The sequence below is a fragment of the Perca flavescens genome, chromosome 9 (genome assembly GCF_004354835.1).
Source record: "Perca flavescens isolate YP-PL-M2 chromosome 9, PFLA_1.0, whole genome shotgun sequence".
In the NCBI taxonomy this organism is placed as follows: Eukaryota; Metazoa; Chordata; class Actinopteri; order Perciformes; family Percidae; genus Perca; species Perca flavescens.
This window is the reverse complement of record NC_041339.1, coordinates 15,076,684-15,179,744: the sequence shown is the minus strand read 5'-3', so window position 1 is coordinate 15,179,744 and position 103,061 is coordinate 15,076,684. Positions and strand designations below refer to the sequence as shown.

The 103,061-nt window shown below is 42.1% G+C and overlaps 4 protein-coding genes across 9 annotated transcripts in view; all 4 read right to left on the bottom strand.

Annotated features, from left to right (window-relative positions):
- Positions 1-720: 720 nt before the first annotated feature.
- rgl1 (ral guanine nucleotide dissociation stimulator-like 1) lies at positions 721-23,718 on the bottom strand. Of its 3 annotated transcripts, none has more exons than XM_028586780.1 (19): positions 23,444-23,718; positions 23,099-23,357; positions 10,238-10,348; positions 8,080-8,288; positions 7,904-7,978; positions 7,571-7,761; positions 6,996-7,120; positions 6,640-6,855; positions 6,446-6,549; positions 6,257-6,341; positions 6,009-6,098; positions 5,609-5,695; positions 5,319-5,351; positions 5,061-5,182; positions 4,613-4,702; positions 4,249-4,432; positions 3,358-3,609; positions 3,127-3,241; positions 721-2,632 (listed from the first exon to the last, which is right to left on the bottom strand). In XM_028586780.1, exons 2-19 carry the CDS (start codon positions 23,252-23,254, stop codon positions 2,445-2,447), a joined length of 2,433 nt encoding a protein of 810 aa, XP_028442581.1. In that variant the 5' UTR covers positions 23,255-23,357; positions 23,444-23,718; the 3' UTR covers positions 721-2,444. The 3 variants fall into 3 exon arrangements, with proteins under 3 accessions (XP_028442581.1, XP_028442582.1, XP_028442583.1); XM_028586781.1 differs by having other exon boundaries at positions 23,099-23,309; XM_028586782.1 differs by lacking the exons at positions 23,099-23,357; positions 23,444-23,718 and adding an exon at positions 12,668-12,942.
- Positions 23,719-32,203: 8,485 nt separating this feature from the next.
- colgalt2b (collagen beta(1-O)galactosyltransferase 2b) lies at positions 32,204-64,859 on the bottom strand. 4 transcript variants are annotated; one of them, XM_028587466.1, is made up of 13 exons: positions 64,798-64,859; positions 56,736-57,031; positions 42,150-42,260; positions 41,894-42,011; positions 40,821-40,955; positions 40,522-40,726; positions 39,399-39,518; positions 38,969-39,042; positions 38,527-38,633; positions 37,922-38,054; positions 37,459-37,586; positions 37,130-37,336; positions 32,204-33,376 (listed from the first exon to the last, which is right to left on the bottom strand). In XM_028587466.1, the coding sequence occupies exons 2-13, from the start codon at positions 56,975-56,977 to the stop codon at positions 33,103-33,105; spliced, it is 1,854 nt and encodes a 617-aa protein (XP_028443267.1). In that variant the 5' UTR covers positions 56,978-57,031; positions 64,798-64,859; the 3' UTR covers positions 32,204-33,102. The 4 variants fall into 4 exon arrangements, with proteins under 4 accessions (XP_028443267.1, XP_028443266.1, XP_028443269.1 ...); XM_028587465.1 differs by lacking the exon at positions 64,798-64,859 and having other exon boundaries at positions 56,736-57,065; XM_028587468.1 differs by lacking the exons at positions 56,736-57,031; positions 64,798-64,859 and adding an exon at positions 45,604-45,635.
- Positions 64,860-66,962: 2,103 nt separating this feature from the next.
- Positions 66,963-97,500, bottom strand: zgc:92140 (uncharacterized protein C1orf21 homolog). Its single transcript, XM_028587387.1, has 6 exons — positions 97,213-97,500; positions 81,314-81,443; positions 72,995-73,080; positions 71,548-71,615; positions 70,351-70,411; positions 66,963-68,505 (listed from the first exon to the last, which is right to left on the bottom strand). The coding sequence occupies exons 2-6, from the start codon at positions 81,402-81,404 to the stop codon at positions 68,458-68,460; spliced, it is 354 nt and encodes a 117-aa protein (XP_028443188.1). The 5' UTR covers positions 81,405-81,443; positions 97,213-97,500; the 3' UTR covers positions 66,963-68,457.
- Positions 97,501-98,793: 1,293 nt separating this feature from the next.
- Positions 98,794-103,061, bottom strand: part of edem3 (ER degradation enhancer, mannosidase alpha-like 3) — a 17,525-nt gene continuing 13,257 nt past the window's right edge. The window contains exons 17-20 of the mRNA XM_028587643.1: positions 102,662-102,853; positions 102,197-102,362; positions 101,591-101,776; positions 98,794-100,095 (exon numbers count right to left, since the gene is read on the bottom strand). Coding sequence (XP_028443444.1) covers positions 99,716-100,095; positions 101,591-101,776; positions 102,197-102,362; positions 102,662-102,853 — 924 coding nt within the window. The 3' untranslated portion in view covers positions 98,794-99,715. The remainder of the gene's footprint in view (positions 100,096-101,590; positions 101,777-102,196; positions 102,363-102,661; positions 102,854-103,061) is intronic.

Below are 103,061 nucleotides of genomic sequence, written 5' to 3'. Positions count from 1 at the left end.
GTGCAACAATTAATGTAGATAAACATGAACACTAAATCAACCATACAAAACTAAAACCCAGATAACATACATGCATACCCAAAACATTAACAGAACATTATTAAAACACACTTAACTAGGACAGAAACAGTTCAGAACATATATTTCTTTTCCATGAGCATTTGCATAGCTTCAGCGACCCCGCCCCTCCCATTCCCAGTCCTTAGTTATCTCTGCTTAAAGCTATAGTGCGTAGTTTCTGTCTCCCCCATGAGGAATTCTAAGTAATGACAACAAAAATGTCGGCGCATCATGATACAAAGCCTTCCGTGATCACCCCCTCCACACAGTTGCCAAGGAGGACACGGAGGATTAAAAAAACATGATGGACTCTTCAGAAGATGTAATTATCTTTACTCTATGTTTTTCGCGCAAAAGTCGCCGGACAACACCAGTTTCTTAACAAAGCCATACTGAGAAATACAGAGAGAATTATGTGTAGTTGATATTAATTAGCTTTGTATCAACTCATTTGGCAATGGCTTGAATGTAATGGATGTTCATTAATATAAAAGACTTATGCACTAAAGCTGTGTGTGGTTGTTTGTGTAGTCAGATAGATGTGCTTTAAAATATATACAAAAATAGAACCATCACAAAATAATTTATGTTAGAAATATGTTACGTATTATGCATTCGTCGAAAGATGAGAGGGAATCAAAAACACACAGGACAACCATCATAATAATGATAATAATTTATTTATTCAGGTAGAGGAAGAGTCTTTGGCAGTGAAGAACACAGAAACTGAGGGTGATTTAATAAGAACATTTTAAAGTGAAGTGCTGCATGGGACAAATGATTGGCCCCACTGGGCCATTAACAACAGTAAACCAGTTATTCTATTGGGAATTTAAAATATCAACAAAGAAACATGAACTGGTTGCACAAATTGGCACAATAGCATGACATTGTAAGGTCTGTAGGAGTGGATTATAACTGAAAGAAAAAAAAGGATGCTTTAAATGTGGCAGGTGAGAAGTGTTGGTGATGTTGCTGTGAAACTATGATAGTGTTGGGAACACATGGGTGTTTACTGGGTGAAAAAGGTGTTTGGCTTTTGTGTGTTTAATGATGTGATGTGTCCCTCAGTAAAGATTTCCACATGTATCACAGTATTATCTGGTACTGGCTTTTTTTTTTTTTTTTTTTTTTTATATATGACACTCTGAATTCGTTAACATTTACTTCATCTCTCTCCAATGTGGCATACATTGCTGGCCTGAATTGTGTTACAAAAACATGTAAAAAGCAACAATTACAAACAAAAATAGTAATTTGTTTAGTGAAGAGGGTGAAAACCACTTACAGAGCGGCTTCTTCACTCTTCTGTTTTCACATCCCATTGGCATCCCCAACCAACTGACAAGTGCAACTCTGTAGTTCATATAATAAGGGGCAAAGAGGTACAAGTATGCATCAGTTTGAGACACATTGGTATTTTCCTTTCCAGGAAGTCACTTCATTCCTCTTCTCTGTCCTTGTACATCTATAATCTTCTTTCTTTATTTCAAATAAATTCTGAAAATGTGAGGGAATGTCTTTCTGGAATAGAACGCAGCACAAATGTCATCTCTACACCCTAAAGATAGGGCAGGTAAGGCCATTTCAATAGTTGCCAAGGACTTGTTAAAACCAAGTAATGGAACCAATCAGAATGCACGCAACATTCGTCACACAGCTCACAATATGAGAGGGGCTGGACACAGTGCACACTGCACGAGCCGGACATGGCAGGTAAACATGCCCAACTAGGAGAAATAATGACACAGCTCCTGTCAATCAATTAATTCATTAATATCATTCAGAATACTATCGAAAGTCCATTCATTCATCGATTAAAGGCAACAAGACTGGACACTCAGTCCACTTCTCCTTCTATTTCACCATCCGTCTTCTCTTTCTGCATTCACCACACTTCTATTTTCAGAAAAGTACATGTTCAGCTACATAGACATCACAGGACAAAAACAAGTTCATTCAATATCAGAATACTGTTGGAGGTCGAGTTTGGTCTGCTCCCATAACATGTGCAAAAACCTGTTGTTGTAAAGAGCAGAGGCCACAAGGAGTCGCTGTTCCACTCTGTCACAGGCATTAATAGTCAAAAGGCAAGTCCCACTGGCACGCTACACATCCATGTTCCACATTAGGGCTGGACAAAGGACAAGAAGGGATGGCGCAGTTCAGGGTGAGGCTCAACTGGCAAGATTAAAGTCAAAGTGGAGCTCTTAAAAAGAGTCTAAAAAGCTCCATCTGTTCCTCCTTGTATCCACCAGAGCTCCTCCTCCATGTATCCCTCCAGCCTCCTTATCTAAAACACAACAGTTCACATCAGGTCCATGCCCTGTATCATCCTGGATCAGTGGTGTAAGGGCAATCTGCTGGGTCCCCGCAGTCCAGGGTCACAGTGTGACCTTGCTGAGTCTAAGAGACAGGCTGGAGCGGTGCTGGGTGCGAGGGAGTGTGGAGCTACACCGGCTTCGCAGCTGGACTGGCAGACTCGCTGTGCCTCGCACCCGCAGCAGGAAGTCAAAGTTAGCCGAGGTGTTCATGGCGTAAAAGACGTTGGCGTTGTCTGGGATCACCAGTTCTGAAAGAAGATAAAAAGGGGTGGGGGTATGGGGGAGAAATTTTGAGTATGGGTATAGCTCTCTTTCTGTTGTTGCTGCTATTGTACATTTAGTCAGCAATAAAGGGCTCATTGTGGTTTGTAAAACGGCTGATCAGTGCAAAAAACTTACAATAATTAAAATTCTGAATTGCAAATACAAAGGGTGTTTCATAATAGTTGTTATACAGTAACTGCTGCAACAGCTTCTGCTTCCCGTATTCACTGTAAATATCTGACTGTATGCCTCGGGATTTTACTGTATGACAGATATAATGTGAGGCAAGTTTTATTACAGTTTTCGGAAAGCCCAACATGGCGCTAGCTCCCTCTGGTTGAGAAAAATGTAGGCCTGAATAATGAAAAAGATATACATGTCTAGAAAACAATCATCTAAAAACATCAAGAACCTGCAGAGGTTCCATGAAACAAATATATGAATGAGGCTAAATTTAAAAGTAGAGCCTGTTTTTTACCTCTCTCCTCAGAGATGACTTGTACCAGCTCGTATCCCTCCTCTGGCTCCACCTCCAGGTTGTGCTTGGCCATAGCTCTAGAAATTACAGCCGGAGTCTTGTCTTGATTTGTCAACTATTTAGGAATAGACAAAAAAAAAAAAAAAAATACTCATACAGGGTTTTACATATATCGTGTGTAAACCAATGGCATCTCACTCAAACAGGAACACAAACACACATATTATTTACCAATATGCTCTTGTAGAGATTCCCATTGCCGTGCTCCAGACTGACTCTTATGATGCATGCATCTTGGGCCTGGGTGTTATAAGCTGGGCTTTGACTCAGGGAGCTGGGGGACAGGGGTGTGAAGGAGATGGAGCGTCTGTGGGTGCAGGAGGGCCCAGGGAGTGAAGGAGATGCAGGAGTCATGGAGACACTGGCTGTTGACGAGCTGGTGTCCATGGAGTGGAGTGAATTACAAGAGGAGGATTCTGAAAGCTGAGGAAACGTATACAGAAACAGAAGTTACATACCGATACACAAAACCATAACAGGATCATTTTCTTGTACAAACGCACATAACCATATTCTGATCATCCATTTGCAGCTATGTGAGGGGAGAGGAAATGAGACTAGAAAATACTGGAATAAAATGACACGTGCAAGGCTCAAAAGAGAGATTATTTTCCTCAAATAACATTTTGACTAAGGGACTGGATAGAAATTATTAGGGGCGAGGGGGGACGAGAAAAGGGAGCGTATTTTTTTTCTTTTTGCTAAAAGGAAGGTTGTCAAGACTTTTGGGAGAGCAGTGGAGGGCCTTCTCTCTTATACCAAAGTTAGATTTTATTTAATTCTTTCCTAATAAGAATTACTTAATATTAGAACCTTACTTGTGGTTTTTCTGTGCAATTATTGTTAGTAACAGCAAAGTGCATTGTACGAAAAAGTTTTTAGTAGTTTCTTAGTCAACGGGAGGGTTCTAACAAAATGGATCAATAACACTGGAGAAGGCCTCGCTTTTTGAAAAAGTGAAACATAAAGTTCAGCCGCCCTCCCCCCCCCCAGACCAATCATTTTCGTACAGTCCCTAAGTATGACCAAAAGGATCACGTTTTATTTAGCGCTGTAGCCCACCTTGTTTTGCTGGGAGTCGGAGGTGTGGGTGGGGGTGAGGCCCTCGCTGTCTGACGGGCTGCTGGAGTCACTGGAGGACACACTGACTGAGTCCATGCTCTCCCCAGAGCTGCCAGTAGGAGGCGAGCGCGGTGTTTCTCTGACTGGAGAACTGGCTGTATTATTGTCTGGTCCAAGAAACAGCCTGGAAAGTAGCAGTAGTCTGTTATTAGACAATAAAATAAATAGGTCACAGCAATTCAGTGCTTAAATATGACTGTGTGACTATCTCAGCCAAAGAAAAGTATTCTATACTTCACATTTAAAACTAGACCCTCTCCATTAGGTTCTATTAACATCTTTTTTTTCCCATGGATGTACTCACAGGCTGAGTCTCTTCACCATGCTTTTTCGAGGTTTAGGTGAGGTTGGACTGCTGTCACCGATACCTTCAATCTCACAGGACAAGGCGTAGCTGCAAGAGAGAACACTGATAATCAACCTTAGACAGCATAAAAAGTTGACAAATCATGTGCCGGTGGTTTTAAGAAGCGTGATTTCTAAGTGAGAGAGAGGGAAAGAGAAAGTCAGAGAAGGAGGGAAGACAAGACAGTTAACAGAGCAAAAGCAATGAGCACAATAGATCAGTAGGGCATGAAGACACGACATAAGAACAGCAGGGAGAGGCGAGGAGAAAGGACAGAAAGAAGCTTCTATTGTGTGTTTGTTAACAATAGGTCCAACAGACCATGACCTCATGCACCAATTTACTGGTTATCTAATGGATAACGGTGCAATTAAGAAAGACGACATTCTTAGTAAAGCAGCAGTACCTCTCCTCCTCACTGAGCAGAACCTGGCTCTTAAACCAGCGGAGGAAAGCCGAGTCTGGAGCCAGACAGTAGCTGTTGCAGGCCGACTGGAGCAGCTTGATCTGAGCGATCACCTCGAACTCCTGCAGAGACAGAGAGAAAGTCACCAACGTTAGATCCGTTTTGCTTCAAACATGTGGCACATGTCAGCCGAGCTCATCAAGTGGTAATTGTCATGGTATAATCATGTCAGAGGAGGCCGCTTGCAGCTACACTCACCCTGCGCCTCTTCTCAAAGTTGTTCAGACCACCCTGCGGAGGACACAAAGAGCACGCTGTCAGACCATGGACATCACATACCAGCGGCTGCTTAGACAAACAGCATTAGGTGGACCGCTTCAAAAACGGCCCGACAAAATTCCTCACGCGCTCATGGAAACTTACGCCCCGGTTTCTGACAGCAGCTACACAGATAGACTCTCAGATCTGCAGAGTTGTGTAAACTTGCAGACACCTGCTCTCAAATATCGAAACACACATTCACCAGGTGGCTATGGATTTTGTCTTACCTCTACTATGTCAGGCAGAGCTGTATCCAGCATGGTCAGGTCGGTTAGAAAGGTCCCCAAGTACGGGATCGTTCCTTGCATGGCTCCCTGCGGAGAAAAACACTTGGTTTAAATAAATACTTAAAAAAGGATGCCACAATAAAACCAGAGACTAATTTCCACTGTGGTCCCCGTGATTTACAGATGCCAGGGTGGGTTTTGTAAAATACAACACAGGCTTAATGTAAGCACAGCACATGGTGCACTGAGTAAACAAAGCTAAGCATGCGGCTTCATCATACGGTACATTGCTTTAGAGGAATGTGTTGTTTTAAATTATAAAGCTCGGTTTTAGCTCTCTTTGAAAAACACTCCGCTTGTCTGGCATTTGTTGCTCTTATTGCCCCAGTCTTTGTCTCACCATTTCCTTCTGCAACTGTAGTCTCTTGTGGGTGCGTTTCTGGTGCTCCTTGGCACAACTCTCCAGACTGGCAAACTTTGAAGTGCCTTCCTGTAGAGCAAACAAAAAAGCAGCTTCAGACCTCCAGCTTCTCACCAGTGAATGAAGGAATGTGTTTAGGACTATTTAAAACTGGGATTTCTTTTATACAGAGGATACTAAATTTACCAATTCATAATTTTCAGATGCATGTTAAAGTTAACACTCACCCTCATGAGGAGCTCTCTGCTGGTCAGGTAGTTGTTGTGATCGGAGAAAATGTCCGACAATTCCTCAAATGTCTGCATGCTGTCTCTGTGTGAAGCACAGATTCATGTTAGCTAATGGTATCGGACATATCAGCTCAAATACATGTCCAAAATAAAAATCTCAGAGATGATTCTTCTATCAAGACTTACTTGTGTACACAGGCCCATGCCCTTTTCAGCCTGTACAGAGGGTTGGACTGCAGCGCAGATACAATGGCTCGCAGAGACGAGAAGTTTTTGCGTATTCGACACTCCTGTTGGGAGACAATTAGCACAAGGAAAGTCACAACTTGAGCAGTTTTGTTGTAGGTTTTTAGATGAAATGTGTGTGTGTTTCTGCCAACCTGAGCGATGTCTATCCAGCGCTGGATGATCCGCGCTCTGACATGCGGTCTGATCTGTCGGTGTTTCAGCACTGTGCTGACCACGCAGGCCGCCACAGCATTAAACTGCGTAATGGTGGCTCGAATGGTGGGGGCGCTGTGCTTGTTATGCTTCTTATCCCTCTGAGACCAGATGGAGCCCAGGCAGTGGTGGGGCACAACCTTTTTAAACAGCAGCTAGAAGCAGGAGAACAGGCTGATGTTAGTATGACGACACTGACGAAACATTGCAGGGATGTAACCTGCGTAACCTTTCCCTGCTACATAACGCACGCTGCCAAAGCACCCGTTTCCATCTCTCATTTCCCTCCACTCACAGCATCCATGTAGGTCAGCTGCTCCGCCACTAGGTCGGCCTCAAACGACAGGAAGTCCTCCTGGACCTCGATCTCTACTTCCTCCTCTTCCCCCAGGCAGAAAGAACTGTTGCCGTGGAAACCAGCTAAAAGCAGGAAAACACAGGCGATATGATATATTGTGTAGCCTGTTGTACTTGAAGAGATATATACTTTGCAATGGCAATGTACTTGTACTGACACTCTCTTGAACTATGATACCATTGCACCTTTCTGCATTTTTTCCACAGCGCTCCTTTAAACATGCTACAATCTAACTTTACTCTAAGGGCACACTATTGTTATCTTCCTTTGTATTTTTGTAGTATGTATGTGTGTGTGGATGTCATATGTCTGCGTGCCTATGTGTATGTATGATGTGTATAAGCTATTGGACACCTTAATTTCCTTTCCTTCTGGATAAATAAAAGTATATCTATCTATCTATCTATCTATCTCTATCTATCTATCTATCTACTTATGATGAAAAAAAATAATAGCACCGTACAGAACAAAGAACTATACGTTTTAAAAAGAGTTTAAAGAGCGTTAGTTACCATCAGTGTCGTCCATGCTGGCCTGACTCTGCAGCTGCTCCAGCAGACCCTCTGCCCGTCTAAGAGCCTCCGAGCCTGGCAGGGCCTTGCGCAGGTAGTCCATCAGCCTGTGAAGACAGGGGTAGTTGGGCGGCTCTTGGAAGTCTTCAGGACACTGGTCCAGCCAGGCACGCAGGATAGAGGCCAAGGCACTGTGGAGACAGTAGGGAAAGGTTTGTGTTGAGAGAGCTGGCAATGATAGAGGTAGACAGGGGTGATAAGTCAACAATACTGCTGAAATGTTATCTGTTGAAAGCTGTCCTTATGGAACGGATATAGAAAAATGCATCTCACCTTCTGATGGCTCCATTGGTTTCAGAGCCTTTGCATCTGCCTGTGCCTTGCTCGTTTTCCTCCACACTTCCATACCTGCAACAAAAAAAATAAAGAGAGAGCATATTCAAAACCTCTTAAACGTTAATAGTCAATGCATTATTTTGGCTGTGTGCAACACTTCACTCCAGCCCTACCTGTCTAGCAGTAGCTGCAGTACAGTCTGTGTGCTGGTGAAGGCCCTGTAGGTGGACAGGAAGATGGAGGTGTAGGTGAGGTCGTTGTCTCCAAACGCTGTCAATAACGTCTCCACCAGACGCTCCAGTGTTCCGGCACGAATACTTCGGATTTTGCAAGTCTCCAGCTGGCTCACCGTGTGGCCGGGAGGTAGACGATCCCCCTCCGCCTAAACACACATGCGACACATATTTTTACACTGTTAAACCAGTGTGAACTGAACTGAGGAGCGTTATTATGCACTGCAATGACTTGGCTGGGACTTCCAAATGCTTTTATCTGCTTTGGACCCTGATGAAGACCTATGTCGGTCGCAACACGTTTGTCATTTTAAATGCATATTGCCATGTAAAATAAAAGCATTTGAATTTTTTCACAAACCCTACAGTGTGCCTTGGATTGTTTTTGAAGGAGACATGCATTTGAGACCAGATCCTACTCATGCAACGAGACCTTCACAAGATAGAATAAGCTTTTATCCACTTTGTTTGGCTTTGAATGCATCACAGATTAACAATTGTCATCTCCCAAACAGAACATAAAATAATTTGTCAGTTAAGCTTAAAAATAAGATAAGATTTATTGTCTGTTCACACAGAAAATGTTCTTGCATCGTTTGCTCCAATTAGTAGTGAAACAATTCATTACAAAACAAAGATGGAGGAAACGGTAAGGACAATCATAACCTATATTTGATTCAGATTTCTCCAGATGTGTCCGACTATTGTGTCCACAGGGAAATAGACTCAGCGGTTACAAAACACACAGGGATAGAGTAGAAGAGGAGGTGGCACAGACACAGAGAGAAAAGAGACCTTGGTGAAGTTAGCACGCTACAACAGGAAACGCTCCAATCTGCTTCTAATCACAGCAGACCCCTCCTCCAACATACTTCCAGACAGAGAGGAGGACAGCAGCACAGCCAAGTTCTCCCACCACTCCCCTGATAACTCAGTACAACAAGAAATACCATTACTTATCTCTGTGAGGTGACCCTCTGTACAGACACAGACACACACACACACACACACACACACACACACACACACACACACAGGCTCGGATTTTACAATTCACAATCTACTAACGCACACTGTAAACACGCATCAGTGAACAATCCCACTGATTGTACGGTAATTGCTGTTATTCACCGACAATTGACTGTGTATAGTAAATATACTGATGCTTCAATAGGAATCACTCTCTATTCTACTCGACTCAAAGACAGCACTGTATAAAGTGCCCATGTTGTTTTAATTAGCTGGAATACAGTTGGCAGCTCATGCCGTTGTCAATACATCAGTCTTACAGCCTTGGAGCTGTTATCTAGTTCTTCTTTTATGCACCAAAAGCACAAAGAGACAACAGTGATACAAACAAACCAACACAAGAGCCTGATTTGTTTCTTGTAAACAAAGGCAGTAATTTCTGTTATGCTGGGTTAATGCATTCCTTCAATAAAAAAAAAAACAAAAAAAAACACACACCAGAGAAACTCAGGATAATGCCCTAATTGGCCCTTCTGCGCAGTATAATAATATACCATAATAACATCTTATTATGCTGATATAAACAGCACCGTCGAGAAAAAAGCAATGCTTCATATGCAATGAAAAAATGCGCAACTCAAGGAAAAGCCTTTAATACCCTTTTTTTTGTCATACCGAGCAGTTTTGTTGGCAGCCGCGAAAGTCAGGAAATCACATGCTTTGGCTAAACAGTCAAAGTCTGGTAAAACTGTTGATTTTTAGCAGGCAGCTAAAAAGGTGTTGTCCAAAGTGGGAGATTTATAGCTCAAATGTTAAAACAACAGCCATGGTGGAGCACAATGCTGAGAGACGCCCTACTATTGAAAGACACCACTGCTTTAGACAATAGAGATTAGGTTCTCTTTTTATGATTAGCAGTCTGCACACAAGATTGCTTTTATAAAACCATCTACACTTGATACATTCCAAGGGAGAGACCATTCCACTTTGGGACTAAAATCTGCAGTTCACATTTTGCACCGCAACAGGTTAATAGAGTGCATCGGGTTTTCATTCGTATAATCTGTTTCGCTGAGGGTTTGGAGCTGTGATTCTGTCACACTGGGAAACATCAGGCGGGCCTACTCACCCCTAGCCATCTTGCTCCCTTGTTGGCGGCCTGCTGAATCTGAACCCTCTTCAGCGTCACGTTGTAGATGGCTCCTTCCTCGACTTCCTCCCCCCAGTCCTGCACCGAGCTCTGCAAGGGAGAGAGTAAGAGGGGAAATGTTAGAAGCCTCCAGAAGACAGGAGAGGATACGTTTAGGATAAGAAAAAGATATAACAATTTCCTGTAAATAACGGCAGGCTGCAGAGCTATCTTCCAAGTGTCATTTCAATAGTTTAACAAAACAGGAACTGAGGTTTTTTTTCAAACATCTCTGAGAAAAGCAGAAAGAAGCATCATAGAAAAACACAGAAACTCAACCACAACACTCAAACAAACTAGTAAAACAAGGACTAAAGTGCAGTAAAACATCAAGAATGACCAACTCCCCAACCCCCACCACTGCAGGCCTGCCAGGACTCCCTCCCTGTCTTTACTCCCTCTTTTATTCCCCATCCATCTCTTTCACCGTGTTCCCCTTCTGTCTGAGGTGAGGTCAGAGCTGGAGCGCTTCACCGGAGCTCAAAATGCTGGAGATAAGAGCCAGAATGGACCAAGTCTCTCAAACAACCCCCTACATAATAAAACAAGACATGGTGATAAGCCAAGACAGCTCGATTACAAATGAGAGCACAACCCCACTTAGATCAGCTCATAACACTAAATAGATTTGTGCTCATCTTGCTCCATATGTACTGTATCTGTCTCTGGTTGTAAATCACTGACAGACAGCAGAGTGCATAAACAAACAGAGGGAGCAGAGTGAAATCAAAATACAAAACTCCTGCTCTGAGAAGAGTGTGCACAAACACAGCCCAAGATATGCTGAGACATCAACATAGGGATACAGAGACAAAAACAGGAGGCAGAGACAGCGAAAGAGAGGGACTGGCCAAATATAAACACCACGCATGCAGTATTATGGCCAAGCGCACACACACACACACACACACACACAATGGCGAAGTCCTAACTATTCCCCACACAGAAGGGCTGCCAGAAAACAGGTCAAGGGTCAAAGTCGCCGTTAACAGGCTCAATGGACGGCCGGTGGCACTCAGCCATGACTGAGCCGTGTTTGGGTTTGAACAGAAACATGTGATGCTGAAATGAAAAGAAGTCCCAAAGCAAAAAACACAAAGAGAGGGAAAGGGAGAGGAGGAGGATTTTAACCGCCTCTGGCAGATGAAACCAGTAAGTATGTTTTTGTTGTTGTATGATGTCACAAGCTGCATTTGTCCAAAGCATGTCCTTATGTCCATCCCCTACCCTGTTCAGCATCTCGTCTTAAGTAGGTGCCTATCTCTCTCTCTCTCTTTAGCTGCTGCTGGCTGGACGGCTGGCGCAGAGACAGATTAATACATCAGTGCATGAGTCATGCAGTCCACACACTCCCAAAACAATAGCTGGAGGTCTCTGTGCTGGCCGGCCCGGGATGCTGAGTTCACAGTCTGCACACACAGCCTGCTTTTTGTCAGCCACAGAACTGGAGATGTTTTTCAGAGCAGGGTTTTAAAAAAGGCTCTGCTCGCTTTGTGCTACAAGTTTGGGGCTTATTGTGAGACAAAGTTCCACGAGCTTGCATGGAAATGGGAATCAAAACAGCCCGTCACTGTGATATTTCTATTCACCAGAGAATACAGGCCAGAAACATTGCACACCCAATAGGGATGCCTTTACATAGAGCACAGTATGAGCCTGGGTACGCAGGTAAACAGGAGATAAATTGTTTATTCTCTGCACTAACTTGGATTATTATTTCCTAAGAAGATGCTCAAAAAGTGCACGAGGAGGACACTAAGCAGAACAAATAGCACATTATCTAAACTCAAATAGTGCTGATCTGCCTATCAGCTGTGTGTGAAACAATACTCCCAAGATAACAACAACAGTTGGCGCTGGTCTGTTGGCCTTTGTGTTTTTCTCGCCTGGACGCAGCTGGGACCCGTAGAGAGACACTGATGGCCCCGGGTCCTCGCCAAGTGATCCCTCTCTGTTTTGCTGCGGGCCCTCAGACAAAAGTTTTCATATCCACCATCAGGGAGGGGAGAGCTAATGGATCGAGATCATATTCTGCGGAGTCGACAGGGGATTTTCTATTTTATCCTTCTCCCACGTTTCCGAACTTTGCGCGACATCTTTACGCTCCAACAATGTAGGTTAAACTGGTTTTAAGGCCCAGTACAAAACAATCAAAACCCAATGTTCAACTGTTCCCAATCCCCTCCTCCTCCTCCTCCTCCTCCTCTTCTCCCCTTTATCCGCTACTTTCCCAAGCCTACAAACACCCCCTCCTTTCCCCCCCCCCCCTCTTCAGATTTTCTCCCGTTCTCTCCCTCTCTTCACAAAACCACAAATACAACAACAGAGCACAGGATGGAAAAGCATGAGAGTTTTTTGTTTTGTTTTTACCATTTTACTTTTCCAGGCGAATTTCATGGTGAGCGTTTCTTTCATGATCCGGGGACAGCATCAGAGCTCGGGAATAATCCGCCAAGGAAAGAAGAAGAAGAAGATGCGTTCCTTTCAAATCCCAGATCCTCGCTGAGAAATGTCTTCACCACACACACACTTTCGCTCAACTCCAAACTCCAAATCCTCCTCTTCTGTCTGTCAGTAGGCTCCCTCTTCTACTGAATGACCAAACTGCTCCTCCTCCTGCACTAACAACAGCCTCGTTTAAACTCCTCCTCCTTTCTGTCCGACCTCCATCACACCCAAACAATGTGCGCGCTCAGACGTAGGGTTGTGATTTTTGTTTACGCAATGCACCAATACACAAGAATCATAAATCTCATTCCTATGAAAGTCAGAGCACTCATGACAGATTTTTATAATGCGTTAATGGGGTTTATAAAACCATGTAAACATAAATCCTTATGATACTTCTTTTATTTGTGTTCTTTTGCGTTTGTTTTGTTCAGCTTGTTAATAATAAAAAAACTGGCGCCTACATTGCTCAGAATGCAATTCAACAATGTAGGCATAAGAATGTAAGTTTGATCAGAGATTCAGGTGTCTAATGCTAAGCAGCTATTGTAGCCTCAAGCAGAGATGTGGTGCGTGCTAGAGATGGTCCTATCCAAATAGTTAATATCTGACTAGGAAGGCTTCTAAACCTATTAGGTACACTGTGTATCTGTTAAGTCCAAGTTCAAGGTCCCTCCTCCATTTTTTCTTCTATGATCCCCACTGTAAATTCTTGTTTGTCCCCCTCACCTCTCCACTTTGTACAATTATCCTGTAGGAGAGGTGGGTGTACATTTTTGCCCATCTATTATCATCAATCCAGGCAAATTTTTCTCATTGTTCATTGTTTATATTTTTGTTTCCAACAACAGTGTCAATATATGCTTGTCATATCAGCAAATAGATTTCAGCATACTGGCACTTAAAACATAGTTTTTAACATTTAAGCGCTTGCTTAACTTAACTTTTTCACAAATTCAGATGTACTCCCAGTCACCTATAAACTGACTTTGATGTGTAAAATTGGTGGACTTCCCCTTTAACAAATCAGAAGCTTCTTTGGGTCATTAATCCTTTAGTTTTCTGGCTATAGTTTACCAACCTGTTCATCATCAGTGGTGATTACAGTAACATATTACTGTAATGTTAACATACAGATTTCATATGAGCGGATGAATTGAGTAGCTGTCTTGTGTGTGAAGCAGCTGCCACCTCACGGCCCCTGCGTGGGACAATACAAGGAAGGCCGTAGATGCCGTCACCAGTACTGTGAATTGTCAGTGACAGGAGAGCAGAATAGGCTGAGTGTGAGAATGGCCACACTGTTCCACTGTGAATGGGCCTGCACACGTACTCAAACAGCCCACTTCTGTGAATAAACGGGAAGATATGAATCAAGCGTTGACTTTGTGAGTGGTCTTTTGTACAAAGTTGTATCAATCATCAACATATATCAAATGTGAGCAAGCAGTGGTTCATACATAGTCGGCTGATGAAATAATTAAACTACTGATCCGGAGTCAGGAGACAGTGGGAATGTTATGATGCTTATCTGGCTCAGTTGGAGAGATGGCAAGAACTACTGTGGCCCCTTTTTACAATGTGTATGTGTGTGTGTGTATGTACGTGATGTTTCTACCCACTCCTCTGGCTCCCATAACACCGACATGTAACCCCAACGTCACACTCAGCGTCACTGGCTGTCACACACCATGCTGTGAAGCACGGTGCACCCACACACACAAGGTCTTCACTTTTGGCATCGATGCTTGCAGGGCACTAAAAGGCCAGGGAAGCCCAATGTACATCTCCGTCAGTGTTTCTCCGTGTGTGGTAATCACATGTTTTATTAAGTTTTCTTCTCGCTGACTGTTCATCAGGCTGCATATCTGGCCGGGCTCCAGTTCCCAGGCCGAGCTGCCCTGGTGTCCAGTTGGGTCTCTGGGAAGCCCAGAGGGGCAGTGGGAAGGTTGCAACCCCACATGACCTCCAGCTTAGCCCCGGGGGGATTGTAGTGTTGGTCTCACAGTTGGAATGATGTCACATCTCAGCGCAAACAACACATTTGACAAATGTGACAGCTGCTGCTCCAACTGATGGATGAGCACATCAGTGCGCACATCTTTTAACATGAGATCAAAATGTGAAATTTCTTCTTTTTCGCTGGAGTCCAGGTCCATTAATGTGTACTGATATTATCATCCTTATGGGCTGCATCAGAAGAGATTCTTAAGTCTGTTATAGTTTAAGGAATAGGCGGTGATAGGTTTGGTATGTGTGCATGCAGACGTTTGAATGTATCTTATCTATTCTAAGGACTTTCTAGAGACCAGTCAGTTTAAGATGATATGGTCTCACAGTAAAACCTAGCTTAGAATGGGCACAACTGTCACACAGAGGAATTGGAGCCAGGAATTTGGGAATCTATTACGAGCACGTGCCATAAAAGGTGTAGTTTAAGAGTAAACTGTTCCAACTGAAATAGATGTCTCATGCTGTGTAAGCACAAAAAGTGTTTAAAAGGTATTCACTATGATGTACATGTGGTTCATCCTTGGGCAAACGTGTCTGTATGCTCATGGTTGTTCCAGTGTCATTAAAGTTTGTTCATTGTTTGAATAAAGCTGCACTTGATTTGTAATCATCGGACTGGTTGTCATCTTTGAGGTCTCCCAACATCATTTCTGAATCATCACCCGATATCAGGCGGCTACATTTCAGTAAATGTCAGAGGTGTTTTTATTGTGGTCTAAGCCAAGTCTTAAGTCCTTAAGGGAAAGTTAAAGAAAGAGTTGGGAACATGTTGGGAAATACATTTATTAACTCTCATGCCAAGAGTTAGATTAGAAGGTCGATACCACTTTGTACACTAAATGTGAAGGCGGGGCGCCCGGATAGCTCAGTTGGTAGAGCAGGTACCCATATATAGAGGTTTATTCCTTGATGCAGTGGGCCAGGGTTCGTCTCTGACCTGCAGCCCTTTGCTGCATGTCATTCCCTTTCTCTCTCCCCTTTCACATCTTCTGCTGTCCTATCAATATAAAGGCTGAAAATGCCCCAAAAATAATCTTTAAATATTAAGCTGGAGCTAGCAGGAGGTTAGCTTAGCTTATCATAAAGACTGAAAACAGAGGGAAACAGCTATCCTGGCTCCAAAAGTGGCAAAATCCACCTACCAGCCCCTCTAAAGCTCACTAATTAACACTTATTTGCTTAATCTGAACAAAAACCAAAGTGTAAAAGTGACAAATTGGGGTTTTACGGAGTTACGCCATGAACTATTTATTGAACGGAAGCAGTGACTTCCTGGAGTCTAATCGTCACTGTGTGGTGCCGGGCAATTCAAGCTGCTAGTCTCATCAAGTCTTTATGAATGCTGAACATGACATAAAATGACATGGGTGTGAATAGGGTTACTTCCATAAATGAGACCAAGTTCTGGTATCTGTATCTGTACAAAGTAACCCAGAAACTATAGTACAGTAGTTGTTAAATACATGTAGTGGAAACATTCCTCTGAAGAAGAAGAATGAAGTAATATAGAATAGAAATACTCAAGTTAAGAATACAAGAATACAAGAATCTCAACATACAACTGCATCTATCTCTCTTGAAATCAGATTTCCTGAATGTAAAGGTTAAAGAGAATGTGACGTATAATTACACTGAGCAGTTTTTTTCATATTGGGTTCCTGCTATTATTATTATGCTTCCCAATTATGCTCCTATCCCTGTTCCACACAATCAGAACACCAAGCTACAGCACAGACAGAAAGGGGACAAAAACAGGAGGAGCACCGTTCGCACTGTTATTGCACCACTGTGGGGAAAAAACGCACATTCCAGGAAATCTCCCACTTCCTGCCTCCAGCCTCCTGACTCCAGCGAGCCTGCTGTCCTCATACCTGAGTGGCTGGGGAGCTTCTCTGGCCTGAAGCATGGTAAAAAAAGGATGAGATGAGAGGAGAAGAGAGGAGAGGAGAGGAGGAAAAAGGGATTTCTTAAAGCAAGTAGAATCATCAGGAGAGACCGAAAAACATAAGGAATCACAATACTGAAAAAACAGAACCAAACCACAAACGCACAGGAGGACAATAGCGGGGTTGGCGGTTCTGGACAGCATGTATAATGTCTCAGTGTTTACATCCAAGATAAGAAGGTCATGTATCAAAGAAAATGTAAGACAAGTTGAGATTAACTTGAAAGGACATTATCTCTGCTGTGAGTGTGAAAGGGAGAGACAGAGACAGAGACAGAGGGGGAGAGTTCACACAGCCAGAAACTGAGAGTATCCATACTGGCTGAAAGATATGCATGATGCAACAGGACCATCATGCACTGTTCCAGAGAAAGAGTGATTTCATATTTCAGACCGGAAAGAGACGCCCTGCTTTCTTTTCTGCTGGAAACAAATAAACAGAGCAGACTCATCGTTTCATCCCGGCTACAGTGGAAAGTCACTGCGTAAAATTTTAAATGGACAGGATCTTTATCTGCTACCATTTGTGGACCAAATGCCTCAGTACATTTGTACTTTTTCTACATTATTCTTTAATTATGCACGGGTATGCATGCACACACGTAGTGCGTTTCACTGTATGTTTGTGTTCGGTTAGTGGGTTTGTGTTTTCAACGCATACTGCCCAGTAGAGGGCAGAGTTCATAAACCGCTGTATTTATCCAGAGTCAGCAGAGGTTTTAGCCAGACCAGGCCAGAGCAACAAAACCCACAATAGGCTGGATTTATGGCGCAGGGTAGTGATGATCTGCTATAACTCAATAAAACCTATGAATGAGACAATCAAAATAGCTTAAATGGGTCATTTGAGAGCAGTGAAGTGGGGGCAAAGCACTTAATAAGTGCACAAGGTTATTTGATAGTTATTTGATGAGGCAACAGATTAGCAGATGATTGTCTGTGGATCTAGAAGTAGCAACAATGAAAACACAGTTGGATTAGGACATGTCAGGTCTTCTCACACAGCACACACAGCTGCATTTTCTTTTTCTCTGTCTCTGTTTCTGTCTCTCCTTCGGTCAACTGAACCCCTTTGTTCAAACAGCCACATTAAAGCTCTGTCTGCCTCTCTCCTTCTCTTATGTCATGCCTCTACTCCCCTCAGATCTATTGTCCTGGCTGTTGTTGAGCTCTCCCTCTTTTCTCTCTCTGGATGGGTGACATCATTAGTTTCCAGTAAAGTCCAGGGCTTCAGACTGAGACCCTTCCTCCTCCTCCTCATCCACCTCCTCCACACTCCACATTAACCACAGCTGACCCAGCAAACCAAGACACACTTCAAGGAAACATTGCTCACAGTTTTATTAACACTAAACCACCCAAATCATATTTATGTACAGAGATGTTTCGGCTATTAGAAATTGTGAAACAGACTTATTTTTTCTTATAACAGCCTCCATATGGGGTGAGTTGGACCGTAAAGCGAGGGTAATCCTCCCTGTAGCTATGATGACTCAGATACACACACACACACACACACACACACACACACACACACACGCACGCACGCACGCACACACACACACACACACACACACACACACACACACACCCACCCCCTTCATGCGGCCCCAACCCTGACCCCCCTCTAGATCTAAGCCCTGCTAAGCCTTGAATGAATCAGTCTGGACTGGCTCGGTTGTCTGTCTGACCCCCCCACACACACACACACACACCCCTGCTAATGAGAGATGGGCCATCTGTTGCCCGACAGATACATGCTACCCTAAAGTTGTCACATACGCAACAAAAAAAGCACACAGCATCAATGAAGATGGTCACATGCTGGTGACAGCTGCTGCCTCGCCAAAACCCAGAAAAACTACACATAAGACCGCAAATCCATCACATCAGAATGTGCAAAAATCACGCTTGCTTTAACCATCACGCCATTCCAGTTTTTTTACTTTATGAAATTGTTAGTTCTGACTGCACTGCGAGAAAAAAGTTCCTTCCATTTAATGCTTGTTTTAATTCTGAGGGATTTTACGCTGATGTCTGTAGTGCTGTTAGTGTTAAATCAAATGAAGCATGTGTGTTGTAGGAAATGAAACTGCATAAGTGGTGCACACAACAACGCACACAAAAAAGAGGCAGTAGCACAATAACAAGCATTGACAGCACAGCTGTTACCGTAACAACGACCAAAATATAAGATATTTACTCTGCCAAAACAATATGGACACATTAAATACTGTGTAAAGTCATAATAAAAATGTATGCTACTGATTAACTTAAACAAATACAGGATGTATTTCCTGTTCTAAAGTTATTGTATTTCTTTGTTTATCATTGCGTTTGACCTCAGTGGAGTTATTATCGTTAGTAACCTGCTGACATACAGAATGTGAGTGGTCATATTAATAACTGTCATCCGGACAACAAGTGGCCTCCAGCTATACTGCCATACACACTCACACACTCTTTTTCTCTCTCTCTTTCTCTCTCTCTTTCCCTCTCTCTCTCTCTCTCTCTCTCTCAAACACACACATGCTAATACACACATCACAGTGCCAGCTTGATCCCAGTCATGCGTCCTGGCTAATACTGCAAGCCCTGCCTGAGCGGGAAAAGGAGTAGAGGAGTTAGTGTTTGTGTCACAGAGCTGCCAAACCATAAAAACAAACCAAATCGAAGCCGGTGCTGCGGCACATATTGACTTCTGCCTACTACCAACCCACCCCTAAAAACACACACACAGGTTTTGGGCACTATCTTTGTGGGGACCCGTCATTGACATAATGCATTCCCTAGCCCCTTAACCTAACCTTAACCATCCCAACTAAATGCCTAACCTTAACCCTTACCATCACCCTAACCAGAACCTAATTCTATCCCTAATCCTAAAGTCTTTACCCTCAAACAGCCCTTTAAACTTGTGGCGTCCAGCATTTTGGCCCCACAAAGCTGTCGGGACCCCACAAGTATACTGGACTCACGGTTTTTGGACCACACGAATATAGTTAAACAAGCCCACACACACACGCACGCACGCACGCACGCACGCACGCACGCACGCACGCACGCACGCACGCACGCACGCACACACACACGCACACACACACACACACACACACACACACACACACACACACACACACACACACACACACACACACACACATCTCCATATGTTGGATGAGTTTCTGCCCCAGTTAAGCAAGCTGTTCCTGTGGTGTTGTTGCTTTGGGATGGACACTCGGGTGACAGAGACAATGCCAGCAGTATTGACTTTTCACATCAGTCCTATTATGTGATTTAATTAGGCCCAAGATCACAATATGGGCCTCTACAGAGCTGCAGGCTAGTAGACACCCTGCACGCTGGGGGTCATCCAAGTGTGTAAACAACATCTTAAGTGGTGGACTGAATGAAAGGGAATGATGGAAACCTGGATTTGGAGAAAAGAGAACTGTGGTAGTTTGTGAATTGTGCAATATGAGACAAAAAGAAAGCACTGAAGTACATTATCGTCCCTCTACTTGTGTCTTGTATTGTCAGTGCTTACTGGGTTAACCAATGAAGCCAAGTTCTTTCCTTATCCCCTGAATGGTGCTCTCCCAGCTGTGCCGCATATAAACTCGTAAAATGCGTAGATATTTTATAAACATTACAGAATTGTACTACTGAAACCCATACGGTTTATATTAATTTACAGGAAATTAACAGCTCCGAAGCTACAGAACTAGTCTTAGCCGGATGAATGAATCACTCTGAGCAATCATCAAAACAAATGATGAGCGAGGATCAAAACTTTAGGAAACACTGAGACGTCACTGAGCATCAGCATGAAACGTGCACTTCTCTGTTCAAAAAGTGAAGAAAGAGGAAGGAGGAGTGCTAACTCAGCTTTCTTACTTTTTTTCAATGGAAAACAAGCCATCATCGAAATTCTCTGTTACCCCCCTTCCTTTGTCCCTGTTTTCCTTTTATAAAATCACTTATGTATTTCCAGAAAATGACCCACTGAGGTGATTCAACTACCCTGCTGGTTATTGTAGGCCAAAGGGGTGTGAGGTAGCAGCTAATATTCCCTCTATTGGAGTTTTTATTGATCGGCCTGCGGCTTAATTACATTGCCTTATTACTGATAAAGTGAGAAGAGTATAAAAGAACACTTACAAAATGCAGTGAGAGCAGTAAAATGTCTTGTGATAACCCACTAAGATGTGTGCATTCGTCAACACTCTCACTTCTGTGCAACTGGGTTCAAACCCGGTCAAGTCCTTTGTTATTCCTACATGTGACACCATCTTGCAACATCCAAATAGTAAATTGAAAAGATGCATTTTTATCATCTAAGTTTATACTTTGTGATTCATTATCATTAATTTCAGTTCTACCTGTTAACCCTGACCGTTTGTGTGAACAATCGTGTGTGTTCATGTGGGAGTCTCACTGCTGATAGAGATTGACACCTCAGCACTCCTCCCTAATCTCTGACCTGAACTGTGGACCTGACAGCTGTCTGTGTAACTGCACAGTAGGGTGATTACAAGGAGGGTATAAGTCCAGTCACTGCCTTTATATGACTGACATGGTTTCATAACCTCATGCAGGTAGGCAACAAGTTGACTGACGACGAGTGAGGAACACCTGACAGTAGTAAAGGCAAAGTCTCCTCCAAGCCAGCGGGAGCCAGCAACTGTTGGACTGACAAAACAACACGTGGAGTGGTCATGCAATTTTTGCTTTTTATCAGAAGAAAGGATGTACTTGCTACACTTGGACTATGATTGTACTATATACCATGATTACCCACTGATGGTTTTGTTTCTTCTTATATAACTTGATTGAGGGTATTTACCACTCTATATAATCGCCCTTATTGTCCCCGGCCTAAAGCTGTGAGGGCAATCACAACTCAATGCTGCAAAAACAGTCACAAGGCTGAGTTTTTGACACAGAGCGATGCATGTAAGCTGAGCCTCACAGCATCCAGAGAGTGTCAGCGTCTGCATGCTAACCTTCCTAGTCCTTGAAACAACTGGCGAACAGTGCTGTGAATCAGAAGGACATGTCAGCCAAGGTATCAGATAGGCGACAAAGACGATACTGTATATATTATTTTCATAATGGGGTTTTTGGGGTACAACTTTTCTTTTTTGCTGTCACATAATATCCGTACCGGAGCAGGTGGGGTTCAGTGTCTTGCTCAGGGAAACTTCAGGAGGCTATTTTTACTGACTAAATCTCAACAGGCCAGATGTAAACACCAAATATTTTCACTTTAGCCCCAGTATCACATGTGCGCACATGCAAACAATTAGCCACAACTAAGCAGGAATAAGCTGTCGCTTCAGGTCGTTTTCTGTTAATCACGCTGCTTTGGGGAATCTGCGACCTCACACACAAATTAGATAGAGGTAAATAAACATGAACGCATGTATGCTGACATGAAGTGTAATGTAAGGCACATTTTTATCATGCTCTGCTGTTGGCTGACACATATTAAAGTCATTATGGCGTTTGGGTTCTGAAGTAAAGTGACTAATTCCTCTGCTGTGAACTCTGTGACCAGTCAGCAAAACTGTGCAGCCATACACACACACACACACACACACACACACACACACACACACACACACACACACACACACACAGTGACCAATATGCGGTAGTTGCAGTGAATTACTGCTTTGCACAAGAGGTCAGCTGTCCTCCCATCTGTGCCACCAAAGGTTATTGTCTAGTTTGCGTTATTGCATTATGAGTTGTCGACTTATTGCATAAAAGTTCAGTAAGTCGAGGTCAAACAGAGGAACTGAAATGCAATAAATTGAGAGAAATGGCAAACCAATCACTGATTGATCTCTGAGTTGAGCAACTAAGTTGTAGATGTTTTTAATTTGATTTGATCACCAACAGTTAGCTGTCCATGTTACCACCAGAACGGCTGAATGCAGAAAAGCCGCAGATCTGCTGCTATTTGTACTCAAACACCTTTGTTTCTCTCGTGCACACACATGAGAACACGCACTATCACCACACACATCCAACAAACAGACCTTGGAGGAGTCACAAACACTGCCAACCTCTTTGCCCCTCACTGCACATCTTTAAATGTTTATAATTCCAAGCTTTCTTTTCTCAGTGAATTGTTTTTTTTACTCTTAAACTTATTCCTTTTACTGCTCCAGACACTTTCCACTTCACTCCCCATTCCCATCCTTGAATCTATTAGAATTGACCAAACATTTGACACCAAACAACACTGCAGCACACTCCAAACAACAGAAGGCACAGGAAGGTCATGCAAGCGAAGGCTTACGTCTGCCAGATTGTTTAAGAAGACTGGAAGTACCCTGGGCTTCCCAGAAATAAAAAATAAAAACTTTTTTCTGCCATGTACTGACCCAGTGGCGGGGGCTGCTCTCCGGGAAGCGAGGCTGGTACCTCTGCAGGGTGACGCCTCCTTCCCCCTCCGGCAGTAAGGTGCAGTCCAGGTCTGGGTAGTGGTGGTTGGGCCCCTGCCAGGGCATCAGGGTGGCCAGAGGGTAGTGGGAGATCATGCTGACAGCCTGGGTCAGCGGCAGGGGTGACAGGGACGGCAGGGCATACTCCAGTCTGGATGGCAGGGTCAATGGAGACTTCTTCAGTGGAATCAATAGAAATCTGGAGCGGGGGTTTTCAAGTGTTGACAGATTTAGGTTCTGATTTAGGGGCTCCTTTAAGTCTTAATAGTCAGATGTTTTGCTCACCTCCTCCTCTCTTCTCAGTCTGCTTGTAGACTCGACTTGTCTTCAGCTCAGAGGTGTCACCAATAACTCTCCTCTCAAGTTGTCCACCTCAGTCTTCTCCCTTCTTGTTTCTCTTCTGTCTCCCCCACCACATAAAGTTTCTATCTTCCCCTTATTTCTTTTTATTTCTTTTTTTATCTTCCTCTCTCTGCACGCCTGGAACTTGACTTGCCAACAGCTCTCAACCACATGAATGATTAAAATCTATTGTCTCTCTTTCGGCTTTTCTCTCTCTCCCTCCCTCTGTCTCTCTTTCTCTCTCGCCCCCTACATTCATCCCAGCCAGAAGGGGAGGGGTTATAACTCGGTGGCCCAGCCCACTAATTAAAAATCTACCCTCTGACTAAAGAGAGCTTGACTGTGGAAGAATGTGAAAGAAAGGCAGGAAAGCTGTGATAATGAGGAGGATGTTATGGAAGAGGTTCTAAGAACTACTAACAATAGCTGATATTTACAACGATAGATGGACTTTTGGCCTCTTTTATGACGTGCTGAATCCCAACTGCACTCATTGAAACTTCAAACAGAATGCAAATCTTATTCTCATTGTTTTGAGTAATTGTCATTGCTGCTAAAAGTTGTCCCTATTGCTATTTCAAGTCACTTCCTTCTTTTCAAATGTGTCACTAGAAGTAGTCCAGGCAGTCCCATCCTGTGTTTGTACAAGTTTTAAAATACACTGACTTTTTGTTTGTATTACAGTAACCTTAACACTTTTAAGGTTTATATGTGCAGATGGATTCATAAAGTTACTGATTCAGTTAAACTGTACAGCTTGGTGACATTTCTGACAGCAGGGCAAAGGTCAAACAATAATAAATGTGTAACAATTATGGAGCGTGTGTGTGTGTGTGTGTGTGTGTGTGTGTGTGTGTGTGTGTGTTTTCATCAAGCTCAGGGTATAAGAACCAGTCATGTGTAAAACACTGCAGTTGCTGAGGAGAGAGGATTATCTGGGACCAAGCAGTGCTCACACATACACACGCACACGCGCATGCACACGCACACGCACACGCACCCACTGAAGATGTTGGATGTAAATTCAGCAGTTTATATTGTACAAAGTGTGAAGAAAGTTGCTTCCTACAGTCAGAAGCTGCAGTGTGTACTCAGACTTTGCTTCCTGTTTTCTCAGGTAAATTAACAGCCATTGGAAAAACAACAATGTCAGAGAAACATCCGGTGAAGTTGGTCCATGGCTGAGGAACTTGGACACACACACACACACACACACACACACACACACACACACACACACACACTTTTGAAGTACTATCTTCGTTGTTATGCTAGTATATACTTTATACTTCTATACTGTACTACATTTCAGAGGGAAATATTGATCTTAAAAGACTTTTATTTGACAAGTGTCGTCACTAGTTACTTTTTTTAGATTAACAACAACAACTACAACAAAACATTCATAAAACTAATAAAATACATTCTTTAACATTAAGCCAGTAATCCTGAACCTTTATGGCTTGTGGCTCACTACAAAAAAGGATCTTTCACCACTACTCTAACACGTCTTCCACCACTGGAAAACACACCAGTGGAGTCCTCTTTCAATCACCGACAGCTCAGCACCAAAGAGAAAACACTGCTGTGGCATCAAGTAGCCTCTCCTGAGACAGAAGCTGTGTTGCGGTCATGATTCAGACCTTCACTCTTGGCTCAACGCGACAAAATTCCTCACCACACAAAAATGCAAATAGACTCCACCTAAAGTATGTTTATATTTAGCAGTGACTCATGGTTGGATGCCATGGATAAAAAAAACATCAAACAGTAAAATGCCTTTGTAATCAGACCAGATAAATCATGTTCAGCCTAAGTGACTGGAGAGGAAAAATAAGTCATTTGACCATGACTCTCTGAGTGACTGCTAGGAATGAATGGGAACATGATAGTCAGGAATAGTTAGTAAACACGTTGCCTTGTCTTCTTGCTGTCTGGATGGACTTCCAGTGAACTGGCCTCCGCTCTCTGCCTTCCTCTCCCCCTCCTTCCTCCATTTCCTCTCTCTGTTGTTATGAGCTCCTTTTCTAGAAGACCTCAATCATTTCACTTCACTGCACTTTACCCCAGTTTGGTGGGTCATCACTGGACTGATGCCAAAGCTCTTTTAACAGTTATAGATATGAGGGATTGAACATGGATAACAGCCAGAACATGAATTCATTCCTTTCTATTTATTGCACCCACACATTGATCTTCACCTTTCAGAATAATTTGTTTTCATTGTTCAGTAAAATATAAGTTCAAGAATTCACTTTTCTTGCTTTTCTTCTCTGCCTCAGTCAGAGTGTGCTGACACAGTCCCAGTGAGGCCAGCACCAGTTTACACAGCTGGGAAGGTAAGGCTCTCTAAACTCTGACAACACACACACACACACACACACACACACACACACACACACACACACACACACACACACACACACACACACACACACACACACACACACACACACACACACACACACACGATCCCCTCAGTCTGGGTCAACACAAACAAAACCTCTCTCTTGCTCTCAGTTTCTCACACAAACAGTGGCCCACGAGAGGAGGCGTCTCTATTGGACGCAATAGTAATTACTTTATGACTGAGTAGACTCTTTAAAAAAACATATTGGTAGAAGATGTATGTATGTATACTTTCAAAGTACAGTAAAATACAGTCAGTGTTTTGTTATTATTTTTACTAATGCACTAATTGTGCAAGCATAATTTTATTGTTGTAGCTGGTTGAGGTGCACCTAATTCTAAGTACTTTATATATTGGCTCATTTAATTTATAAAAAAAACTAGCTATAGCTATCAGATAAATGTAGAGGAGTAAAAAGTACAATATCTCTGAAATATGGTAAAGTAGAAGTATAAGGTAATATAAAATGGAAATACTCAAGTAAAGTATAAGTAAGAGTATTACAATCTTACTTCAGTGCAGTACTGGAGTAAATGTACTTAATTTATTAGATGCTAAATTATGGCATAATTTCTCAATTTATACAAATGATAACATTTTCCCATAAAATTTAGCTTTTTCTTTTATATGATGACACACCACAGATGCTGTAGTTGAGCTTTCATTTCAACTCCACACTGCTCTCTGCTGGTGACCATAGGAACACAACACACACACAATAAGCTAAAAAAAATGCATTTCTTAATTTTGTCTTCTTGCTTACACCTTGTTAAGGAGGATTAGCGTGACGTAAACCCAAAAATCACATCAGATTAACAGATTCTTTATATTAACATTAATCTCCTGTGAGTATTGATGCAGCCAGGGCCTTTTATGCACTGACATTTAGAATTTACATGTACTATTTTTGCACACCCCCCTTCAGTAATAAGATCATCAGTTAAGATGTGCGTATGTAAATAAATTAACTGATAAAACATCCTTTTTCTAAACTATGAAGAGCCTTCTCACATCAGTGCACAAGCGCTAAAAAAAAGTAGGTCTGATCTATTTCAGTCCATTTGCATCGCAAATAATGCACGCCCTAACAGTGGCAAGCTGGTTTGCGAGACGATTAACGTGACAGGGAGGCAGAACATATCTTTTATCCTACATAAACAATCTGTAACTGTATTCTTGAACTTTCTGTTTACGTCTCTTAAAGGGGTGATAGAATGATTATATAGGGTATTTCACACTGTTCCTTATGGTCTCCTAATGGGCTATGTAACATTAGTTGGGCTGAAAATGGCCTGGTTGATATTTTATTGGCATCCCTGTGTTTTGGCCCTATTTATAACAAGAGTTTTTCTTCCAAATATGGTATGGTCATGAATATTTAGATGAGCTGCGCGCTGCTTGGTTGAGCCTTATCCCTGTACACACACGTAGAGACGCGCGCTGATTGGTTGAGCGAATCGCCATACACACGCATTAGAGGTCGCGTGCTGATTGGTTGAGCGAATCCCCAATACACACACATTAGAAACGCGACAGAATCTCATATTCCAGACACTGCAATGTTTCCTTACCAAATTCACTTCTGAGACTTTTTTATGCGAGAAATCAACTATATAAAGCTCAAATATGGGCCGTTTTACGAAAATGGATGGCTAATTGCAAATTTGGTAAAACTGTGTGTCTGAGTTCAGCTGCCTGTGTTGCTGCCTCGCCGCCCGGCCTGCCTTCCTCCACAGACCCCGGCCTGCTGTGAGCTCGATTGAGCTCCGGCATGGCTGCTGCAGCCCACAGCACTCCATACCTGCGCAAAGTCACCATTTGGGCTAATGGACTACTACCAAATGCCGCTGCCCTGACAGAGCTCCAGGGACTGCTAGCTAAATGGCCCGTGTGTGAGAGCGCGGTCAGCGATCTTGTTACACCAGCAATCTCTTCCCACATGTTACACACATGTCACGCCACTTATACAACATATACCTAAATGTCTTATAAAGCTAACAACGGTGTCCAATTTCAAGTTAATGAATATTTGTGAGCTGTAAGGGTTTCGTTAGCTGCGACTGTCCCTTCAATCCTAGCTGTATGTATCTACAAATCACGGATAGTTAGCTTCATTTTTGGCGTAATTTGAGTATATTTACAGTTTGAATTTCGTCACGCCACATATACATCATCTAACTAAATGTCTTATAAAGCTAACAACCGTGTCCGATTTCAAGTTAATGAATTTTTGTGAATTCCAGAGGAATTCTAAGAGGAGGCTAGCTAGCTCTCATTGATAGAGCTACATCCAGCCGCAGGCTCTATCAATGAGACTCACGGACAAGCGGCGTTTATTTCCCCAATCGTTTGTTTAAATAACTCAACACATTATAATTACACACATTAAAAGAGTAACTGGAACCTGTGGTAAAAGAATGCTGGCGTAACAAGCTCGCTGACAGCACTTTCACTCACATACACCGGGCATTTAGCTAGCAGGAAGAGGGGAGTTGCAGGCCCTGGAGCTCTGTCAGCGCAGCATCGTTTGGTCCATTAACCCCAAAACGGTGACTTTGCGCGGGTATGAAGTGCTGTGGGCTGCCAGCTGTAACTGAAGTCTGACACACAGTCGGACAAAATTTGCAATTAGACATCAATTTTCGTAAAACGGCCCATATTTGACCTCTACATAGTTGATTTCTCGCATAAAAAAGTCTCAGAAGTGAATTTAATGGTAAAATAGCATATGAACAATGTATACAATTTCTGAGATCTGCTCGACCTAGATTCAGAAGACTAACTGATCTCAGGTCAGTTGTGTAGCCTATGCAAATGTGGGGGCGTGACAAACAGACTAGAGCCAAATGAGGAGGAGCCGCAATAGTTGACGTCAACTATGGGGCTTGTTGAGATTCGCCCGTTTTCAAATAGTGAGATTTGCAGAGAAAAGAGGTGTCAATGGGATTTAGAGGTTCTATGCATGTCATAGTTACCTACTAAACTGTCATTATTCAACTATGACAAGGTAAAATCAGTTTTGCATTCTATCACCCCTTTAAAATATTCAAATAAAACAGGGTCTCTCTCTCTCTCTCTCTCTCTCACCTGGATTACAACCAGTCCATTTGTATTTGTATTCTGTGATGTGAAAGCAGCAGGACAGCAGGTAGATGCTGCTCTGTATTAACTGGCATTTTGGATCCTGCACTGTGTAAATCTGGCTCCGAAAACTCTGTGAATCAAACTCTGCTGCTTTCTGGTTTTACACGGAATACTGTGATTCATTAGATTGTATGACATGTTTAGGGATTTTAGCTTTGTCAACATGGCAAAGTGCATGCTGTATGTTCAGTAGTAGATAGATGTTACCAAAAACTTTAACCCCATTAAAGATTTTTTTTATGAGACAAATGTGATCTGTGAATTAGGTTTATATACACTCAACAAAATTATAGGCGCAACACTTTTGTTTTTGCCCCCATTTTTTATGAGCTGAACTCAAAGATCTAAGACTTTTTCTATGTACACAAAAGAACTATTTCTCTCAAATATTGTTCACAAATCTGTCTAAATCTGTGTTAGTGAGCGCTTCTCCTTTGCCGTGAAAATCCATCCACCTCACAGGTGTGGCATATAAAGATGCTGATTAGACAGCATGATTATTGCACAGGTGTTCCTTAGGCTGGCCACAATAAAAGGCCTCTCTAAAAAAATGTGCAGTTTTGTCACACAGCACAATGCCACAGATGTCGCAAGTTTTGAGGGAGTGTGCAATTGGCATGCTGACTGCAGGAATGTCCCGCAGAGCTGTTGCCCGTGAACTGAATGTTCATTTCTCTACCATAAGCCGTCTCCAAAGGTGTTTCAGAGAATTTGGCAGTACATCCAACTGGCCTCACAACCGCAGACCACGTGTAACCACACCAGCCGAGAACCTCAATATCCAGCATCTTCACCTCCAAGATCGTCTGAGACCAGCCACCCGGACAGCTGCTGCAAATCGGTTTGCATAACCAAAGAATTTCTGCACAAACTGTAAGAAATCATCTTAGGGAAGCTCATCTGCATGGTCGACGTCCTCATTGGGATCTCGACCCGACTGCAGTTCTTCGTCGTAACTGACTTGAGTGTGCAAATGCTCACATTCGATTGCGTCTGGCACTTTGGAGAAGTGTTCTCTTCACGGATGAATCCCGGTTTACACTGTACAGGGCAGATGGCAGACAGCGTGTAGGGCTTCATGTGGGTGAGAGGTTTGCTGATGTCAACGTTGTGGATCGAGTGGCCCATGGTGGCTGTGGGGTTACGGTATGGGCAGGCGTATGTTATGGACAACGAACACAGGTTCATTTTATTGATACCGTGACAAGATCCTGAGGCCCATTGTTGTGCCATTCATCCACGACTATCACCTCATGTTGCAGCATGATAATGCACGGCCCCATGTTGCAATAATCTGTACACAATTCCTGGAAGCTGAAAACATCCCAGTTCTTGCATGGCCAGCATACTCACTGGACATGTCACCCATTGAGCATGTTTGGGATGCTCTGGATCGGCGTATACGACCGCGTGTTCCAGGTCCTGCCAATTTCCAGCAACTTATTTTTTTTGGTTAAAACTGCACATTTTAGATTGGCCTTTTAATGTGGCCAGCCTAAGGAACACCTGTGCAATAATCATGCTGTCTAATCAGAATCTTGATATGCCACACCGGTGAGGTGGATGGATTTTCTCGGCAAAGGAGAAGTGCTCACTAACAGATTTAGACAGATTTGTGAACAATATTTGAGAGAAATAGTTCTTTTGTGTATGTAGAAAAAGTGTTAGATCTTTGAGTTCAGCTTATAAAAAATGGGGGCAAAAACAAAAGTGTTGCGATTATAATTTTATTGAGTATAAATAAAATTGGCTTGACTTGACCCCATATAACTGAGACAGTCACACATTTTGATAGATTCCAGGTAAGTGTTTCTCTCCAACTCCTGACATTAGGTTATTGTAAGTGTTAGATACTGTGGGTCAATATTTCCTCTTTAGCACTCCTAATGCAAACCTACAGTAATTACACAATTTCCAAGATATAATATATTATATGATTTTATTGGCACATTACGGTAAAGTCTGATAATAGTAATTCTATTATATAGGACAACATTTCTCTTACCTGAGTGCAGGATCCCTCCATAAAACAGACAGCAGAAAAAAAGGAAAGAGGAGGGAAACATGTGACTTCTAAATGAAAGTATGTACACTATAGCATGTGTGTAATGTAAATATGTTAAATTATCTATTACATTATATAACAGTGAATCATACTGTAATATGTGCTATCATGTATACTATTATATGATGTGTATTGTCTCATAAAGCAAAAGCTGTACAATCCAGTTTTCATTCCCCTCATGAGCAGCAGATGGCAGCGTAATCCCTCTCTTTTGGCATTTTCAGCATCTTACTGTAAAGGGAATTTGCCTGAGAGAACAAACCTGCAAATGAAAAACGTCTAACTTGCTAATAGTTATATTAGGTGAGGTCTGGTCAGTGTTGCATGAAGCAGGGGTGGTATTGGTGTGACGTTTTGATCTGGTCAAACAGGTTCTGTGTCACATCTCAACCCAACTGCAGGATATTAATATTTAAATAGATCTTTGTGCTCAATTGTCCTCTTCACCCTTCCTCCATTTCTCTCTCTCAACCACTTCCACTCCACATCACCTATAACCTCCACCACCACCAGCTCCAACGTACCCCAGCTCCCCCCTCTACATCAGATCCCACAGCAGACAGGAACTATAAAACACTGAGCAGAATTCCACTCAGCCAGTGAACAGTAGGAGCCAACACACCCACTGAGTGACCTCTACGTGATCAACGTTCAAACCTCAAATTTATTGGAGGTTGCAGCTCCTTTCATGTTTTACCACCATTTCGTGAAATGCATCGTGCCACGATGCTTATTTTCAGGAGTTTGCAGGAAAAGTCTGTCTTCCATTATAGGGGATATCAGGTCGTGTGAACAGTTGCAGAAAAGTCAAGCTTGCTATTCAACCGATTAAACAATAATATACAATACTTAATGAAAGCTCTTTTCCTGTCCCACAAAGATAAAGAGAGCAATGTGTTTTTTGTTGTTTTCGTGTCATGGTTTTCAAATCTTTTTTTTCCCCATTTGCTTCCGTCTCGAAACTCTCTGCAATGCCATTAATCCAATAATAATCCAAAATACTGTAAGAAGATAAGGTTAACATGTGTTTATGCTGCAGAGTGAGTAAAAACACAGAAACAAGGAAGTTGTTTTATTGCTTCAGCCGACAACTGAACGAAGAACAGCCTGTGTTCAGGACATGAATAATCCAGTTTATCCAAAATATATTCAAAGCAGGGGTCTGCATTTATACTATTATACATCCTGCAGGCAATGTGTAATGTATGACTGAGGTCTGAAATGCTAACTAGCAGCCGGACCAGCCCGCTGTGCAAGTGAGATATCTGTAATGACAGAAACACTGAGCCTAATAACATCCATTACTGCCCTGCTGCTTGGCGAAGAAGGGCTGTACTCTCTCTCTCTCTCTGTGTGTGTGTGTGTGTGTGACATCATCAGAGGCAGTGACACTCTTGGGTACAGTATGTCAGCCTCCCTCCTCCCACACATGTTCAGTTCTGTAAGCATTCAGTTTCACGTGCACACTTTGGAGCTGTTTTCAGACAACTTTAAGATTCCTTTATTCTTTGGCTGCCCATTTAAAAAATCACATCTGTTCTTTTTAAATAACAATCTTCTTAAACAACATTAAAAATTGATTTGTGTGAATATTTTTTTTTTCACGTCCTGCAACTGATGTTAGCTGTCTTCCATGTGTTGCTTAAGTTTTCTCGGGCCATAACTGTCTCCACATGCCCAGAGGAGGCACATGGGGAATAAATAAAGCTTTTGTCAAAGGCGTGCTAGCCCTCGTCCCAGATTCTCCTCTTCTTCCTCTCCTTTAGTGTCCCTCTTCATCAGGCAGCAGAGTAGACTGACATCCTAACTCTGCTTTCACACCAGTGTGTGTGTGTGTGTGTGTGTGTGTGTGTGTGTGTGTGTGTGTACGGTATGTCAGCTTGTAGTTCAAGTGTCTTTTCAAGTGTGTGTACACATGACATTCACTGTGTGTACATGGCATAATAAACACAAGTCTTTCTCTCAGAGTCTCAGGTCTCTGTATCAGAGTTCGTCCCGCGAGGCTCGAGCTGCAGGAGGCGGCGAGTCTCCAGTGACGCTGTTCTGTGCCACGGGGCGGATGCTGTCCTGTTGGGCCGTCTTGCGGGCGTGCTGCCGGTCCCAGTCTGTGGCCACGGCCTCGTCGTCCCAGATGGTGGAGGTCTCCGTGTCGCTGATGTAGCCCGGCTCTCCGGTGTAGTGGGTGGGATAGATGAGCAGCGGCTCCACGGAGAAGGCCTTCAGGTCCCGCAGCTCAAAGTGAGACATGAACTCCGTGCTGAGGAGAATAAGGGACAGATGGGGGAGATGGAAAGCGAGACAAAGAAGAGATGTGTTGGACACTGGAAGAAATTTGATGTTGATTATGACAGCAAGTATTGATTATTCTCATTATCAAAGAACCTCTTGATTATTTCATTTCAACCATAAAATGTTAGAAAAACGACTATAACAATTTCCCAGAGCCCAAGAAGATGACTATGCTTTCCAATGAGGTACAAAACCCAAGGTATTAAGTCTACAATATAGAATAATAGAAAAGGATCAAATCCTCACATTTGGGAAACTGGAAACAGTGAATTTAAGGCAATTTTGTTTAATAAATAACAATCTTACTGTACGTCAAGGGATTGTCCATCCATAGCAAATTGTTAGCCGATAAGATTTGGTGGAAAAGGCTCTGCTGTTTAAGGGGGCTCTCACAAACTACAAGCAGCAATGAGGATTATCAGAGAACGAATCCCTCTCTCATACATTTTCATACAATTAAGCACATAAGGACTGATTAAGTTTTTGATGGTACTGTACACCTGTTTACATTGGATGTTCTTCAGCTGATATGCTATGAAATGCGAATGACTGATGTCACCTGGCTGCAAAGATTGATTAACAGTGCCTGATTATCAAAATACTTATCAAGTACTGTTCTGTCAACTGACTTATCAATTAATCAACCAGTTGTTTCTAGACAAAAATGCTGACATCGAGAAATGTGATGTCAGTACTCTGCCACTGACATGGTTATGATTATCAACTCACCCTGTCTATGACTGCTTTATACCAAAGTAAAGAAGGAAGGACTATGACTATTTTTTATTTTGCTTCACTGACACATCATATACTGTATTAACTGGAAGTTCTGGTGAGCATACATAGTCAATGTACCATATTTTAATTTCAACACAGACAGCAAATTTACAGGATATCAAATAGGGGAACAGGATATTCTGCAGAACAGTCATAAAAGGAATGTTTTTATCCCCATGTACAAAATCATGTTAATTAATTTTTCATTCTGTTGATCAATTTAAGTAAAGGTGAAACTTATTTATAACAATGCTAATGATCATATGTTTTAAAGGTCAAAGTGTCTAATAGCTGTCAGATATATGTCTCAAATGAAAATCACATTATTTCCCTCTGAAATGTGGTAGAATTAGAGCTGAAAGTCATTAAATCAATCAATGTAAAGTTAATAGGCTATATAGAATAGACTATTCTGCAAATTGTCATTTTCAAACAGACATGTCAATCATTATCAGGTAAAATAGGATGTAATGCTATTCTTTGTCATATATGATATTAAAGGTCCAATGTGTGGGAATTTCTCCCATCTAGCATTGAGATCATATATCGCAATCAACTGTCTCGCACCACGCAGTTCAAAGTACAGTACGTATTACAGCTACAGTAGCCTTCACGCTTCAAAAAGCCGGTTTCTTGCTCTTTTCAATATCCTTTTTCTTTTTCTGGGCAAAGAAGAAGACTCCTTTTCCTGAAATTTGGATTTTGAATACGTGTGGTCCTCCATGGAGCATCTACCCCAGTTCATGCGAATGCAAAGGCCAAAAGGAATACTTGGAATTGATGATGGTGGTAAATATTCATGAAAAAGGACAAGTTTGTGAACGGGCAACACAGATTTTGATAATGAACAACTAAACACGTTACAAACTAAAGATCTTAAGGTTTTGGACTATCGGTCAGACAAGTTGAGCAATTTGTAGACACCACGTTGGGTTCTAGGGATTATAATGATAATTTTTCACTCTTTTTTACTGTTTTATAGACCAAACGAGTATAATCGATAATGAAAACAATAGTTGCAGCCCTAAATAGAATAGAAGTATTAAGTACCAAAAAAACACAACATACAATAACATACATCAAAGCACATCAGAGTAGCATTTGAGTAAATCACAGTATACTACAGATAAAGAATATCGGAAAAAGCTTTCATCCCAGCAGATCAAAATCACATCTTCATGTGGACATATTGTGTCACATTACAAACAGCACAGAACTCTACTATCAGCCTGTCATCATCAGCCTGCAGGAGGGCCAGAGGGAGGAATGATGGCTGTTTGGGTGTGACACGTCAGCCCGGCAGCTCGTGCAGACAGAGGTCACTACATAGGTCAACTCCCCGCCGTCCAATCGGCTCTTTAAAGCCTGTCAGCGCTCCATGAGGACAGTGAAACGCTACACCTTCATTAGACAAACAAACACTCACACATGTTTTCCACGCAATGCTGCCTTTATCACTGGGTTCCCTGTCATGTAATTCTCTTCTGTTTATATGCGTTTTAGATCAAAAACTGAGTTATAAAGAAAAAGGAAGAGAAGCACTGTGTTATGGAAGACAGCAGAGCAGAGTCTCACCATACAGCCTTCCTCCCTCTAAAAACAACACATGTAACATAATATCCACAATTTAAACAGCACATAATCCTCTGCTGTTTATTTATGTAACATACAACACATTTTACATATTTTCCCAGCCTCCTTTCCACCTTTTCTGTCCATATTTCCCATTTCTTTCACTTTTGAACAAACACATTCTCTCACTGTTGAATACACACACAGTGTGTTTACCTAGTAATCTATACACTGCACACTGGACACACATCTCCATGTATTTATATAGTAACACACACACTCACACAGTGTCCATCTCTGCCCCACCCCCACGCCCAGGCCTCTATCAATGGGAATCCTGTCCCCTTCTCCAACCAGCAGGAAGAGCCATGCTGGCCCACATTCCTCAAAGAGAGAGAAGGAAGGGGGAGGAGAAGTGGGTGACACAGGGAAGGAGTAGGTGTGCAAAAAAGTAAAGGTCTGTTGAGGGGAGTGAGGGAATGTTAAAAGAAGTAAAAAAGAAACGGGGAATGAGAGGAGAGCCAGAAAAGACAGAGGGCGGACTTGAATAGATGAAAAGATAAAAACCATGGGAAGGGGAGAAGAGGTGGAGGTGGAGGGGAGCAGGGAACGGCAGGAATCCCCAAGGAGAAAAGAAAGAGAAAAGCAGGTATTGTGTGTCCTGCGCAAAGCCCCTCACCCACTGAACCCCAAGAACAATCCTTGCCCTGTGTGTGAGGGAGCACTGAAGAAAAAGAAGAAGAAAGGGGTGGTGCTGGAAAGAAAAAGGGACATAATCAGGGCAAAGGAAAAAGGATAGAAGTAGAGACGTATAGTTTGGAGTTGAACTGGACAGAGCTTGTGGTCTACCACACGAGAACAAACTAGAAAACTACACACTATCCCACTGTCTAAAATGTTGCCAGCGATCATGCATGTATGTGTCTTTGTATGGATAATTACTGTACAGTAGGTCCTTTAGTATTTCTGCACTGGTTTATTATTGCCCTCGTGTCTGTTTTTGTGCATGCACTGGATCAATGCAGGCCTGCCTGTGTTCTTTAAATATAGCTTTTACTTTTGCATCTTTGTGTTTATTTTTAATGTGGATTACCTGATATAGAGTGCACCTGCGATCATCTATTTGTGGTCCTCCTCAGTAAATATTGGTCTGTCTGTTCATAAACCAGACCGTCTAAAAGGGTCTTTCTGTCTGTGTTTGTGAACGTTATACAGTGTTACTTGTTTTTGTAGCTTTGTGGTTTTCTGCATTACATGCCTCAAATAAAGCTCCATGCCTTTGTATCACGTTATTCCTGCTACGTTATGTAAGTGCATTGCATTTATGCAGCACTGTAATTTAAAATCAAAGAAAACTGAAGTAAAGACTGACTTTGGGTGTTTGTTGAACATAATGGGCAGATACTCGTCGACGGGCAGCATCCTTTTGAAGGGGTCGGCAGCCAGTAACTTCCTGGCCCCTTGCTGGGACAGCGCATAGCCGAGCGTCCAGTAGGAGTAGTCGGCCTTGACCAGGTTGTTCACACCGTCCACAGACTGCTCTGGCTGCTGCACCTGCATACGCTTACGCCCCACGTAGCTGGAGCACAAACAGAAAGAGTGTGTTGATTTGGCTTCACACAAATGGGTGCAAACCTTTAGTTTCAACAAGCATTCATGAAATAAAAAAAGGGAGTGTGTGGTGCGGGTTGGGTTTCTTACATGAGGTCCCAGTCCAGCTGGGTTTTCTCGGTGTCATCCATTATGGCCTGGATTCGCCGTTTAAACCTGGGCTCAAACCTTACGTCATCCTCTAAAACCAAAACCTTCTGGAGGCCTTGCTCCACCACCTGATGGTCGGAAAACACACACACACACACACACACACACACACACACACACACACACACACACACACACACACACACACACACACACACACACACACACACTTTCACTTAAAATTAAAGAACAACAGCGGAGATTCTGCCAGCTGTCCAGATTGTCCCTCTCTTTTACATAATTCCTGGTGATGATTGTGCTGTGATTACGTATCTTATCTATAGTATGCATTGCACAATCATAACAACAAATGCAAATTAGAGGTGGACAGACAGACAGACTCTCTATTGAACTACACAAGCCTTCTTCCCCTTACTAGTGCGTTACTCTGCCCTGCTCTCACCTGTGTCCATATGGAGTGATGGCTGAGGAAGCAACCGATCTCCCCTCTGGTCAGGACTCGACCAGAGTAAGGGTCCTTGTAGCCCGGCATCATCTCTATTCCCAGCGCCTGCAGCTGGGACGAATTGAGAGCCCTGAGAGAGATGGAGAAGGGAAAAGAAAGGTATTCCTTATAACTATACTTTTCATTATCCAGCTGAGTCTGTCATCAGTGAGAACTTCACTGCACAACACAACAAAGTCAAATTCTGCAAGTTGCAACGAGTAATACATTTTGTCAGGAAAACAAAGGCTGGAAGAAGGATTAGGGCATTCTCAACGGTGGATTAAAGTAAGCACAGAGGAGGGAAAGTAAGTCAAGCCTAATGCTACAAACACCAAAGCTCTGTTCAGACAGGATGTTTGGATATAGAGGTCATATGTTATCTGACGTTCAGGGACCACAATTAAAGTGCATCAGATAAACTTACTTTTGTCGTGCTGCAGAATAAACTAAACTTCAAAAGACTTTATCACAGAGAGTGATAGAGAAGATTTTTTTCAGGATTAAATCAGCATTCAGGTCAGTTCATCGTCTTCATGCAGGGCTGTGTGTTTGTAACCTACTTGCCGTCCACTGCGTCTGTCAGCGTGGCATGTAGACCCAGTGAAGACATTGTTTTCAACATCCTGGTTCTTCTGTCCAGCCGACGCTTCAGGTTGATCAGGAAAATCTAAACATTTAAAAATAAATAATGGAGACATGTTCATTAAAGAGGGAAAATTTTAATTTAATCTGAAACCCCATTCTGTAAGTATATTCCAAATGTTTTTCTATTGTTTTTTTGTCACGGTTTCTCTTTGTGGAATAGGAGATGCATAATGCAAGAAACAGAGGACAGATAAAACAGAAGTTAGGGTCAGAGAGGTATGAGGTGAAGGCAAAAGACAAGGAAGAAGAACTTGGAGACACAAAAACAGGAAGTGAGAGTTGCTGATTAACAGTAAATATAAAGAGAGACAGAAGTTGAAAAGCTCCTGTTCCTCCAGGCAGAGCCAACACACTCACTTTATCAAAGCCCATGGTGTCCTGCGGTGATGGCGGAGAGTACAGGTGCTCAGAGGGCTCAATGTCGTGGTCAACTGTTGACAGACGACGAAAGGTTAAGACAGCAAAAATAGGATTAGAAAATAACTGAATTTCCTCCGGATCGTGGTGGTTTATTTAATTTAATTTATTCAAAATCTGAGCAGTGAAGGAGGGCAAAAGTGAAAGAAAGTAAGAGGGAGGTGGGGGTTGAATAAACAGGGAGAGGGAAGAGACAGATACGGAGGAGGGGGATTCAAATTAGCAAAGTGGGTTGGCAGGATGTAATCATAAAGGTTCATGGAGGTCAAGAAGGAGAAGAAACAAACCTGAGAGGTGAAGTAATCAAGGAGTCAAGGAATCAGCTGGAACATGTGTGTGTGTGTGTGTGTGTGTGTGTGTGTGTACTCACTCAAAGCCTCTGTGATGGTGTGTATGAAACTCTCGCTTTCATCTTCCACACTCTGCTGTGCTTTGAGAGGGACGGGAAGGAGACCGTAGTGTTCTCTGTTACACACATACATCTGCACCCCTGGAAGACACACACACACACGTGCACATGGTTCTATAAATAATACCCAAACATTTCAAATAAACATGCACACCGGGTCCTCAAACCTCGTCCCACATACCAAGTGTCACACTAAAGCCAACATGCTTCACAGACACTAATAAATACTCCCACGGGGAATGAACTGCTTCATGTTCATTTAAGTGTGATCTTTTGGCCATCTCATATTTTTCTTAGAATAAATAGGAAACATTTGATGCTTTGAGAGAGATGAAATACATCATGTTGACCACTGTGGACACCAGTATCCAGGCGTCACATATGTTAAACTTCAATATTCCACACATTGATAGCTGTGTTGTAATTCTGATTGAACATTAAAATTGTTTCTGCAATTTAAATTTATTAGAATTTCCTTTTTCAATCAAAGATTGATTAATTTTATATTTCATTATACTGGTGGTGCTCCGTCAGGTCAGCGGTAGGTGGTTGTCTAGTTACCCCAGAATAGGTGACTGAGCGCTGAGTACAGAGCACCGCTTCACATGGTTGAGGTTATACAAGTATTATTACACCAGGCAAACCAAATATGGGAAAAAATGGCTTAGACCTCAGAGGGCCTACAGCTAGCAACTGCCGCTCTGTAGCATGGAGCTCTGTAGCCGATGTCACGTGACCAGTTGGAGGTCTCCTAGTTTTCGTATAATATCGTATTTTTAGTGTGCATAAACACACACACACACACACACACACACACACACACAAGCACAGTCAAGACAAACACATGGATACATTTTTTCTGCTTTTGCTCATCTGCCGTAATGTCACACATTTGCATAAAACCACAAAAAAAAAGCCCTCAGCAGTGCACACATGCAGAGTAAAGACACGTTTGAAATAGACTACTCATGAATTAAGGAATTCACTGACAGTCCTCAGCTCATCTCAGTAAAGCTGCCATGTGGCATTCGCAGCCCTGCTACAAATGTGCCAGTTTGCTGTGAGTTGAGTTTTTCAAACGGACCTGCTTGACGTGCCGAGAAAGCAAACACCATGATGTCGTCAAATGCCCAGCTGTAGTCAGGGTGAGGAGGGTAGAAGGCCAGGTCCCTGCTGGATTCACGACGCAGGTCTAATAAGAAGGTGCTGTGCACCATGGGAGCAGCGAAACAGCCAAGCCGCTTCCACTCCCTGATCGGCTGGTAGTCTGGGGTTCGCTTGTAGTAACCCTGAGAGAGAGGAGGGAGATGAAGAACGAGGGTTTCAGGGAATAAATCAAGCTGAGTGGATGGACAGATGTAAGAATTTAAGTCTAACGTGTACCTGTGGGGTGATGCCACACCAGAAATTGGAGTAAAGAGAGCGAGACTCTAACATGGGAGCAGCCACTGTCAAGTTTTCAGCCATCAGCAGGTTCAGCACACGGGGGTTGGTCAACAGGTTGTCACTGTCTACAAACTAAAGAGGGGAGATGGTCTGAGTGTACAAGTCTGTCATCATATCATATACATTCTGAAACTAAATTAGAGAGCCTTGTGGTCAATCTTTAACAAACATGTCCCTTGTATCTAATTAAAAGAACACAAGTTACATTAATTTAAAGGAACAGTTCACCCCAAAATCAAAAATACATATCTTCCCTCTTACCTGTAGTGCTATTTATCAATCTATATTGTTGTAGTGTGAGTTGCTGTGGTCCAACATTGCTAGCTTGTGGAGATTATGTTATAGCAAACCGATACTGTTAGCTCACTTGAGCTAGCTAACACTACAGCTCAGCCGACGCCATTAATGTTTACATCTCACGCTGTCTTGAGCCTCTCGTCCATGAGTACGCTTCTTTCTGGGCATGATATGGTTGGCAGGTGTTGTTCGGAAGAAAGAAAATAGTTCCTACATGAAACTGTTCACAACCAAGCCTGTAGATTTTCTTGAGTAACAGTGTCAAGATTTCTGGAAAGAGACAATGCTGTTGAGTTTTTAAAAATGTATTCTTTTGGCGCTACGAGCACCACAAGACGAGTGCCATCTAGTTCCATTGTATTCAAGACACAGACATCTCTGTGGCCGATATCTCCAACACTGGGCAACTCACACCAAAACAATCTAGACTGATAAATAGCACAACAGGTAAGAGGAAAAATACGTATTTTTGATTTTGGGGTGAACTGTCCCTTTCAATGAACACAGTCTTGCTTAATCAGCATTAGAAAATTCTTTAAACGCAAATTACAAATATCAGTATTAGAAAACTAATTCACTAATAGTTCAGGCAGAGCACTGACATCACTGAATAGCAACAGCTGTTTCCTTCATGCTTTACAATCACATCAGCAGCAGCAGCAGCAACAGCAGCAGCAGCATATACAATACTCAAACAGTATCTTAAGTCTTACCAGTATGTAGTCAGCCCATCGTTCCCTGGCAGCCTTCAGTGCCGCCTGCCTCAGCTTCATCACATGGTTGAACCTTGACGGAGGCCAGTGCTTCGGACCCCACTCATCTGTGTAGGACCTGATACAGAGGTAAAAGCTAGTCATTTGGTCGTCACTATTTAACTAATTATGTGACAAAACCTAAACAAGTAAAGCCTAGAGTGCAATTACTTTGATTCATTGTTAATAAATTATTCCTGTGGGAACCGTGACTCACCTCGGCTCCTCCATGGGTCTCCACTCCACGTAGTGGTAGACACCTTGGGCTCTCTTCAGCCATTCTCTCAACATGGCAGTGGTGTTGTCCACATTATGGTCTGTTGCTGCCCTGAAACACCAACCCAGACAACACGGGATGTTATTCAAATGAACTCTTGAAACTATGCTGCCTATTTAAATGCATCTGCTAAACACTTGAGATGTAAACAGCTGTCCCTGCGCAGAAACAAACATCTTGGCACGTCAGCACTGTTTCCAGGAATAACACCCTCTGGAAAAATATGAGGATGTGAAGCTGAGTCAAACTGTCGTTAACTTAAGGTAACAAAATGTTGTTACAAAAGGCGATGTTACAAAAGGCGGCCTCAGTGTTGCAAAGCTTCCTTACTGCCTAATTAACCGCACTGCCGAAGCACAGCCAAAGTCTGAGGAGCCACAGTGCAGACAAACGTTACTCTGAGGCACTCTGGGTAGAAAATAACAAAGACAAGTAATATCAGGCACACGCTAACAGAACTGCCACGAAGATATAATTCCCTTAATCTGAATTTGAATACTTATATGTGCCATTGACCGAGTTATTTCGGCTTGTTTTTCCAGCCCCTCTGCTGTCAGGAGACAGGTCGGGGTGGTGGTCCAGCACGAGGCAACAGCTGTGAGGGAGAGTGCGTACTCTCCCTCAAAGCTGTTGCCTCGTTCTGACTCATGAAAAAAACACGAGTAAAATAAAAAGACACTGCATAAACTCCGCTACTGTGTGTTTATTTAAATATAGATAGGCCTACACCATGTAGGCCTAAGAGATTGCAATATAAGCCTGTATATTACTATTAGGACTACAGCATACATATGTCAAATGTGTATAAATTAAATAAACTTCAGCTGGAGTCCAATTTACTACGGCAACACTGTTGACCGCATCAGTGATCTCTTTCCATTCCGCATTCTTTCTACAGCCTTTAATAACAGTTTGCAAATGAACCCGACATATCAGGGTTTCAATCTCCACCTCTGAAGAGTGCCGCTTCTCAGCCGGATTACGTCTCGCCATGTCGTAAATTGTAGGCGCGAGGCCTCAAAACCGAGAATAAATTGGGGCGTGATATTTAAATTACGATCGTTTCCAGCCTCTGCATTTATCAATGTACAACCATTCTTACGCTCTAATTGGTGTGATACGAACGTTTCATAAATCACACGTGAAGCCTGTCGTAAGATGATTTCTGCGCTCATATCTGCGCTGGATTCTACGTTAGGTTGATAAATGAGGGCCACTGTGACTACTATATGTGTGTGTATATATATTTGTGCAAGTAAATTGAAAAACTGTAACTGTATCACTGTGCAGTTCCCAATCACTTCTATACGAGTTTCAGAAAAATAAATATCACTTGTCTTTGCATTTACTGTAAATTGCCCTTTAAAGTGGAAAGGTCGACAAAATGCAGAGTCAGCAGAAGTATGTACTTGAATGTGGGCATTAAACACACACACACACACACACACACACACACACACACACACACACACACACACACACACACACACACACACACTCACACACTTAGTGATGGAGTTTTCCATCGCGTGCTGTAATATTCCTCGCTGTACTCTATCCAAAATCACACCCAATTTTAGCTGGACAGAGATACAAACACACACACACACACACACACACACACACACACACACACACACACACACACACACACACACTTGTGCACCATCTACTTGTATTTTAAGTAAGATAACAGTGTTGACACTCTTCATTTACCCACATTTTGCACAAATAGCAATACAGATACATCTGTTTTCACACAGACATGCACACCTATGCTTATATAACTACACAAACTACACACGTGCACAAATCACACACAAACATGCACAGTCTTGCTTTGCACACATGGATTAGTCAGAAAGAGGCAGAGCCCTCTTAGGTGTGGAATTTCAATAATCTCCAGTCAGACAGAAAAATAACTCATCAGACATAATCACCAGCTCGAGAGGGGCCGTGAGCCTGAAGGAGACACAGCGGTCAATAATTTTAATAGTGTGTGTGTGTGTGTGTGTGTGTGTGTGTGTGTGTGTGTGTGTGCCTACACCTGCAAATGTGTGACAAAACATATGGACATTCATTTTCGTGTCCTGGGAATGTTGTTTTTACAGCAGTGTGACTGGTGATTTATCTGTCGCCCAAGTGGTAGTTTTCCATTTCAAATGTATCTTTTTGAGTGTGTGTAAAGGGTTGTGGGTATGTGTGTAAAAAGTCAAAAGTCAAAAGAGTGTGTCTGCAAGCACCTTGTGCATGCATGTTTTTTTTTATAGTGGGCTTTGAAACACCTGACTGGTAATGAGTACATCTGCACTCACATTTACATGCTTTTTCAACCGCTAAACTGCACATCGCTGGGGGGAAATAAATGTGTTCCTACACGCCATCTTCCTATGACAGTCTCGGTTCCAGGCAGGGATTAAACAGGAGGGGACTTCTGGGAAGTAAAGAGCAATATATGGTACAGCATGTGGGAACATACAGTATATAGTATAAAAGAGTATGTGTCTGTTTATGGCAGGGCTGCTTGATTATGGAAAACAATATAATCACGATTATTTCGGTCAATATTGAAATCATGATAATTTAACAGGATTACTCGTTGACTTCTGGAAAGATGTTGCAATTATTGAACTTAAAAAACAGTGGAAAAAGTTAAATAAATCAACAGCAAAAAAACACATACAACAGTGAAATTTGCCTTAATACTTGTCCTATTTAAACTTTATTTTTTTCAGAACACAAGAGAAAATAAGAGTTTACTTGCAAAACGTAATGAGCTAAATAATTGTTTTTCTCTATTATTCTGTTTTTGTGATCACTGGGAGCCAAAATCATAATCACTATTACATTTTCAATTAATTGCACAGCCCTAGTTTATGGGTATATGAGAGAGCAAGGGGTTTTGTGTTTGCATCACTTTATTTTACTGCTAAACATAAACTTAAAATGTGCAAAATGTTCTTATCGATACAGAATTAAACTTTTGGTGAATTTCTCAAAGACCTCATTAAACCCCTTCCAAACTTATAAATGATCAGACTCACTTTGTTCTACACATATATCATTAAAATGCTAATGATGCTTTTTCTTTGCCTCACAAAATCATCATGGTTAAAAATTAAATGTGGTAAGAATTACTTCAATAAAGAAGCAGATTTTGCCAATAAAAGGAAAGCTTTTACCCTAATTGTATTATGATGCTTCTGGGCCAAAACACATCTATTGAGGATGTTACATGTGACGTCAAAATGACGTAGATCTCGCTGGCGCGCCAGGAGTTAAATTGTGCGACCAGCGGTGCACGACAAAGCGGAAGCAGGAAGCATGGACGAGTTTGAGGGCAACCGGATGCCAGGACTCTCAGAGTGACTGCAAGTCTTTCTTGTAAACTTACTGGGTTAAGATGAGTTCTTTTATGGTGAATGAAAGGCTTGATCCGACGAAGTAGGTCATTGAATCAAAACACTGACGTCAATGTTGCTGCCAGTTCTGCCATTGTTTACCTTTTTCTTCTTTTTCTATACCGTAGAAATAGCAAAGTCGGTAGCCTTTCCTCATTAGCGACACCTCTGTTCAGGAGAAGACTGCAACTAGTGTCGCGACCACCACACGCGACAGGTCGGGATGGCGAGTATACCGCTTGCTTTAGGGTTCCTCCCACTGCCCAGCCCCTGTAAGCACTCAGGACTCTGTACACTGTGTATCTGCTGCAAGTTTAATCAGGCAAAGAAAACAGAATCAAATAAAGTAATCCTTGCCTTTCAATGTGCCTTATTTTGATGTGCATTTTATGCTTTCCATTATTTCCATGGGGCATCCTCTCCTCCATCTCATTTCATTTTAGACACGTTTGTCCTTCTTCAGGAGGCAACTATGTGCTCCTCAATTTCCTCTACCTTCAGGCAAGATAACCCACAGCAGCTGAACTGTATTGTACTGTGAGCTTAATGCTAGAGACTTTGCAGTTCCTGCCAAATTCTTTAGCTGTGCAAAGCTGATGTCTCTGAAACTATACAGGATTATGAATATTTGATCCAACTATGGAGACCCATCCACATCTAGCAGCATTACCTGGGTGTCTGTGAAAACAATATTGAAATGAGGATATACGGTAACTATAGTATGCCTCTCTGCACAAACATACAATATGGGCTCCCTTCTCATCATTCCATTCCTCTATATCTCTCTTTCTTGCCTTGTGCCACATCTCCTCATTCCTGTTTTGAAGTTTACAGTAAACTGCAGCCTCATTATTCTGCTGCCTGCAGCTTTGAGTTTGGGCTTCCTCTCACTTTTTCTGTCTTTATGATCAGCATCTGGACACAACATGCTTCCCCAGGCCTCACCTACACACCCAACCACTCCATCACTCTCTCTCTCTATCACTTCATAGACGTCCATTTATTCTTCCCTCGTTACTGAATCTCCTTTCACCTACTTACATGCATCAATCCCTCTTGTCATCTGTAGTCCTTGTGCTCTTCTCAAAACATCCACATATTACACCTGCCACTACTGCAGCAGCTACGAGTATTATCAGCAACATTATTTTTGTTTGTAGGTAAGAAAATTCCAAATGATCCCTTATTCAACCAATTCTTATACTGGTTTGTATTAGATATGAAAAGCACACATTCTTATATCACATTTTAAGAAAAGAAATAGCCATATTATTTTTACCACACATTTGTATATTTGCTAAAAACTATTTTGTTTGGTTAGATTGCAGTGCAGCAATCATGCGGTACTAATATGTTGGTCACATCTGCATCCCCATCACATAACATAATTATCAACCCACTCCATTACTCTCTCTGGCTTTAAGGTTATCCAGAGCAGGAGGGTGTCAGAAAACAGGGAGTGTGTCATGAAGGAGAAGGCTGACATCTGGCCTTTAAACACAGAGGCTTGTCTCTGAGTACTGGCCCTTTTAGGTAAACATGGGTCTGAAAGGATCCAGCAGGCAAGTGTAAGGTGACTGTTGATTAAATAAACGATCTAATATAGTTCCAATAACGACTGGGTGCTACATGTAATTAAGAAGCAAGAATGCCTCTTTCAGACCAGAGCGTAGATGCCTTTAAAACATAATAACTATGCCAATGTGTGTGTGTGTGTGTGTGTCTTTGTTGACTATGCAGTATAGTCTCTCCTGTGGAGGCTGACGTGGCTACAGGCCTCTTGAGGGCTTAGTAGGGCAAAGGAGAAAGAGGAGGGGGTAATGGGTAGAGAAATGGAGGGGAAAGGGAAATTCCTCATGACTCTCAGGGTCAACAAGAGTAGTCAAGGCCGGCGGGCTTGCACTTAAGTGTAATATTGGGAGAAAAAATATTCATAATGGTTAGATATAAGGAACGTCTATGTTGACTGTTGGTAGGACAAAGGATAAGAAGCCTGGCTTCCAATGTTGTATTGCAATTCACCACCCTGACGTCTACATTATTACTTTTTACTGAACATTTGCATTGGAGGAATGTAATTTCGGGAGCCTGTGCTGAAATGAGAGATGCTGCAATGGTATCTGAACAGACCATTGGCACAGAGTCACCCCCTTCTCCTATGGTATATTAAGAGAAATAGAAAAGTTTTTGGTGTATGTGCTGGCTGACCAGCCTATATGTTGCCATTAATGATTCCGTCTTTCCCACTACCATAAACTTTACATTGGAATGATGTCACGCACCTAAAAGTAGCTTTTCTAAGCTCCTGAAAAGTTTTTCATGTATTACATTTTCATTGTTAAAAAAGGGAACTTATCTGACCCTGTTTACAGTCACAGCTTTACAGAATTCTCTTTTAAAATGTTGGTCGGCTAAGTGCTTTTTGGTCGAAAAGTTACCAAATTAAGAAAGAGTGCGCTTGCAGTAATACATGCATGCCATTCCCTCTGCCCTAAGGCACCAGAAAAAGGTTTCCCTGGCCCAAAGCTTTTCAGCCATTTGGTTGCTGGAAAGAAACGTGTGTCAGGTTATGTTACTTTATGCTGATGATCTACTTTTATATGTCTTCAATCTAGTACAATCTTTCCCTGCAGTTCTAGACCACTTTCGTAAACTCTCTGGATAGAAGCTCAGTCATCATAAGAGCAAGCCTCTCCTAGTAAATTACCATATACTCTATGATTTTAGCTGGGCAGATGAGTGGGATACCATGTCATTTTTTTGGGACCAAAACCCTTAATATTTGTTCTAAAACACGTCTAGGCTATTGCTCTTTTGACATTCATGTCAATAATGGGTATTGCACGGTGTAGTTCTCTTATGGACACAAGCAACTATTTACACTATTTAAACATCCAAAACAATATCAGTCATGCAGTCATAGCAACTCATTATTTGAAACACGCTCTGGTTGTGAAAGACGGCGGAAAGAGAGTAAATAAATAGAGAGAGACAAAAAGTGGTTAAAGAAAAACTGATGGAGGAACAAAGGAAAAACATGAAAAACCTCTCATTCTCTTTACTTCGCCTTATCTACTCTCCCTTTCCAGATGAGCGTGCTCATACCAAAATGCCATTGTGTTTCAGTGTTTTGCCAACTCTATTGCTGTGCTGCCAAGCTCTGATAATACTGCTGGAATTGCGTTGGAACACATGGGGCTGGAGCCAGGAACAATCATTTTCACTCCAGGGGTAGAGAGAGATAGCTCAAAAAAGGCTCAGGGATTGGAAAGCCAATTCTCTTTGTTTACTGAAACTTGATTGAACAGATATGTCGGGTCTACAGAGAAAACCTTCCCATGAGTACCTTCTTGCTACAGGGCAGAGAGGATGGGGCTGGACTGTTGGCAGGTACAACATCGTCAGCTGCACTTCTTCAGCATTACAGAGTTTGCTGGTTAAGGCTCAGTAATAGGCTGGCAAAGATTAGGCTCTACAGTCAATGTGTTTGGAAAATGGAAATTGGGCCACTTAGTAATTTCTATTCACCTCGTCATTACATGTGAAATGTCTTTATTTCCACTGATACCCTGGAGCTATATGAGCAGTATAAAAAATGTGACTCAGCGATTGGCGGACTTTCTCTCAGCAGAGTTGCTTCAAGGTGCTGCCAGATGTGCTCTGACTATTTTATCTGAAGCCATCTGAAATTCAACTTAAACAAGTCGTGTCTGTAAATGGGCGGGTGGTCTGTAAAATGTTCCAAATTGGTGAAGATATGGTCAGCTATCTAAGTTTGTATGAGGTGTGTACAACATCAGTTTTTTCAAAGCAAATTGTGCTCTAGTACAGAGAGAAGAGACACGCATCTCCTTCTGCTCCAGTGAAGTTTGTGTCATTAGGAGCTGCTTCTCTGGGAAATATCACCCTGTGTTTCTGGACATTATGTCAAATACCTGAGCAGATGTTAAAAAGACCTTTTTAGTTTCCCACGGATTGGATGTGAATGCAGAATACGACTCCTCAGGTGATAATGATTGGGAGGTCAGAGGTGATTTTGGCATTTTACTCAACATATGGAGGTTCTGGCTCACTGTCAGCCTTGTGAGGTAACTGGGGAAGTGAATGGAAAACAGGGGCTGAGCCAGTGAATCAGAGCAGAAACACACACCCATTATGTGTGTAATAACATTCAAACACACACATATGTGAAAAGGGACATATGTGCTTGCACATTCATACACATACAAGCACCAGAACAATGAAGATAATCAAACACACTCATTTTAGCACAGAGTGCCAGTACTGTGATTTAATACGTATTGACACACACCAAAGGCATATGCTGCTAATCATTCGCAAATGCCCATATCGGCACCAGATAACACACAATAGCCTATCCCATTCTGATAATTTTTTCCGTACACTTGGATAAACTACTCTCCAAAAATGGCCAAACTCACAGTGTAACAAAACCAGGAACAATTTGTGTTTCACTGTTGCATTCCCACGTAGGAATGGAGCCCAAGGTAACACACCTGGATTGGGGGAACTCCTCGGGCAATAATCCAACATCACAAAACTGATGACCTTTCAAGCCTGTGTGATTCTTTCCATTTTCTTCAGTTTAAATATCTATCAGAGGGATTAAAAAATGAGGTACAATAGGTACAATTTGCTTAGTAAATAACAGCTAACATGTAACAAATTTATGTTTAGAATAGACAAATGACGGACAAATGTGTATTTGCTATAGTTAAATCTAAGACTTGCATGGAAATAATATTACAGCAGGATAGACCATCACATGATCCATATGATTGAGGATATTTAAACCTGCAACAAGCTGGGAAATTATATATCGCCCAGCCCTAGCGGATGCCAAGATTTATTTTCAACAAAATAAGAGGAGAACACTGGATTTACAGGATAAAATCCGCCAGGCAGTGTAAAAAACAGCATGAATTCTGCATAATTGTACCTCGGGATACAGATAACAGCAGCCTCGCCCTCACTACTGGACGCGGTGTCCCTTTTTTCCATGAAGTAAAATTTGCAGTCGGTTTCGAACGATTTAAAATGAAGATGTGCTATTATGGTATTTCCTGTACAATGAATTTGTTATGACCAGTTATGTTTAGCAACTCTTCTAAACTTTTAGCTGATGGCACACAGTCATGTCAGGATACTTAAAGGGGCTGTATGCGCTGAATATCGAGTATAGCCCCTTTAAAAAAAAAAAAATAATGCATCCATAAACATTACACAGAAAGTCTTTATCAGAGATGATTTATATGGTCAAAATATGTAAATAGGTCAAATGAGATTCACTCTGGCCAGCAGTCTGAGCAGTTAACCAGAGGGGCACCTAGGCCAAGCAAATAAACATGAAACATTGACAAACTATACTACATATCCTGGTACAAAAAGGGTTTTTAAAAAATGTAATTTGGCACTTGGTGCAAGACGAACATGCCACTGCAAAGCACAACACTGCAGTCAGCATAAACCATACAGTCAAAAAGACCTTTACTCAGCATTCAAGTCTGATTTTTCATGGTTCATTTATTGCTGCGTAACTAGGTGCACTTGTCAAAATAACTTAAATATTGTTTAGGTCATGTTACGTCATATTACATGGGGCCAAATCCTTTCTATCAAATTCTTGAGAGAATCTGGATTCGGTACAGGATACATTTACATAAACTTCTGTGTCTGACAGGAGCACAACTGTCACTGAGGCATTCAGCCGGTACACATTTGGGCAAATGTGGAAAATTCTTAACTTATAGAGTCACATCATACCTTGGGGTGCATGAGGATTTATAGTGGTTGTACCAGCGGTTGTATAATAATAGATATGGTTGGTTGTTAAAAGTGAAAAATTCATAAAAGAAATTCATTCAAACGTCCATCCTCATCCCTGCATTGTCATTATAAAGTACAATGAAAGTCATAAATATGATATAAGTGGTTATATGATTAATGAGTAAATAAACAGCATGACATTATGGCCGATGATGTCAGCGCTCTGACATCCTCTTCATGGCTCAGTCTTCTCTGACAAGTCCACAAATCATCATCTCGATATCCAGCACAGCACCTGGGAATGCACTTCCCCACATGAACACTGCCGGCGGGCAGTAAGCAGCAGGCGGCCAGCAGTGTGAGGAGCAAAGTAATAATAGGCTGGCCTAAACTTAAGAGAGAATTGTCTGCATTGTGCCTAACATGTTAAGACAAACACAAAGTTTACTGCTTATGAAATCCTCTATGATTTCCTTTGAAGTTGCTTACTAAAAACAGTAACTCCTAGAAGCAGGGCACAAAACACAACTGTTAGCTGGCAAAAGATAAAAGCTGTTGAATTCTCAATTTAACCTCTTACTCATGGGGAGTCCAGTCAGCCATAAGATAACGTTACTATGAGGAACTATGTAGCCTTGGTTGCATATCCCTTTCTCTATATTTCCATTCCCTCTCCACTCCACTGTTATGCATTTCATGTGTTTCTTTCTTTTCTGTGTGTTTTTTTTTCTTTATGTGAAAATGTTAGGACATTTTGTGAAATGCGCTTCTTGGCTTTCTTGCAGGGAAAGATGAACTGTTAAATTAAAAGATAGATACCCCTCTTATATCTGGCCATTAGATGGTTAGCTTAGTTTAGCACACACACTGGAGTCTCCACTGGCTGCCTGGTAACCTCAACCCACCTGTAACCACAACTTTAGTTTAGTTTTACACTTTTTTGTATTGGTTTTTGTATGAATTAAATAAAAAAGCTTACTAATACTAACAAGCTAGTTAGTACGCTTTGTGAGGTGCTGGCAAGGGGGTAAGCTTCGCTTCAGAACTCGAGCCATCATGGCGCCAATTTGTTGCTAACTGGCCATCACCTCCTGTTAGCATTCCGCTGACCACCCTTTTTTTTTTACGTCACTTGACTGCGAATAACTTTACATCTAAAGCGTTTAAAGACTCTTTTTGTCCGTTGTTTAGTTCCAAAGAAACACGACAATGTATAAAAGGCTCTATTACCTTGTACCTCACGTTATGGCTCCGTAGCAGACGTTTTTGTAAAAATAGGCTAACGATTGTGTCATAACCAAGTGACTTACTGTCGCATAGTAGAGGAATTACCGTATAGTACAGGAGAAGCTCGCAGGCAGTTTCGACTTACATGAGATGTTTAGGTTTAATTACTAATGTTAACTAGCATGTTAGTGATCAATAATTAGCCTGTGCCCATGTTATCTCCTTACATACACCTACAGTCTCCGTATCTGTAAGATTGGGAATGATTGAGATTTCTCTCGGCACAGCTACCAGAAGACTTACAACTTTTAGACACGTTGCTCACGTCACATTCTCTCAGTTGGAGGCTGCGCAGTAAAGCTGGCCATCACCGGAAAAGTGCTTCTAATAGCCTTCACTGGTCTCCGTCCAGAGCAACGGGGTCTGTTGGTCCATTATATACTGTCTATGGGTGCTGGTAGGCAGATTGTTTTACTTTAGCTTACTTGAGCCAGGCTAGCTGTTTCCCGACTTTATGCTAAGCTAAGCTAAGCTAACCTACTGCTGACTGTAGCTTCATACACCCTTGACAGGCAACAACATTGACATTTCCCTGTCTCATAGCAACTACTGGGTACTATTGCAAATCTCAGTCAGTCTGGCTCTTTCACTGTACAGGTTATTAATTAGCCTTTCTGGAGAACAACATGAGTAGTCTGGCCCTGCCTTACAGTTCACTGCTGTTCTGTCAGGACAGGAGCAGCAGCAACAAAACAAAGGGAGAGAGCAGCGTACTCATGGTCAAGCTACTGTGGGAATGTGTATTAACCAACCTGCTAAATGCCCTCTGGGTAATTTCCTAACATGGTTGACAACCTTCTCGCTGCCCGACCATCCCCCTCTTTCTCTAATTCCCTGCATTCTTTCATTCTTTAACAGCAGTGTGAGAGTCTTTCTCACCACTCTGCCACTTCTCTGTCAGACTTGCACCCACTTGCAGAGGGAAAACTTCTAAAGGAAAATTTTACTGACCATCCTAACTGTCAGCGTGAGTCAGGGGCTGCAGTAACAGGGCGGAGAAGACCTGACCTGGGTGATCAGTGCAGATTATCCTCAGACCGGCCAAAGCCTGTCCAGATATTTGGAAACATGCATGATTTTGTCAACTAGCCGGGTTGTTAATCAGTTTAAGACTTGTCATCGTGTCAGTTCAACAACAGTTGCTCCCATGTAGATTTCCACATTACATTTATTAAGGAATGCTGTATTTCTCATTGCAAATCTTGTATGAAAATGGTAATATAGACTGTCCGAATCATTTCAGATGGCTTTGAAATTACAAATTAGGTGAAATAAGTCTACAAAACTTTGTATTATGCTTGTAATGGAATGTAAATGCAAGCGTATTTACAATGAAGACAAAAAATAGACTTATAGAGTAAATTGTCCTGGATCAAAGGCGAAATGAAGACAAATCAGGTAGCATAAGATCTCTTCAGTTTTTCCCCCGCTATGTATTGTGCACTGCATTTGCTAAAGACCAGAGAGGGAACTTAAGTTAACTTTTCTAACCACAGAACGTCCTACAACTGTTCATCGCTGTAACCTTTCTTTATGTTTCATAATGCATGCACATTCACACAGATGCAGCACATCCAAAAAAAACAAAACATTTCCTGGTCAAACTAGAGCACAATCTGGAGGTTAAAGGGGGAGCTGGGTTCCTGCTGTTGCTGTTGCTGCACAATTAAGTGTCACTCCTTTTTTATCACCACCCTGATTATTATGTTTAATCATCTACATCCTTCTTCTCTACTCCTGTTTGCTCTGTCTCCCTTGGATTGCATTTTTGAAATGAGTAGTGGGGAGGAAAAACAGTCCTCTGTTCTGCTCAGACCTGAAGCTCCAGACAGGAACTAGAGGGAAGAACATTGTGTCCCCGCACAAAAACTGGAGCTTCATAGTCAGACACTGTTGGTATTGTCTGTTTCTTCTTGATCGTTTTTACCAGAACTTTACATCAGTCTGCCCATATCTATCGAGATAAACTGTTCCTGGCCTAAGCTGTTGATAGTAGTAAAGTGGAGAAACCTAGTTGCTTTATGGGTAAAGATGGTGTTTCATGTAACCGCAAAGTTTTTGGCGTGAGCCCAGCTGGACACCCTCGTCTCACGTCATCCCCCTCTCTATGTTTCCCCCGAGCTTCTGTAGCGGCAAATAAAGACAAAAATGCTATACAATTATATTTCAGTAGTTGTAATGTTAAATTATCTTGAAGTAAAATGTAACTGGATTGGCTTTACACCTTTACTACTTCTCACACTTAAGCTGTAGTTGTCATGATTGTCATATTACAATCACTTAGTGCTCTGTAACACACTGTGAAATGCTATAATGTGGATTTAAGGTTTGAGTTAGGTTTGAATTACAATTTGGCATTTATTGGGTGGTCTGGCTTACATGTTGGGCAGTAACGATGATCACAAAAAGAAACAAAAAGGCACAGAGCTGTGTAAGCTATGTTGAGTATATTTTCTTAACCAATTTAGCCACAAAAGCCAATTAAGTTTTTTACACTGAGAAAGACCGTCACCGCCACTCTTTTTCTACAAATGTATAATTACCTGCCACAGAAACAAATCACCACCACATACTACAGTGCACTATTCAGAAGTTCTTATTTTCATCATTTAATGGCTTCTGGGACGACCCTCATACTGCACACACACTTTTCTCAATGTTGGCTCATATGTGTTCACTAATAATCTTACCGGATTTAAAGCATATTAACTCTTATACAAACATCAGAATACTTCATTACCCAACTGTCCCACAGTAGAGGAAAGACCTTAGGCTGTGCTTTGGCCACTGAAATAAAATTGATTGCCTAAATAAAACAGTCCTGTGTTAGAGGCTGATGACTGGGACCTTGTTATGTGTATGGTTATGTGCCCTTATTCTCTTATTATAAAGTTCTATGCCAGGGACACTTTTCTGTTACAACAAACATACTTGGACTGATCTGCCTTAATTATACACTGTGATTCCCCCCTTGGCTGCACTGACTGCAGGGTAGAGAGATGCCACTCATAACTGATGGGGCCCTTCCAACAACTCACAAAGCCATGTTAGCTCAGTCAATTTGCTCCAGAGGGCAGGGCCTCCTCTTTGTATTCAGTTTCTCCAGGGTGCATGTGTGTGTTTTGGTGAGGGTTTCTGAATTAGGAACAGACAGTCGCTGCGCAAACAAAAGCACGATATTCAACAAAGGAAGGGTGGGAAACAGAAGTACAAGAATGCCAGCCAGGGGAAATCGTTGTAAACATCCACCACCAGAGATGCATGTAACAATTAGGTCCTCCATTTCACATTCTTCAAATCTTCACTTTGATATCAACTCTGCCCCTATAGACAGACAGACAGACAGACAGACAGACAGACAGACAGACAGACAGACAGACAGACAGACACACACACACACACACACACACACTTAACGCATGACTTCACAGAACTCCTGCTGTCAGACCAACTCAATGTCTCCTGTCATCCCCTCACCTGCAGGGCCCCTCTTATCTCAGTCTGCTCGTATGAGACCACATAGAGTAGAGGACCCTACCTGGGGTGAGGCCCCCCTTTCATACCTGACACCCCTGCTGTTTTAAAGTCCTGTTTCCGCTGGTTTGTGCTGAATCAGACGGAGGGAACCGTGATTAAGGGTTAAGCCTAACCCCTCATGCACAGTAGCTCTTTCATCTTTTCTCACAGTGTGCAATTTGGATACCGGCAGACACGCGAGAGGTAAGTAGCCTACATCGTAAAACGCAGCAACAGGTCTGCGAGCCCATACTGACAATCTGTTATTATAATTAACACGGACACACGCTGATTTCCGTTACAGCAATGCGCCACTGCAGATCACTGTCCATTTCATGCACTGTACTCTGAAAGCCTGTCCTTGAAATGCACATTTGAAACTATGATAAAAATGGATATATAACTCTTTAAAAAGTAGCCTACTCAATCTTGCGGGATATATATTTGCACAACCTTGTTTAAAGACGCATTGTAAAAGTTGGGCAAAGCCTGTGAACTCCATCCTCTACTACATCCCTGTTTGTGCGTCTCTCACCAGATAGCTATGCGCTCCTTCGGGTACTCCAGCCTCTCGATGCAGCCCAGGTAATGTGGCAGGCTGTGCGCTGCGTTGCGAGCCACAATGGCGATCATAACCTTCGGTTTAAGCAGAGTAGACTCGGGCTTGAACTGCTCTTGCTCCTGCACCAGGGACGTCAGCTCCGACACGCCGCCGGGCACCGCAGCGGCCAGCAGCGCCCACAGTACACCGACTCCCACGGCCCCGACCGCCCGCATCTTCGCTTCCAGATTCCGCCGTGAGTCGTCCGAGGTGGACCTGGAGTCCTGACCCTGAGCGAGAGAGAAATGTGAGTGAGCGAGGGAGGGAGGGAGCGAGGGAGTGAACCACGGTGGGAGGGGGAGAGAGGAAGGAAGGTAACATTGGGAGAGAAGCTGGTGGAGGGCTTCCTCTTCTACCCCTCCTACACCCCTGCTGATGGCTGTGGAGCTTTGTGCCCAAATCTTCCTTCTCCTAATAATAAATTGTCCAAACAAAATAAAAAAAATAAAAAAATCGCTCATGAACACACCAACCACAAATGATTCAATGTTTGAACTGGATAGTAAATGGATGTTTCTGTCTGTACTTTGCAAACAAAATGTGAAGGACACCGTGTTCTAAATCATTCCCCATGATGCCTGTCTGTAGTCTGTTTCTCTCTTCTTAGTTCTTCTACTTCCTGCACGTGTCTTTACTTTTCCATGCCTTCTCCTCTGACAGCCTCTTGGATGCTGCGGCTGCTCTGACATCAACCTTCAGCCAGACTGCTGCACTTCTTCTTGTTTTTTTCAAACAAGCTTCTGTACCAACACAACTGTACTTTTGTTACAGTAACAATTTGATTTGCATAAAGTGGGTACATTTTACTTTAACCTCCCTGTTTATCATCTGTAAGCAGTAAAAATTAAATACATTCTTGATAGGACATTGCAGTGCATTCATAAGCAGATATAAGCACATTTCTAAGTGTGTATTAATTTAATGTGTTATAATACAGTATATTGTCATTCATTATCTGTTTATATACAAAATACAGTTACAGATGTTTCAGATGTTTCAGCTAATATAATGATGTTTACACAGAGGAGTTAAAGTAGTTAACAACTACATCAATAAACACCAAAAAAAATATCTTATATCTGCTTATAACTACATTATAGCTGGTGGTTAAAATGCTATGATAACCTAAATGAACAACAGTGTGGTATACACCATGTACTAAATGTGTATACTTCGTATGCATGTTAAATGGGGGGTGTGTTACAATAAGGTGTTACCCAAAAAGGAATGAATAATGCAGGTGACATCATATTATATAATGCTAAAGGGAGAGTTGCACTATATCCAATTTTACAACAAAACGTGATGCATGGTTTTCACAGGACAGTGACAATATCATATTACATAATTACAGGAGTGTGAACTTGAGTTGAGAGCAAAACAATACACCATGTAATCTAAAACTATGAAGAAATACTGTAAATTGTAACTAACCAAGACGAGTGAGACAATTCAAAAGGAAGATGTAAGAGGATACACATGATAAATTGGGGAACATATCATTTTTCCTTCTTCTTTCAGGAGGAAAATAAAATAAAATTTCAGGTCTAAAAGTGTGCATGAATTTACTGATAACATCAACAGTACCTGCGGATGAAAAAAAAGGCAGTGGCATAAAACACTGAACAATCAAAACAAATCCTCTAACTAGCGCATGGCAGAATAAAACATTCCAAACCAATATGACACCACGCCACAAACATTTAACCATAATGGCAACAAAACACTTAAGAAGCTCCACTTCTAAACTTTGCAAAGAAAATCAGAGTTCGCTGTAAATGCACTGCTACAGTATGCAAAGTTCATAGAAAACAGCCCACAAATATATATGTCTAGCTCCAAAAGTTGGCATCTATGCTCTCAATGCTATGACAGTATTATACTGCATGTTCTTATATGATTACAGTAAACTTTGGTAACCTTTTTTAATTATAGTGCAGTCACAGCAAAGGCAGATGGGCAAAGCCAGCTTACTTCTGTCCCTGTCTCGACTCGACTTTGTTTATTTAAGCTAGGATCTCTGCCACTTGGTAATGTTTTCCCTCTTCGTTGAGGTAATGAGAGTACTCTGCCATGTTCTTTGTTGCTGGATGCTCTTAGTCACCGAGGATGAGAGACAGACAGAGAGAGCAATCATTTCAGTATGTCCAGGTACACCATTAGCTCCCTCTAGTGCTTTCCCAACGACAGTTAAGATGTGTAAAACAAAACATGAAGGAAGGCGCCACAACATCACAACCTTCCTACACACACTTGTGCCCAAACTTGGATCCCCAGATAACACTGAAAATTCCCAAAGAACTTTACTCAGGAAATGTTTGCTTTTATTCCTGCACACAGCTGTTTAAAGCTAAGATCAGAGATCAGGATCATCAACAGTCCACAGCTGACAGGGGATGTCTGACTGTGTTATGATTTGCTGAGAGGCACGTAAACAGTAACTTCTGGGGCCAAACTCCGGTCAAACTGGACTTTGAATGTTTACCTTTCAAACTAAAATGAAAGGAAAATGCATATAAATAAATTACAAAACTATAACTTTACCTTGTGTGTAAGTTACTCTGTACTTTCTGCTCAGTTCCCAAAAACAACCTCACCCTGTTGGCTCAGTGTCAAGCTTCAACACCGATACATTTTCATTATTCAAATGGCTCGTGCACTCCATCTTTGTTCATAGCAAAACATCTGCTTTGTAATTTTGGTTGCATAATTGACATGCAGCCATTTGTCTCTCTGTAACTGAACCATGGATGACAGATTTTTAGTTATGTTTGAGATAAATGTATGTTTTAAAGACTGCCAAGCTTTTGGTTTGTTGAACTGTGGTTGCAAGGCAAGGGTAGATATATGCTTTAAATAGCAGGGTAAATCCTTCATAACAAGGTTCAATAAATAGAGAAATATATAAAAGAAAAACCTCCATGATAAATATGTACCAATTGTTGAATTTTTTGTGTGAAAGTAGACATGAAAAAATGTAGATAGCTAAAGGATTGTGGCACTTCTTTATAGGTTTATTTCCAAAGGAAACAGCCAGATGATTAGTTTTCTATAAAATTAAACATGATGTTAACTTGATGTAAACAAAAAACATGAGATATTAGAGAAACAGCACATACAATCACACAGGCTCAGTGGAAACAAGTGATGTCCAGAGAGAAAAGGCCTGCACTCTGATGTTTGTGTGTGTGTGTGTGGCAGTGAGTCGCCTAGGACTTTGTGCCTCCTTCATGGCTGTCAGAGTGATGTACAGCTCTAAAAGATAGTGCTTGATCATGCAGAGCGCTCTCCAAGAGAACTCTGTACATGTGCATGTGTGTAAGCGTTATGGAAATGCCCGGACCAGCAGATGGTGCTCTTGTTTTATCCTGAATATCTCTCTTTTGCTCTCACACACACACACACACACACACACACACACACACACACACACACACACACACACACACACACACAGTGTTAGAGAAAACCAATCATCCGGATCAGATGATTGAGACTGTTGTGTCACTAAACAACTCTTGACACTGCTGCACAGCCACAGTCTACTCAGTGGGCTCAAGTCACCAGGCTTGCTGCTTGCTCAGCTAATGTGAATTTGGCAGACTGCAGTAAAATACAATACGAGTGCAGAACCATAAAGCATCCAGGCTCTCTGGCTATCCATTTCAAAACACTGCTGGTCACTTCAGTGATGCAAAGAATTCACAAACATTTCGTCAAATTGTGCTCTTGATGTAAGGTAGATGCATCCAGAAGGTTGCATAGTCCTTAATACATGTAGATAAAACATGGTGTGTTTACAATGAACAATTAGCTTCCTGGGATTAAAGTAGGTCACTTCTTGTGGATGTGTGGCATGAATACAAATGCTTTCATTTCTACCTTCCTAAAGCCTTGGTCCCGCCCTCATGTGAGTTGCTTCTTTGCCAAAGTAATCCAGAGTATGGATCTGCATGGAAAGGCTTTACATACAAATGGAGGGAGGGACAGAGAGATAGAGAGAGCAAAGCTGCAGGACTGACTTAAGACACAGGAATATAGTTGGTGTACTGTAGATGGATGGAAAATGTAATGTATACTTCTCCACGCTGAGTGAGAGCAGGATAGTTACGAGGCTGGCGCTGCCACATTTTTAAATGAATGTGTTGAGAGCTACAAGAGGCAGATTACTCCAAAGTGGGTATTAGCCAGCGAGGAACTGCTGGAGAGAGTTAAGACACTGAGCAAAGGCCTGCTGGGCATCCAGGCAGGGATCCATCCTTTGACTCATACTCTCTAGGTAGGCAATGTTTGCATGTAAACACACACACAAACACAATTTAAAACTGATGTGAAAGAGGCCAGTTGTCCCCGTCATTATTAAACCTGCCAATAAAAAAAAACCTTTTTGATTCATGAAATTGAAATCTTACTAAAATTTTGTTTTAATCATTACATGACCACAATTCACTTTAATTCAGCTGTTCCACCAACCAGCCAGTAACATTTTACTGCTAACACATTTGTGCAGTTTCTCTTTTACGGTCACGCAAACAAGCATTTATTTTTTTACACATTTTTGCACAAAACCTGCATATGTGATGTAGGTCTCCAAGCCTCTTTCGGGCAAATCTCAACGAGCCGCCTAGTTGACGTCAACTTGGCGGCTCCTCCTCATTTGGCTCTAGTCTCTCTCTTTGTCACGCCCCAACATTTACATAGGCTACACAAATGACCTGAGATCAGCTAGTCTTCTGAATCTAGGTTGTGCAGATCTCAGAAATGACTGGCCTGCCTTCCTTCACAGACCCCGGACTGCTGTGAGTTTTTTGGGTCAATGGACTACCAAACGCCGCTGCCTGGACAGAGCTCCAGGGCCTGCAGCTCCCCTCTTCCTGCTAAATGGCCGGTGTGTGTGAGTGAGAGCGCCGGTCAGCGAACTTGTTACGCCAGCAATCTCTTACCACAGGTTCCAGTTAATCTTATAATGAGTGTAATTATAATGTGTTGAATTATTTAAACAAACGATCGGTGAAATAAACGCCTCTGGTCCGCGAGTCTCATTGATAGATCCTGCGGCTGGATGGAGCTCTATCAATGAGCGCTAGCTAGCCTCCTCTTAGAATTCCTCTTGATTGATTTATAAAAATCATTATATTGAAATCTGACACCATTGTTAGCTTTATAAGACCTTGGGGTAGAGGTTATATAAGTGGCGTGACGAAATTCAAACTGTAAATATACTATAGTTATGACGAAAGTGTAGCTAGCTAGCTGCGATATTTTCCCATTGTATTGAATGGGACACATAGCTAGTTAGCTGCTCCTCCTAACAAGACCCCTCAAGAATCGGACGGTTAGCTTTTGTTAGCTTTGTAAGACCTTGGGGTAGCTGTGCTATAAGTGCCGTGACGAAATTCAAACTGTAAATATATTATAGTTATGCCTGCAGCCGGCCGCAGAGCCCTGGTAGTGCAGTAATCCACAAAGCGTGACTTTGCCCTGGGTATGGTGCCCGGCAGGCTGCCGCTTTCTCGTCAGACTGTGTGGAGCTCCTAAAGTCCGACACGTCTTACCAAATTTGCAATTAGCCATCAATTTTCATAAAACGGCCCATATTTGAGCATTATATAGTTGATTTCTTGCATAAAAAAAGTCTCAGAAGTGAATTTGGTAAGGAAACATTGCAGTATCTGGAATATGAGATTCTGTCAATCAATTAGCGTGCGTCTCTAATGTGTGTGTATGGGGATTCGCTCAACCAATCAGCGCACAGCTCATCTGAATATTCATGAGCATACCATATTTGGAAGAAAAGCTCCTGTTACAAATACGGCCAAAATACAGGGATGCATAAGGGCCAATAAAATATCAACCGAACCAATGTTACATAGCCCATTAGGAGACCTTAAGGAACAGTGTGAAATACCCTATATAATTATTCTATCACCCCTTTAAAGGTAACAGACCCGAGTGTTCCTGCAGTTGAAGCTCTGGACCATGTCTTGCATAGGAGATTGGAGCAGGTCTGTTATGCTTACATTCCATAAGGAAAGAGGGCCTAGGGACATAAGGAAAAATAGTTTGGGCTGATTGGGAAACTTTTCCAGAATTTGCAGGTACTGCCTCAGACAGCTGCAGGTTAGGCTCAGATTGGGCTCTGTTCTGGTCCTCTGTGCCAAGTGGCTCCGCCTCTGAGTCCTCCTCTGAGTAGCTCTGTTGTTCATACTGTTGAACTCTTCCTACTAATTCTTTAACCATAGCCTTTAATTGTGATACCTCCTGACTTAATAAAACTGTCTCTGAAGTCGCTGACAACACATGTTCTGCGCACTCGGTTAAGGGTCTGGATGGCCTGCCATAGAACTCTGTTTGGTAGTCTTGTAGATAGATTGGATGCACACTCTCTCTGTTTGGCCTTCCTCCTCCTCTTCCTCCATGTTGTCCCTCTTCTCCAGCTGAAATGGCTTCTGGGTCCATACTCCTACATAGATGTTCCTCCGGCTCAAAGGACCATGAAAAAACTCTTATTCGCTGATGGTGTTGGTTCACTTAACGTCCGATATGGTGTGCACATTTTTAACACAGGATCCAGTGCCGTTCCAAGGTTTTATTGTTGTCAAGGCAGGGAAAGGTTTACACTGGTTACAGGTGAATCATGGATGGATGGATGCATGGATGAATGGATGATTTTGTCTAAACAAATAAGTATATAAAGAAAATGTCATAGATCTAAATAGCCTTGAACAATCAATCATAACAAATTAGGTTGGATTCAGCTTGACTTACATTAGTAATGCATCCACAGTCTGCACTGCATCCACAATCTGTACTTTGGTTTTCTCTTAACTTGAAACAGGATTTCACCCTGAAATCTAGCATAAATCAAACCATATACCTTAAACTTTAAGGCATAACATTCAATGTGACCAAATATTAAGTGTTATACAATGAAGAGTTCCATTAAACTCACATCACTCCTCTTTGTTCTGCCTGGTTTGTTTGGAGGGAAAAGAGTGCCACAGGCCTGAAGGGTGGAGTTATATAAGTTTGGAAAGGGGCGTAGTTTTAGTGGTGATTGACAGTCCATTAATGCTGACCAATCAGAGTAGACTGGCCTTTTTTCAGAGGCTTAAAAAGACAGGCGCTAAAACAAAGCGTTTCAGAGGCTGAATACAGGTATATTCAGACAGACAGTATAAGAAAAAAGTGTTTTTAGAACAGTGAAGCGTTTAAACATGTTCTAGTAGAAACACAAATTACAAGTATGAACCTGAAAATGAGCATAATATGGGACATTTAAAGCTAGTTGAACTATACTACTTTCCAATATGTTTCCTGTAACTGAAAATACTTTTTTAAACGTTTAATCATCTTAGTAATTCAGTTTGTTATACCACATATGTATAAAAAAAAAAAGAGTTAGGGATAGTAGGGTAGCTGAATCCATTCATAATGGGGGTAAAAAGTAAAAAACTATAGGAAAACATCCTAAAATGTATGTTTTACAACATGTATAGCTTGCACATGGTTTGGATTCGGACTTCAAACCCTTTTCTCTCATCTTCACTTCAAGGTTTTGAGGAATGGCACTGGATCCCTTATGCAAGGTGCATCATTGCTGAAAGGCCTATTCTGTGATCCAAATATAAACATAAGGGCCATCCCAGCAAAAAAAAAAAATCACTCCCAAATTGATTGGCAGATCATTCAATACATGGATTAACAGCAGACACAAACTGTTTCAGAAGCTCCTAAAGCTGCAAACATAGCAGTAATATTCTCATTTATAAAAAAACAATTACAGATCTTTCATTGTTAAAACACATTTTCAGTTAGGAATGTGAATTTGGCTCAGATGTATTTAAGGATTTGGACTTAAATCAAACTAGCAGCCAAGAACATGTTGTTCCTAAGGACTCTCACACTTAAAGCTCTATTTCTCACTCACACACGCACACACACACACACACACACACACAAAGCATGGAGGAGTGGGCTCTTTATTGGTACTTACGTCAGGGTGGAAAGAACATTTTCTTGCCTATATTCCTGTCTGAGGTTAACGGGCAACATCCGTCTCTTCCTCGCTCTCCCACATTCTCACTTTCCCAACTCTCTCGTCTTAATTTCTCGCTCTTACCTCGCCCACCTCTCTCTCTCTCTCTCTCTCTCTCTGTCTGCCTCCAACACACATTTATTTCTCTATGTGTGGAGCCTTGCTGCGAGCACTGGCCCATAGGGACCCTTTCACGGTGCTGATGTGCAGTGGCTACTGATTGTAACCTCATGTGCCCCTGCAAGTAAGTCATGAGAGGTAAGGAAGGAATTTGTGTGTATGTTATGTGTTTGAGAGAGACAGCTGGATGCAGCTATTAAAGAAACAGTTAGACTACTAAATGTTTCTTTCATGATGTGGTAACCAACTTTACCACTGACACTAACTCAAAGCATTGTGGCGTCCACTCCCACAGGATGCACATTAGGCCGAGCCGAGGGGCAGATATTGATTCAGCACTGTTTGGTTTTACATACTACACATTATACAGTCATTTGTGAAGAAAAGCTGCTCAGTTATTTATGGTTATAGTTAAATGATCAGTGTCCTTATTATGATGACAACAATTATTTATTGCACTCTAATGAGTTTTGCTTCCATGTTTTGATGGAATGTTGTCAATTAGCTATCAAGCTCTTCGAGAAAACTATTTTCTCTTTATATCTTATCATTGATTCCCTGCACGTACATACCCAATAAGGGCCATAAACTAATGAATTATTATTAACAATAACACACATTTTCTGTGCTACATGTTGTGTTGTGTTTGTATGACAATTACATTAAACCTGCAATAACATTTGAGGCAGCAGAAACACTGACATATCACCTTATAAAGCTCATATGGCAAATAGGTTAGTAAACACTTGCCTATGTATATCTATACATCCAACAGATACGGAGCAACATTAGCTTTCATTTGGACTCATGTTTGTGTCTACCTGACAAATGTACTCTTTTAGGTCTATTTTGGTCTCCACCAACTCCTTAGGGAAATATCTGGCTCTTGGCTGCTTAATGCTCCACTATCTTCACCAGGTAGTTGCTAACTTGCGGCCAGAAACGACGCTCATGAAAGCTGTGAGAATGAAACCAAAACAGTGAGCTAAACATGCTGCTAAACATAGACCTGAGGGGAACTGCAAATTTGGATGGTTCTTCTTGAAGTTCTTCACTACAAATAACCCCTTTTACATTACAATTAGTAATTTGATCCATTGTTAATATAAAAATATATGTTAGTACAGCTTTAACTGATTTTATTTTCACAATTATTTGAAGAGAGACTATGTAATTTAAACAGCAGCCAATGTGGCTATAAGTGAGAATTGAGGGATAACGGTAAATATTTAAACTAGTATAAAAGTAGCACAAGTAGAGAAGACACATAAAGTCAGCAAACTGAATCAGCAATGTCAGTTCCACAACATTTATCTAAAGTTTGCTAGCATTAGCTAAAAATTAGCCACCTTTAACCAGACCAAGTGAGGATGTAGTACCAAAAATCCCTGGTTGTACTGATGTACAAGGGTGTTTCAATGCTCATGAATTCCATTTTTTTTTAACTTTATTGTCTTGTCTAAGAAGAACAATATATAATTTACATATGTAATGCAGCTCTATGTAAAGCTCTTTGAATAATCGGTTTGAAAGATGCTAAACTGGCCAACAGTTATTGGGACAACTTTGCATTTTTAAGCCATGTTTATTCAGTTATAGATTTTTGTTTAAGTAACTTGATGTTTGTAAGTTGAACCTGGGAACAAAAAAAACCAAAACAACAACCTCAAATCCCCCCAGCAAACAAACCTAATGTTAAATTGTGTATTTGATTTTGAACTTTGTTTCCGACAACATTTGGTCTACCAGACTGCAGAACCCATATTGTGCCAGCAGGTGGCATAACGCAGTCTTGGTACTCTGAGTGAATCTGCTCTGACTGCATGGCTATAGGCAACATGACCACAGGAAAATAGACTTCACACTCCTCAGTATACTGCCGGCATGATGCTGCTCCATTACTCAGCTTAGAGAGAGAGAGAGAGAGAGAGAGAGATAGAGAGAGAGAGAGAGACAGAGAGAGAGAGACAGAGAGAGAGACAAACACTAAGATGCCACACATATTAAGCGCTTCTTCGTTTTTATTTTTAATAGAAAAAAAGTATTCAAAATAATACAACAAGGAAGTATCCGGTAAAGATGACAACAGAAAATGTGATCCAGTCTGTGTCTACACAACCGCCCCATCCTCTACTTGAGCTCAGCCCAAATTTCTGCTTCAGTGCCAGTGTGTATGGATGTGTCTGAAACTGAATCAAAGCAGAAATAGAGCTTTACAGAATACCTCTGATTGATGCACACGATAGTCTGCTGGTGAAATGAAAGGGATATCTGTGTGTGTGGTTTATATGTACATGCTGAGTGTTGGAATGAGAGTGTGCTACAAAATGTACATTAAAAGACTCCATGGTGTGTGTGTGTGTGTGTGTGTGTGTGTGTGTGTGTGTCTGTATATATGTGTGTGTCAGCTAGGATCTGCAGTATTATGGTATATTAAGGAGGATGGATTGGGTCGAGACACAGATGCTCTGAATTAACACAGCGTTAGTGTGCCTGCTGTGGTGATGAGGATGATAAGGGAATTGATGATGATGATGATGATGAAACACTGCGAAGGAAGCCAAGAGTAAAGCAAAAAAAAAAAAAAAAAAAATCAGAAAGGGGAAAAAATAACTGAACAAGTGGCAGCGGAACACAATAATAAAAAAAAGGTCCTTGACTTCAGAAGGCAGGAGGAGTTTTGAGTTTCTAAATCACCGGCTCGCTCCCTACTCTCTCTTATTAAAATATCACAAATTTTACACTCTCTCTTCCCTCACCCGCGCTCACCCATTCTCTCAGTTCGTCATGGCCCAGGCTGGCCTGGCTGTAGGTAGGCAGGCCAAAAAAGTTCTGTGTTGATCCTGGTGTTGTTACGCAACTCCTCTGCTTTTAAACATATTTTCTTCTCAGGGCTTCCTTTCTTCTTGACTTATGTGTCTCTCAGTCCTTCACACACCCACCAAAGACATTTGTCCTCACTTCCTTTGTCCATTTGCAGGGCTTAAATATTCAGGATCGGACTACGGTGGTACAGACGGACAGATACGGAGGAACAGATGGAAGGATGAGGAGCTGCTGCTGTCCTGCTTGAGGAAATTACTGTTTGGCCCGACTGTGTCCTTTTCGTCATGTCCTCCTCCATCTCTCCCTCCTTTCATCTGTCTGTCCCTTCATTGCTCCGCCACCTCCATCTGTCCGCTCAGGGGCCTGAAGGGATGAGGCGCTAAGAGAAGACGGCTGTAGTTGCTGAAGAAAGTCTTCTTCATCCCATTCTCTCTTTCTCGGTCTCACATTTATCCCCCACTCTTTCACTTTCGATTAAAATACTATCTTTGCCATACATTCAAAAACACACGCATGCTCATACCAACACATACAGTGTCCCTTAACGCCCCATTGGTGAAACACTGATTCAACACACACACACACACACACACACACACACACACACACACACACACACACACACACACACACACACACACACAGTGGGGGTCAATCTTAAGGGCCTCTGTGCTATGTCCCGTCTTCCCCCATCTCCTCCTCCGAACAGTAGTCTCGCCCCTGCAAAGAAAGAGATCAGAGAAAATATGATATGTGCATATTTTTTGTTTTTCTACTTTAATTTGCTTAAGTATACTCCGTAATAACCTACGTTAAACGACTCTCTCTGAACTGCCTGCATGAAGCAAACACCGACGCACTGGTTACTCCAGTCACGTTTAAACAAACCCTAGTCTTTTTGCAGGTACTGACACAGAAAATACGGGATGAGGCAGTTAAGTGCTGACAGGTGTGCTGTTATGTTGCTTTGTTTCTTCCATCATGATGAAACTCAACTCCCTTCCTTTCCTCTCCAGAGCCTGTCTAACTCGTGCGTGCGGTCTCGATTTAAATAAGGCTGCCTCAGTGATGTGCTGCAAATCAGTGGTGGAAAGCAACAAAGTGCATTTAAAAAAAGTACGGTGCCTAAGTACTACTTGGAGGTACTTAACTGCTGGATTTCCATTGCATGCTACTTTATACATTTAATTCACTACATTTTAAATGAAAATATTTTCCACAAATTTATTTTTCAATTTTAATTCTTCAGTACATTTACTGTATCTGACAGCTATAGTTAATGGTTACTTTGCAAATTAGAGTTGAAAGGATTAGTCGTTTAATCAATCGTCAAATAACTAATCTGCAACTGCTTGGATGATTCATCTTTTTTTTTTTTAAGCAAAACGCCAAACAATTTGCAAGGATTTCATGCTTTTCATTGTTTTTGTTGGCCAAAAGAGGCAAATTTGAAGACATCATCTTGGGATTTCGGAGATTATGTCTCTCTGTATCATATTTTGTGGACCAATCAATTAATGAATTATTTAAAAAAAAACATAATTGGCAGATTAATGGTTAATTAAAAGTAATCATTAACAGCAGCAAATAATAACAACAAACAAAATATTTACACATCAAGCGTAGTTTAACATTAGTGTTTCTGGCCAATAATCTGGTAAATCTGCTAGCTAAATGCTCCACAATGTTCACCAGCTAGTCGCTAACTTTACCTGTCTGTCTTTTGATGCTGAGCAGAGCAGGTAGTGTACTGTAAGTTTATCAGAGCTTTTTCGTTAAGGTGGCCAGCCAGAAACTATGCTGATGAGAGCTGTACCAAAAAAGTAAAGTTACGGGCCCGAAAACCGAAACAATTCGGTGAATGCTCCGTCGAGGGATACTTCTCTGTTGGTTCATTAATATGGGTGATTTACTTCACATTATACAGAACAATTTAATCCATTGTTAAAAGAAAAATATTTATTAGTGCAGCTTTAAGTTGCTTTTCTTGAAAATAATTAGTTAAGCTTTTTTTAATTTTTATTACAGGACTTTTACCTGTAACAGAGTATTTAAACACTGCGATATTGATACATTCTTAAAAGTTAAAGAACCTAAATTCTTCTCTGCAGAAAACACACTGACTTGTTTCAAGGAAGGTTGAAAATTGAAATGCATCACACCAAAACTGAATCCAGTCATTATTCACCATCGTTTCACTCTGCAACCTCATCTGCAGTCAGAAACAACCAGTGTTTAAGTGGCAGACTAAGAGTAGTAAGTGCTCAGTGATGACCTGTTCCTCCCCCTCACACATGCGGAGCAGAGTGTTGAGTTTGTAAGCAGAGTGACAATGTGGACTAATGGATGTTGTTGTACAGCCTGTCTCTTTAAATGTTCAGACCCAGCTGTGTCACTAAATGCTCAGAGACCCAGTCCATGCCCCCCTTCTGCCAACACACACACACACACACACACACACACACACACACACACACACACACACACACACACACACACACACACACACACACACACACACACACACACACACACACACACACACACACACACCCCCGCCCTCACCTTCTCAATCTTCTCATCCAGCATCCTGAAAAATTCCTGCTGGCTCTCTGACGTGTGAATACTAAGAGAAGAAAAATGGAAAAGCAAGAGGAGGGGGAGAGGAAGTTGGAGACGAGGAGGAGAAGGGAGGCAACAAATACATCATGAGAATTTTCCATTACACCCCCCACACAGCACACCCCCCACACACACACACACACACACACACACACACACACACACACACACACACACACACACACACACACACACACACACACACACACACACACACACACACACACACACACACACACACTTCACTGGAGTGTGAGAGAGGCAGTGGAGGAATATAAATAATTATTTTATAAAAGTATTATCCCAGTCTCTCATCCAAAGGCTAAATACTGTGCAGCCACCAACAACCAATATGTATACATATACAAACACGCACACACAATCTAGGGTTGTCCAAGAGACAGCGTTACAAAAACCAGACACAAAATATCACTTACTTCACATATCATAATATTTACATACTAATTCTACTTAATGGACGTTGGGCATAACGTTTATTAAAGGGTCAGTTCAGACAAATTACAACACATTAGTATTAAATGTATCAGTTTTCACTGGAACTCCTTTCTGTGGAAGTAACCCTAACCCTATGAAAACAGTTCACAGTGAGCTGGCAAAAAAATCCAACCACCATGTCTATTAGTAGCTGTTCTGGAGCCTTCCATTACATCGTAGGATCTTCCTCAGCAGTTGAAGTGTGACATTGTTTCTAAAAAGGCATGTTGCTGTTGAACATGTTAAATACTATCGGAATAAAAAAATCAGTATGGCTGGGCGCCTGGACAGCTCAGGTGGTAGAGCGGGCACCCATATACAGAGGTTTACTCCTCGACGCAGCAGGCCCAGGTTTGACGCCGACCTGCGGCCCTTTGCTGCATGTCATTCCCCCCCTCTCGCTCCCCTTTCATGTCTTCAGCTGTCCTGTCAAAGAAAGGTTTAAACATGTCCAAAAAAATAATCTGTATGGCCACCACTGGGAAAAGTGAGAAAATGTGGGGGGTTTTTGTAATTTGAGTGAACTGATCTTTTAACAATATTTGTGATGAAGTTATCAGAGCTGTCCATAATACATAGATCATATATTGTTACAGTATCCACCAGACTTTTATTTCAGTATGCCGACTGCTTTTGGCCACTTACTTAGACTTGATGTTTGCTGAAGAGACCTCTTTCTGCGGTTTGCCCCTGTACTGCACATTACTCTTATCCTAAAAGACACACACACACACACACACACACACACTGTGTTGTATCATATCAGATTGTACAGTTTCCTGCTACAGCGATGAACCGAAAAATACAGACACAGAGAGAGAGAGAGAGAGAGAGAGAGAGAGAGAGAGAGAGAGAGAGAGAGAGAGAGAGAGATGTGAGTTCCTCTTCCACCTGCTGTAGTGACAAGTGGTAAGAAACAAATACTGGTCTAACCACATGGTGTGGTGGCACTGGAGGTTACCTGGCTATGTAAAACTGTGGTCTGGGTCTTCCAATAACTCAACTAAATAACATACCATACATCCCATTTTAAAAACAAGACAACAGCCATCTAAAATAAAGTATGCAGTTCAGAAAATTTTTTGGAAAGTTTTCTTTGCAATAAAAAAAAGCCAAGCTGTGTGTTTCATCAGGAAATGTGAGGAAACACTCCAGTGATAAGGGAACTTAACATCAACCTGCCAAAGGGACTATACTCTTGCATATTTACAAGAATGTTCATCAATATGCACTGTCCCTATTTTAAATAAATAAATCTCAATGAGAACATCACCTCACGTCTGCATACATTTATTTACAACCAAAGGGCTAACAAATCCTTTCTTTGCATGTGGCCGTCATCAGAGTATAACTCAAGCAGCATTTGATCGGATTTCTTCACATTAAATCTTTGCTTTTCCTGTGCAGCTGCGGCATTAAGTTTCAAAGGATAAACGGTGCTTCCCTTCTTGGTTGTAGCCTGTTACTGTGATAAGGCCGGTTTTTGAGCTGCAGTAATATAAATTAGTGGCGGTGTGACTGCTTCTGTTTTTCAATAAGGATTTATAGTTGCATTTGTTATTATTTCACAACTTGCAGCCAGGATGCCAGGCAGACTGACCTGATTTACTGAAAGCGCAAACAGACTCTCACTTCACCCTTTTCTGTCATTTGGTGTGTTGATAAGGGTATAAACATGTACAAGCTTCATACATTGGGGATTAATGTCCAGTAGGGATTGGTTAGTGAGGTTTAGCATATTATTACAAAAAACGACTTCTTCTGCGACAATATCACATTTCTTTTCGCTGTTTAGGAAGACCACAGGTTTTGCAGGAAGCGAGTCAAACCAACCAAGTGATCAGCCCCCACATTCCTCAAACGCCAGCATGTTGTCTCTACCTGCTATGAGGCACCTCTTTGTGTGTTTTTGAACGTGTACAAAATACAATAAGTGTTTATGTGTGGGCTGCTGAGGCTGACGGGAGCTGCCTTTGGACACAAACACGAGCCTGTTCGCTTGAGCTGATAAACTGTCAGGAAAAGGTATGAGAATGTATGGGATGACGGCTTGTCAGTGGATGGTGTGTGTGTGTGTGTGTGTGTCTCTCACCAGGTTCTCCTGGTTGCGTGCATTCACCCGGTTTTCATCCCCTCTCATGTACTTCACCTCCTCCACTCCCTTCATCTTGTATTCGTCTGAGGAGAGAGTGGTTCAGACAGACAGACACAGAGAGAGTGCGAGAGAGAGAGAGAGAGAGAGAGAGAGAGAGAGAGAGAGAGAGAGAGAGAGAGAGAGAGAGCGAGGCATGATTAAAGGAGGAAGAGAGAGGCAGAAGGGAAACAAACAACATGTATTTATCAGGCGTCTCCCAGAGAACAAAAACTGACTGATTCACCCTGGTCAATATGTAAAATATCTAAATGGCTAAAATGATTGAACTATGTCATATCAGCTTCACTGTACTCTCACTGCATTATGTCAACATTACCAATGACTACACCATTGATTTCAGTTATAATTTGTTCAAGGTAATCTGATAACTACAACCTGATACTGCGTTTTAGAGAGTGGACATGACAGCTGAGGTATGAGTAGGAGGACACCAGTCATCTCCTTTCCATGTTAGCTACAGCAACTCATTTGAGGAAAGCAAAAACAGAGCAACAGTGAGAGGGAATACACGTGTATGTAAAGTAAGAAGGGGAACAGAAGGGAAAAGAGGGAGAATAAACAGATAAGAAGGAGAAAACTGGAGGGGATTAAAGATCAGTCGAACAGCTTCTAGGCTACATGGACAGCTTAGACAGTTAATACAGTTAAGACAAGCTCAGCGGCGAGAACCGTTAACACTTCCTCAAAACTGCACAGCACTGCCACCACGCCCCGCAATGTGCATCCTAAATCACTGCTAGGGGTAGAAATGAGGGCAATAAACCTGAATGTGTTGAATTCTCTTACTGATCCAAGGTCATGCGCAATTTTCAATACACTGTTTGAATCCCATATAATTAAAATAGATGCAATAACCTGAAGTTCAACGAATCAATCTGCCCAGAAGTCCAGGATCTCTATTGATCAGGACAAGTATATGTGAAGTGAGTAAGCCCGAGAAATTAAATATCATGCACCGATGCATTAAAAAGTAGTTATTCTTACATTGACAGTTATAAAAATGACTCTGAAAACTGATTGTGGTATAGATTTAAGATCATATTGTCCAGCCTAAGTAAAAATACATATGTATAGCAGTAATTTGTTTTTTAATACTTTATTTTCAACTTTTTATAACTTTATATTTTCACATCAATGACTCATTACCACATTGATTATCAGACATTGTAGTATGACTTAGCCTCTGCTGACTTCAACATTGCTAACGCTATGTTCCAAATCACACCCCGGTTCGCTCTTTCACTTTACCCTACATATATCCATACTCTATAATTACTGTATGAATATCATCTTGTGGTAAGTTTATCATCTTGTGGTAAGTTTAATTTTCACATCTTTCAAATGTGACACGTTGATTGTAGGGTTGTTTGCAAACTGAGAATGTGGACACTCAAATAAAATGGTAGGAAGTTAATATAATGCACTCTATAGTACTGTAAAGGGGGAAGTGATTTTGGACACACCCTCAGCTCTCAGCACATTAATGCCCCGAAAAACCTTGAAATACCCAAAACAGGAAGTAGAACCCCCAGTGGTGCTTATACCACACAATAGACAATAATATCACAATCAATTTGACAGTGATGTAAGACGATACGACGTCTAAAAACTCTACATGCAGGACCTTTACCTGAGACCAAACCCCACCTAACCTTGAGTGGAACAATACAAGCACACTGGCATTTCTGCTGACTACCTGGATGTTGGACATTTTACTGATAAAGCAGCTGAGATTCTGACATGCACACACACACCCCAGCTCTGTTATCTATTGCACACTTTGTATTTTGCCCTCCCTCTATCAGCAGTCTGTCTGTCTGTCTGTCTGTCTGTCTGTTTATCCATGTGTCCATCCCAGCTGAGGCATCCAACCCTCCCTCTGCTCTGTTGTTCACAATCCACCTAGCACCTGGATCACCTGTGTGTTTGAGTGTGCGATTGCTGCAGTGTGTGCAATTGCCTGTGTTGCTACATCTTTGCTGTAGAGCCAAGCACGGCCTGCTTTTGTCAGATAACCGCTGGCGATGTGAAATTATTTTAAAGAGAAAGGATGGGAGGTGGTAGATTTAGGAAAAAGAGGAGGTGAGAAAATACAAATTGCTGTTCTGTTTGTATCAGGAATGTAAACCAGTCGGAGCAAAGCGGCTCCTGTCTGAACATGCCGACACAGACAAACTGTGTTATAACACTAAACAGGCTCCCCGAACTAAGATCTGCTCTGTAAACATGCAGCATGTACGGTGCTGCAGAAGGAAACAGAATTAAGAGCCATTTCCTCTGCTCTCCTGCATATTACAAGGGCAAGCCACATTCAATTCAAGTTATATAATCCGTACCTTGAGGTGGATATGGATGAATAGGAGGGGTTAAAAGTTGCTGTGGGGGCTACGTGAATAGATCTAAAAGGACATTTTGAAACAGCAATTGAGAAAAATGTCATTTTATAATTTGGGTGAGCTGCAGCCTGACTGGTTAAACTGGCTGAATGTTCTGCTCCTGTTACAGGATAGTCACTGAGCTTACCGTGACGGGTATAGATAGATCAAAGTGACCCAGCTTACACCAATCAAGACTCATCACATCACAGACATTGCTTCAGTTTAGATAGGAGCAAAAACTGGTCATGCTGTTCGTGTAGTATGTGTGTGTGCGGCAGTCATTGTCACAAGAAACGACAGAGTGTTTCGTCACGCCAATGCCAGGCTCGCTTTGGGGGAGAGAGGGGAGGGGAACCGTCAAGAGAGGGGAAGATGAAAGGGAATAACAATTTTGAGAAGCCGTGATTTTATGATGTGGACATCTTTCTTGTCTCTGATTAGAGACCGTAGCTCTGCGCTGACCTTAAGGTACAAACAGTCACTGTGTGTGCGTTACGCAAGTCTGGCGTTTGTATAGGTGTGACTCATTTAAATGGCCATCTTTGTGCGCGTTTGTGTGTGCATGTCCGTGTGTATTTGTGCGTCTGCTGTAACTGCTCTAGCCTGCCAGTCCTGTGGCTATGTCACTCTGTCCTTCCTGCTGTGTGTGTCCTCCCTCTTGGCCACACACACACACACACACACACACACACACACACACACACACACACACACACACACACACACACACACACACACACACACACACACACACACACACACACACACACACACACACACACACACACAATGTCTTGCTCTGATCCGTTACTGTAGTGCCAACTGTAAGCAAATAGAAAAACACTCAAATTAAAAATGCTCGTCACAGTGGGAGCTCCTCAATAAACTACTGATGACCTCAGACAACAACCGACTGATCTAAAAACATGCAATACAATAATTATCAGATTAAATGAGAATCTGACTTCTGGTTCCTACTGGCAGAATATTCGCACATTCATTATCACCATAATATTAAAAATGATACATTATGTACACATGCTGTTTGAACAAACTTCAGGCTCCCTTGGCCGTGCAGCAGCCGCTACTCATTTGCCTACTGTTACTGAAATCGGTGAATTACTGTTACTTTTGTATAATGCAATAGACTACTGTTAAACAGATTGGTTTCCTGATTTATCAGGCTGATAATGCACACGATGATAGTCTAAAATGCTGAGAGCAATTTGAGGGAACCAAAAATGATTATCATGTCTCGAATTAGTCAAATTAAGATGCCTAAAGAAAGACTGGATTGTGCAAACATTTGGGGCTTGCTGGAACTGTTTGGTTAAAATATCAAAAGGAAGAAACATCCTTTATGGAGTCTATCCTGATGCCTGTGCTGTGACAATGAGAAGGCTGTGGATAGAGGATGTTAGCATGGATTGGCTATGCTAGCTTTTGATTGCATGTGTGGACCTCAACAGAAGTTGAGGGCACACAAATCCAAAACCAATCAGACAAACAGTTTGACCCAATTATGGTTGTGTATGGTTATGTATTGGTACACACAAACCATAATATCTAGAATTATTTTCAGTCCTCTCCTTTGACTAAAACTGGTGCATGTTTGTTGCCAATCTAACATCCAGTGTCTAGCGCATATATCTAACCTTGATTTCACTTGGGATAGTTCGCTGAGCATGACAATCACACCTGCAAGCTTCCCAGTACAACCACAGTTAACCACTAAGCAGTTCTACTGGAGCAGCCCAGCAGCCTTGTTAAATTGCACTTCAGCAGTAAGATAATGAGGGAGGTGCAAGTGCTGCTCTTTCACCTTTGACTGCCATATCTATTCTGCCAGCCTTCACTATTTCGGTGTGCTGCCCTAATAAGGAATTGTTTTGCTCTCCACACACTGTACACAAAAACGGTTTGTTGTGAGTGTGGTTTTGTTCACTCAAAACTGTTGAGTTCACTCAAGTGTTTTTTTCAACTGTGTATGTAATAATATTTCCAAGGACTGGGTGCTCACTTCACAGTATGATAAAGAAAGCTCAGCTTGATTGAAGTGCCAGTACTTCTTTGAGGCACTAATAAAACAATCAGCTTTGAGAGATCCTGTTTTATACCTTGTGAGTGGAAAATACCATTGATCCTTTTGCAGGTGTCTAAATCAGTGAACAATTTAGCAATCCAAACAACATACCTGCTTTTTCCTTTACACTCTTTTCTCTGCAGCTGACACAAACATTTCAGAGGGACAGTAGCGTTGGTTTCTGCCAGAAGGATAGACCCTCAAACTGCTCAGCTGCTCCCCAGCCTCAAAACAACATAAACTCTTACAGAAACACAGAAATCTGCACGCCACCATGTTGTGTATACATGTTAGGGTGCCACGTATGCAATCAGTCCCACATAAGCTATCTCCACTCTAATCTCTCCTCCTCGACTGTGATTATTGCAGACATCAATAGCATGATGTTGTGGAGAGTGTTGCTATTTTCCCTCGTCGTCTTCCAGTTTTTGTGTATTGGAGCTCAGCCTTTTTCCGGTTATTGTGTGAGAGAGAGGGGTGGAGGGGTGGGGTTGGGGTTAGTAGCCGGAGTCTGACAGAACGGGCAGTCAGAATATCTGGAACACACACACGCACGCACGCTGACAGACTGACAGGCAGACAATCTGCTGGAGGTGGATCAGTGTGAGTAAGATAAGGGCTCACTGTCAATAAATAAATACACTGATATGCAACACGCAAACATATATGAACACAAGCACATGGACACACACTGATACACAGTCTACAGGGGGTAGATTTATGTGTGTAGGCGGGCTGACTGACCAGAGCCAACCAATTTTTTCCGCCTCGATCATGAAAAGTACACAGGATGCAGCGGAGCAGTTCGACTTGGGTTGGAAAGGGCAGCGAGTTAAGTGGGAACGAATGACAACACAGTATGTGACAATGACTGAAATACTGCAGAGAAAGAGTTAGAAAGCTAGAAGCGTAGAAGAAACAAAAAGTGGATGAAGATGCCATGAAGAAAAAGGGGCGTGAGGAAAGGGTGTTATTGGGGGTTGTGGCCTGGGATAACTCTAATCCACGCTATCCAGGTCACTCCTATCTTCCACCTCCACGCGCACACACTTGCAGACAAGCTCAAACAGTAGTCCGGTCCAGCCACCGGCACTTTGGATTCCCCTTTAGGATGGGACGAAGAGGAGGAAAGAGAAGGGGAGGTGAAAGGACAAAAGGTTCTGACCTAATGTTGTGCCAGAGGAGAGAGGAAAAGAGCTGGGGAGAAGAAACACTGGGGGATGAAGGCAGGAAGAGAGGGAGGGATGTGCAGAGACCCAAAATAGAGAGAAGGGGGGAGATAAAGAGGAAGGGAAGAACGAGGCCTTGAGCAGGGGAAGGGAAGAGGCGATCTGACCAAGACAGAGAAGTACAAGAGAGAGAGAAAAAAAAGAGAAGAGCGGTAGCGTCAACACACAGTCATTCTCCCTTCCTCTCTCAAGGAAAAACGCTCCACTCCTCCCATCTCTCCCTCTCATCTACTGCCTCGTTCTGTTGCTCCTTAAAAGACGAAAAGGGAAACAAGACGTGAGGGGGAGGCGGATGAGGGGAAACGTGACAGAGAGAGAATAGAAGGGACAAGAGTGAGCAGCAAATCAAAGAGAGGTTACAGGAAGAGGGTGAGAGGCTGAAGAGGGCAGGAGAAGGGTCAGAGGGAGAGAGGGATGACAGAGAGAGAGAGAGAGAGAGAGAGAGAGAGAGAGAGAGAGAGAGAGAGAGAACCTCCTGTGGATCGTCATCTGCCACTTCCATCCGCCCGTGTGCAGTTATACCAGAGTGTTGCTCCTAATTCTTAATCGCTGTTAATCCCTGTACCACCCATCATCATTTTCATTTCTGTCCCACATTGCACAACAGCCTGTGAGCTATTAATAAAGCTGCAACTGACAATTACATTCATTACAGATTAATCTGTTGATTTTTTTTCAATTAATCAATTCCATTAAATTAATGTTTGGCAGACCCTTTTGTCCATTGTGACTTATATGTTTTGACCCACACAGGGAGCGATAGGGGGATTGTCTTGCTCAAGGACACTTTAACGTATGGACAGGAGGAGACGGGGATCGTACCACTAACCCTGATTTAATGGATGGCCCACTTAAAAAGGTGCACTAAACAGTTTTTTCTCCCTCTGCCACTAGCCTTATCAACAAGGCCCGGAAATCACCCTGACTCTCTCCACACTCCACCTCTGGCTCTACATGCCACTGTACCTACTCTGTAGTGTTTCTTTTTACTAGTGTTTAAGTTATTTTATTATTTATTTTACATTTATTTGTATCTTTATTAATACATACTGTGTGTATATGTTTATATTCTTTTTATCCTTCTTATATTTAGAGAATGTGTGACATGCACCAACGACACCATGACAAATTCCTTGTATGTGTAAAAAACGTACTTGGCAATAAAGCCCTTTCTGATTCTGACTATGAGTTCCTGCATGGTTTCAGCGGGATTTAATTTTTGTCTCCTAACAGCCAATTACCGACAAAATGGTTGGGTGAGGGGAGGGGAGGGGAGGGGGGAATTGTCCCCCCCACCCACCTCACCCACCCCATTTCTGCATGCGCACTAACCCCCAGCCCCCTCCCCCAACCATCTTGTCGGCGATTGGCTGGAATGTGGGGTTGTATTTTGTTGCACAGCCTGTGCCCCTAGTGTTTGTTTGACACTTACGACCCCTGTGTTGTCTCCCGAGACTGGGCTTTTTCACAGTGTATTCAGGGGGCAGGCAGCTAGCGGATCAAGGAGAAATGTCTACGATTTGAGACAAAAATGTAATCGCGCTGAAACCATGCAGGAACTCATAGTGCACCTTTAACCACGTGAGCTGCAGCCACATAAAATGTCAGGAATTTACTGACAAAAAAATGACCATCGAAATTTTCCAGAAGTTAAGTTTTTGTAAATTTAATTTTTGTGTAAAATTGTGCAAAATAGAGAATAGCAGGAAAGCCATGCCATATCTTTACTGTTGGAGGAACCAGAGAATGTTTTGCCATTTTTGCTTGAGAAATAATGCACATGATGAATCAATTATTAAAATGTGTGTTGATTAATTGTCTTTCCATCTAATCCAGTGACTAATCCAGTGGTTCCCCACCTTTTTGGCTTGTGACCCTTCACAGCGAAGCAGTGTCAACTTGCGATTCCTTGTCAGTGGTTGTATATGTCTGATTTGTGAGAAGTTTCTTTTTTTTTTTTTTTTTTTTGATAGTTTTTAAAGGTCTGAAGGGGTAAAACTACCCAGTGTTTCACAATACAAAAACAAAAGATTAGAGAAAAGGTTATATAAATAATTTTGTCTGACATAAATATGTTTTTTTCCCCTTCATTTCTTTGGATACATTTCAAGGGTTGCCATCAGATTTATCTGGCGTTCCTTTGGCCCCTCTCTGTCCCTCAGTTGGAAACCACTGGACTTATTGATTCATCGCTAATGGAAAATCTTAAAAAAGGGGTAGTCCACTCTCTCCTCTCCTTTCCAGTTCCAAAGACTAAAATATCAAGAACATACCACCTGAGCGAGCACACGGTTAACACTGCAGTCTCGCTCACTGGTTACTTCCTCTCTCTGACATGAACGGTCAACATGGATGGTTCCAATAAAACTGCGGTGTTGACAGTTATTGTCTGAAATGAAGAACTTAACACTCTGCCAGAGAACTATGAGCTATAATGAAGGGAATATTTGTGAGGGCAGACAGGGCAATGGGTCTACGTTGAGCAATTAACTCAGTGGAATGGAGCAGTTAAGCTTTTATTGACATCTTTGCTTTTATGTGTGTGTATGTGCCTGTGCATACTGACCGGTGAAGAGGTCTCCGTTGCTGTAGGCCTTGCCGCGTCCCTCTTCATCGTTGGGCACGGCCGACACCTGCTTGGCCGAGGTGCAGCCCATGGCCTCACACTCTGAAACCTCTCCTCATCGCACTCTCACCTGGACAAGGACAGAGACAAACGTCATAAAATGAACAACACTGGTGTTCTGTTTTTACAATGTACTTTATAGATTCCTTCAGCTACGGTGGTTGTCACTCATGCTAACTGGCCTCTACTCGTCTTCTTCTTTATTCCAAACAAACTGGGCCAATCAGTGTAAAATGTTTCATCCAATGTTTTCTGCCAGCATTGCAACAGCTTTAGAGATTTGCTTCTTCTACAAAGAGGACACCCGGATCTGCAAATCTATTCAATGCTGTAAGTGCAAACAGTACCAACACTTTAGAGCAGGCTGTTCAAAGCCAGACTTATTTGTTTCGAAAAATGCATTTAGCTACGTTCTGGGCATCCAGTATATGACCTCGGGGTAGGAAACCCCAAACACACATTGTTTCACTTCACAGAAGTGTCAATGTAACACCTGGTGTTCAGAGCCATAAATGTAGGTTGAGTCGTAACACATGAGTAGAAAGTGAAGTGAGCTTTTACATGAAAATGTTGCAGATTACTACTTCAACAGTGTTTCTGTCAGGGCTAAACATAACCACAGCCATTATATGTTGAGTGGGTAAATCAACAAGATGACATGGTTTCAAGCAGGGCTGCAAATAAGTTAGTGTTTTTGTGATATTTCATATTTGATCAATATATTTCAATATATAATGCCATTGATTATTTTTTCTGATTAGTAAATTCATTGTTCTTAAATGTCAAAAAAGTAAGGATTCATTCCCATCGCAAGACGCCAGAGCAACAAACAGAACTGTCACTCATTATGTTTGAAAAACAGTTGAAGGGGATTCAATTGTACAAAAAGTATTTAGTATATAAATTACCTGAAGTGGTAATAATTTTTTTTTTTTGCCACTTGGGTGCAACTGAATAAACTGCTGACACAACATTGACATATTATCCCCTTATAAAGCTGAAATGTCAAATATGTTAGCAAACACGCGACTGTTTACAGCAGACACGGAGCATCATTAGAATTCACTTTGTGTTTCTGCAACTCCAATATTCCTTCTCCTTATAGTTGTGGTTTGACCTCCAGCAACTCCTGAGGGAAATATCTGGCTCTTTAGCTGCTAAGTGCTTCATTATGCTCACCAGCTAGTTTCTAACATTGTCTGTCTGCTGTTTGGTGCTGGGCAGGTAGTGCACACACAGGGAGTATATCAGAGCTTGTCTGGATTGAAACAGCTGCCTGCTGTGACTGTAGATGAAGGTGTTGAGAATGACAGTAAAGTTGCGGGCAAGAAAACCAAAGAAACGAGCTAAAAGATGCTAAAATTCTCCATATAGCTGAGGGGACATGCAGTTGGGTGATATTTCTCTGTAGGTTCATCACTACAAGCAACACCTTTCAAATTACAATTAGTCATTTGATCCATTGTTAATACAAAAATATTGATCACTGCGGCTTTAAAACAAACAATTACTGAAACTGTTGTTGAATCTGTCTCAACATCATTTGGAAACACTGGCCTGTTGAAGTGTCCTTAAACCAAACAGCTGCCTCTTAACGTGATGGGGAGGATGAGAGTAAAATAAACTTAACACTTCTTATTATTACTCAGAATTTGGAAAGCAAAGCCTTCCCGCCCAGCAGGACAGCTGACACGAAGCAGTGGACGTCCCTGTCAATCAATCACAGCCACTCACACTGCGAGACACATTACACTATAGATAGTCTCCATTAGGGCCGCACAATTAATCAAATTTTAATCACAATCACGATTTTGGCTTCCCACGATCAAATCTGCGTGATCGAGCGATATTTAAAATGCGTTATTGAACTAGCCTCGTGAGACCGTCCTGATCTGGCGAACTCCAGTTTTCCACTCGCAGATCAGTCTCTTTAGATAGAGAACATTTGGAGCCGTTAGCCAAACGACCGGGCCAATCAGCGTTGGTTTTGAGGCGGGTTAGGTGGTGATAGACAGATGGTTTATCCAATCATCTAACCAGTATTTTCAGACAGCGGTCCGGGAACCTGAAAGGGTGCCTTTTATTCCTAAATTCTTGTTACACAAACGGCAAATATCCTTTACCGACATTTTGCCTGCTTGCTGAGCTAACGAGCTATGCTTTGCCTGCAGCAGCAGGGGCGGGCTTGTGGTTTATTTTCATACGCTTCGTGGATCTGATTGGTTGATTTGGCCCGTCTATCACCAACATAGGTGATAGACAGATGCTTCATCCAATCAGCTAACCAGTATTTTCACCCCTTTCCAAAAGTTCTCCAACGGAAAGTTCCCAGATGGATATGCCGAGCAAATGCGAAGCGATCCATCTGGCGGAGTCAGGTTATCATTGAACGCTCCTTATCAAAGTTTTTGCAAAGCCAAAGCGCTCCATAAACCACTGTCTGATCACATACCTCCGTGAGCCAATCAGAGTTGTTCCCTGCCTGCACCGCGCAGCTTAGTTTTTAGATGTAGACAGTCACAGAGGACAACAGGTAGCAGTTGGTCATCATAAGCCGGTCACAATGTTTACCAGTTTACCAGTAAACGCAACATTTTGTCCCGTCGGTGTTGCAATGACCATAGTGCTAGTTTGTGTTTGTTAGCTCATAGCTTTAGCAGCAGACTGTTGGGACGTCCCGCTGTTGGAATCCTCTATATTGAAATACAGTCACACTACACCGTTTGGCTGTCAGCATTTTAGCCTTGTTTAATCCAGTTACTACTGTGGTTAACGGCATGCTAACGTTACCTGTTGTGTAACGTGTTATTAGTATAGCTAGCTAATGGTAGGCTAATGTTACCTGCTGTGTAACGTGTTATTAGTGTTTACTGTAGCTAGCTAATGGTAGGCTAACGTTACCTGCTGTGTAACGTGTTATTAGTGTCAGCGATGTTTATGTTGCCTCTAAAGTGGGTTTCGGAGCATCAGAGCGCAACGCAGACATGTAAGTAGCAGTGTAATGAGCCAATGAAATGAAATGAAAACGTGCATGTGTGGAAAGCGGTCGTACAACAGCTGAAATAGCATAGTCCTTCACAGTATCCTTCAATAAAGGAGGAATGTAGCACAATATTGATGTATTAGCAGGAATGTAGCACAATATGGATGTATTAGCAGTAATGTAGCACAATATGGATGTAAAAGCAGTTATAATTAGCCTATATGACAATAAAATTAGTTTTGGTTAAAATCAACAAATCGTGATAATTAATCGTGATCTCAATATTGATCAAAATAATCGTGATTATCATTTTGGCCATAATCGTGCAGCCCTAGTCTCCATGTCACTCACACATGCCATATGCTGTCACTGACAGAGCCCATCTGACGGCTGCCGGTTGCACGTGCACACATATAGCCAATAATTACCCATCACCGAAATGAAATCTGCAGTGTCGCCGATACATAAGTGAGAGGATGAAAGCTGAGGGGGCTGGAGAGATGCTTTTTTGGAGAGGCAGTAAAGACAAAGACAAGGAGGAAGTAGAATGTTTGAAAGAAAGGTGGGCAGGGGTGAAGGAAAGATGGAAAATAAGTGGGATAGAAAGAGGCCAGAGAGAAAGACGGGAGCAGAGCTTCAAAAGAGCGCCGCCTGCCCCCTCCCTCCCCTCCGCCCTTCAGTGATCCTCAGAGCGTTTGAAGTTGACAGGAGGCCAGTGTTTACTCCTGTGTTTAGGCTGCGTCTGACCAGCCTCCATCTCTCTGCTGGACACGACACAAAGCGCCAGGTGTACAGAGTGCAGGGAGCGGTTACTGGGAGCTGACTGTATGGATGGCTGGGACCATGTCGTGTGTGTTGTGGTTGTATAGTTAGTATATCAAAACGCGGGTGTTGTTATCATAGTTTTAGCCATCATATCTAATATGGCATTCACAAAAGATATTTGGAAATGCGGTTCCATGGCTAAAAAGATGCCAGTTACTTAGTTGATTATACATATAAATAGAGGTGGGCGATATATCGTTTAGACGATAATATCCAAATTGTTGTCTGGACGATATGCAAAATTGGGATATCGAATATTTCATAAATGTACAATCCGACCCCCCAAACATGAAAAGAGCTGAAGGAAGTTAAAGAGAAAACAAATAACGCACACTATAACCTTCTAAACAATTATATGTAGCGATTTTAGGGTTTGTTTGACTGTATTTTTTGTACAAAAATCACGATTGTCCCGCACGAGAGTAAGCTGCTACTAGCTAGTTCTTACCTGTGCGTTATGACATTCACTCATGTCAACAAAGATGGCGGTGCGCGATTGTGCAGCGGCTCTCCTGTCGGTGTATGTTTATACAAGTACGTACAGCCACACTGAACTAATCAATACAGGACCACGATACAACACAGCCGTTATGAGAGCCTTCCAGGCGGCTCATAACATCCCGGAGGAAATAGCCTGACCGAGCCCTCCAAGTTGTTGTCGGCGCTAGCACGCCGAGCTAGCTATCTACCGGCAGAATGAGAAAATAACTCCGGCACGACCAGAGGCGGAGGACTGCATTTTTGTGCACAATGAATGGAGTACCAACTGCAGGATCGTTGCCCAGCACGGCTCACCTGACCTGGAGCCCTGTCGGTAATATACTGACCATTTTATTTACTACGAAAACAGCAACGAAAACGTTTGGTTCACTGCTAACCATAGTGAACAAACTGCAGCGCGATCACCTGGATACGGGATACAGGGGACTTTAACAAGGCGTCCATAAAGTCTGTTCCCCTCCAGCTTTCTCCCAGCATGTAGATTGTGTTACTAGAGGGAAGAACACACTAGACCATGTATACTCTAACATCTAAAAAGCACACAGAACTGCTCCTCTCCCTCACCTGGGCCAGTCAGCTCACATCCAACTACTCCTGATCCCAGCATAAATCCCGGTCAGAAGGACTATACAGCCAAGTAGAAGGACTATCAGAACCTAGTCTGACCCAGCCTTGTCCCAGCTCCGGGACTGCTTCCAATAAGGACATGGTTGTGTGCAATATGTTACAGAACAGAACCCTTTGTTTATTGTTATGATTTCATCTTGTTTGTACATTTTCCCAAGAGAAAATAGCCTCCGAACAGGGCTTCTTTTAACTTCTAGGATTTCAAAAATATCATCTGAATATCGATATCGAGATACTGAAAAAAAATATTGAGATATTAATTTTTTCAATATCTCCCACCCCTACATATAAATAAAAGAAACAGGCTACAATGAGAGCTCATTAGCGCTCACTTTTTCACATCTTTTTCTAATGTGGTTTAGATACTGTAATCTGTTTCCCCTTCAGACTTTGCTACAGCACCGTCCCCACATTCCCAGATGAGTTAGGGCTGTCACTTTCTATCCAAAACTCAAACTATTATTCAAATGTGTGAAATTATTTAATATTCAACCTATAATGATCTGTCCAAATCTGAAATTCACTGTGTAAGAGCATAGAACATCTATAAAATGCTCTGCTGTCTTATCAAGAACAAACCCAAGCCTAACCCAAGATGGATTTTGGAGCCTGATACAACTACATTATCGATGAACTGAATACTACTGAATTTGTCTGTGATCTTTGGTAGACAAACTATAATAGAGACACTGTTTTAAATTACCTCAAATATATATTTTTTGACATTTCAACCACTGCAAGATCTTGTTACTTATATCGGCCCATGTATTGGTCTAGCTCCAGTCCTATAAGTAAATTAGGAAATCGTGGTCTCATTGTTATCACAAGTTGGTGGAAACTAACGAACCAAACGGGTAGTCGTAACACCAAACCACTTTGAATCAATACCATAGATGTAAAATTTGTTAATAAAGTTGAGGCTGTTTGCTTCCTTTTCAAAATGCAACTGCGTTAAAGTAACATGACAACAAATCTGAAGTCAGCTAAAGCTTGTCATGCTAGTGAGGTAGTGGAAGTATGTGAATAAAAAGGAAAACATCAATTCTATGGTTTAGTTTAGGATTTAATTATGTGGGTTGCAAACAAATTCTGGTTTGAATTTGTGGCAACCCCATGGTAAGTACATTCTAACCAAATTTATGAATATATGACTCTAGTGTAAATTAATTATACTTTCATTCTGTTGCGAATGTGTGAGCCGTGTGTATGTTATACCGAGGATGAGAGAATTTGTATATGAATCACTTTCTCAGGTCTCCAGGTGAAACAACATTAATCTCTGGAGCCTGAGCAGAGCATACACATGAATTTCTCAAAGGGCCCACAGGTGAGAGGCGGCTGTAACTAGGGAAAGAGAATCAAGACCCTCACACAAGCTTTGGATTTGCGTGGTGTAACCTGTGAGAGACACACACACACACACACACACACACACACACACACACACACACACACACACACACACACACACACACACACACACACACACACACACACACACACACACACACACACACACACACACACACACACACACACACACACACACACACACACACACACACACACACACACACACACACAATGTGTCTCTTGACAGAGTCGCTTAAATGAGGATTCTGCCCGGAGGAGGACGAGGTGTGCACCCAGAAATACTGCCGGGGGTGCTTGTTCCCTGTCAGAGAATCACAGCAAAGTGAAGCGGAGAAGCAAAAGAGGGCTACAGAGACTGAAAAAGACGAAGAAAAAGCACATACAGAGAGGGGACAGTCGGCTTTCTGCTAACTCTGGGCTATTAGTGTAGAACTAAAGTGAATATTAGATTAGCAAAGCACAGAGACTCCCTTCTGAGACCACTGAAGGTAGTGCACTGAGAAATGTGAGCAGCCTTGATAGATTTTTAAGTTTCAAAAGGGTCTCCAGTGTGTGGGCAGCATCTGTTTGAAAGGCTTTGAGTTGTGTGTATTGAAACATCAAATTGTGAGTAGGAGCAGGCTAAAAATAGACTGAGCAGTCCCAGACTATTGTTGTGTGCAGGGATAATGCTAGGCTGTGTGAATCCATAAGCCAAGCTATTACTTGGGTTATACATAAAAGCTACAGCTAGTAGGCAGACTATTACAAAGCCAAACACAGCACTGGCGACTCCAGCTGGAATCAGCCTGAGTTAGCACTGAGCTCTACCCAATGAGTCGCTCAGTGCCACATGGGAGACCACAGTGGGGCGTTGCACAGTGTTGATGTAACCCACAGGGCAGCTGGGCTGTGCTGCTCTCAGGCTCGCCCGCTCCTGTAGACGCTGAAGTGTGTCAATGGGACAAGCTTAGTATGGCGAGTCAGCTAAGACACACACACACACACACACACACACACACACACACACACACACACACACACACACACACACACACACACACACACACACACACACACACACACACACACACACACACACACACACACACACACACACACACACACCTCCCTCCAGATGCTTAACATTTATCACAGCATACTCGCCAAAGCAGTATCTCTAATTTAGAGATATAAATAATGCCATGATGTCAGCTTGCAAGTCTTACGTCATTTATAGCTCAACTTACAACAGATTTGGCAAAAAGCCTTCTGTCAGTATTACACATCGTAAGCGATCTTACGTCAAAACAATAATATAATCCTGGGCAACACTAAAGGGCTCAAACTCTTAAATGCATGTTAAGGCCAAAAGGAATCCTTAACACATACAAATGACCAAGCCCTTGTACGGTTTGGCAAACATACAGGCTTGCCCATGCCTGCATACCTGGAGGTGGGAGTTGACCTACTCTCAGTTGCGTGAATAAGCCTTCTTTACAAGTCAGTTTGTCAAAGGAGGAACTTAAAAAGACTGTGGAGTGAGATGTGAGCGTACATGCTTGCATAAACACAAACTGTGCACACAGGCTGAGCAGTGTGCAGCAGCGCAAAGGTTTCTCAAACACAAGTTTGTGCCAGCGGCAGAGTGCGCGACCACAGAGCCTGAAAAACTGGCTGAGCAAAAGTGAAAGAGAGAAGAGTAGTAGAAGGACGTTTTTTGAGGCGTGTAACAGGTTATTAGTTTTCAATGGATTTGATTTCATTGTGGGGCTATCAGTTCCCATCATAGGGATACTGTAAGCAGGAGTGCCTGGCTGTGGTTCAGCTTCCTGGAAAGTGGGGATTTGAAAGCCTAGGGAGGGGAAGTGATGACTTCAGCCGCAGTTAAAGCCACAAGGAGTCTCAGAGCTGCATATCCACCTGTGACAGGGCAGAGATTCATCCTCTGCTTCATCATGCTGCACTACTGAGCTCCGAGCCACGCTCTGCTGGTCTGCAGTGCTCGCTGGTCAGTGCATTACAATATGCTAGTGGTACAGCATCCCCCACCCCCAGAGAATGTGTAACTGAACTCTTGCTCTGCATCCCGGTGACAATTTAATTTAACCTACTAACCCCCCTGGTAATTTGCACTACCCTACCCATACTGTTCTATTTATTTATTTACAAATGTACATATTGTAATTACACCTATACATATCCATATTCTACTGCTCTTCATACTATTCATCATGCACATACACAAGTATTCTTATAATTACCACACTGCACATAGCTGTACATAATGTACATATCTGTCTATATGGTTCATTCAGAATATCTTTTCTGCTTTTTATGCACTTCTGGTTGGACGCAAACTGCATTTCGTTGTCTTTGGAGTTGTACTCTGCACAATGACAATAAAGTTTAATCTAATCTAATTTAAGCAAGCCACACATATCTTGACACGTCTCATCTCATGTCTAATTTAGTTCACACTCATTAAATGAGACATTGAAATAGTGCCTCTGTTGTTCTTGCCTTGAGGTTAATGCTTTATCTCATAAAATGTTTTAATGATGTTAGAGTAGGCTGTCTTTTCTTTAAAGAGAGGTGGCCCACCTATAAAACACTACGGAAATACGATCATTTATATACTGCCATGTCGATAATACAGAGGTAGATACCACTTTAATAACTGTGATTAAGCAATTGCTGGCAATATTCAGTGCAATTGCAATTCAATGAGAAGGACTTTTTTATGGCAAATAATATATTTAATTGACAGTATGTTTTACAATTTGCTTTTAGATTATGATGAACTACCTGATCCAGCTTTCATCGCTGGATTTCAACAAAAACAGAACGTCTGATTATTTTTTCTATACATTTTCCTACATCACGCTACATATTAATATTGCCGTATAAAATTCCTGTCGGGATGATAAAAGTCTGTCTTGAGTGTTTGTATTGATTTGTTTTATGCTTATATTTTATACATTAGCTAAAAGTCATACCTTGGAATAATGGCAACATAGGAGTGAACAATATGGATAAACTCCTCTATCATGGCCTATATCATCTTACTGTATGTCATGTTATCAATATATATATATATATATCATGATATTGAGAAACTGTGTATGGATAAAATAACAACACAGAAATAACAACGAATACAGTAGTGGTGGGACAAAAAATCAATATGGCAATATATCGTTGTCCTTGTATTACCTCCGACCCGATAAATCAAGGTGCCTCATCACCATAATGCAAAAATTACAATAATGCCATCAAACAATCCTGCTCATTGATTTGCAACTTTGCCCAAAATGGTTTGACATAGCAGACATTCTGACTCATCATAGTAGGAAAATAATGGGTGTTCCTAATAATAGTAAGCCAGGACATGTACAATACCAGAACCATGGAAATGGAGCAACTAAATGGAATTCAACCATTTTAAATTTACACCTGTACTTTTCCTAAAAAAATCTAAATCTATGAGGACTGATAAATTTATACAATCTCACTGTATATATCGACAAACCTTCGAGCAACAGCAAATACTTCCCCCTAATGACTAACCTAACACATTTAACATCATGTTTGCTCTTGCAATAAAAGCTAAAACCTAACTGTTGTACCTGAAGTTGCTTTACGACACATACGCTGTGTGCTGCAGTGTGTCGAGTGTGTCTTCGCCTCTCTCTGTGACAGAGCAGAGTTTCAGTACAACTCCTGGGCCAACGCGCCATAATATTTACTCTAGCCAGGCAGCAAATGCTGCACCTCATCTCTTGTCCCAGTTTAAGCACTCCATCAGTCTGACAAGACTGGGAAGCCGTGCCAACACACAGACACAGGCCGGTGGACAGTAAAGGTTTCTCAAGAGTGCTGTGCTGCTGCTTTAGGTGTACATCTACATTCTCTCTCTCATTGTCTGCTGTTGTGCGAGCAGCGGCTCTTTCCTCTTTTTTTCTGTGGTAATGACAAGTGGTCAGAGAGGGGGGGATAAGCTTAGACACGGGGGGGGGGGGGGGTAGATACAGGAGCTCCTCTGTTGGCTGAAACCATAGCCTGGCCACGTGACTGACAATGAGAGACACATTGCGCATAGGGAAGGCATGTGCTGGTTAAGAAATAAGAGTAGGTTTTTGACAAGTTGTTACATAGGCCTACATATACATTGGCAATATGCCTATGTTTTTACTCCAGGCCCATGAAAAGCAGTTGAGCTGAAATTGAGAGGTATGCATGGCTCTCGACATCTCCTTTCACTACTGTAGCTAATGGGGAGAGCAAGAGAGACCAAATGAGAGAAGGACGAAACAAAGGAGTGAAGCAGAAGGTGGGCCAGGTAGAACCAAACCATACAAAAACGGATTGTTCCACCTAATGCAGGCCAGGCTAGAGGATAAAATTTCTCCTCTGAGGCACTGTTTGGCGTTTGTGCCACTGGCTTCTCAAGAGCGAGACGGATTCCCTGAAAAAGCAAGTAGCTGTGCCCGTTTTATTCCCTCTGAGACATCTCTGTTCTGCTGCTTCCATTTGGGACTGAGGTAAAAGCAAGTCAGAGCCTGAAGTGGTTGGTGGGTGAAGAGCAGGACCAAAGGGGCTTTGAAAAGTAAGTTAAGAAATGCTTTAGCGATATTGTGGCTTCCTCCTGTGTGGACATGCAACACACAACCGAGTGAGAAAGAGAATATAGCAGTAGCATCATGTGGCTCATTAAAGCCAGCTCTCAGTCTAATGGTGGTCAATTTTGTCCAAGTTTGGCTCTTCTAACACACATTTTGCAAAGTTCTTTGCCTAACCTTTGATTTGAGATCTTGTTCTATTCCTAAGATATATTTAACAGGTGTATTTTTGGACTTCACAGTTACTCTGGTCTGGGTAAAAAGCATATATTTCTGTCCTGGTTACAGTTTCTCCAAGTAAAAAGACTGCTGCTAATTGTAGACATATAAAGGGTCTAGACCTTTTTCACGGCAGACACGTTGACATGTCATAGTAGGAAAAGCACAGTTATATTCAAAACCATTACTGATGGCTGCATTCCACTTAGGAGAGGCCCTGGTATTGTGCATGCTGACTCCCTGAAATAGTTGATGGAACTGAGCCATCGTTAAGGTTATCATTTTCAGCTGTGCTTTTGACAAGTCAAAATGTCTGCTGTGAAAAAGGTCCATCATGGTGTAGGTTTTTACTTTCATTGCTTTTTGTATTCAAGTTTAGTATAAGTAAGTATAAGTGCTTGTTCATTAAATGTACCAACAGACAGCTGCACATGGCTGGCAGAGCCTCAGCCTACTCCAACACAGCAACCCCACAAGGTCCAACATGCTTATGTTCTCTCATCCAAATCCATCTGAATTGCTAACTAACTAACTAACTTACTAACTAACTAACTAACTAAAATAAAAGAATACCAGCATTAATATTAATTACAAATTACCACAGCTGAAAACAAAAAAAAATAGATCTCAATCTCTGCGTAATTGGCGAGCATGCTGCAGGATAATTGGAAAAAGTGTTTCGGATGTCAGTCTGGTGTGTGAATGAAACGCATTGAAATGTTTGGCTGATCGAGCCCTTCACCAACGAGCTGCAGATGAGCCTGTGTTTCATGTCTCACCATGGCTGGTGTGATATATCCACAATCTTTTTCTTTCACATGCAAACCTGTGCTTTTCCTTGTCTAATATCCTGCTAAGAGACACACACGCCACAGCCAGGAAACCTTTCATTCAATAGACTCTTCAACAGGTTTTAATCAACTGTACCAGAGCTAATGACACCTAACATGAGGTCATTATAATTCACAGTCGGCCTACAGCAGTTGTACTGGGTTATGTGGTTGAAATCATCAGAATATTAATATTTTATCACATGTGCAAAATCACAAAACCAGGTCTAGGCAAGGTAGCCCACAACTGTTATAGATTACACAAGACCAAACTCCTATATGTGTAAATCTAATTCTGTTGGTTTTTAATTACAGCGTGCCCGAAATTTGTTAGTTTGCCACAACATAAATGTAGAGCTGAAATAATAAGCCTTGTTGACTAGTCAATAAGTCAATAGACAGACAATTAATCAGTAACTATTTTAATTTTTTTTTTATATAAATGGTTAATCCTTTCGGTCATTTTTCAAGTAATAAATGCCAAACATTTGCTGGTTCCAGAATTAAATTTGAGAATTTGATGTTTTTTTATCATTTAATGATAAATAAAATTGAAGCAATTGGAATTCAAGCTGAAACAATTAGTTGATTCATCGATAAGTTAATTGACTGAAAATTATTACTATTTTTGTCAACTGTTTTGACAATTGTGTAGATCATTTTTCAAGCAAAAATGCCAAACATTCATTGTTTCCAGCTTCTCAAATGTGGTTTTGGTTGGACAAAGAAAGAATCAGAGTCTCTGACTTTCACAATTTTACACAAGCAAAACAATTAATCAGCAGATCAACTGCTAGTGAAGCAATTAATAACAATACATAGTTGTTAATTGCAGCCCTAAAACATACACAATGATTTTATCACATTATGGTTCAGCTGGAAGTCAATAAGCAATACTGAAGTATTGCCCTGTTTTAGACTGCAGTTGTGTTGGATGTTTAAAATCAACATTGATCACTATCAGAGCTATTAGCCAATTCATAACAATGTTGAAGTGCAAAATAAAAAAACTAGGCTATGTATTTAGTACTAAAGTAAAAGACTCATCCTGTGTAGAAAAGCACAAATCACAAATATTGCACATTAAATATCAAATCGAAATATTACATAAAGTAATGAAGGAGCACAAATCAGAAGAATAAAATTGTATGCAAAGCAGGAATGTGTTGGTAGGTAAACCCACCTATGCCCAACCCAAGACAGCAGTATTTTTGTGATTTTATTTGTCCCTATTACCTGCCTTTATATTACATATATGGGCTTTTATTGAAAGTTGAACATTCCATTTCTTTTCTCACATCACTCCAACAGTGCAGTTGTCATTAACAAGGAACGGGCCTGCAGAGATCCTATCAGACACCATTTTATCTACGGTAGGGCACATATGTATTCTATCTGATGGGAAAACACTGTGCAGAGATTCACGCAGCACTTCAGAGTGAGAATAAGAGATAAGAAAAGAAAAGAAAAAAAAAAAAAACTGCCAAGCTAAATCAGTACTGGACCTTGTCTCCATGTCCCATCCCAACTGGACTCTGAACAAACTGCACTATAAACACTGTCAGGGACACAGAGAGATGCTGCTTTACCATTGGACAGACACAAACACACAAAGCATGCATGCAGGCTGCACAGCAAACCCCTGCTGACTCAAAAGGCAAGCATGCAGTCAGAGTGCAGGCCAATGGCAGAAATAGCCCACATCCACTGATCTGCACGTCAACTGCAATGCAGACACATAAACACACAAACCAGAAATAACAACGCAGATGATGACGACACAAGTGCCGATTTCAGCTTTCATGCTGCAACATTTGCTACTTGAGCCTTGATTATTCAGTCAGGTAGACGAACCGATTGGCCAGCGAGCCCCTCAGTCAAACTGGCAGACACACAGAACCCAGAGGGATCATGTTGCGCTGGCCTTGTGCTTTCTGCACTGCAATATACACTCCCTCATCACACCTGACAGCACTAAGCACTGCCGCTCAGAGAACACACAACGCAAACACAAACTGGATGTAAGAGACAGTCATGGGAACTCCCTCCCACGCCCACACACACAGACAGAGAAGACATCCTGGTAACCATGGAAACCCTCCACCTCCTCACACCGTGACATCATAGGTTTTGCATCATGACCCAAACAAGGGCCAAGCAATCCCCTAAGCTGCTGTTAATCAACGCAAGGTGTGGAGGCCACAGGTGTACAGGTCGGACGGGCGGATGATGGTGATGATGACTGGGAGGATGAGGAAGACGAAGGAGGACTAAGAATAGATTCTCCTGCCTCGGAGAAAGAGACAGAGAGAGAAGTGAGGAGGAGTGTGATTCAGTCTCTTTTGCTAGCCACCGGAACCAAAAACCATATGTGAGCAACGACTCATGAACACACACACACACACACACACACACACACACACACACACACACACACACACACACACACACACACACACACACACACACACACACACACACACACACACACACACACACACACACACACACACACACACACACACACACACACACCCCTCTCTCTGTGATGAGCAAGTGAGGGAGGCAGATGGATGAAGACAGACAGATGAATCAAGTAGGGAGGGGGGCTCGCAACATCCACTTACAAGATTGATTGTAACCTATATAACCCTGATGTAAGCTGCTGGTGACAGAATGATATTATCTTTAATGCTGGCCACAACAACCTACTATCACACCAGGGTGCTGCACACACAGCCACCAAATGGATGTGATGGTTAGGTGTTGATCACATGGGGAAATCTACAGTAGCTAACGGCCATATGGCACATTTAAAACGTAGCAGCCAGAAAGGCAGTTATCGAGCCCCCTTGGTGATGTAGTGTGTATAATACTGTCTGAGGAAGTGGGAAAGGATACATTTGAAGTAGACTCGGGGTGAGTTTCAGTTAATGAGCTGGAAATGAGTCTGTATATCAAATCTAATTCTGGCTGCAGTGACTTTCCTATTATTATCCAGAAGCTCCTGTCTTCCCTCGGAGGCAGACACATAGCAGTAACAACCATCATTCAGTACTTTCTAAAATAAAAAATACCAGAAAGCCTACTGGTCATGTGTGGTGGTCAACAGAAGGCAATTGTTTTCTCCTATCATGCTATGGGAGCTGTGAGGCACTCCGGCTGGAGCAGCAGCAGCGGCGGCAGCAGCAGCAGTAGCCCCCTGGCCCGGCCACAGAGCTCTGTCCTGGGGCGGGAGCTGCAGCTCCAGTCAACAGCTGTGTCCAGCTGCGCTACCAAGAGGAGACACTGGGCGCTTTGTTCCCTACAGGGGGAGGCAGAGTTGTCGGCAGAGGAGTAAATGGTCTACGCGTGTGTAGGCTACACATAGTTTCATTTCCACAAAGGTTAACGGCCTGTATAGCCTCCGCCAGCCCAGGTCCGTCTTCCCTCTCTTGAGTGTTTCCCCACACCAGACGGCCTTACAGCAGGCAGAGAGGGAGCAGCGGGACTGGGTGCCACAGCACACCAGGATGTGTGGAAAATTTCAAATGCGCTGAGCCAACACTGTCCAAGCCGAGCGAGCACATTCACACACTCCAAACCGAGCAATGTACACATCTCACTTGAAGCCCTCTTGTTTATTTTATCGCCCGTGAAATGAGAAGATAAAGCTGCGTTAGCGTTGCAGCGAGCACCTCCACCAAGAAAACATCGACAGATGCGAAGCCCAGTGTGCAGGAAGGAAAAGCGCCGGGTAATCACGGTACACACTCAGGAAACAACAACAAAAGAGAGGAGTAAAGAGAGAAAGAAACCACAAGCAGGAGCGTGGTTTTCCATGGAGGATATGTGACATCCCTGGTAGACGATTAACCAGTAATTCACACTGGTACTTACTCAGATGAACCGGTTCCGCTCGATCCACTGGAGGATAGCCGGTCGGTCTTCCGGCTGTGAGTCGGGCGGGATCTGCGCTGTGGAGACCGGAGAGCTCAGAGCCTCGAGGACTGAACGTAAACTGTGGCTTGCGTCATTTCACCAGGATGCCACTATTGCGCGCAGCAATGCAGCCATCTTGCTGAGGAGTGCCCCACCAACTCACCAATCACTGCTGGACCTGAGCTGCTGTCTTATTTTGGTCCCAGTAATGAAAGTGATCCACCGAGCTAGTATTTACAATAATGCAGTGGAATATCTAAAGGAAATCCATTAACAAGAGAAGGACTGTATTCTTTCTTCATTAAAAAAACTCCCATGTCTGGTGCCACTTTGATCTAGTAGTGTAAAGTAGCCTACATTTACTCAAGTAATGTACCTAAATACAATTTGGAGTTAATTGTGCTTCACTTAAGCAGACCTATTTCAATTTTACGCCATCTTATCAACTTGGTGAAAAGTTGCTCCACCTCGACCAGCTGTGATAATAAGACATATTTAGTAGTAATAATAATCTAACATGATATATACTGTAATATTCCCTTAAAGTGGCCATTCTGCCCAACAAATACTTTGACTTTTGATACTTAAAGTACATTTAGCTTGTAATACTTTTGTACCTTTAATCCAGTACTTTTTAATCCAGTAATTTTAATGCAGGAATTTACTTGTACCTAAGAAATGCTATTTTTTACTTTATTAAAAGATATGAACACTTCTTCTACCACCGCTGTAATCAGTTTGATAGTATAGCTGTGGTGCATACTGAGAATTTTCCAATTAGAGATCTATGTCATGCTGACTCAACTGATTTTATGTGGGTGTCTGCCCACTGTTTATAGAAACAAGTCTCCTGGAAAGGAACTAATTCACTTTTCATTCAAATTAGAAATGTTCGGTATCGGCTCCGATACTGCCTAAAACGCTGGTATCGGTATCGGGAGGTACTGGAGTTAATGCACCGATACCACGTAATAAAGCCCTAAAGAAAATCTATGTTAAAATAGATTTATGTTCTTTTTCTGTTATAACTGACTGTCAAAGTGGACAATAAAAGAAAGTTCTGTGGCGTTCATGGTTTGTGTTTGTTCATGTTTCACAAAGATAGAAATAATATCACATCCATACAGGGATAGTAGTATACAGTTGTTAAAACATAATAAAATATATGACACACTGGTATCGGATCGGTACTCGGTATCGGGCGATACACAAGTTCAGGTATCGGAATCGGGAAGCAAAAAATGTTATCGGGCCATCTCTAATTCAAATATTCCGCTTTCTTGTAAAAGTCAACATGTTTTTGCAATTTTTTCTGAAAATCCTCAGACATGATGCCAGTATGCTAAATATTATATTAGAGCAGCTTTTACATCATTACAAAGTGGTATAACATTTACAGTTTACATCCTGTAAATGAAGTAAAAATCAGCCACATTCATGAATCTCCATCCTTTACATCATTTTTTTTATGAACTGCAACTGCATCTAAACTCAACATTCAGTATTAAAATAGCATAAACTCAAATAATAAACCCAGTCTTCCCATTTTCCCTCTTCATTTTTATTTAATTTCATCAGGTTAATTTAGTGGCTTATTTCTGCTCCTTCCAATCAGTCAACAGTTAAAGCATGACAGACAGATCTCATAGCGCCCTCCTGTGGCGGCGTGTGGGTGTGTCTGCTCCACCCAATGTGGTCCAGAGGCTGTTTGTTGGGTGAACCAGAACCTGAGCAAAGCAGCGCTACATTGTTTCAGTCAATATATCTTGACAAACACATATTTACATTGACAGATGACTTCATATATCCTCCAGAGAGATCAAGTTTGGTGTTGAGTATGTCTACCATAAAGCCTTAAAAAAAAGATCCTGCAGCTTATTCAATGTCACCGATCCCCACATGAATTAAGTCCTTAACTCACATAGATGTGTACATAAGATTAGGCCCAGGATCCCTAAGATAGTAATTGTATTATCACAAATAATCATCACATTGAAAATAAAATGAATTGGTCGATGGATTAATTAGTAGTTGTTGGACCAGCATTAATTTGAGCAAAAAGGAGTCAGAAATGCATAGAGAGAGAACGACAGTGTGAGAAGGAATTTGGAATGGAAAGTGAGACGCTGTCTGGACTATGTCATTCATTAGGGCTTTGTTATGACAGATACACAGAAACTGTATGAGAAAGTGAGGTAAGAACCCTGGTCTCTTATCCATAAACAAACTTTCAGGCTAAAAAGGACTCCCTTATGGTCCGGAGATACAGTATGCGGGCTGCCTTGGCACATGACACAATTAACAGAGAGCAAGAGAACAAACAGTCATGAAAGACATTTCCCCAGCATCCTCTAAATTCACCAGATTGAGACTGGTGACTTGTGAAGACATATTCCCTCCAGGTTTCTCCCCCACAGTGGGATCAAACCGCAGTCACAGGGCACGGCACGCCCGACGACTGTCAGAGCTCATCCTTCTCCATCTGTTGGAACGCCTCCAAGTCTTCTCGCCAATCAGCCATCAGTTCATCCACTGACTGGCTGCTTGAGTCTGTGTCGCCTTCAGGCTCCTCTCTCTTCTCAGAGTCTGTCTCCTCTTTGGGCTCTGCCAAATCCACCTGTGCCTCTGCAGGACTGGCTTCCTCTTCCGGTGGTCGAACTTCCTCTACAGGACTAGTGTCCTGACCTACAGGACTGACTTCCCCCTGTGATGGAGTAACCTCTTCAGGAGCCAATTCGTCTAGCTCCAACGTGCTCTCTTGCGATTGGCTTATGGGTTCAAATGAGGTGGGAGTTGTTGCCTCAGTTAAGAAGTCTTCCTTCGCTTCTTGCACGTCCATACCTAAAAAGAAAGCAGGGGTGTGAGGCACACAAAGCACTTTTCCTCCTCTTCAGTCGGTAATCTATACAACGTGCCCCCTGGTAGCCCTTCTCAGTCAAAAATAGAACCGCTTTCATCGTGAGGCTGTCAACTACAGTATAACAGCATGATGCTGATGGTGAGTCATGTTTCCCACAGGATAAAGCCTTTCTCACATAGCTGCACAACCAAACTGAGAGTCAACTGTGAAATCTGGCAAAAAGTTATACTGTGACTTTTGCACATATCTGGTTAGAAAAAAAAAGTGTATATGACCCGTTTCTAAAAGTGTAGCTGCATTTTTAACTGCAGTATTACTTGTATACGTGTTAAGGAACGAGTCGGTGATGTTTATTAATACACCGAGGACTGCTGCAAGGACTATAACGCTGTATAATTCAAGTACAGATAGGCCCAAGCGATCTGGTCATTATTGTGTCCTGGTGGCTTTGTGGTTACAGAGACTTGCCATAAATCAAAAGGATCTGTGGTCAAGTGTCTATTTTGTTAAGTAACTTGTATGCTGATGCATGCAGTCCGATCTCTAACAGCTCCTAATGTGCGGTTATGCAGCTGATCCTGTTCCTACAACCAGGTTACTTACAATGATATTAGTCTCAGTTAAAGCTTCTTAGTTATTCAAGTTTGCCATTTTACAACCTGAAACACAGCTGAATATATAAAAGTAATTGTAGGTTAAAATTAAGACAAGCTCACCGAACACAAACTATGACAACTTTTCCCAGAAACCATGTAAAAACACCGTTACTTGGCTTGGGTCAGGGTCATACCCTGCCTCACTGTCCAGCCGTGTCATGTGTAACTATTGGTTGGGTCCAGTGACATAACAGACATTTTCTATCAAACAAAATTAATCCTGTGGTTAGAGGACCGAGTGAGAGGGAGGGACGGAGAGACGAAAGCATGACTATAAGGAGGGAAAGCAGAGATAAAGGAGAGGGAAAGTGCAGAATGAAAATAACAGTCAAAGAAAGAAGGAAAATAATACTTACTGCCCTCAATCAGGATGCCAGGAAGAGGTTTACCTTTGAATATGGTTTCTGCTCATCCAAAAGGGGAGAGGGTAATGAAAAAAAAAAGAGAAACCAAGAAAGAGAGGAGAGGAAAAGCACTGTTACAGTCCACCACAGGGAATAGAGGGATTTGGCAAATGAGAAAAAAAAGAGGAATAGAATGAAGATGCAATATTGATAAGGGTGTAAAACTCCACCATGCACCATTATAACCACAGCTGGTGGGTGGCTTTGGAATGAGTCACGATATTTTAGGCTTCAAATAACGCCTGAATCCCTACATCTCATCTTTATTTCATAAAGCCGGGGCAACATAATGAGGCTTAGTCAGCGGAGAGAGGGATAAGCACGCTGATGTGATCAATCTTCTCAGGAGCGATAAGTGAAACAAAGAGAAGAGTTGTTACATTTAGGGAGGCAGATGTGAGGGAGCAATGTCACACCTCTGTCTCTGGCTTTGTCGCTCAGCAGCACCTCCACCTCTCTGTACTCCTTCAGCGCCTCCAAAAGGATGTTGCCCTCCTTGTGGAAGAGGAAGAGGAGAGGCATGGTGATGTCATCTGTGCTGCGGCCGTCCCCGGCCATCTGAAACAGGGGAGCCGTGTCGCTGCTGCTGCCCTCGTTGTCATCTGGAAGGAGAGGAAAGGAGCAAAAAGGAGATGAGTGGGAGAAAGTAGAGCTGAAAATGAACTGACATTAACAACTTTGATATGAGGTTAATCCTTAAAGTAATTTAACAAGGAAACATTTTTCACTATTGGACATTTTGTAGATACAATGAATCTATTTATTGAAAAGAATATATAGACGAGAGATTGTCATACAGGTTTATGTGTTGTAAAAGAAATCAAAACGGTTGAGAAAGGTCTTATATAGATGCAGATTATTATTATCAACTTTAATTGAGTTTTGCTTTATTATCAAGTCATCATGTAATGTGCAGGACCCTAATCGACTGTCTGTCTTCAACATAATCCATTTATTGAGCCCTAATCTAGTCACCCAACAGTCATCTTCCTCGTCTTGTGACGTTAGCTGCTCGCACTCACCGATGACTATGCCTCCGATGGCGCCAGCTTTCTGGATGTGTCGGGCCTTCTCTGCAAACATGCACTGACCCCTCTGAAGCAGAGCGATGTGGCCCCGGACGTACTCCGCATTGGTGATGTCCATACAGCCGCTGTAGGGTTCAGCCACAGTCACAAAGCCTCGTAACTGCACACGGGAGGAAAGAAGCGTGACAGTTGAATTCTTGCAAAGAATGAAGGAACACATTTTTATATTAAGGGGTGTAAAGTGCTGCAGTTGTCAACATGTTATCTTCTGGTGCTAAAGCCATGCACTAATTTACTCTTCTGTTTGAATTTGGGTTAATATTCGGAAAATATTCTAGGAGAGGAGGAGCCCTCTTAAAAATACCTTGGAAAAGTGAGTAGCTCTCTTGGGAAAAACATACAGGAGGACAGTTAAGATTTGAAACCTGGCAGCTTGGCAAAGCTACAAAGCCCACTCACCCCTGTAGAACTTTTGGACAGGTCTGTGCCAAACTGTGCTGGGCCGGCGGTCAGCACAACTCTGCCAAAGAATGGATGTGAGACGATCTGAATGGCTCTGGGAGGCAGCTGCTCTTTCTGCTGCTGGCTGGACAGCTCCATCATTTCCTGCATGAAACGCACGCCGTCCTCTGCTGCTACCGCACTCACCGCCTAGGTGTGGGCGTGCCAGAGTGGGAGAGGAAAGGAGAGGAAAAGAAAAGAGGATTTTTAAAGAGTCAGGATGGAAAGAACACCATGAATTGTAGAGTTGGGACAAATCATCTATCCTCCATTACACAATGGCACCAGTATCACAGTATGTTCTTCTGCTGTTTTACATTTAAATAACAGTACAAAGGCACAAACTGTTGAATGTTTT

What these genes read in the sequence shown, in the direction of transcription:
- rgl1 (XM_028586780.1), bottom strand. Translation starts at nt 23,254, where the DNA reads ATGATCTCCCACTACCCTCTGGCCACCCTGATGCCCTGGCAGGGGCCC. An exon ending in ACCAATGGAGCCATCAGAAG is followed by an intron (nt 7,762 to 7,903) that starts GTGAGATGCATT and finishes CTGTCTCCACAG; the next exon opens with TGCCTTGGCCTCTATCCTGC. An exon ending in CTGCTCAGTGAGGAGGAGAG is followed by an intron (nt 4,703 to 5,060) that starts GTACTGCTGCTT and finishes TCTCTCTTGCAG; the next exon opens with CTACGCCTTGTCCTGTGAGA.
- colgalt2b (XM_028587466.1), bottom strand. Translation starts at nt 56,977, where the DNA reads ATGCGGGCGGTCGGGGCCGTGGGAGTCGGTGTACTGTGGGCGCTGCTG. An exon ending in TTTCTCGGCACGTCAAGCAG is followed by an intron (nt 39,519 to 40,521) that starts GTCCGTTTGAAA and finishes TGTGTCTTCCAG; the next exon opens with GGGTGCAGATGTATGTGTGT. An exon ending in ACACCATGGGCTTTGATAAA is followed by an intron (nt 38,634 to 38,968) that starts GTGAGTGTGTTG and finishes TTAAATGTTTAG; the next exon opens with ATTTTCCTGATCAACCTGAA.
- zgc:92140 (XM_028587387.1), bottom strand. Translation starts at nt 81,404, where the DNA reads ATGGGCTGCACCTCGGCCAAGCAGGTGTCGGCCGTGCCCAACGATGAA. An exon ending in CACGCAACCAGGAGAACCTG is followed by an intron (nt 71,616 to 72,994) that starts GTGAGAGACACA and finishes TGTGTCTTTTAG; the next exon opens with GATAAGAGTAATGTGCAGTA. An exon ending in TCAGCAAACATCAAGTCTAA is followed by an intron (nt 70,412 to 71,547) that starts GTAAGTGGCCAA and finishes TTCTTCTCTTAG; the next exon opens with TATTCACACGTCAGAGAGCC.